Raw genomic sequence first — 141,365 nt, 5'->3', positions numbered from 1 at the left:
CATGAAGATAGATATGTTTGAAGGTGCATACAATCGTCTTGGTGCACGAGTGGAATTTCTTTCTGCACATCCAGTGACTGAAGTGTTTGGGGATTGCAGTTGGTAACTCCCTTCAGTTGACCACATTTTCAGGCTGTATGACAGCCGGTTCGGGATGGTGTGACGGGTCCGTGAGCTGCTTCAAACGTGAGCTGCTCATTGAGAGCCAGCATGGATTTGTAAAGGATAAGTCAAGAATATAGGGGTAGCATGGTAGCACAAGTGGATAACAATGTGGCTTCACAGTGCCAGGATCCCAGGTTCAATTCCCTGCTGGGTCACTGTCTGTGCGGAGTGTTCACGTTCCCCCATGTCTGCCTGGGTTTCCTCCGGGTGCTCCAGTTTCCTCCCACAGTCCAAAGATGTGCAGGATTGGCCCTGATAAATTGCCCTTAGTGACCAAAAAGGTTAGGAGGGGTTATTGGGTTACGGGAATATGGTGAAAAGGAGGGCTTCAGTGGGTAGTGCAGACTCAATGGGCTGAATGGCCTCCTTCTACACTGTATGTTCTATGTTCATGTCTAATGAACCTGGTTATAGAGTTTTACAGCATAAAAAGACCCGTCGACCCATTGTGTCTGTCTGCGCTGGCCATCAAGTACCTATCTATTCTAATTTCTTTTTCCATCACTTGGTCTGTAGCCTTGTTGGCATTTCAAGTGCTCATCCAAATACTCTTAAAATGTTGTGATACACCATCAATAACACGCAACGAGTGTGATGAACGTAACTGAGACTTTAATACACTAAACAGCAAGCCTCCTGCCTCTGGACCTGAACTGAGTCGGAGGCGGAGACTTGCCACCTTTATGCATAAGCCCGAGGGGGAGGAGACACAGGCGGAGCCAGCCTGGACAAGCCCAGGCATGCACAAGCATGCACAATACATATAATGCAATAACGTGGTTTACCACATGTTATGAGGGTTCCTGCCTCTACCACCCTTTCAGGCAGTGAGTTCCAGTTTCTCACATCCTCTGGGTGAAAGTGTTTTGGCAGCACAGTAGCATTGTGACTTCACAGCGCCAGGGTCCCAGGTTTGATTCCCCGCTGGGTCACTGTCTGTGCGGAGTCGGCACGTTCTCCCTGTGTCTGCGTGGGTTTCCTCCGGGTGCTCCGGTTTCCTCCTACAGTTCAAAGTCTTGCAGGTTAGGTGGATTGGCCATGCTAAATTGCCCTTAGTGTCCAAAAAGGTTAGGAAGGGCTATTGGATTACGGGAATAGGGTGGAAGTGAGGGCTTAGGTGCATTGGTGCAGACTCGATGGGCCGAATGGCCTCCTTCTGCACTGTATGTTCTATGTTCAAATCACCTCTAAATCTCTTGTCCCTTACCCTAAATCGATGTCCCCTAGTTTTTGACCCCGTTATAAAGGCGAAAAGTTATTTCCTATCTTTAGAGTAGCCAATATTTTTTCCAATTAAGGGGCAATTTAGGGTGGCCAATTCACCTCCCCTGCACATCTTTTTGGTTGTGGGGGTGAGACACACACAGGCACAGGGAGAATGTGCAAACTCCACACAGCAATGACTCGGGGCCGGGTTTGAATCCAGGTCCTCAGCGCCATGAGGCAGCAGTGCTAAGGGTGGCATGATAGCACAGTGGTAATCACTGTTTCTTCACAGCACTAGGGACCTGGGTTCGATTCCCGACTTGGGCCACTGTCTGTGCGGAGTCTGCACTTTCTCCCTGTGTCCATGTGGGTTTCCTCTGGGTGCTCCGGTTTCCTCCCGCAAGTCCGGAAAGATGTGCTTGTTAGGTGAATTGGACATTCTGAAATCTCCCTCAGTGTACTGAGCAGGTGCCAGAGTGTGGCGCCTCGGGTATTTTCACAGTAACGTAATTGCAGTGTCAATGTAAGCCTGCTTGTGACACTAATAACGATTATTATTAACCACTGCACCACTATGCCGCCCTAGATCCTTCCTATCTACCCTATCCATGTTCCTCAGAATTTTATACATTTCAATCTGGTCCCCCCTCAGCCTTTTCTGCTCTAAGGAAAACAACCTCAGCCCATCCAGCCTCTCTTCATTAGCTAAAATGCTCCGGTTCAGGCAACATCCTGGTGAATCTCTTCTGCACCCTCTCTAGTGCAATTATTAATAATAATAATCTTTATTATTGTCACAATTGTGTGCTTCTTATATTGTGGAAACTAAAACTGCGCACAGTACTCTAGCTCCCCATAACTGTATAGTTTTATACAGTGTCATGGGAATGTACCTTTAAGAAATGGGTGTTTATCAAATAGCTGCAGTGATGTCATTGTGTGGGTGGTGCTGGATTGTGTCTCTGGCTTTTGCTTTCGTTTTGAGCTGGAAGCTGTTTGTGGCTCATTTTAGGCAGTTGAAAGCTGAATTCAGACAAGGAAGGTTCATTTTGTCTCTCTCTCTGTATGTTAAAAGGTGCCCAGATCATTTGATAATTTAAAAGTGATAACTGTCTTGTGTAAAGAATTTGTACCTACTGCTTTGTTAAAAAGGGTGTTTTGCTTATTGTTGTTGTTAGGAAAGTTATTAAGGGTTACATATAGAGTACTGTATCTGTGGGGGATAGTTGTGTTGGTAGTTGATAAAATGTTTACTGTGTGCTTATAAAATGTTAACTGAATTCATAGAATAAACATTGTTTTGTTTAAAAATACTTAAAGTCTCCGTTATATAACAGCTGGAAAGTAGACCCTTGTGCTCCTCATAACCAAAATCTATTAAAAGTTGTAGGCCAGGTACACTCCATGATATACTTTGGAGTTTTCTAAACCCTGGCCCATAACAACAGGTCCATCATAACTTCCCTGCTCTTAATGAATTTGTTGAAGAAATAACTAACGTGGTAAATGGATATGGACTTCCAGAAAGCATTCAATCAGGTTCCATATAAGAAACTAATGAGAAAAATTAGAGTTAATAGAATTGGAGGCAACTGACTGACATGGTTCAAAACTTATTAGGTGGTAGAAATGTACATATGTTACCTAATAGGTAGGTAGGAAGTCACTTGTGATATTCCCAGGGATCTATACTGGGGCCACAGCTTTTTGCTATAATTATAAATCACAAACTATAGGAATAGAGAGCTGTATATCTAAGTTTGATAGTGACACAAAATTAGTTGAGACAGTAAATAGTGTACATGGGAGGAAAAGGTTGCAAAGGGACCTGGATAGGTTAAGAGAGAAAGCAAAACTGGCAGATGGAGTTCAATGTAAGAAAATGTAAAGACATCTACCTTGGACCTGAGATAGATAGATCTGGGTATTTGCTAACTGAAGAGAAGACAGGATTTATGGAAGAGAAAAGAGATGATGGGGTCCAAGTGCTGAAATCACTAATAGCTGGTGGAAAAATCCAAAAATAATTTAAAAGGCGAATAGAATGTTGGCCTTCGTTTCAACAGAGCTGGATTAAAAAGGGGTGGAATTTTTATTACAGATTTAGAGAACTCTAGTTAAATCCTACCTTGAATGCCACATTCAGTTCTTGGCACCACACCTAAGGAAGAATTTATTGCTTTGAATGGTGTGCAGTGCTGATTCGCCAGAATTATACCATAGCTAAAAGGCTTAATTAATGAGGTCATAAACTAGGCTTGTATTCCCTTGAGTATAAATGACTGAAGAATGATCTAATTGAGAAGTGTAAGGTTTATGATGGAACCCATAATTCTTAAACTTGTATTTTTGAGACAGACTCTAATTAAAAAGGGAAATAGCAGAGGGAAAGTGAAAAAAGAAACTGACCCACCCCATTATTGAGGAAACTGAGATTTGAACACAAAATCTCTGGGGAGACTGAACCTGGTTGAAATCATATAGAAGGACCCAGAATGACCTCAGAACTCAGATGATGATAACGACTCCAGTGGTGCAGTACAAGCAGGCTGAAGAAGACAGAGGTGTGATCTAGAAGCTGAGAATAAACAAATATAGAGTTTCTGCAGCTGTTTCTGTTACTTGATGATAACATTGGTGGATCTATACCAGGGGTGGGAAAACTTTTCCGTGCAAGGGCCACATTCAGAAATTCACAATTTTAAAGGGCCGCATAGTATATTAAGTAAAATAATTAATATTTTAAATAGCCAAAATAAAAGGTCTTTAAAGAAAAAAAAGCACATTTATTTGAAAAACAAAGTAACTCAGTAAGTAACAGAACAATGTCAATGAGAATGATGCATCTGACTGCAGTCATTTACCAGTTTGTTGAAATCAGGTGTCAAGTTGCTTGTGCTGATCCTTAACACTGACAGAAGCACAGCCTAGCCGAGTCAACGATAAAAACGGGCATAGTGGGGTGGATGAGTTGGTGCCTTATTGGTCGGTTTAGTTGGGTGTGCGACCAATAGGAGTCCAGGTTACAAACAATAATAAGGCTTATTGTTTGTAACCTGGACTCCTATTGGTCGCACACCCAACTAAACCGACCAATGAGACAGCCCCACTCATCCACCCCACTACGCGCGTTTTTATGCGGCCCGCCAATGAGGTGCCCGGAATCATAACCGGCATTTTTGAAAAGCCGCCGGGGAAAAGCCGCTGAAGTAAATGCGCTTATTGAATAAGCGTGTTTACTTCAGCGGCTTTTCCCCGGCGGCTTTTCAAAAATGCCAGTTATGATTCCGGGCACCTCATTGGCGGGCCGCATAAAAACATTTGTCGGGCCGCATGCGGCCTGCGGGCCGTAGTTTGCCCACCCCTGATCTATACCATCCAGCCCAAGTTGAGGATGTTATGCAGATGTATGCTAATTTTAGTGAAGACTGTGCTATTTTTGGTGAAGACTGCCAGTGAGTCTTGGGTTCATTGTGCACTTCTGTCAACTGGGGATCAGGTCGCATCCTGAATTGACAATGACAGAGTTTTGAAAGACTTTGTAGCTGAATTGATAACCTTTAGACTAAGTAGACTGTTGTGCCAATTCATAAGATCTGTCTTAGTTGTATCTGCCATTTAATGCATAGCTTATAGTTTCCAATTGACTGCAATTTCCCTGTGAATTCATGTTGAATTGAAGTTGATTCAAGATTTTAGTATGTAGTTGACTGTCTAAGGTAGTATTTAGTGTTTGTTTTGTTTGAGCCTTCTATCGTAAAAAAAAAACTTCCATTTTAAACCACAGAATCTTTTGGCTTCATTCTTTCAGTTAATAACTAGGATCAGTGGTTCTTTATTTTATAAAATTACTGGTCTCAACCAGGATCAAAACAAAATTGGGGGTTCTTTCCGGGATTTCTAACCCACAGATGGGTAGGGGTGCTAAAATTTGCTGAAGTTTAGGCCAACAAAATTTCATGGTGGATTTTACTGTAGCTTTCGCTAAGCAGCATGGCTTTGTCAATTGTTAAAACGTATCTGGAGAGGGAAGATTTATCCCTGAGTGTTTTGCAGCAATTAACAAAGGTTAGATCAATAGCATTCACATAAAATCTGAAGATAGAATTAAAAGCTAAAAAAGGAAAATATTTGAGGTAATAGCACAGCGTTTAGTACTGGAAGAAGAAAATCATGACACGGGTAGAATACTGATGGAGTTGGCTAAAATGCAATTTGCAGATAAAGCAGCTCAAATAGAAAAAGAAATGAAGCTGCTCAAATTATTTTTAAAAAGAGAAATGAGAAAGCTTAAATGAGAAAGAGGGGTAAAAAAAGACAAATGCAGAAGTTTGAAGTTGAATTCCAGATAGAGGGGCGGCACGGTGGCGCAGTGGTTAGCACTGCTGCCTCACTGCGCCGAGGGCCCTGGTTCAATCCCAGCCCGGGGTCACTGTCCACATTAAGTTTGCACATTTTCCCTGTGTCTGCATGGGTCTCACCCCCTTCAACCCAGGATAGGTGATTGGCCCTTAATTGGAAAAAAATAATTGGGTACTCTAAAGTTAAAAACAAATTAGTTCCAGAAAGAGAAATTGGCAAGGGAGCAAAAAAGAACGGGAAAGATAACTTCAAAGAGTGAAAGAAAAGAGGAAATATGAACTGAGGAAAGAAAAGTTAGGTATAGAGGGTGAAATAAGAACAAATTGTTTAGATGATGTGTTAAGTCCCACTTCAGCCCGCTTGCTCCCCTTTCGAATCACTTCTCCCATGGAGGATAATTCACAACCCTGTCAGATTTTTGAAATGCAAGTTTGAGATGTGCTAGGGTACTAGGGCAGCACAGTGGTGCAGTGGGTCGCACTGCAGTCTCACGGCGCTGAGGTCCCAGGTTCGATCCAGGCTCTGGGTCACGGTCCGTGTTGAGTTTGCACATTCTCCCCGTGTTTGCGTGGGTTTGGCCCCCACAACCCAAAGATGTGCAAGGTAGGTGAATTGAACACGTTAAATTGCCCCTTAATTGGAAAAAATGAATTGGGTATTCTAAATTTAAAAAAAAAGAAAGTTTGAGATGTGCTCCAGATTTTTGGAATTTGCAGAGCTCGAGAGTTAAATCAGTCATTCTTGGATTGTTGCAACTCCCTTCATGTAAGATAACATTTAAATTTTCCACCCTCACCCAAATGCAATACTAGTTGTGTTGGTCGTTCTGGGTGAGTGTGCTTAACACTCAATTTGGCTCTGTTTCTTTACTTATCTCTGGAGTCGCCAGGTATCGTTAAGATACCGCCACAAGTTCAAGGTGAAGTTCAAAGCAATAAAACCATACACCAATTAGTAAGTCCAAACAACTGAGTTTATTATAATACAATTATAATAACTACCTATGCACACGCTAAAAGGATTAAGCTATTCCTACCGCTAAATAAACTAATACTTATCTCGAAGGAACTGCCTGGTCAGGGAACAAGGCCTCTTGCTCTGCTCTGGTCTGCAGACTTCAGGTTGGTATACGTTAAAAAGGGGTCAGGAGTGTCTATCTCTGGTAGCGATCGTTGTGCGACACTTACTTGCTGGCGGCTGCTGTCCGAACCCTCTCCTCTCTCTCGTTCAGGGTCTTCTTGGCAAAAGCTGGTCGAGGTGCTGGTCCACGGAGGAGTGCTGGTTAAAAAGAGAGGAGGGCTGGACGAGAAGACTGAACCATGTGTGGGACCTGTCTTTTCTAGGTCCCAGGGATCCGCACCCCTTTGGGCGGACTCCCTTACCTGCTTGGAATCGATTGGGTCTCATCCCAATCTATATGTTTGAATCCCCCAATACTGAGGCTGTTCATTAGCTACTGGGCGGGCTCTCAGGCTCTTTGTTTTCGAACCCTGTTGGTGCCTGAGTGTCTGGTATCCTTTACAATGTTGCAGTTGCTTCCCCATTTGTGTCCATTGTATCTGGAATTGTTCCATTAACATGCTAATTGCCTCATTAGTATGCGGAACGTTCGTTTCGGTGCTGTCTGCTTTCTTAGCAGACAGAATCAACACCTGCTAGGTGCAGCCTGCTGGGGCTGCAAACATTGTCCATTTTATCCTGTATGCTTTGCGTTCCTCCATTTTGTATTCAGGGAAATGGCCAACTTCGGTGGCTACAGTTGCCACATAAGAACTGACACTCATTATACCTGGGGCACTGTTAATGTGCAATTAACTGGATACACCTCTAACTATAACATACTCCCTTGCCAAGTAATTTCAAAATAATTTTCTGCCACGGAAGATCCTGCCCAGAATGTTTAAAGCTGTGTATTGAAAGTGTTAAGAAGCAATTATGTATGTTTATTTGCAACTAAAATAAGCAGGTTAATGTAGAATTATAATAATATCAGTCAATTTTTGTTTCCTAAGATTATGTTCCACACAATATTCCAATTTAACATTGTAGATGGCAAATGGCCTTGATAAGATCACCTTTGTATCTAAATAAAATTTAAACTGTGCCAGTTAGTATCCGCGCCGAAAGAATATGCATGAAACGGCAAGTAGGATGCAAGCAATACTCTTTTATTCACTATACACAAATGCTCCTCTCCCCGTAAGGTTCTCCCTCCTCGACCCGCACCCAGGTCAGGGTTTTTACACTGTGATGGTTCCCATCATTAAAGGGGAAGCCCCGCCCCGTTACCAGGGAAGTTCGGATTCTGTGGAGTTCATGGAGAACTGAATGGTCCACGCCCCATGGCCTCCACTCCTCCTCGCCGCAAAGTCCGAAGAAGCGTCCACGTTGGTGGACCAGCGTGAGGGACCTCTTGTCCGTCTTGTCAGCGGATGGCGCTTGAGCATTGTCTCTGCGGGTTCCGGGGCCTCATACCGGATGGGAGAGTGCCGCTTCCGTATGGAACGACGAGGTGAGATGGACTTGGCAACTACCGCCAGCGGCTGAACCTCCATGTCGGAATCAGTGTCTGACTCAGACATTTCTTCATCCGGCAATTCAGTGTCCTGGATCTCGACGCTTGCCGGAAGAAGTGTTTTCAGTGGCAGAGACAGCAGCAGTGGCAGCGGCAGAACCCGAAGAGCTGGGATATCCTGGTTCAGCATCCTGTCAGTGCGGCCGTGGAGGTGACCTACATGCCGGTTGGATTCCCGGTCTTGTGTCGCACTCTTTAAGAAACTGGCCTGGACTGGGGTAATACCACGCCTGGGGCTGAGTCAGCAAATGTATTGTGCAGGAGAGTGTTAAAGCAGTGATTTTCTTTCCACTCTCTCTCTGTCCGGACTGCTCTTTAGATTCCAGACAGGGATCTCCTGTCAGGCATCCTGACAGGATTCTCTTTTCTGGGGGGCTTCCTGGCAGGGTTCACTTTTCTGGGGGAGTCTGAGGTCGGGTCTCATTATTTAGGGAGTGTCTGGGGGGGGGGCTCCATATTTAGGGGGTCTCTGTGGGGATCTCTTTATGTGAAGGTGTCTGGGTGTCTTTTTATTTTGGGGGTTTCTGTGGGGGTCTCTTTATTAAGGGGTCTCTGGTGAGGGGGCCTGGTGGGGGGTGGGGTGTGCAGGTAGTCTTACATTGTGGGGGGAACAGGGAGTGTAGCCCTCGGATGGACCTTGGGGGCAACTCCTTTAAGGAGTAACCCCCTTTGCCCACTGCAAGTTCCACCACGTCAGGGCCACGTTTGTCAGGACCTGCACCAATTCTCACCCATGTGATTCCCTGGCCAGAGGACTGAAGAATCACGCAGGCCCAGCGAATATAATGCCCGGCCCGCTAAGTGGATGCAAATGGGTCTTAATGCATCCGGGGGTGCGAACCTTGATCCCAGCAGCAGTGGGTGGCAAGAGCATCAGAAACAGGTTGGCATCTGGCGCCGATCCCGTTTTCTGCACAACGCTAGATTCTCCGCTACCAGCAGCGTAACGTGGAGAATTTAGCACAAAGAGTAGTTATCATGGAAGACTTTCATTATCTGAATATAGACCGGGGGAGGTGTAGTGTAAAGGGCAGAGCGAGCAAGTGTGTTCAGAAGAATTTTCTGCAGCAATATGTTTCGAGTCCAATGAGAAAGGATTGGACCTGGTTCTTGGAATGAAATAGGCCACATGGGCCAGCTGTCAGTACGAAAACATTTAGGGAACAGTGATCATTGTATCATAACGGCTAGGTTGGCTATGGAACAGGACAAGAACAATCCAGAGTAAGGCTAACAAAGGAAATGGTGTAAAAATATATCTGGCTCAGATAAATTGGAATCAAAGGTTAGCAGGCAAAACAGTAACTGAACAACAGGCTGCCTTTAAAGACGAGATCATTTGAATACAGTCAAGGTATGTTCCCATGAATGAAAGGTAATGTAAAGCAATCCAAAGCACCCTGGATGGTAAAAGAGAGAGTGATGAAGGTGAAGCAGAAAATGGACGCTTATGACAGATGTCAGGTGGATAATACAATTAAGAACCAGGCAAAATGCAAAAGGTTCAAAGAACAAAGAACAAAGAAAGGTACAGCACAGGAACAGACCCTTCGACGCTCCAAGCCTGTGCCGATCATAATGCCCCAACTAAAAAAAACTGCTGCCCTTACTCGGTCCATATCCCTCTAGTTCCTCCCTATTCATCTACCAATTCAGATGCCTCTTAAATGTTGCTAACGTGCCTGCTTCCACCACATCCTTTGCATCGTGATCCAGACACCTAGTACTCTGTCTGACAAACGTATCCCGCACATCTCCCTTAAGCGTTCCCCCTCTCACTTTGAACCTGTGCCACTTCCACCCTTGGAAAAAACCTCTGACTATCCAACCTGTCTATGCCTTTGGGACAAGTCTGGAAGATCGGTAGTCACAGGCACAGTCCGTGGTCATCCCGTAGAGTTCCTTTGGGACACAGGAGAGTCCCGAGCCACGTTAAACTCCTCCACGATATACCAGCGAGATATATGGTCCACTGCAGACACTATCACTCTTAGTGGATTTACAGGACACCTCCAGCAGGGACACATTACGGCCCCTGTGGATATTCAGATCAGTAACATTAGAACCAAGCACTTAGTCGTTTTGGTAGATTTACCCCAGACAGCAGAGCACATCTTGGTGATAGATGTCATGAGCTCACACAACCTTCCTTTCGACCCCGTAAATAAGTGTATGTGGAAAATGGCTCGAGCGCCACGAGCCCCCGCCACGCTCACAGTAGGAGACTACGCACACAGGATTAGCTCAGTGGAAGAGTACTGGTTTGATCCACAAACCATTACCACATACAAAACAATTAGGGAAGTCTTAAAGAAACACAAAACATCTTTTTCCCAGCACAAGCACGATTATGGTAAAATTCCAGGAATGGTCACCATTACAGGTCCCGATCCTAAGCCCCAGAAACAATACGGTTTTCCACAGCAAGCCGAGGGAGAAATAGCTACGGTAATTCAAAGTTTATTGGATCAAGGTGTAATTCAGCCCGCAGCCTCAAAGAACAATGCCCCGACTTGGTCTGTAAGAAAACCAAATGGTTCATGGAGACCAACCATTGATTATAGAGCATTAAATGAAGTAACTCTGTTAGCAGCCCCCACCGTTGCCACGATTCCCGAGACCATGTTAAAGCAGGGACTAAAACATTTTCATTTAAACCAAACATTTTCACGGTTCTGGACATTAGCAATGGCTTTTGGTCCATTCCATTGGATAAAACATGCCAGTATAAATTTGCATTCACCTTCCAGGGACAGTACACGTGGACATGCCTTCCACAAGGCTTCCATGACTCCCCCTCCATTTTTCACAGACAATTGGCGAACGGATTAGCAAAATTTTCCCGACCCGAATGCTTCATTTAGTATGTGGACGACTTGCTCCTACAGACTGACACCAAGGAAGAGCACATTTCGCTTCTTTCCAAACTATTAGGTCTCCTAAAAGAAATTGGATGTAAAATCAACCCCAAAAAAGCCCAAATTCTCCAAGAAAAGGTCACTTTTTAAAAAAAAATTTAGATTACCCAATTATTTTTTCCAATTAAGGGACAATTTAGTGTGGCCAATCCACCTACTCTGCACATTTTTTTGGTTGTGGGGGCGAAACCCACGCAGACACGGGGAGAATGTTCAAACTCCACACGGACAGTGACCCAGAGCCGGGATCGAACCTGGGACCTCAGCGCCATGAGGCAGCTGTGCTAACCACTAGGCCACCGTGCTGCCCATTTAGGAACAGTTATAACGCATGGTAAGCATGAGATAGAGCAAAAATGTATTAATTCAATTGTTAAATTGCCCTTGCCCCATAATGTTACAGCACTCCGGTCATTTTTAGGACAGGTTGGTTATTGTAGGAACCATATAGGTGGTTTCGCCACAAATGCAGCCCCACTTTCCGAGCTCCTTAAGAAACAGGCCCATGGAAATGGCTTCCACAGCACACGGATGCCGTAGATGCATTAAATCGCACCCTAAGTGCAGCTCCCGCTTTGTAGGCATCAGACCCACACTCCCCATATGCAATAGAGGCAGTGACCACCGACCGAACCCTTTCGGCCGTACTTCTCCAGGAAGGGCACGATCGTTTAAGACCCGTAGCCTATGCTTCATGAGTTTTAGACCCGGTAGAGCAAGGATTTTCAGCCTGCGAAAGGCACATGCTCCCAGTTTTTTGGGCTGGTCAGCACTTCTCGTACATAACAGGACTCAACCCCGTAACTATTTTGACCAAGCTCACCCCAACACAGCTACTGTTAGACGGTAGGCTAAAAGAGGGTACAGTAAGCCAAATTCGAGCAGCTGCTGGACCCTACTCATACAAGGACGAGACATTACAGTGAGCCCCCTCAGCGCCATTACTAAAGCACATTCTCAGAGAAGCTAAGGATCGCAAATATGGAATCATAAACGTTAGAAAGCATCATCATTCCTCCCCACCCGGAAACGTAAAAGCAGACTCCCTAGCAAAAGCAGGCTCACGACATGGTCACTTTTGGCAACCCCTGAGAGTGCCCCAGTACCCGCAGTCCAGGTCTCACAGACCAGTATTCAAGATTTGGCACAGGCACAAAAGGAAGACGATACGCTGCAGGAAATTTTAAAAGGATACTTCCCAGCTCCCTACGATAGGTTCAAAGACACTTTAACGGTACACGACAGAATCATATTAAAGAAAGATATTTATGTGGTCCCCACCCAGGACAGGAACCAGATTATTTGTCAATTCCATGACGGACACGGACACCAAAGGATAGAATCCACCCTTGCCCACCTCAGCCCTCTCTGCTGGTGGCCCGATTTAAAAACTGATGTAACCCACTACATTGAAAATTGTTTAATTTGCACCCAGAACAACCCAAACAGATACGCAACGAAGATCAGCTAAGACACACCCGCCCCCTTAATGACCCATGGAAGAATTTACAATTAGATTACATTGGTCCCCTCCCCCCCTGCAGAAATGGATTTAAATATGTGTTGGTCATTTACGACACCTTCACAAAATGGGTGGAAGCATTTCCTTCCAGGACAAACACGACTAAAGCGACAGCAAAAATTCTAACCCAGCAAATAGTTATTCGGTGGGGACTCCCCCATAGTATTGAGTTGGAACAAGGTTCGCACTTCACAGGAAGAGTAATGAAAAACGTCCCAACAAGTTTTGGAATTAAACAGAAGTTTCACATTGCCTGTCACCCACAATCCAGTGGCATTGTGGAAGGTGGTGCAACAACATAATCCAACATGGGACACAGTTCTCCCATTTGCACTGATGTTCTTTAGAAACACGATGTCGAGTTCAACAGGCTACACCCCCCACACCCCCATGACTGGACGACCCATGAAGGCTACCGAGTATTTGTTTGGACTTGATTTGGCTAGCCCCACAGTCACCGCCCTTACCCATGAAAAAGCAGTCCAACAAGTAATGGAAAATATTAAAGCAGCACAGCTCGCTGCAGCTGTTCGACTAGACGCTAGGAAAAAGCAGAGTAAAGCTTGCTTTGATAAAACAGTACACACGGCAGAGTATACAGTCGGACAGCAAGTCATGGTCTCCCTGTACAATATGAGTTCATTCCTCTCCCCAAATTTGCAGGACCCTACTCGATTTCTGATAAAGGGCCTCAGTCTATAAGATTATGTATCCGAACGGAAAACAGGACGGTTTCATATAAACCAACTTGGTTTATGGAACTTAGTGCAGCCACCCACACCACATTTCACTGGCAATAGCAGACAACGATGACCCGCCCACTGGCAACCTAATCCAACCCATCCCCAGCCAGCGTAACACGTCCACAGACCCGACTTTCACTCCGGCCCCAGAGATGGGTTTCCACCTCACACTTGATTCGGCCGCTAGAGATAGCGATAGTGACAGCAAAAACACAATGGATGTACTTGAAATCCCCGACCAATGGCAAAACAGACCAGGCCCCAGTCACTACAGCCCCAGTGACACCGACCAAGATATGTTCGGCCCCTCAGAGACCATTTATTTGTCACGACCAGAAACTGACCCACCGCCTGACGATAGCGACCCTCCCCCCTTGCCGCTACCGCCCTACAGGATAAGAAACAATGGCACCGTGACAATTCTTATCGACGGATAAGAAACATCGAAATGGATCCCACATCGGCCCAGGCCGCCATGGCACAGAAACTCCAGTCACGAGTTTGGCAACCGGGAGATGGTGATGACTCCCACCATGCTAACCTCTTTACGATCCTTTTCGGAATGGAACCCTGAGGTATCCAGATGATGAGAGAAAGGATCCGATTGAGATTTACGGAACTTTCCCCATTCGGAAAGTTCTTTTCAAAACTCTTTTACTGTTCTTTTAAAGTGTGGTTTAAAGAATGTACTTTGCCACAGTTTTTTTTTGTTTACTTTCCGGCGACCCTTCGATCGCTAACCCCAAACTGCTATTTACATGTCCAAACACTTGGTTAAAACAAATTTGCTGCTCGGAAAACCTACCTCAACACTGGACGGAGAAATTATCTGTGACCACAGGCTGCGAGATTGCTCGCACTGGGACACAATTTCTTTCACGGATGTCTTGTCTCCCAAATGATTGGTTGAAAAGAAAAATGAGGGAGTCACATATGGTGACAATTCTAAGTGGGAAATTAATGTTAAGGAGAAACAGACAGACAAAAGAGATATTAAACAACAAGATAATAACAGATATTATGCTTGTACCCCCAGGAATATCCAAATATACCAGGAGACAGAGGAAGACAAAGACAAAATGAAGACAGACCTGATGACCTGCATCATGATCGTCGTTTGATCACTACAGTTGCGCACATTATCAGCCCCTATATACTTCACCACACAGGCCCTAAACATGGCCACCCAATACAATCCCCCTTGCCCGGACACTACACCACACATAGAAACAGCCACTGATACCCCAACATGGAGCGAAAACATCATAAAGTGGTATTCCCTTTCTTACACGGTAGAAGCCCTATTGATTATAGCAATACTGTGCAGTATCTTCCAGACATCAAACTTCGGAAATGGCGAAGGAGAGCCTCCCGCCCTCCAGTGTACACACTCAGAGCCCCTGTTCTCGGACTTCAACAGACCCCACACTCTTTTTGAACCCTAATAAATTCCGCAGTTTTCAAGACAAATTACTTTCTCTGTAAATGGCATAAGTGTTAAGTAGAAATGTGATGCTGCTATTGTTTATTTTGTACTGTAATATAAGTTATTTTGGTTATTAGCTCGCAGCATAAGTGTAATTTAGGTAAGGACAGTTAGAGGTTCCCCTGTTTGTGTAAAGAAATTGAAATGTATGATTGAATGTTTTAGTGCCCCCTTAGAATTTTTTTATAGATGTGTGATGCATTAAAAACTTAGGTAAATGTTCCAATCCATAGGACAGAGCAGTATAGAACCTGTCCTTGATTAAGGGTATCCGGCACACCAGAGAACAGAAGAAGATTCAGCAGTGTGATCCATCACACTTCGCGTTTAGGATCAAGAGGATGGACTGTAGCCATCTGGGATGGCCACTTACAACAAGAAACATGGATGTTTGCAAAGCCTAAAGGGAAATGTGGACAATGTAAGATTCAGGCAGGCACAGAGCCTGAATGTATATTCATGAGCAGAGAATCCAGACAGTATCGAAACCCCCAGCCGATTAGCATTTTAATGACCCATCTCCGTAAGACAAAGGATTGATACTCAGGTAACCGATACAATTCCAGACACATCGACGCCACTCCCTTTACTCAGGAAGTATAAACAGCAAGGTCAATGACCACTTAGGACACGCCCAGCCATCAAGGCATCCGCCCCTTTATTGGCTCAGATCGAAGGCAGTGATCGAGAACTGCCCAATTAATTGGGTCCAAACATAAGGACCGCCCAAAAGAGCGCGAAACCCCGCCAAGGATAAAGATAGACACTGCCATGTGTTCGATCTCTTTTGGACCTGGCGCTCCGGCAACGTCCATCTCCAACTGCAGCACCACAACCAGAAGCAAGCCCAAGTTTAACGTTCGCTACCAAACGGATGAGCCCAGCTGAACAGCAGTTACTTCTCCAGACCCAGCAGATCCAGATTCGAACAAAGGCCACTGTCCCTCTGACCTAAGCCGGGTGCCTGAAGTTAAGTACAGGTTATCATAGTTGCTAGGTGTAGTTTAGCTCGTAGTGTTTATGTTGCATGTATAAGTTAATCTTGTGTGAAAATAAAGTATTATTGAATTTGAACTAACTAACTGGTTGTTGGGTCTTTGATCGATATCCGGTTGAACCTTGTGGTGGTATCATTTGATACCTGGCGACTCTGAAAGCAATATAATATCAATATCTAGACAAAAGGGCAACTTTATTGACTGCCATATTTGTAGTGAGTAAAAAGAGCAACAGCCTCTCATAATTTTGTAGACCTCTATCATGTGTCCCCTCAGCCTCTGTCTTTCCACTGTAAACAATCCTAGTTTGTTCAACCTCTCCTCACAACCAACACCCTTGACACCAGGCGACATCCTGGTGAATCTTCTTTGCACTTTCTTGAAAACTCCCACGATCTTCAAATAATGTGGTGACCAGAACTGCACGCAATACTCCAAATGCAGCCTAACCAAGGTTTTATGTAGCTGCAACATGATTTCTCAACTCCAGTACTCAGTGTCCCGGCTGATGAAGGCAAGCATGCCATATACCTTGGCCACCTGCGTTGCCACTTTTAGGGAACTGTGGACCTGCATGCCCAAATTCCTCTGTATGTTAATGTTCCGAAGGGTTCTGCCATTTACAGTATAATTCATACCTAGATTTGAACCTCCAAAATGCATCACCTCGCATTTGTCCAGATTAAACTCCAGCTGCCATTTCTGTGCCCAGGTGTCCAATTTATCTATATCCTGTTGTATCCTCTGACAAACCTCGGCACTATCTGCAACTCCGCCAATCTTCATATCATCCACAAACTTACTAATCAGACCACCCACATTTTTCTCCAGATCATTCATATATACTACAAACAACAGAGGTTCCAGCACTGATCCCTGCGGAACACCACTAGCTACAGATCTCCATTCTGAAAAACACCCTTCCATCACTGCTCTCTGTCTTCTATAACCAAACTAGTTCTGTATCCATCTAGCCAGCCCACCCCGAATCCCATTTGATTTTAGTTTTTGAACCAGTGCGCCATGTGGGACATTGTCAAATGCCTTACTAAAGTCCACATAAACTACATCACAGCCCTTCCCTCATCAATATTTTTTGTCACCTCTTTAAAAAACTCAATCAAGTTGCTGAGACATGACAAAACCATGCTTCCTGTCACTAACTAGTCCATATTCCTCCAAATGTACATATATTCTGTCCCTCAGCATCTTTTCCAAAAGTTTCCCCACCACTGATGTCAAACTCACTGGCCTATAATTTGCTGGATTATCCCTGCTTCCTTGGCTACAACATTGGCTATTCTCCAGTCCTCTGAAAACTGGCCTGTGATCAAAGAGGATGTGAAGGTATCTGTTAAGATCCCAGTTATTTCTCCCCTTGCCACCCACAGTAACCTGGGATAGATTTGATCCGCCCCCAGGGACCTGTCTACCTTAATGTAATTTAGGATACGCAAAACTTCCTCCTTTGACAGATTGACGTTCTCAAGAGCATTTACAAACCTATCCCTGACCTCAACATCCGTCATGTCCTTCTCCCTGGTGCTCATTAAGGATTTAACCCACTTCCTGTCGTTCCATGCATAACTTCCCTCCATTGTCCTTGAGTGGGCCTACTCTTTCTCTTGCTACCCTCTTTCTCCTAATATATGCATAAAAAGCCTTGGGATTCTCCTTGACCATGTCTGCTGAAGACATTTCATGGCCCCTTTTAGCCCTCCTAATTCCACGTTTAAGTTCCTTCCTAGTTTCACTGTAATCCTCAAGGGCTTCGTCAGTTTTTAGATGTCTAGACCTATCGTCTGCTTCCTTTTTCCTTTTGACTCAGCTTCCCTTGTCATCCATAATTCCCGAATCCTGCCCATAGGGCAATTGAAAAGCTAATATTCTGCACAGCAAAGTTTCAGTCATTCAGTAATGCGGTAATGGGAGGTGCCATTTAATCAAAAACACCGATTAACTACAATAAGTTCTGTGATTTCATCCAGTCAGAAAGCTCCTTTCTGATGCAGGTGTTGAGGTCTCTTGCAATGTGTGGAAGTATGGGAATCAAGTAGCAGCTCTGAGGGAACATGGTGCTGCAGCATAGTGGAGGGTTGAGATCTGAGCCAGGGAAAACTGTGGACAACAACTACCTGTGAGTTTCACAATTATTAGCGGTCATGTGAGATTGGCACTGACAGGGAGTGATGAACATGACGGCACAGCAACAAATGTTAGAACTAGGTCTGAGAGACATCTCCAGTCAAAAAATAAATTCCAGCTACTAGCGTGCCAGTTAACCGAACTGCTGGGTAACAGAAATTCTGCTGTAATAGAAACGAGTGAGAGTACACAAAGAGACTGGCAGCTAACATAAAAGGAATACAAATGTCTTCCAAAGGCATAGAATCAGAGGCAGATTTACAATGAAACACACCGTGCTTAAGCATTGGGGCCCTGACTAATGGAGGGCCCCACACCAGTCACTGTCTGTGGGCACCAATCAGAGCCCAATGACTCTGCATTTGCTAATAGGCTCATTGTCCTTAGAATGGGAAAACAGACTGGTCCGACTGTTGAGGCATATGCATGCGGGAATGAGAGGTGACTAAGTGAGGACGGAGAAAGGCAGAAGATCATGTGTTTTACTTTTGCGAAAAAGGCGCAAGGCACAGGATGAAAGCCACGAGCCAAGGTGAGCCAGCCAGTCAGCAACCATCAAGCAGTGAGGGTGCAAGCGAGGGGTGACTCGACCCAGTCAGGGCTGAGGAAAGCAGGCCATCCAGCAACAGCAAGATCAGGTATGAGGCGCCAGAGCCAGGCGAAAGCCACAAACGAAAGTGAGCCGGCCAGTCAGCACCTGTTGTGCAGCGAGAGGAGCGGCAAGGGGCAACACACCCGGCTGAGGGCAGGCCAGCCAACAACAGTGAGGTGCCAAATCAAGCCATACCAGCACGAGGAGATGAAGAGTGAGGCAGGGGGCTGCCCTGAAGACCATAGTTTGCAATTGTCTTTACCAATGAAGAAAATCCTGCCCAGGTCATGGTGCAAAAGGATGAGGGGTGTAAATGAGATTGTGAGAATTGGAGAATGGGAGAGGTAGGGAGAGACTGTGAGGGAATGCGGTGTTGGGAGGAAAAGAGTGTGAAGGTGTGGGGAGACCAAGGGAGGAGGGTGTATGAGGGGGTGTTAGCCAGGGTTTCAGACTTTCAGGGAGGGAGAGTGTGTGATGACCAGATTACATTTTGGAGGGAGGAGCCACCTTTACCCTCATTCTGACAAGAGGTAAGCCTGGATTTCAATTCAGCAATCATTCATACAAGTATGTTTTATAAGTTAAAAAGCACGAAAGCAATGATCAATATGTGTATTTTTGTGGCTTGCGCCTTTGCATTCTGTGAGGTGAGTATGGGCGGGGTCAGGTGGGGCGTGACATTATGGATGGGGGGGCAGAAATGAGGGAGAACGCGGGGCCCCACAAAGTGTAAATCTGCCTCTGCATACAAGTAATAAAAGGGTGGTAAACTGATTAGGAACCAAAAAGGTGGTTTACTAATGAAGGTGGCAGGCATAGCTGAGGTATTAAATTAATAGTTTGCAATTGTCTTTACCAATTAAGAAAATCCTGCCCAGGTCATGGTGCAAAAGGATGTAGTTCAGACACGTGAAGGATTAAGTGTTAAGGAGGTGCTATTGGATATGCTGTTTGAACTTGGAGATAGGGTCATTGAAGGCTTTCAAAGGGGAGTTAGTTAATTATCTAAAAGGAAAGATTTCCAAGGCTGCAGTGAAAAGACAGGTGAATTGCTGCTTCAGAGGGCCAGTACAGTCATTACATGCCAAATGTGCTCCTGCTGTGCTGTAACCATTTTATGATTCGATCCTCGCCGCAGGTGCTTCCTGATCTGCTCCCTGCTTTCTGCATTTTCTATTTTTCTTTCAGATTTCCTGCACCTACAATTTGTTGTTTTAACATGCCAAAATACCTTGTAATAATAATAATCTTTATTGTCACAAGTAGACTTACATTAACACTGCAATGAAATGACTGTGAAAAGACCCTAGTCGCCTGTTCCGGCACATGTTCGGGTACACAGAGGGAGAATTCAGAATGTCCAAATTACCTAACAGCACGTCTTTCGGGACATGTGGGAAGAAACACCTGGAAGAAACCCACGCAGACACGGGGAAAATGTGCAGTCTCCGCATAGACAGTGACCCAAGCCGGGAATCGAACCTGGGACCTTGGCACTGTGAAGCCACAGTGCTAACCACTGGGCTACCGTCCGTTTCAAATAAGTAATCTGGCACTAAGTTAGATTTTCCAAGCAAAAGTGCTAAATTTAATGGACCTTTCAGTAGGCCGTTAGAGCAGTGCTGAAGCAAAGTTAGGCTGCCCAATTTCATGCACAAAATTGACTCCCTCTCGTCAGTCAAATCCTTTACTACTCTCTATTTTTGATAACAAGCATAACTGACAGCTTCCTTTCTCCATGATTTAACCATTTACAGAAACCTTTTTCCCGTGCTTCGTCCTCCTTTTCCTCCAATATGACTTGTAAAGATCTCAAAGACGGGAGGGAGATAGAAAACTTAGTGGCATGGTGCAATGACAATATAACATAATAATAATCTTTATTAGTGTCACAAGTAGGCTTACATTAACACTCCAAGAACTTACTGTGAAAAGCCACTAGTCGCCACACTCTGGCGCCTGTTCAGGTACACTGAGGGAGAATTCAGAATGTCCAATTCACCTAACAAACACATCTTTCCGGACTTGCGGGAGGAAACCGGAGCACCTGGAAGAATCCCACGCAGACGCAGGGAGAACGTGCAGACTCCCAACAGACAGTGACCCAAGCCGGGAATCGAACCCGGGTCCCTGGTGCTGTGAAGCAACAGTGCTAACCACTGTGCTACCATGCCGCCCATATCTCTTCCTCAATATCAGCAAAACTGAGGAGCCGGTCATCGACTTCAGGAAGTGTCATACACGCCTCTGTCTGCATCACTAGTGCCAGGATAGAGATGGTTGACCACTTCAAATTCTTAGGTGTAAACATCACCAATAATCTGTCCTGATCCACCCATGTCGACGCTACAACCAAGAAAGCACAACTGTACCTGTACATCCTCAGGAGATTAAGGAAATTCGACATGTCCACATTGATTCTTATACATGCACCATAGAAAGCGTCCTATCTGGCTACATCATAGCTTGATATGGCAACTGCTCAGCCCAAGACTGTAAGAAACTACAGAGAGCTGTGAACACAGCCTAGTCCATCAGCCAAACATGCCTCCCATCCATTGACTCTGATTACACCTCCCGCTGCCACAGGAAAGTGGGCAGCATAATCAAAGGCCCCTCCCACTCGTGCTATTCTCTCTTCCAACCTCTTCCATTGGGCAGAAGATACAAATGTCTGAGAATAACACACCAACAGATTCAAATATAGCTTCTTCCCCGCTGTTACATAGAACATAGAACACAGAACAGTACAGCACAGAACAGGCCCTTCGGCCCTCAATGTTGTGCCGAGCAATGATCACCCTACTCAAACCCATGTATCCACCCTATACCCGTAACCCAACAACCCCCCCCTTAACCTTACTTTTTTTAGGACACTACGGGCAATTTAGCATGGCCAATCCACCTAACCCGCACATCTTTGGACTGTGGGAGGAAACCGGAGCACCCGGAGGAAACCCATACACACACGGGGAGGACGTGCAGACTCCGCACAGACAGTGAACCAGCCGGGAATCGAACCTGGGACCCTGGAGCTGTGAAGCATTTATGCTAACCACCATGCTACCGTGCTGCCCACAGGAATTACCATACTCCTGAATGGCCCTCTTATAGACTGAACTGATCTCTCCAAGCATCTTCTCTACTGGTGTAGCACTATACTCTGTATGCTTCACCCTATGTCCATGTCTATGTATTTACATTGTGTATTTGTCGTACGTCCTGTTTTTTCATATATGGAGCAATCTGCCTGGACTTGCGGAATTTTTTTTAACTGTACCTCAGTAAACGTGACAATAAATCTAAATCTCTTGATTTATTGTTCTGTAAGATTAGGACTATTTGCATAACTATCCTTCTTGCTACTTTTCTTTCCTTTTCCCTTTTTAGTCCTGATGACAATCAGTTATCCTGTCACATCGCCTACCTCTAATCCCTAAAACTGTAATTTTCTTTTCACGATTTACTCTCCTCTTCAAACATATCTTCTCCACGCCAGCTCCGATCTACTACTACTCCCTTGATCTCCTCCCTACCCATCAAGTAACCACTCAGTAACGTTTGAAAAAAAATTAAAGTACCAAATTATTTTTTTTCCAATTAAGGGGCAATTTAACCTGCACATCTTTGGGCTTTGGGGATGAAACCCACGCACACATGGGGAGAATATGCAAACTCCACACAGACAGTGACCCGGGGCCGGGATCGAACCAGATCCTCAGTGCCGTAGGCAGCAGTGCTAACCACTGCACCACCATATTGCCCTAACCACTCAGTAACATTTCCCATTTGCCATATGTGTCCATATTGTTAATGACTCCCTTTCAGGCACCATCACTCACACTCTCTCTTTCAAGTTTTTTCAATTCTTTCATGAGATGTGGGCATTGCTGACTAGGCCAGCATAATTGCCCATCTTTAGTTTCCCTTGCAACAGTGATGGTGAGTTGCCCTCTTGAACTGCTGCAGTACATGTGGTGTAGGTTCACCCCCAGTTCTGTTAGGGAGGGAGTTCCAGAAATGTAACCCAGCAACAATGAAAGAACAACGATATAGCTCCAAGTCAGGATCGTTTGTGCCTTGGAGCAGAACTTTGAGGTGGTGGTGTTCCCATGCATCTGCTGCCCTTCTCCTTTCAGGTGGTAGTGATCGTGGTTTTGATATGCTGTCAGGGGTGCCTTGGTGAGTCCCTGCAATGCATCATAGATGGTACACACTGCTGCCACTGTGCTTTGGTGGTGGAAGGAGTGTATTTTGAAGGTACTGGATGGGGTGTCAATTAAACAGGCAGATTTGTCCTGGATGCTGTTGAGCTTCTTAAGTATTGTTGGAGTTGCACTCATCCAGGCATGTGAAGAGCTTTCTATCACACTCTTCATTTATACCTTGTGGATCAAAAGGGAAAATGATCCATGTCAAAATGTCAAAGCTAGCTTTGACAAAGAGTCATCGGACTCGAAACGTTAGCTTTTTTCGCTCCCTACAGATGCTGCCAGACTTGCTGAGATTGTCCAGCATTTTCCCTTTTGTTTCAGATTCCAGCATCCTCAGTAATTTGCTTTTATACCTTGTGGATAGTGGACATGCTTTTGTGAATCAGGAGGTGAGTAACTCTTGGCACAATCCACAGCCTTTGACCTGCTCTTGAGCCACAGTATTTATATGACTAGTCCAGTTCAGTTTCTGACCAATGGTAACTTCTACGTCATTGGTAGTGGGAGATTCAGTGATGGTAATGCCATTGAATGTCAGTCAATGTCAGCCATCTTTAATCCAACTCTTTAAAATACCCATTCTCACTTAGTCCTTTAATCTCTCTTTCATCTCTAAATGCTCAAACATGTAATTGATTCCTGCACTCATGTCTATCTGCCTCCAGCCTCTTTATGCAAAACCCTTTTGTTGGCTTTCTGTCCCACTCATAACATTAAGGCAGCACTGGTCAAAGTCATGAATGATATTCTCTGTGACTTTTGCCTAATGATTGTTTCTCCTTGTCCCCTCAAGCTCTCCACAGCAAGTTACGAATGAATCAAATCCTCCTTAAACAAAACATAGAGAAGACTGAAGCCATAAACTGGGATTTTACAACTGATTTCAGTCCTCTTCCTGGCCAGTCAATCAGGCTTTGTAAAAATGTGATGACCCGTGAAGCCAGAGCTTAGCATCAAAACACATAGCCTATTTATTCTGAGAACTGCCTACTTCCACTCTTGCAATATCACCCACAGCTGTGCAACCTTATATTACCAATACTGAAATTCAAGTCTACATGTTTTTTAAATCTGTAGACTGGATTTCCCCAATGTTCCCTGAATGCATTATATTTTAAGTCCTCCTCTTCAGATTTTCCATGATCTCACCCTTTCCTGCATCTGTGGAGCCCTTAACCTTCACTCCATCTTACTCTTCAGTTGTCTGACTCTGGTCTTCTGTGCAGTATTTTAAACCACTTGTACCTCAAGACCAGCCAACCCTAAAATACCATTTGCTCTGTAATTACAGAATATTTGAACATTTTAATAATATTTATTTAAAACGTGGCTATAAGTTATTGTGGTAGGAGTTTCACATTATCACACAAGTGTTTGTAAAAGGAATCACATAAAAATGCATGTTACTGAATGTCCAACTGGTTCAAACATGTTTATCTTCCATGTAAATTCCCCCAATCAACTTTATGTTCAGTAGGACAGATGCAAAATGATACCACGCTGTAGAAAGGCCTTTCAACCTGATCACAGGCAATTATAACTTGGGCTCTGTGGTTTTTCAAGGAGTAATTTGTCTCCCTAGCCTAAATATTTATTATTTAATATATTTAATACATATTTAATACATGAATGGAAAGTCCGAGTTATTAGTAAATTTATATTTAGATGAAGGCATGATATTAAAGTAGTGGAAAATAAGATGAAATAATCGATAATAGTTCATATCTGTAAAATATATATTGCTGACCTACAAATTCCGAATTAGGTAAATAACCTTTTTCTAAGCCATGTAATGCAAATAAAATCTTGCCATCTAATTAGATGTCCACTAAGATCTCGTTAATTTGATTACATCACGTTAAGAGTCAACATTCCGGCAGAAATGCTATATATTTTCTGAGGATAATTTACCAACACTTGTCTTCCGAAATAACTAACAAACTTTTAACACAAGGACTCCAGGAAGGGGAAAGTATTGCGGCGATATTTGATTGTAGCTAATTAAATACATTTATGTTGGAAAGTGCAAATGTTCCACTTTCTGTGCTTCAGCCCCATCCACAAGGATTACATCAACGCGGTGTCTAATTGCTTAAACGCTCTATTTTAAGATTGTGCATTCTTTTGTGCCGCTTCACACAACTTTGACAAATATTAAGGGAGAAGGCCCGCCTACATATTGAACTTGGGGGGGGGGGACACAAAAAAAAGTCTCATGCGCTGATCTGGCATTTGAAGGGAGTGTATAAAATGTCCTTCTGCTGCCTCAGGAAGTTGCACAGCATCAACCCGCACTAAAGGGAACAGCAGTCACCAGTCAACCAAGATGAGTCGCAGCCCGGAAAGGATGTCCTCTTACCGCCGCCACTTTGAGGATTGCGGCAGCAGCGGCGCCTCATACCGCGTACGGGTGTCCAGCCCGTCCCCACCCCGACATCGCTCGGCCAGTTACAGCCGCGCCACTGGCCGGCTGGTCGGCGGGGGCGGCGTTCAGGCGGCCAGGAGGACGTACTCGGCCGTGCATGGACCTCGCATCACCAGGTAAAGAACCTTGGGCGGCGGGGGGAGGGTGATCTTTTTTCTTTAATCTTCGCTTGAAACAACCGGGTAATTCAGAGGAAAGAATTGATTTGATGTGAAAATATATCACGAAGAGCCTGACAAAAAGACTCTTCAAAATGGTTTGACAACACAATTGGATCAGACAAGAAGTTCCCGACTTGTACGCGGCGCTCATATTCGATCCCATCTGGAGTGCTGGCTTCAATGAGACTTGTATCCCGCATCAGGGGAAATCTGTGCAGGATTGACCTTTTAGGGGCGATAGTGTTGCAGATTTACCAGAGTTACACTGAGGCTTAAAGGGTTTAGTTGTGAAAACAGGTTGTATAAACCAGTTTGGAATTTCGATAAAAGCAAAATACTGCAGATGCTTGCAATCTGAAATAAAAACAGAAGGTGCTGGAAATGCCCAGGCCAGGCAGCAACTGAGGAGAGAGCAACAAAGTTAACGTTTGAGGCCAGTGAATTGTTGTTAGAACTAATAGGTTTGAAGTAAAGGTAAGGGAAATGGGGAGGGTAAAAAAAGGAACATTTGAGGAGGGTGGGAGATAGGAGGGATTAAATGACAAGAGGGATAATGGCGCAAGGCAAAAAATAAACAATAACCATAATAATAAACAGTAACAATAAAGTAAAGAAACAATATAAAACAAAAACCTTGGGAAAATAGAATCATTGCAGACAATTACCATCTGAAAAATGTGGGCAGAAATAGTTAAATTCAATGTTGAGTCCAGAAGGCTGTAAATAAACTATTTAATCACAAGACGTAGTTCCTTAAGCTTATTTTGAGCTTTAATGGAACAGCGTAAGAGTTTGAGGACAGAGAAGCCGTCACCACAGAAAGTAGTTGAGGCCAAAATATTGTGTAATTTCAAGAAGGAATTAGGTATAGCTCTTGGGGCTAAAAGGATACGGGGGGAAGGCGGGATCAGGGTATTGAACTTGATGATCCGCCATGATCATAATGAATGGAGGAACAAGCTCAAAAGGCGGAATCGCCTCCTCCTGCTTCTATTTTCTATGTAAATGGAGTTGGGGCAGAGGATTAAAATAACACGATTGGAAGCTCATGGTCACTCTTGTAGACTAAATAGAGAAATTCTGCAACGTGGTCACTCAATGTGCATTTAGCCACTCGATGTAGTGGAGACTGTTTCATGAGCAGCAAATGTCATATATTAAATTGTCAGAGGTACAAATAAATTCCTTTTTTCACCTGGAACGATTGTTTGGGCCCCTGGATAGTGAAAAGGGAGAAGATAAAGTTACATCTCTTGTCCATGCATGGGAAAGTATTGATGGAAGGGGAATGAGTCTTGGGGATGATGGAAGACTGTTCCAGAGTGTCACAAAGGAAGAAATCCCTTCATGATGCTGAAAGGGGAGGGGACGATGTGTTTGGTGGCATGCGACTGGTGGTGGTGGAACATGTGTGGGAAATGTTATGGACACAATTGAAAGCCCTCTGAACCACAGTGGAGGTGAATCCTTGGTTGGGGAGAAGGAAACAGGCGTCATGGTGGCACAGTACCAGGGACCTGGGTTCAATTCCAGCTTGGGCGACAGTCTGTGTGGAGCTTCCACATTCTCCCTGTGTCTCCATGGGTTTCGTCTGGTTGCTCTGGTTTCCTCCCACAGTCCAAAGATGTGCAGATTAGGTAGATTGGCCATGCTAAAATTCTCCCTTAGTGTCCAAAGACCTGCAGGTTAGGTGGGGCTACGGAGATAGTGTAGGCGACTGAGCCTAGGTAAGGCGCGTTTTCACAGGGTCTGTGCACTGGCTAGGCCGAATTGCTTCCTTCTGCACTGGAGGAATAAGGATCTATATTGGAATGGAAGTTGACATCATCAGAACAGAAACGATAGAGACTGAGAAATTATCTCTGGAAAATGGAATAGAATCCTTACAGGAAGTGGGGGGGGGGTGGAGTAAGTGTAGTCAAGATAGCTGTGGAAGTCAGGATTTATGCTGAGAATGGTCAGATGATTGATGTGTGATCTAAAAGAATGTGATTCCACAGAGTACATTTAAATAAACTATAGTGGAGAAATCCACAAAAAGGTGGGGGGGGGGGGGGATTGGGGTAAACAAGAAAAGAAACACTTGCATACAACCTTTCATGATCTTATGACTCCTCAAAGCATTTTTGACATGTAGTCATTGCTGTAGGAAAATTTGGCCACTAATTTGTGCACACCAAGCTCCCACAGCCACGTGATAATGACCAGATACTGTATTATAGTGATATTGCTGGAGGGTTAAATATAGGGCAGGCAACTGGGGAGGACTATCCTGCTGAGGTGCTGGCAGATTCTTAACAGCCAACGAAAGGGCAGGTTTAACTTCTCATCCAAACGTTAGCACCTCTGACAATGCAGCAGTCCCTCAGTAACTGCCCTTGAGTGTCATGCTGAACTTCCTCAGACTTCCGGAGTGCAGCTTTAGCCTGGAAGCTTTCTACCTCAGACATGAGTGCTGCCCTTGAGCCACAGCTGACACCTAAAGATAATCTTCAAATTAGAGCTCTTCAATGTGAAATCTGAAAACCGTAGAAATCTGGAACTCTTCTCCCTGGATCCATTGAAATCTGCAATAAGACAATAGATTTTTAAAATCAGTTGAAGACATCAAGAATATGAAGCAAGGGCGGTAAATGGAGTTGAGATACGGATCAGTCATCATCTGGATAAAAAGCGGACAAGGCCCCGGGGCACAATATTCTCCTACTGTTCCTCTGACATTGCACAATCCTGTCAAAAAATCCTTTATGAAGTCACATTTAATATCTGAGTGCGTCAGTAACAATAATTCAACAGATGGTGTGGAAAAATCTATATTAAAATAGTAGTTAGGGAGGTCATTAAGAAATCCCTAAGATTATTGCGGTATCGAATTAGAAAACAACCGACAGGTCAAATAGGTCGAGGCGAAGATTTGATACTAACCAAATATGTTTTGGGGCAACAGTCCTGGGAGTGGCTTCAGGGAGCTCCAAACTGAATTAAAACCAATCCTGGCGGTGCTGTGCTCTTTTCATTGGGCCGTTTGCACAGTGCACTTCATTAGAGTTGTTCAGCTATGAGCATATTAGGAAATTCACTTTTCCTGATACACCAAAGATCGCTTCATCAAGTCGTCTCAAACCTAAGGGAAACAATGAAGTGAAATAAAGTAAAATGGTCGTCAGCGGTTAGACAGAAATCAACTTTAAACAGCCCGTGTCTCTAATTTCTGACACGGATTTATTTACCAACGAAAGCACTGCCGACTATAGTTGAATGTCTGTTTAACTTCCCAAATCGTAAAAGGAAACGATCATATAAAATGTGATCCCATAAGGATGTATGTATGCATTCAGTCCAGCCATCTCACAAAGCCAATAGACGCAAATACCAAATGGAGCAGTTCCCCGGTGATAGCTGATGCGTTATTGAGAGAAATAATATTGTATTCTGCCCAATTACTTAAAATCCTACGCAGGAATTATAGTTTATCGTGCCCTCCATGTTATTAGTTTTCATATAGACCACTAGAATAATTTAACCCTATGAAGTCTGCAATAGTGTTTGCCTATCTTCAAAGCAGTGTTTATTTTCGGTTGACTGTCTGCTTTTGTTTCTCTGTATTTTCTCTATACTTCACTAATGTATCCTGAAGATTAAAAGAGGTACTAGATGTGTGTATCATTTTATTTACGTTTAGAAATTTGGCAGCGACTGGGAATGTTATTTTCGATCATTTCACTTTATTAAGGCCATTGTAAATAATCCTTAATCTTAGCCTTAATTAATTCTTCCACTTTGAATATTCATTTCTGCCTCACGATCCTGTCTGCTGGTGGGGGTACACTGTGAAGTGGTTTGGCTGAATTTCCTTTTGTTTAAAACGTCAATTCAAGGTCACAATATATAAATCTGAAAGGAATTCTATTACAAATGAATCTATTAATGGCACATTTCCAGGGACGAGTCTATTCTACTTACTATTTGTGGACAGGTAACTCGGCAAGGTAATCCAGGGCTGTAACTTTGAGCCATCGTTGTGAGTTCCCCTTCTGCACGCACCCCCAACCCCCTCGCCCCGCCGCCGCCCCCGCCGCCGCAGGAAGCCATTGTGTAGCAATGCAGTGACTTATCGGAAATTCTGAGTCGTGGAAATGAAAAAAGTTACTTTTAAATGAAGGCACCAGAGAGTTTTGAGGAAAATGCCCCCTTTCCCGTCACTGTGGTAGTGGTATGAGAATAATCGCACCTTGGCCACTTTGCACATGATAACGTTGGTGCTATTCAAAATGAGCCTTTTACAGACAGAGAGGAAAATATGAGGGCGCAAAGTGAGTTCATGCTTTCAATCAGCTCCATGGTCCGTACATTTTAATTCTAGGATAGGTTTTAGGTCATCCACTCCAATTGGCTCTGTTTGCTTGCACCTGCGTTGCATCTACATTTACTGGAGTATCGGGATTTGCTGCTCACCTATTCAACCTCTGGTTGTCCTCTACATCTTATTGTATTTGACTAGTAATGAATTGCAATCAAACATTCTGCCTTGATGACTGTTCCAGCAAAGATCCAGTTTTCTTTCATTTGGAATGGGAGGAAAATGAGAATTGATTCAGCTCTCGGTCTCATTTCCCAAAGAAACCATAATGGAACGTATATTATAACATTAATTCATCACCAGAACGTAAAGTTTCCTCATGCATTACTGTTTAATTTCTCACCAGTCAGGCTGTTTCTGTGAAATAATAACTTGGCCAAAAAAAATCATTAAAAAAAAAATCCATCTTCATACCCACAACACAACTCATTTGTAAGTAAGCACTAGGGGGAGGGGGGGGGGGGGGGGTGAGGACAGAGAGCAAATCTTTAAACTTTATTTATCTCAGCGGTCATCCTTTTTGTCAAACAATATGATTCTGACGGGTAGAGGTGTATTCAAGCAACTTCAGATTAATGCATTTGTCCATATTATCTCAATCAAAGTGTTGGGTCGGTAGACATTAAATAAGATATCGAGTATAAATCGAGAGAATGAAACTAAAGATCAGAAACAGCAGAGTAAGATGTAACGGGTCGGAATAGAATAACGAGAGCAGATGAAAGCAAACAATGCATAAAAAATGAATAAGGCGATAATGTCAGGCATTGTTGCACAATATTGTATGATTAATATGTTACTCAGCCTAGTCCAGAAAGTTGTTTTTTCACACACTGACTTGAAGGATATCTTGAAAGGATCATTTTTTTTTAAAGTGTCAAAACATTTAGTAATGTTTTTTTTTAAAGGGGTGTTGACGAACTTACTTACAGACTATTGGGAAATAGCTGCGTTCTGTGTGAGACCTTCGGAATACCTCAAAAGGAATGCCCTGAATGTGTAACAAAGGTGCAGACCTCTGTCGATCGAGAATCTGACAGCCACTCGAAATATCACATCTAAATTTACTTCCAATGCTCACACGAGGATGGTTTTTTTCTTTGCAACCGTTGCTTCAAACTAAATTAGAATTCAATTAAAATGTCCCCCGTCACCTGTCACATCTACTCTTGAAATATCCGTACAGAGTGAAAGAATGCCAGTGCAATAAACACAGCACTGCTACATCTATGCGCAATGGTAGTCAGATTATTGTACTACATACAGATGAGCTTGTGATTGATTTTTTGCTGTATTTTATTCGTTATTGACATTGCTATAGTGAAAGTGATGGAAGTATTAAGGAAGAACCAGCTCATTAATTATCAGCAATGAACGGAACATTAATAATTTGGCATTTTAAATCGTGAACGGCCAGATATTTCCCAATTTAATTGGAGATTCGAGCGTTCCTTAAGGATTACGTTAGGAATTTCTGAACATCAATAGCGCAGAATGCAATCTTCCACACTTTCAAACGCAGGCTACATGACTTCTGCTGGTTAGCAAGAATTGCACATGTTTAAAGCCTCCATTTTAAATTATCTGAAATCTATTAAATCACAGGAAGAGTTCCGGATTAGGTGCATTACACGCAAAGAGGAATCTTCGCGTCTGTAAATACATTTAATTCTGACTAGAATTATCATTGCCTTTTTACTCTTGTCATCAGTTACGCGAGCAACTGAAAAAATAAGTTTAAAATAGTAGATTATTACATTTAAATACGTCCAGGCAATGCCATTAATGTGGTTCAGCTATACCTATATTCAGATCTGCTTTGCACGTTGCAGCCCTCGCTAATAATCAGTCTCCAAAATTAATGTTCTTAATGCACTCTAGAGTTTTTAAACAATGTTACATATTTAAAACATTAAAGCTACATTAAATGGATACATTTGAGACTGAATCAAACTAATTGTAAGGATTTGAAGGCATTTATTTTCAATGGCCTGAGCTGTATGTTTTGGCTGGTATTTAGGGCGGTTACTTCCTCGGAGTGGCAACCAGCTGCGGATTTCCACTGCCTACTGACTGACCGGCGCCTAAATTCTAAAGTATCATTCGCCCCTACCTTCCTGACTTAGGCTGGGTGAGACTCAGGCAGCTGAGCGCGCCCAGTCCAGCGATGAAGTGTAAAATGAGAAGAGCAAAGGACCCCCCCCCCCCCCCCCCCCCCCACTTTTTACGGCACGACCTACCGTAAAGCAAGGTCCTTGAAAGGAAAAAGGTAAGTTTCTATGTTAAATCAATGGGATGGGGAGGTTGGGACATGGACATCCGGATATTGGGGAGAAATCTGGACATGGGGGGAGGAGGCGGACTTGGTGGAGGCCGAGTCGGAAATGTCTGTGACGAGGCGCTATCAGACATGAGGGGGGAGTCGAAGATGAGTCGGACACGAGGGGGGAGCAGGACACTTGGGGGGAGTGGGACATGGGGGGCAGTTGGACATTGGCGCGAGTGGGGCATGGGGGAGTTGGACATGGGGGGGGGGAGGAGTTGGACATGGGGGGGGGGGAGTGGGACATGGTGGGGGGAGTGGGACATGGGGGGGAGTGGGACATGGGGGGGGGGAGTGGGACATGGCGGGGGGGAGTGGGACATTGGGGGGGAGTGGGACATGGGGGGACATTGTGGGAGTGGGAAGTTGGGGGGAGTGGGACACGGTGAGTGGAACATGGGGGGGTGGGACATGGGGGGGGGAGTGGGACTTTGGGGGGGAGTGGGACATGGGGGGAGTGGGACATGGGGGGAGTGGGACTTGGGGGGAAGTTGGACATGGGGGGAGTGGGGCTTTGGGGGGGGGGGGGTGGGGCTTTGGGGGGGATGGACATGGGGGAGTGGGACATGGGGGGAGTTGGACATGGGGGGAGTGGGACTTTGGGGGGGAGTGGGACATGGGGGGAGTGGGACATTGGGGGGGGGGAATGGGACATTGGGGGGAGTGGGACATGGGGGGGGGGCATTGTGGGAGTGGGAAGTTGGGGGGAGTGGGACATGGGGGAGTGGGACATGGGGGAGTTGGACATGGGGGAGTGGGACATGGGGGGAGTGGGACATGGGGGAGTGGAACTTTGGGGGGGGGAGTGGGACATGGGGGGAGTGGGACATGGGGGGGAGTGGGACATGGGGGACTAGGACATGGGGGGAGTGGGACATGGGGGAAGTTGGACATGGGGGAAGTTGGACATGGGGGGAGAGTGGGGCTTTGGGGGGGGATGGACATGGGGGAGTGGGACATGGGGGGAGTGGAACTTTGGGGGGGGGAGTGGGACATGGGGGGGAGTGGGACATGGGGGGAGTGGGACACGGGGGAGTAGGACACGGGGGAGTAGGACATGGGGGGAGTGGGACATTGGGGAGTTGGACACGGGGGAGTAGGACATGGGGGGGAGTGGGACATTGGGGAGTGGGACATGGGGGGGAGTAGGACATGGGGGGGAGTAGGACATGGGGGGGAGTGGGACATGGGGGAGATGGACACGGGGGAATGGGACATGGGGGGGAGTGGGACATGGGGGGAGTTGGACACGGGGGAGTTGGACATGGGGGGAGTGGGACACGGGAGAGTTGGACATGGGGGGGAGTAGGACATGGGGGGGAGTGGGACATGGGGGGAGTGGGACATGGGGGAGTGGGACATGGGGGGAGTGGGACTTTGGGGGGGAGTTGGACATGGGAGGAGTGGGACATGGGGGGGAGTGGGACACGGGGGAGTGGGACATTGGGGGTGGAGTTGGACACGGGGGAGTGGGACATGGGGGGGAGTTGGACATGGGGGAGTGGGACAATGGTGGGGGAGCGGGACATGGGGGAGTGGGACATTGGGGGAGAGTGGGACATGGGGGAAGTGGGACATGGGGGAAGTGAGACATATGGGGAGTGGGACATTGGGGGAGTGGGACATTGGGGGGGAGCGGGACACGGGGGAGTGGGACATTTTGGGAATGGGACATTGGGGGGAGTGGGACACGAGGGAGTGGGACATTGGGGGAGTGGGACATTGGGGGGAGCAGGACATGGGGGAAGTGAGACATTGGGGGAGTGGGACATGGGGGGGGAGCGGGACATGGGGGGGGACTGGGACATTGGGGGAGTGGGACATTGGGGGGGAGCGGGACACGGGGGAGTGGGACATTGGGGGGGGGGAGTGGGACACGGGGGAGTGGGACATGGGGGGAGTGGGACATTGGGGGGAGTGGGACACGGGGGAGTGGGACTTTGGGGGAGTGGGACATTGGTGGGGAGTGCGACATTGGGGGGAGTGGGACACAGAGGAGTGGGACATTGGGGGAGTGGGACATGGTGAGGCGTGGGACATTGGGGGGAGTGGGACACGGGGGAGTGGGACATTGGGGGAGTGGGACATTGGGGGGAGCAGGACATGGGGGAAGTGGGACATTGGGGGAGTGGGACATTGGGGGGGAGCGGGACATGGCGGGGGAGTGGGACATTGGGGGGAGTGGGACATTGGGGGGAGCGGGACACGGGGGAGTGGGACATTGGGGGGGGAGTGGGACACGGGGGAGTGGGATATGGGGGAGTGGGACATTGGGGGGAGTGGGACACGGGGGTGTGGGACTTTGGGGGAGTGGGACATTGGGGGGGAGTGCGACATTGGGGGGAGTGGGACACAGAGGAGTGGGACATTGGGGGAGTGGGACATGGTGAGGCGTGGGACATGGGGGAGTGGGACATTGGGGGGAGTGGGACATCGGGGGGGGGACATTGGGGGGGGAGTGGGACATTGGGGGGAGTTGGACATTGGGGGAGTTGTGGAACTCGGGGGAGTGGGACATTGGGGGGGAGTTGGACATGGGGGGAGTGGGACATTGGGGGGGTGGGACATTGGGGGGAGTTGGACTGTTTGGACATCAGGGAAAATCGGACATCGGAGGGGCATCGGGGAGTTTGGACATTTGGAAAGTGGGATGTTTGGACATTGATGGGGCTCGGATGTGGGGTAGTCAGACATGGGGAGGGAGTGCCGATCGGCGTTGAGGTGTGAGGCCCAGTAGGGAATGGTCTGGCCGGTGTGGGGTCGGGTCAGGAGAGTCAGGTCATGGGGGGTGGTGGAAAACCTATATGGGTGGGTGTGGTATAGCATCGGGGGTGGGGTGCTTAGTTGGGGGGGGGTTCCGCTGTGGGTGGGGGTCAGTGTTGTGTGGGGGTGTCAGACATAGGGAGGAGTGCGGGTTCGGGTCGGGGTGTGAGCTGAGTTGGGGGTTATGCCGAGAATGATCAGACATTGTTGGACCTGGGGGAAGTTAGTCCTGGGTGAACCTTGGTGTTTAAAATTGTTACGCTGAAGCTAGAAGTAATTTTTTTCCCTCTAACTCTTTCAAAGTAACTATGAGTGTAAAACTGGCAGAACCATCTGAAGTTAGCAATTTAAACACTTTGTGGGTTGGTTCCCAAGGCAGCACAATTGTCCAGGGGAAGTTAGCCCTTCTGGAGAATTATCAGGTAAGACCTTAGCTGTGAACGCCTGAGACTGCCCAGCTTAAGATACTCCCCCCCCCCCCCCCCCCCCCCCCCATCTGATGCTGGGGAGCCAGCATGTATTGTTTTTAATAAATAATGTGTAGCGTTACATTGATCATTCCTATAACATATTCCTGCGATACTCAGAATGATTACAGTGAAACATTGTTGATTCGTCTGAATAATACCTTTACTTTTTTCCCCCCTTTTTTCAAATAATTTAAAATACTCAATTCTTTTTTTCCCAATTAAGGGGCAATTTAGCGTGGCCAATCCACCTAGCCTGCATATCTTTGGGTTGTGGGGTGAGACCCACGCAGACACAGGGAGAATGTGGAAACTCAACACAGACAGTGACCTGGAGCTGGGATCGAACCAAGGTTCTCGGCGCCCTGAGGCAGCAGTGCTAACCACTGTGCCATCGTGCCACCCTTCATATCTTTGCTTAACATCTATTCTAATTTCAGTTTTGCCAGCCTTCATTCCAATATCTTGTACTAACAATAAAGTTACAATATTAGCTTTTCATAATTACACACCTAATACAATTCTTTCAAACTGTTCCAGAGCAACTGCAATTTGACCATTTTGAAATGTAAAAGCCAATGCATGAGAATTGTTTTGAGGACTTGTGGTGGCGCGATTTAAGGGGACGATGCGCACGAAGGGGCTCCCACTGGAGAACTGATCATTTTGCCCTTTTTCATGGCGCCAGAGGTAATTTATTTCTTGGAAGCAGCAAGAACATTTGACAAGATCCCACATGGCAGACTGGTACAAAAACTAAAATCATATGGGATTCGGGGTGCACTGGCAAGATAGATACAGAACTGCCTTGGTTATAGAAGACGGAGAGCAGCAGTGGAAGGGTATTTTTATGAATGGATATCTGTAGCTAGTGGTGTTCCACAGGGATCAGTTCTGGGACCTCTGTTGTTTATGGTATGTATAAATCATCTGGAGGAAAATGTGGGTGGTCTGATTAGTAAATTTGCGGATTACACAAAGATTGGCGGAGTTGCTGATAGTACCGAGGATTGTCAGAGGATACAACAGGATATAAATAAATTGGACACTTGGGCATAGAAATGGCAGATGGAGTTTAATCCGGACAAATGCAAGGTGGTGCATTCTGGAGGATCAAATCTAGGTATGAATTATACTGTAAATGGCAGAACCCTTAGGAACATTAACGTACAGAGGGATCAGGGCATGCACGTCCACAGATCCCTAAAAGTGACAGCACAGGGGGCCAAGGTGATTAAGAAGGCATATGGCATGCTTGCCTTCATCAACCAGGGCATTGAGTACAGGAGTTGGGAAATCATGTTGCAGCTATTTAAATCTTGGTTTAGCCACATTTGGAGTATTGCGTGCAGTTCTGGTCACCGCATTATAGGAAGAATGTGGAAGCTTTGGAGCGAGTGCAAAGAAGGTTCACCAGGATGTTTGCCTGGTCTTTGAGGAGAGGTTAAATAAACTAGGATTGTTTTCACTGGAAAGATGGAAGCTGAGGGGAGACCTGATAGAGGCCGACACAATTATGAGAGGCATAGACAGGGTGATAGTCAGAGGTTTTTTCCAAGGATGAACATGTCAATTACAAGTGGGTACAGGTTCAAGGTGAGAGGGGGAAATTTTAAGGGAGATGTGCGGAGTAAGTTTTTCACGCAGAGCGTAGTGGGTGCCTGGAATGCGCTGCCAGAGGATGTGGTGGAAGCAGGCCCATTGGCAACATTTAAGAGGCATCTGGGTGGATACATAAATAGGGCGGGAATAGAGGGATATGGACCAAGTAAGGGCAGAAGGTTTTTTTTAGTTAGGGAATCATGATCGGCATAAGCTTTATGGGCCGAAGGGCCTGTTCCTGTGCTGTACTTTTCTTTGTTCTGTGAAACGCATGAAAGTTATTGAGGTAGAGTTCTCAAAGTTAGGAAGGTTTTGGGCTCAATGGGAGGTACAATAGCGGAGTCGACTTCTTTCTCTCCGTCCACAGCACTAACAGCTGATGTTCTCACTAGTATTTTGGTGAAAGAGTTTGAGAAACACCGATAAAACATGTTGGAGGATCTCAAACGATCAATCAAAGTGATCTTGGCCCCATTCTTGTGGTTCTGGAAAAAACATAGTAAATCTGTCAAAGTCCATGGAGTCACGATTAAGAGCATGGAGGCGACTTCATCGGACTACTGTGATCGGATTGCTGTGCTGGAGTCCGATCTGACTTTAGTGGCTGAAACCAATAAGTCGTTAAGAAGCAAGCTGAATGGCCTGGAAAACAGGTCTAGAAGACAGAACATCCAGATTGTGGCGTTGCCAGAGGGACGCAAGGGTCATACCCCACAGCTTATTTCTCGGACATGTTCCTCAGAATGCTATGTGAGGGTGAATTTGCATCCTCAGCTGAATTTGACCGGGCCCACCGCTCACTTCGACTGAAGCCTCATTCTGAAAATCCACTGCGTGCAGTGATCGTTAGATTCTACAGTTTTAAAGAAAGAGAGAGGGTTCTGCGATGGGCAAGGGAACACCGTGATTTCAAGCGGGAAGGCTGCTCCAATAAGCAGTATCAGGACATGAGTGCGGAGTTAGAGAAAAAAGAGCCGCATTTAATGGAGTGAAGGCCGCCCTGTACAAGAGTGAAGTCAGGTTCGGGATGGCCTATCCAACTTATCTCAGAGTCATGCTTGGGAAAAAGACTATTTTTTGACCAGAAATGTGGACTTTTGTTAAAAGGCACAAGTTCTGCGCTGTGTAATCTGGTTTCTGGGTCTGTTGACGGGTGATCGTTGTATTTTTTTTTTGTTTCTTGTTTGTTCTTGGCGGGGTTTTGTTATTATTGCCTTTACTTAGATTTGAGGTTCTCCACTACATGGGGTTTTATTTTAACATCAATATATTGTTTCAACATTGTTGTTTAGCATTGTTGTTTAGTGGAGCTAGCGACTAAATATATATTTTTCTCCAGTTAGGAGTCTCCCAGCTAACTTGAGAGGCAAAAAAAGAGAAGCCTCTATCATTGGGATGAAAAAAGCTCCAAGGATCCTCCCCCCCCCCCACATCTGAGTAAGCCAAAACCAAAATCCACCCAAGATGGCCACCAAGCCAAGTCATCATTGAATATAACCACACCCAAAAGAAAATCAAAGAGAGGCAAACAAAGACATTTGGAGGGTGGTTTTGGAATGTTCATTGCAGCTCATTATAGTAGTTTTTTAGCAAAGGAACTTAGAGTTTTTGTTGTGTTTGCTTCTGTTAAATGCAGGTTTTAGTTTCAGGGTAAGTCTTTGTTTGCCTCGCTTTTATTTTCTTTTGGGTGTGGTTATATTCAATGGTGATGATTTTTTGGGAGGATGGGGTGGGTGTTGGGGTTAGTCTGCTGAGGGTGTTTGTTGGTTTTCCTTTGTCTATCTTCTGATCTGGCTTGGTGGCCATCTTGGGTGGATCTTGGTTATGTCTTATTTATTACTCAGATATGGGGGGGGGGGGGAGGAAAGAAGATCCTTAGTGTTTTTTTCGTCCCAATGATAGAGGCTTCATTTTTTTTTACATGTCCACCATGCATATTCCCATATTGATTTTTTTGTTGTGGATAGGGTTCTCCTCCCTTTTGTGGTGGAGGCTGAGTACTCAGCAATTGCTTTTTCAGACTATGCCCTGCACTTCATTGATTTGCTGCCCGATGTTTATCCAGGAGATTAGACACTACATTGTTAGTGGATAAAACATTTTGTGAGCATGTGTCCACCTCCATAGACGACTATATGAAATCTAACAGGTCGGATTCATTCTCACCTTCCACGGTTTGGGAGGCTTTTAAGGCAGTCGTTAAGAGATTTTAAAACGTATTGGGTTGATGCACTCTGCCAAGGCCCTTGGTCTGGATGGGGTTCCGATTAAATTTACAGCAAGTTCTGTGAGCAGGTTTGACCCTTTATTATTGGACATGTTTAATGATTCTCGATCTCAGGGATCGTTGCCTCCGACCATCACTCAAGCCTCTATTTCCTGGCTCCTTAAGAGGTGCAAGGACCCTACAGAGTGTGGTTCATACTGCCCTATTTCACTTTTGGATGCAAGGGTCAAGCTACTTGTTAAGGTGTTGGCACTTGTTTTGGAGCCTTGCCTCCCAAATATCATTTTGATCAAACAGGCTTCGTGAAAGGATAACAGTTGTCGGCCAATTTATGTCGTCTGTTAAATGTCATCCATTCATAGAATCATAGAAATTACAGTGCAGAGGAAGGCCATTCGGCCCACCGAGTCTGCACCCATGCTAAGTCCACACCTCCATCCTTACCCTGTAACCCAGTAACCCCGTCCAACCTTTTTTGTTTGGACACAAAGGGCAATTTAGCATGGCCAATCACCTAACCTGCACATCTTTGGACTGTGGGAGGAAACTGGAACACTCAGAAGAAACCCGCACAGACACAGGGAAAACGTGCAGACTCCGCACAGACAGTGACCCAAGTCGGGAATTTCCCCCTCCCGTTACTCAAACCTGAGGTGATAGTGTCTCTTGATGCTGAAAAGCATTTTACAGAGTGGAATGGGAGTATTTATTTGAGATTCTCGGGAGATTTGGATTTGATCGTAAATTTGCTTCCTGGGTTTGAGTATAATGTCCTGACAGCCAATTTTTGTGCAAACGCTTTGAACTCTGATTATTTTCCCTAGAACAGGGGCACCAGGCAGAGCTGCCAACTTTCTCCACTCTTGTTTGCTCTGGCAACAGAGCCGCTCTCTATAGCATTGAGGTCCTCTAGTCAGTGGAGGGGTATTAGCTGAGATGGGGTGGAGCATCGGGTGTCTCTCTGTGCAGATGACCTACTTCATTATATTACAGACCCAGCCTCCTCTATCAACGGGATAATGAAGTTGCTTAATACCTTGGCTCCCTCTCTGGGTATAAATTGAATTTCGGTAAGAGTGAGTATTCCCGGTTAATCTCCCAGGGAATTGAGCCCAATTGCGGACGTTATCGTTTTGCCTTTCCAATACAAGCTTTCGCTATCTGGGAGTTCCGGGTGGCCCACAACTGGGACTCGCTCCATAAGTTGAATTACACAAGCTGATTAATATTGTCAAAATGGATTTGTAGAGGTGAAACCAACTGCTCTAACTTTGGCTGGTAGGATTCAAACTATTACAATGAATGTGCTCCCAAGGTTTTTATCTTTCTTCCAATGTCTTCCATTTTACTACCTAAATCCTTTTTTTAATAAATGTTAACAAATTGATATTTTTCTTTACTTAGATGGGTAAGAATCGCAGAATCTGTGGCATTTTGCTCCAAAGAGATAAAAGTCGGGGACTTGACCCTTCCCAATTTGTTGTTTTGGTTCAAACGTTCAACCATTTGTTGTACATCTATTGGGGACAAATGGAGGCTCATTCCTGCACTACTCTTTTCTTGCCACAGTCTTAGCATTGTAGCCCTTTTTACCTGCTAGATTCTCCTCATACACAATGGTGGTCTACTTATTCAAATTTGGAAACAGTTTGGGACTGCATTTAAACCCTGCTTTCCTTGTCTTGCCACCAGCCCATATTTGTAACAATCACCTTTTTCTACCTTCTAGTTAGGACCCAACATTAAATCTTGGGAAGTGAAGGGTCTGGAGTATTTTGGGGACCTGTTCGTGGAGGGGAGGTTTGCCAGTTTTAGGGAGCTAGCTGATAAATTTCAGCTACCCAACTCTGGCCTTTCTTGGTGTTTTCAAGTTCGCGTTTCCCGCCTTTCCTTTGCCGCCACCTTCTTACTTGAAGAGGATTCTGTCACTGGCTTCGCCTGCCGAGGGTGTTATTTTGGACTTATACAGCCATATTCTCTCATCAGATTCCGCTCCCCTGGCAGTGTGAGGGTGAAATGGGGGCCCTATGCTACTGATGAGGTTTGGAGTGAGACCCTTCACAGAGTGAACTCCACGTCCTCATGTGTATGGTTGAGCCCAATTTAGTTTAAGGTGTTACGCAGGAAGCACTTGACTAGAGCAGAGATGAGTGGGTTTTTCCGAAATGTTGAGGACAGATGTGATCACTGTTCTCTTGGCCAGCTAACCACATGCACATGTTCTGGTCCAGCCCCAAACTCGTAGGCTTCTGAGCTTCCTTCTCTAGTACCATGTTGGAGATACTCCATGTGGATTTAGACCCATGTCCGCTGGTGGCCATATTTGGGTTCGGATTCGCCGGTGATTAAGTCTGAGATAGTGGCGGATGTTGTTGCATTTGCCTTGCTGATAGCCTAGAGGCGGATATTGCTTGGTTGGAGGTCTCCCACTCCGTCCAGTGCCTCTGCCTGGTTGGGTAACGTCAGGTCATTCCTACACTTGGAGAAAGTCAAATTCACCATCAGAGGGTCGGTGGAGAGGTTCTACCTAAGATGCAATCATTTACTTCCTTTTTTAAAGCTCTAGTCACCGTCAGTTGTTAGGGGTTTTAGGCTAGTTTTAGTATTTAAGATAATTATGTGTTATGTTTTTTAAAAACTTTCATATTTGCTTGTGATTTATTTGCACTCTTTTGTTCTAGTTTGTGTTGATTATTATGAAAAACTAATAGACATATTAAAAAAAAATTTTTTTTTTGAACCTCTCATTAACAAGATGCAGTTTGAATGTTGCTAACATCCTGAACTTTTTACTGTTTCAGCATGGGTACAATCTACCTGGGAGCAGGGTTAGGAACGTCTCTGGATCTGGATGCTGCGTCTGCAACAAATCAGGAATTCCTGAGCACTAGAACCAATGACAGGAAAGAGATGATCATTCTCAATGACAGGCTGGCCGCTTACATCGAGAAAGTAAGAAACACTATCACACCCGCAACAGAAATCACAAAGCTAGTCTCCATCCTTAAATACATCGAAATGTATTCAGACCTGATTAACAAGTATTAATATCTAATCGTAAATGTTATAAATGGAAAGAAAATTATCAAGTGAGGAATTCCAGAAGATTGAAGCGGGGATGCTTTTCAGAACTTGAAATGTGACTTTGATGGCACTGAAGGTGATGGAGTCAGAACAGGTGACATTGACACAAGCCATCAGTATCTATAATCATCTGTTTTGGTTACATGAACAAAACTAAATATTTTAGTGTCAAGAGTGATCTTGAAATATTGCAATATTGGAAGTAAATTAAATCCGAAGGGAAGATAAAGGGATTGCTATCGATCCGCATAAAAATGAAAGACACTGGAATCGATGTGTGTTTTGTTCCTGTTGCATTAAAATGATACTTAAAATGGATGTTTTGTAGAATATACTATTGGATTTGCTTATCGATGTTCACATCAAAGGATACATTGTTTTACAAGGGCAGATGCGTTACATCATAATATTATAGAATCATAGAATGGTTACTGTACAGGAGCAGACCATTCAGCCTGCCCTATCACTGCTGTCTGTAAGAGTAACTCGACTAGCTAGTCCCCCCTCCCACCCCCGTGCATTTCCTGTTGCCCAACACTTATGTTTTCTCTTCAGCTGTTTACCAAATTACCAAAAAAGCCACATTTGAATCTTTCTCCACCGCTCTGTCAGGCAGTGCATTCCAGGTCTTAATCAATGACTGTGGTTTAAAAAAAAATTGACATAGGGAATGACAAGGTATTGGATGTGTTGGCAGGCTTAAAATTGGACAAATTTCCAGGTCCGGATGAATTGTGTCCCAGGCTGCTGTGGGAGATGAGGGAAGAGGTTGCAGGGGCTCTGACCCAAATTTTTAATTCCTCTCTGACCAAAGCGGAGGTTCCGCAGGACTGGAGATGTGGTTTCACTATTTAAGAACGATTTTAGAGTTAAGCCAGGGAGCTACAGACCAGTGAGTCTCACGTCAGTGGTAGGGAAACTATTGGAGGAAATTGTGAAGGAGAGAACCTGTCTCCACTTGGGGAAGCAAGGTTTGATCAGGATTAGTCAACATGGCTTTGTCAGATGGAGATCATGCCTAACAAATTGTTTTAATTTTTTGAGGAGGGGACCAGGTGTGTAGATAAGTGTAATGCAGTTGACCTGGACTTGGGTGTGTAGTATGCAACTTCAAAATGACTGATTAAATCAAACTCGGAGGTATCGTGAACTGTGAGGAGGATTGTAATTGACTTCAAGAGGACAGTCAGGTTGCTGTTATTGGCAGTCAAATAGCAGATTAAATTTAATACAGTTGATGTAGTTTATATGGATTTTAGCAAAGCCTTTGACAGGGTCCCACGTGGGAGACTTATAAAGAAGGGAAATGCACATGGGGTACAGGATAATTTAATAAGATGGATTTAAAATTGGCTTGTTTTTAGGAGACAGAGGGCGATGGCAGAAGGCTACTTTAGTGTCTGGAAGTCAGTGTCCAGTGGCGTACCACCGGGATCTGTGCTGGGTCCCCTATTATTAGTAATTTACATAAAGGACATAGATGACAATATGGAGAATAGGATTAGTAATTTTGCAGATGACACAAAGATTGGCTGGATGGTTATCAGTGAGGTCTTGGTTACAGGAAGATATAGATGAAATGGTCAAATGGGCAGATAAGTGGCAGATGGGACTTAATCCTGAAAAGTGTAGGATGATACACTATGGAAGGACTAATTTGACAAGGAAGTATTCAATAAACGGCATGACACTAGGAAGTTCTCAGGATCAAACGGACCTTGGCGTGTTTATCTGTAGTAGGCAGAGGGTAGGTTAATAGGGTGTTGAAAAAGGCACACGTGACACTTACCTTTATCAATCGCAGTATAGATTACAAAAGCTGGGAGGTCATATTGGAGTTGCGTGGAACTTTGGTGGGTTTAGCTGGAACACGGTGTACAGTTCTGGTCTTCTAGGAAAATGATGGGACTATGAGCACTCACTTACGTTCCCCCATTGTCATTATAGGCAGGATGTGATTGCACTGGAGGGGGTGTAGAGGCGATTCACCAGGATGTTGTCTGTGATAGAACATTTAAGTTATGAAGTGAGGTTGGATAGGCTTGGGTTCTTTCCGTTGGAGCACAGAAAACTGAAGGATGACCTGATTGAGATATACAAGATTATGAGGGGCATGGACAGGGTGGGGGAGCAGCTATAGGGTCAGTCACGAGGGCACACGAGTTCAAGATGAGAGGCAGGAGGTTTAGGGGGGATATGAGGAAAAATCTTTTTATCCAGAGGATGATAATGGTCTGGAATGCACTGCCTGGGAGGGGGTTAGAGACAGGTTGCCTCACATCCTTTAAAAAGTACCTGGATGAGCACTTGGCATGTCATAACATTCAAGGCTATGGGCCATGTGATGGCAAATGGGATTAGGCAGGCAGGGCAGATGTTTTTCATGCATTGGTGCAGACTTGATGGGCCGAAGGGCCTCTTCTGCACTGTGTTATTCTGGGATGTCGTTCATGTTATGCATGCATGAATGTATTCTTTTCTGGGGTGAGATGCATTTCCACAGCTGTAGTCAGTTGGGTCATCTATGTTGAAAGTTGTATAGAACTTTGGGGAAGCCACAGCTGGAATACTGTGTGCAATTCTGGTCACCACATTATAGGAAGGATGTGATTACACTGGAGTGGGTGCAGAGGCAAATGACTGGATGTTGAAGGAATGGAACATTTAAGTTATGAAGAAAGTTTGGATAGGCTTGGGTTGTTTCCGTTGGAGCAGAGAAGACTAAGTGGTGACCTGATCGAGGCGTACAAGATTATGAGGGGGACAGTGTGGATAGGGACCAGCTGTCCCCCTGAGTTGAAGGGTCAGTCACAAGGGAACAAAAGTTCAAGGTGAGGGGCAGAAGGTTTAGAGGGGATTTGAAGAAAAATGTTCTTTCCCAGGGGGTGGTGACAGCCTGGAATGCACTGCTTGGGAAGTGGGTTGACTTACATCCTTTAAAAAGAGGCAGCACGGTGGCCTAGTGGTTAGCACAACCGCCTCACGGCGCCGAGGTCCCAGGTTCGATCCCGGCTCTGGGTCACTGTCCGTGTGGAGTTTGCACATTCTCCCCGTGTCTGCGTGGGTTTCACCCCCACAACCCAAAAATGTGCAGAGAAGGTGGATTGGCCACGCTAAATTGCCCCTTAATTGGAAAAAATAATTGGATAATCTAAATTAAAAAAAAAAAAAGTACCTGGATGAGCACTTGGCACATCATGACATTCAACGCTATGGACCATCTGCTGGTAAATGGGATTAGGTAAGTAGGTCAGATGTTTTTCACGTCAGTGCAGACTTGATGGGCCGAAGGGCCTTTCTGCACTGTATGATTCTATGTGATGCATGAGTAACCTCAGTCGGTACTGGAATTGAACCTTCTCCACATCACAAACCAGCCATCCAGCCAACTGAGCTAACTGACCCCTTGATCTCGCCACTGAGGTCAGACCTATTGGCCTTCAGTTGCTGGGATGATTATTCCACACTTTTCTGAACAGGGAAGTAACATTTGCAATTCTGCAGCCCTCCGGCACCACCCCTCCATAGCCAACACTCTGCAATTTCTGCCCTTTATTTCCTCAGCAACATCTGATCCATAGCATTTGGTCTAGTGACTTATCAATTTTGAGTGCAGTCAACCATTCTAATACCTCCTATTTATCCATTTCTAACCCATCCAAAATGCTTCACTGTGCCATTGGCAGTATCTACTTCCTTAATAAAGGCATATGGAATGTACTCATTTATCATCTCAGCTAAGCTCTTTGCCTCTGATAGAATCTAGTTTTATTCATAGTTTTATTCATATAGGTGCTAGTTGAATGCATGTAGCTGAGAGATAAAAATATTAAAAGTGTCTTGACTGGGAACTCAGTCATTCTCTCATGTAATAAATTAACTAAGAATGTATTGTTCTCTGTCTAATCAACTAATCAGTTCTAGTAAAGTCTCTGCCAAGCTGTGAAACATAGCAAAGTATGAGAAACATATCCAGTAATTTTCCTAAGACTGCGCATGCAGACACTCAGCTAGTTTTGATAGGCACCAGTCGACCTTGAGTAATGTCCAATGTTTGATTACCAAATCATCCTCTAAGTAACAGACATTCATTTGAACAAACCAGGAGGTCTCAGCTTAGAATTAGAAGTCAATGAAAGTAAATAAGGGGTTAAACCAGAGATAATAATGCCCTTAAAAGTAGTATCTTGTAGTCAAGGTCTTTGTTCCTGAATTCTTGAACCATCTATCTGTTTGTTTGTGTTAAGTCATTTCTTTTGCCATGTGCTTGACCTTTTTATGTTTTGTTTAATACTTTGTTTCTAAGTTTTTATTCAGTTCTTATTCGAGAATATAGCAGTAAGTAATTAACAATAATAAAGTTGTCTTTTTGATAGCTCCCCCCAACCGATTCTTATAAGAAAGTAAAATAAGAGTCCCACAGCTTCCATCAATAAATCCCTTTTTTGGCCCCTCATCACCCCCACCTTTCCTCTTATAGCCTTTTACTCTTTATATGCCTGTAGAAGACTTTTGAATTCCTTGATGCCTGAAAGTTTTATATTCTGTGTAGTACTCATCTCTGTCATACATAGCCTTTTTTCTGTTTCATTTTACTATTTATCATTTTCATCTTCCAGAGAGCTCTGGCTTTGATTCCCCAGCCTTTTCCTCTTGTGGGAATGTACCTCAATGTTTCTGACCATCTCCCCATTAAAGACAGCCTTGTTAATGCAGTTTTTCCTGTATTTCTTTGATTCCAAATTACTTGGGCTAGGTCTGTTTTCACCCAATTAAAATTGGCCCTCCTCCAATTAAACATTTTAACTCTAGGTTGCTCCTTGAGGCATTCAAAATCATGAAGGGGTTGGACAGAGTAGATAGGAAGAAACTGTTTCTGCTCGTAAAAGGGTCAAGAATGAGAGGGCACAGATTTAAATTGATTTACTAAAGAAGCAAATGTGATGTGAGAAAAATCTTTTTCACACAACGAGAGGTTCGGGTTTGGAATGCACAGCCTGGAAGCATGGTGCAGGCAGGCTCAATCAATGCATTCAAGAGGGCGTTAGATGATTATCTGAGTGGCAAAAACGTAAAGTGAAGTCGCCATAGTCCCAGATGATCATAGGCTGCTTTCCCTTTTGATGGGGAGATTTAACCTGAGGATCACCACACCTCAAGCCAGGGGCAAGATTAAGAAGGCGGGGCCTTCATGAATAATCTCTGCCAATACGGGAATTGAACCCACTCTGTTGGCCTCGCTCTGCATCCCAAACCAGCTATCCAGCCAACTGAGCTAAACCCTTGTTTGGTACAGGGAAAAGGCAGGGGATTTGCCATAATGCTGTTTGGGAGCTGGCGCAGACACAATGGGCTGAATGGCTTCCTCCTTCACCATAGCAATTCTGTGATTGTTCATAGCTAACCTAAACCTGATGGTATTATGATCATTGATTCCTAAATGTTCCCCTATTGGCACTTGACCCACCGCATTTACATCAGAACATCGGATGCAATATCATTAAACTTAAATGTTATCTCTATTGCTCTCTCCACAGATGCTGGCTAATCTGCTGAGATTTTCCAGCATTTTCTGTTTTAATTCTTAAATTATCATATCAGATTTTGGATGATGTGCTCCTGAAATGATGGTGCATCAATTGTCTAAATCGCAGCTTGTAATATCGATATGCATTTGATTGATCTCTTGAACCGATTGCTTTGTGTATGGCAGGTGAGGAATCTGGAACAGGACAACCGAATTCTGGAGACTGAGGTTGAGACTCTGAAGAGTCGCTGTCTGCATCCGCAAGGCTTGAGGTTTCTGTATGAGGAACAGCTCAGAGATCTGCGCCGCACAGCTGACCAAATGAAAGTTCAACGGGTAACACACAAGCTAAACATTTGAAACAAGCACTTAATTAGTTCATGATCTAATTCAGTATTTGCTGTAGGTTGGTAGGTAATTAGCCACAGTCCAGGAGAAACAGTAGGCCCCTCTACATAAAACCATGCTGACATTGGTGGATTGTCTTTCCAAATGTTCAGTCATGTCCTCCTTATTGATTGATTCCAGCCACTTTCCCACCACAGAGGTCAAGCTAACTGATCTATAGTTACCTACTTTTTGCCACTCTCACTTGTTGAATAGGAGCATCACATCAGTGTCTTTCCAATCCACTGGGATTCTTGCAGAATCCAGGGGATTCTGAAATATCATAACCAATGCATCCACTATCTCTGCTGCTACCTTCCTAGCGTGCAGGCCATCAGGCCCCGTGGACTTATCTGCCAGTAATCCCATTAGTTTATCCAATACCGTCTCGATGGTGAGGGTAATTGCACCAAGTTTCTCTGCATTAACTGTAGTTTTTGTTTTATTATCCTTTACCATGAAGACAGGCAAAATATTGGTTCAGTGCCTCCACCATCTCTGCTTTACCCATTATTACCTTGCCAGTATCGTCCTCTAAAGAGCCAACGTGGGTTTCTGTGACTATGACTCATCTTTCATTCTCACTCCACAGTATACATATTTCCCACTTTCTCTGTCTGTTAGCTTTGACAAAGGGTCATCTGGACTTGAAACGTTAGCTCTTTTCTCTCCTTACAGATGCTGCCAGACCTGCTGAGATTTTCCAGCATTTTCTTGTTAGATTCTCTTCCTCTTTATATACTTACAGAAGGTATCAATGTTTTCTTCTAGTTTTCATTCGTAGTTCATTTTAGGTCTTTAATTTTATTTTTACTAGCCTTTTGCTGAACTTTAAAGCTCTCCCAATCCTCCAGCTTACCACGAGCTTTTGTAGTATTACATGCCCTAGTTTTTGCCTTTATTTCTTCTTTGACTTCCTTGTTTAGCCATGGAACGTTTTTCTCCCTTTTACAATTCCTCTTCCTCTCAGGAACATACTTTAATTGAGAGGTATTTAATCATGAACATCCATCATTGTTCCTCAGCTGTCCCACCCCCAATTATTTGTGCCGAGTCTACTTGGACCCACTCTTTCCACAGGCCTGTATAATTACCTCTGCCCAACACTAAAACTCTAGTATGGCACACTGTCTTTTCTCACTCAATCTCAATTTGAAATTCGAGCATTATTCATGATAAGGTAAATAAGCTGTGTCACAAATAGAGACACTCCTTCCAAGAGGATCCTTAATGACAAGATTATTTATCAACCCTTCTTTGTTACATACTAAATCTAAAATAGCTTGCTCCATGGTTGGCTCCATAACATACTGCTCGAAGAAACAATCCCTCATTTACTCCATGAAATCTCCCTCGAGGCTACCGATGACTACATTTGTGCCCTTCTCACAATTATTTCTTGGTTTGTACTATGCCCCACTTTGGAAGTATTGCTTGGGGGCCTGTAAATTACTCCTACCAAGGAGTTTTTTTTCCCTTGTTTTTTATTTCCACCCAGATCGATTCAACATTTTGGCCCTTAATGCCAATGTAATTTCTTAATACATGTCATCTTGATGTCATCGTTAACCAATAAAGCCTGTCGATCCTTTCAGGATACTGAGTACTCTTGGACATTCAATTCCCAGTCCCATCCTCTTGCCACCACGTTTCAGTGATCCCCACCACATCATACCCATTTGTCTCGATTTGTGCCATCAGCTTATTTACCTTATTACAAATAATGCATGCATTTAGGTACAAGGCTTTTAAATATGTCCCACAGATTTGTCTTTCCCTTGCAAGATTTTCTTGTGCACTATGCTTTTCACACATTCTGACCTCTTTTATTAATCTCTGATAACACTCAGCCTCATCCTCATCTTTCACTCCCACTGTCACCTTACATTTTGATTTTTTAATGTTTCCTTTCCCCTCCTTAGTCGTTAGAGTAGCCCTGTCATTTAGTCCTATTAACCTCTACCTTCACCTCACATGCTGACCTGCAGTTTTCGTTCACATTAACCATGATACGTCTTGTAGTTTTACCCTTCCCTTTCCCCCCATTTGCTAGTTTAAAGTCCTTGTGACCACTCTATTTATCCTTTCCACTGGTCCCAAGTCAGTTCAGGTGGAGACTGTCCCAACAGTACAGATCCCTCCTGTTCCAATATTGATGCTAGTGCCCCATGAAATGGAACCCCTCTTTCCAGTACCACTGTCCTCCCTCTGCCAATTTGTACGTAACTTGGATAATGATCCAGAGAATATAACCCCTGAGGACCTGTTCTTCAATTTTTTTCCTAGTTCCTGCTAATTCCCAACAGGTCCTCTTTCCCAGTTTTGCCCATGTTGTTTGTCCCAACATCGACCACAACAACTGGATCATTCCCCTCCCACTTTCAAGCCGATTAGAGATGTCCCTCACCTTGGCACTCGGCAGGCAACATACCATCTGGGACTCTTCAGTCGTGCTTGCAAAGAATGCTATCAGATGATAGATTCTCTCTTGCTGGATATGGTCATTGTCTGACACTTGTGTGGCATGATATAACTTGCCACTTATCAGCCCAAGCATGACCATTTCCAGGTCTTGCTGCGGAGGTAGTATTGGAAGTATTGTAAACTGTGAAGAGGACAATGTAGAACTTCAAAAGGTCATGGACAAGTTGGTGGAGGGGGCAGATAGGTGACATATGAAGTTCAATGCAGAGAAGCGTGACGTGATGCATTTTGGCAGGTAGAACATGGAGAGGCAATATAAAATAAAGGGTAAAATTCAGAAAGGGGTGCAGGATCAGAGGAACCTGGGTGTATTTGTGCGTAGTTCATGGTGGCATGACAGGTGGAGAGCAGTTCATAAAGCATATAGCATTTTGGGCTTTATTAATAAGGGCATAGAGTACAAGAGCAAAGAAGTTTGACCTGAGCTGGAAAATTGGGTACAATTCTGAGCGGATGAGAACACATTAGAGAGAGTGCAAAAGAGGTTTGTAAGAATGGTTCCAATGATGAGAAACTTCAGTTATGAGGATAGATTGAAGAGGTGGGACTCTTCTCCTTGGACAGAAGAAGGCTAAGAAGAGATTCGATAGAAATGTTCAAAATCACGAGGCTGACTTGACACAGTAGATATGGAGAAATAGTTCCCACCCGTAAAAGGAGGAGGGAGTTCTTCTATCAAAAGGTAATTTGTCTTCAGACTTCGCCTCTCCAGAGAGAAATGGACACTGGGTCATTGGATATATTCAAGGTGGACTTGGACAGAAGTTTGATTGACAACGAAGTCAAGGATTATGGGGCACAGGCAAAAATGTATTGTTAAGGCCACAATCAAATCAGCCATGATGTTATTGAATGGACGAGCAGGCTCAGTGGGCTGTTCTACTCCTGTTTCTTCTGATCTTATTGATACAGTGCCATGGGATCCTTCATGTCCACCTAAGAGAGCAGACCGGAGGCTGGATTCTCAGAGCCTCTGTGCTGAAATCGCGTTCGACACGGGGGCGGAGAAGGGCCATTTACCCAGAAATCGGGGCTGGTGCTGCTGAAGTGACGGGAGTTGCTTGCGCGCGATCTATGCGGCGCGGGTAGGGAGCCATTGACAGAGCCCCCCCCCCCACCACGATTCTCCGTGCAAACTGGCTGAGTTCCCAACGGCATGGTTCAAAGCACATATTGGCCATCGGGAACCTTGGGTGAGTCCGCGGCCGCCTTGGTGGGAGCTGAGGGGATCGTTCACCGCGGGTGGGGGGGGGGGGGGGGGGGGGGCCTCATGGATGGCCAGGCAAGCAATCGGGCGGCACCAGTCCGCGGGCGGGCGCGATCTCGGGGCGACCTATTTCTTTCATCAAGGTCCGTGGTGTGAGTCCGCCATGTCGCATGGGGCGGCGGCCGCGCACATGCGCGGACTCCCGATCGGAGGTGCAGGGCCCCGTATCTGCAGCCAGAGCTTCTTTCTGAAGGAAAGTCCAGAGTGAAACGCCAGAGTTTTGATGCTGGCATGGGGACATAGCCTCATTATTGGAAAATCCAGCCCCTGTTCTGGGACCTCTGATCTTTGTGGTTTTTATAAATGACTTGGAGGAAGTGGAAGGGTGGGTCAGTAAGTTTGCCGATGACACAAAGGTTGGTGGAGTTGTAGATAGTGTCGAGGGCTGCTGGAGGTTACAACAGGACATTGATAGGATGCAGAGCTGGGCTGAGAAACGGCAGATGGAGTTCAACTTCGATAAATGTGAAGTGATTCATTTTGTAAGGTCGAATTTTAATGCTGCATGCAGGGTTAAAGGCAGGATTCTTGGAAGTGTAGAGGAACAGAGGGTTCTTGGCGTTCATGTACATAGATCCCTTAAAGTTGCCACCCAGGTTGATAGGGTTGTTAAGAAGGCGTATGGTGTGTTGGCTTTCATTAACAGGCGGAATACTTTCCATCCACTACCATTCGCTGTCTTCTTTCAGCCAGCCAATTCCACAAACAGACAGCCAAATTTCCCTGTATCCCGTGCCCCCTGACTTTCTGAATGGGCCTACCATGGGGAACCTTATCAAATGCCTTGCTGAAATCCATATACACCACATCCACTGCCCGACCTTCATCAATGTGTCTCGTCACATCCTCAAAGAATTCAATGAGGCTTGTGAGGCATTACCTGCCCCTCACAAAGCCATGCTGACTATCGTTAATCAAACTATGTTTTTCTAAATAATCATAAATCCGATCTCTCAGAATCCTTTCCGGTATTTTGATCACCACAGACGTAAGACTGACTGGTCTGTAAATCCCATGGATTTCCCTATTCCCTTTCTTGAACAGGGGAACAACATTCACCTCCCTCCAATCATCCGGTACTACTCCAGTGGAGAGTGAGGACACGAAGATCATCGCCAACGGCGCAGCAATCTCCTCCCTCGCTTCCCGTAGTAACCTTGGGTATATCCCGTCAGGCCCAGGGGACTTATCTATCCTGATGCTTTTCAAAATTTCCAGCAAATCCTCCTCCTTAATATCAACCTGTTTGAGCCTATTAACCTGGTTAAGGTCCCTCTCTCGAGTGAATATCGAAGCAAAATATTCATTTAGGGCCTCCCCTACCCCCTTTGACTCTAGGCACAAGTTCCCTCCACTATCGCTGATCGGCCTACTGTCACTTTGATCATCCTCTTATTTCTCACATAAGTGTAGAACGCCTTGGGGTTTTCTCTAATCCTTCTCGCCAGGGCTTTTTCATGCCCCTTTTAGCTCTCCTAAGTCAATTTTTGAGTTCCTTACTGGCTACCTTGTAACCCTATAGAGCCGTGCCAGATCCTTGCTTGCTCAATCTTATGTTCAGTGCGTTCCCAAATAAACATTCCCCATTTTGGTTGGCCATAAACCAGGGACTCTGGTGAGTCAGCAGAGATGTTTGACTGCTCCAGGAATGTTTTGAGGACATCCCTAAAGTTACTACCATCCCACTGGGAATCTCTTGGTGTGACTGATTGCTGAGTAGAGCAGTCTCTTTCGGAGTCCAGTGTCAGACACACGAAAGTGACAACCTTCCAAATTATGATAATCTGAAATGTACCGACCTCCCTAGAAAATTGAAGTTGTTGACATGTGCTGCAAACAGCTTCTTGTGTATCTTCACAAACAATGTCTGTTAGCTTAGTTGTTTTCATCCACAGAAAAATCACACAATTTTAATATTCATTTTCTAAAAGTAGTTTAAAAATTGTGAAGACATATTACAGGGCAGGATATTAAATGTCACAATGGTTCTGTAGAATATATTATTGTTGAACTCAGAACATGATAACAAGGGAAAAATTAAATTTTATTTTATGCTCACAAGGATATGGCAGTTGCTGCAAGAGATGCTACAACTGGCCAACTGGAGTCTGTGAAGATCAAATATGAGGAATATGTTGTGGCTCGGAAGAAGGCAGAAGATGAAATTGAAGCTTTCCGCCCAGTAAGTAAACTACTTGCTATCTATCTTCCTGCTTGTCTGTCAGTCTATAGTATTTATTTCATGTCTGTATTTCCCACTATCTCCTTCACTGTTTGCTGACCTATTTGCTTCCAAAAAGGCCCAGTACTAATACATCCACATCTCAAGCTGTTATCAATATTTCTATAGGAAACATTGGGGCTGATTTTCTGTGAACCTTCTCTCACTCATCAGCTGTAACTTCACTGGATGAGCTTTATGTTATTTTACAGGTGCTTCTACAGCTCTTCCATCAAAGTAAGAGCAGATAAATGAGAACGCCATGTAAAATTAATCTCTGCTGTAATAATATATAAATTATATAAATTAATGGCTACATATATAGTTTGTCTTTCTTCTTTAATTCCTATTGTATCAATTAGTAAGTAACAGGATTTATAATTACTTCAGGATATAGATGCTGCCACAGCAGCACGAATGGACCTTGAAAAACAGCTGGAGAATCTTGACGTTGAACTAGAATTCCTCCAGAGAGTGCACAAAGAGGTATTGTTTCATATTCAGCACAACATAAATCTGATTTATATGTTATACATTCATGCCAATTTTGTAGTTTCTGGATATAAGGGAGGAAGGATACAAAATGAGAAATTGAGTTATATGGAGGATGCCATATACAATAATAACATTGGCCAGTTAAGTTGTTTCAGTTCTCTAAAAATGTAAGGAATGTTATATTATAGAAAGAAACACTCAAGTGTATGAATAGAGAGATAAGTAACAGGAGTTACTTTTTAATGAATTATTTGAAAAGGTAAACATATCACATTGACAATGACTGCATAACATTTTTCTTAAAAATTATTGATGTCAGAAGTTTTCATGGAGCAAATTATAGAGACTTAAAAGTAACAAAATATTGTTAAAGAATTTTGTTTCTGCTCCAAGCCTCTCTCCTTATTTTTTGTGAAATTATAATTATATATATTATTTATCTTTTAAATAGGAAATTGAGGAACTAATGAAACAGATCTACAGCATTACTGCCAGTGTTGATGTGACATACACTATTCCAGACCTGGCTGCTGCACTCCGGGACATTCAACTTCATTATGAAGACATATCAGCAAAGAATCTGCAGGTGAGATGGTAAAGAAAGTGAGATATTGCCCACCCCTGGATAGCTAATGTGTCCTACATGCAATATCAGACTGAGCGAACACATACTTTGGAACACTATCCTAACACACAGGAGGCGAATTTCATCTTCAAATAGAAATCAATTTTAAATTAGCTTTCACTGCTTTAAGATTTGCTTGAATATTAAGTGCTGATAACATTAAATTCTTTGGTCTTATAACAAGAACAAAACAAGACTTGCATTTTATATAGCAACCTTCATGACCTCAGGATATCCTGAAGCATTTTACAGCAATGGAAGTTCCTTTGAAATGTCGTCACTAATGCTGAAATTGGGGCAGCCAATTTATGCACACCAAGGTCTAACAAACAGTGATGTGGTAATGATTAGATAATCTGTATTACTGAGGTTGAAAAAGATATGATTGAGGGATGAAAAAAATAAAAACTTGCCTTTATATACTGCTGTGTCATTATGATGTGGAAGGTTAGCAAGAAAAGAAAGGGACTTAATGGAGCAGGTATAAGTGTGCAGACTACTCACAGCTGAGTCCTGCACCTGACTTTCTCTTTGATTGTTTTGAAATAGAGGTGCAGCTACAAGATCTTGCAAGGAACATTTCCCTCTGTGCTAATTGGTGTCACTCAGGGATCAGTGTTGGCCCCACAATTGTTCAAAATTTACATAGATGATTTGTAGTTGGGGACCAAGCGCAATGTGTCCAAGTTTGCAGACGACACGAAGATGAGTGGTACAGCAAAAAGTGTAGAGGTGTAGAAGTCTGCAGAGGGATCTGGACAGGTTATGTGAATGGGCTAGGGTCCGGCAGCTGGAATACAATGTTGACAAATGTGAGGTTATCCATTTTGATAGGAATAACAGCAAAAGGGATTATTATTTAAACGATAAAATATTAAAACATGCTGCTGTGCAGAGAGACCTGGGTGTGCTAGTGCATGAGTCGCAAAAAGTTTGTTTACTGGTGCAACAGGTGATTAATAAGACAAATGGAATTTTGTCCTTCATTGTTAGAGGGATGGAGTTTACGACTAGGGAGGTTATGCTGCAACTGTGTTAGTGAGGCCACACATGGAGTATTGCGTTCAGTTTTTGGTTTCTTTACCTGAGAAAGGACGTACTGGAGGGTGTGCAGAGGAGATTCACTAAATTAATCCCTGAGCTGAGGGAGTTGGATTATGAGGAGAGGATGAGTAGACTGGGACTGTACTCGTTGGAATTTAGAAGGATGGGGGTGGGACCTTTTCGAAACGAAAGGGTTGTGAATCTATGGAATTCCCTGCCCAGTGAAGCAGTTGAGGCTTCTTCATTAAATGTCTTCACGATAAAGATCGATAGTTTTTTTGAGAATAAAGGAATAAAGGGTTATGGTGTTCAGGCAGGAAAGTGGAGCTGAGTCCACAAAAGATCAGTCATGATCTCATTGAATGGTGGAGCAGGCTCAAAGGGCCAGGTGGCCTACTCCTGCTCCTAGTTCTTATGTTCTTATATACTTCACAGTACCATCCCATATGTCAACACTAGTGGTCCTGTAAGCAAGTGTGGACTATTTCAGGCTACAATTTATCTTTATTTTCCCTACATATGTACAGGTGGTACACTGCATTGTAACTGCAGTTGTCCTTAAAGCAGTTGGCACAGGTCAGCATCTGCTCTTTGTTCAACCTGATCCTGAGAAGGCAAATACTCTGTCGGTCATGTAAAAATGCTTGGTGGCATCTTGGCAAGTGTGACCAAACATCCAATGCTAATTCAATTAGGGACCAAAAAGTGGATTTAGGACAGAGACAGAGGGCATGGCTGGGATAATAAATATGTGTATTTCATATTTGGTGTTTACCAAGGAAGATGATGCTGCCAACATTATAGTAAGACACTGGATAAGCTACAAACTGATAAAGTGGAGGTATTAAAAAGACTGCAGTTGATAAGTCCATGATCAGATGATGGAAGTAAGGTTGGAAATGACAGAAATACTGGCAGTAATCTTCCAGTCCTTAAGGTTCATGGGTAGGAGCAGAGGACTGGAGAATTGAAAATGTTACACTCTTGTTCAAAAAAGGAAGTAAGAATAAGCTCAGCAACTGCGGACCAGTTAGTTTAACCTTGGTGGCAGGAAAGCTTTTAGAAATACTAATCTAAGTCAGTTAGAAAAATGTGAATTAATTAAGGAACACCAGCATGGATTTGTTAAAAGTTGTTTAACTAACTTGATTGATTGAATTGCTTGATGAGGTAACAGGAGGATGGATGAAGGTAATGTAGTTGATTTGCTGTATATGGACATCCAAAAGACATTTGATAAATTGTTATATATCCTGGTTGTCAGCAAAGTCAAAGCCACGGAACAAAACAGACAGCTGCAGCATGGATACAAAGTTGACTGAGTGACATAAAATAAAGTAGTTGTGAACAGTTGTTTATCAGATAAGAGGAAGATATACGGGAGAGTTCCATGGGGGTCAGCATAAGGACCCTTCTTTTCCTTATATTTATTCCGAGCCTAGATTTGAGTATGCAGTTCACAATCTAAATTGCTGATTACAGCAGACATAGACGTATTGTGAACTAGGAGGAGGATAGTGATCAATGTCAAGACTCCGGGCAGACATGTGGCAGACGAAATTTAATGAGAGAAGTGTGACGTGATACATTCTGGTAGGAAGGACGAAGAGAGCCAATATAGAATAAAGGATGCAATACCAAAAATGGTGCAGAGATAGATAGACCTGGTGGTATACATATACAGTTTGTTGAAGGTGATAGGGCAGATTGAGACAGAGAAAGCAGATGGGATCGTAAGCTTTATAAATAGAGGCAGAGAGTACAAGAGTAAGGAAGTTATAATGAACCTTTAGAAAACAAATGTTCAGTGTCAACTGCACAGTTGAGTCCAATTCTAAATACCACACATTAGGAAGGATGTAAAGGCATTGGAGAGGGTTCAGAAAAGATTTGCAAGAATGGTTCCATGGATGAGCACTCCAGCTATGTGGATAGTTTGGTGAAGCTGGGGCTGCTATCCTTGGAGAAGAGAAGGTCTAGAAGAGATTTGATGGAAGTGTTTGACCCATGAGAGGTTTGGGCAGAGTAGGTAGGACAAAACTGTTCCTGTTGGGGCAAGTGTCAAGAACCGAAGGACACTGATTTAAGATCATTGGCAAAAGAACCAAAGACGACATTATGAACATATTTTATTTGCAGCAAGGGGAAAGGATCTAGAATGCCCTGCATGAGAATCTGGGGTGGGAGTAGATGTGTTTCTCTTTCAGAGAGCTGACATACATATGAAGGGCCAAATGACACCTTCTCTGCTCTAACCGTTCTATGATTTAATGACTTCTGATCACAGACGCATGCCTTCTTTATGTAGAATCATGACATGCTGTAATTAGGGTGATTCTGAAGCACATTCCAATAGAATCACCAGCCCATTATTCACATCATATTGCGATGGCACCAGCCTTTAGGAAGAGGAGCTTCACCAATATTTTCCGAAGTGAGGAATAATACTTCTTTCTGCAGATGTTGGGCAGCAGCAGCATGGTGCAGAACTGACATTCCTAGCATCGCTCTCCCACGTCTCCTCGTCCTTCACCTGTTTCAGATCAGGCAATCGATAGTGGCAAACCTTGCAGCACTGATAAAGGCAGCTCGTCTCTACAGTTAGCAGTCTCCAACTTGGCATCAAATATATTTTGTTCAAATCCCACTCTATGATTTTGTGCTGTAGGTTTACAGCAGGTGACCATATTAACTATCAGACCTGTGCTGGCTCATTTCATCCCTGCCCCACAGAGTAATTTTTTTTGCCTTGTCCTTCCCTTTCATTCACTCCTTCATGATTTTATCAGTATGTCTCAAGGATATAATCTAGGCTGACTCAGCACTTGAATACTAAGAGGGTACATTATCGGTACATAAGGTTTTTTACATAAGGTGTTAAATTGAAATCCAGTTTTTTGTTCAGCTTCATACAATGCATCTCATGCTTTTATTTGCAGCAAAGAAGGTTGATTCTCCATTGTCAGGGGAAGTCTTTCTCTCTAACCTAATGTCGCTTGAACAGATTACGCAATCCTTTATCTCCTGGCTATATATTGGATCCTGCTATGTGCAAATTGATTGCCATATTGACCTGCACAGAAACATGCAGCATTCTTCCAAATAGTTCATTCTATATAAAGCACTATGATACTTTTCAAGAAATGGAATAAGGGGTTGTATATATGTAAGCCTAATTTATTTTGCTTTTTAAAGTTAAAAGTCACAACCTTTTATACCGGTACATTAAAGTCAACTATTTTTCATTTAGAAGTAAATAGAGCTGGGAAAGCAGAGGGGAATAGCTTATTATATGAACTAGTTAAATGTATAATATTCTTGGTCTCATTGTGCTAACAGAATACTTACAGAGTCTGCTGAGGTAAGGAAAACTCAAAGTTGGTTAGGACATCTCTTAATGGTGAATACGGGTGGGATTTACTGACCACCCTGCCACATGTTTTTTGACGGGGAAGGCAGCCCATCAGTGGGACAAGCTGGTCCCACCGTTATCAACTGGGGGCTGGATTCTCTGTTTTTGGGGCTATGTCCCCAAGCCGCTGTAAAAACTTGTGTGAAAGGGCCACGTATTCCTAGCCCTGCAGGGGGCTAGCAGGAACCAGCCTAAAACTAGCAACCCTTGCTGTAGATACGGGCCCCCGCACCTCTGGGTCAGAGGCCGCGCATGCGCGTGGTGGCGGCCTCCAGCGGCCACGCCGTGCTCCATGGTGGACTCAGACTGCAGTGCTAGACCCTAAACACAGTGCCCCCGATCGGCCGCATGCCCGACCCTGACCACCCACCCAAAAATTGCCCGGCCGCGTATAGGGCCCCTCATGCCCTCCGATCGGCCCGTCCCCGACCAGGGTGGCCGCAGACTGAGTCTGCAGCTGCCACGCTAGTATCCCGACCAACAGGACCATGTTAGATCCAAGCTGTTGGGACTTCAGCAATGGCCGCAGGCGGCTTGGCGTACTCTCCGAGTACAATGCTTTTGGGGTCCCGGAGAATCGGGGAACCAGCGCCGGTCCAATTGCCTGCAGGAAAATGGATTTTCCACGCCGGCACCAGCCACGATTTTGGCATTGGAGTGCGGAGAATCCAGCCCAGGAATGCCAGCAACCCTTGTTGCCGGGAAACCCGCGCGCCGGCCTGGGACCAGAATTTCCCGCCGACGTGAACAGCTGGTAATCTAGCCCTATGTCGTAACCACTGTTGTACAAAAGAGAGCAAGGCCATGAGACATTGCATCTCCTCCTGTGATGATTTATACTGTCTCTTCAGCACATCACACAGATAGATTTGATCCCTTATATCATTACATCTCCCCCAAAGTCTTTAATTCTCCTCATAATATTGCACCTCCGCCTCAAGTCCCTGACTTCAATTCTTTAGGGACAACCACTGCGGAAGTTTCACTGGATTACCCAATCAAGTCCTCAGCTCCTTTGGTGGAAATTGAGGATTGGTATCCCATGGGTGATTTTTCCCTTTGTACTTTTGATTTGCTAAGCATTTCCCCATTTAGAAAATAGTCTATGTCTCCATTCCTCCTTCCAAAGTGCATAGCCTCATACTTTCCCAACATTGTATTCCATCTGCCAGTTCTTTGCCCACTCTCCTAGCCTGTCCAAGTCCTTCTGTAGCTCCCCTGCTTCCTCAATACTACCTGTCCCTCTGCATATCTTTGTACAATCTGCAAACTTAGCAACAGTGCCTTCAGTTCCTTCTTCCGGATCATTAAAAAAAAAATTTAGAGTACCCAATTTATTTTTTCCAATTAAGGGGCAATTTAGCATGGCTAATCCACCTACCCTGCAAATCTTTTGGGTTGTGTGAGCGAAACCCCACAAACACGAGGAGAATGTGCAAATTTCGCATAGACAGTGACCCAGAGCTGGGATCGAACCTGGGACCTCGGCGCCGTGAGGCAGCAGGGCTAACCCACTGCGCCACCCTGCTGCCCTCTTCTTCCGGATCATTAATGTATATTGTGAAAAGTTGTGGTCCCAGCACCGACCCTGAGGTACACCACTAGTCACTGGCTGCTATCCTGAAAAAGAACACTTTATCCCAACTCTCTGCCTTCTGCCAGTACGCCAATTCGTTATCCATGCCATAATCTTACCCTTAACACCATAGGCTCTGAACTTGTTTAAGTCTCTTATGTGGCACCTTGCCAAATCTGGAAATCTAAATAAATTGTGTCCACTGGTTCTCCTTTGTCTAACTTCCTTGTTAAAACAGATTTTTTGGACATGCCGTCCCCTTGACAAAGCCATGCTGACTCAGTCCTATTTTATCATGCACTTCCAAGTACTCCACGATCTCATCTTTAATAATGGATGCTAAAATCTTACCAATGACTAAAGTCAGGCTAACCGGCCTATAATTACCCATCCTCTACCTTCCCCCTTCTTGAACAGGGGTGTTACATTCACCACTTTCCAGTCCTCTGGGACCCTCTCTGCCTACAGTGATTCCTGAAAGATCACAATGAATGCCTCCACAATCTCCTCAGCTATCTCTTTCAGAACCCTGGGGTGTAGTCCATCCGGTACAGGAGATTTATCCACTTTCAGACCTTTCAGTTTCTCCAGAACCTTCTCTTTAATGATGGCCACTACACTCACCTGTGCCCTCTGATTCTCCAGGAGCTCGAACATCTCACTGGTATCCTCTACCGTGCAGACTGATGCAACATAACTATTCAGTTTGTCTGCCATTTCTTTGTTTCCTATCAGTACTTCTCCAGCCACATTTTCCAGTGGTCCAATGTCTATTTTTGCCTCTCTCTTACCTTCTATTTATTGAAAAAAACTCTTCCTATCTCCATTTGTATTACCAGCTAGCTTACACTCATATTTCATCTTCTCATAAGAACATAAGAACTAGGAGCAGGAGTAGGCCATCTGGCCCCTTGAGCCTGCTCCACCATTCAATGAGATCATGGCTGATCTTTTGTGGACTCAGCTCCACTTTCCGGCCTGAATACCATAACCCTTAATTCCTTTATTCTTCAAAAAACTATATCATTATCTTAAAAACATTCAATGAAGGAGCCTCAACTGCTTCACTGGGCAGGGAATTCCATAAATTCACTACCCTTTGGATGAAGAAGCTCGTCTTAAGCTCAGTCCTAAATCTACTGCCCCTTATTTTGAGGCTATGCCCCCGAGTTCTGCTTTCATCCGCCAGTGGAAACAACCTGCCCACATCTACCCTACGTATTGCTTTCATAATTTTATATGTTTCTATAAGATCCCCCTGCATCCTTCTAAATTCCAACAAGTGCAGTCCCAGTCTACTCAACCTCTCCTCGTAATCCAACCCCTTCAGCTCTGGGATTAACCTAGTGAATCTCCTCTGCACACCCTCCAGTGCCAGTACATCCTTTCTCAGGTAAGAAGACCAAAACTGAACACAATACTTCAGGTGTGGCCTCACTAACACCTTATACAATTGCAGCATACCCTCCCAAGTCTTAAACTCCATCCCTCTAGCAATGAAGGACAAAACTACATTTGCCTTCTTAATCACTTTTGCACCTGTAAACCAACTTTTTGCGACTCATGCACTAGCACACACAGGTCTCTCTGCACATCAGCATGTTTTAATATTTTATCATTTAAATAATAATCCTTTTTTAAATATTTTATCATTTAGCTCACTCCGCTAAATCGCTGGCTTTTAAAGCAGACCAAGCAGGCCAGCAGCACGGTTCGATTCCCGTACCAGCCTCCCCGAACAGGCACCGGAATGTGGCGACTAGGGGCTTTTCACAGTAACTTCATGGAAGCCTACTTGTGACAATAAGCGATTTTCATTTCATTTAAATAATAATCCTTTTTGCTGTTATTCTTATCAAAATGGATAACCTCACATTTGTCAACATTGTATTCCATCTGCCATACCTTAGCTCATTCACTTCACCTATCCAAATCCCTCTGCAGACTTCCGGTATCCTCTGCACTTTTTGCTTTACCACTCACCTTCGTGTCGTCTGCAAACTTGGACACATTGCACTTGGTCCCCAACTCCAAATCAATTATACAAATTGTGAACAATTGTGGGCCCAATACTGATTCCTGAGGGACACCACATGCTACTGATTGCCAACCAGTGAAACACCCATTAATCTCCACTCTTTGCTTTCTATTAATTAACCAATCTTCTATCCATGCTACTATTTTACCCTTAATGCCATGCATATTTATCTTATGCAGCAACCTTTTGTGTGCCACCTTGTCAAAAAAGCTTCTGGAAATCCAGATATACCACATCCATTGGCTCCCCGTTATCTCCCGAACTGGTAATGTCCTCAAAAAATTCCACTAAATTAGTCAGGCACGACCTGCCCTTTATAAACCCATGCTGCGTCTGCCCAATGGGACAATTTCCATCCAGATGACTCGCTATTTCTTCCTTGATGATAGATTCCAGCATCTTCCCTACTACCGAAGTTAAGCTAACTGGCCTATAATTACCCGCTTTCTGCCTCCCTCCTTTTTTAAACAGTGTTGTCGCGTTTGCTAATTTCCAATCCACCGGGTCTAGTGAATTTTGGTGAATTACCATGAGTGCATTTGCAATTTCCCTAGCCATCTCTTTTAGCACTCTGGGATGCATTCCATCAGGGCCAGGAGACTTGTCTACCTTTAGCCCCATTAGCTTGCCAATCACTACCTCCACAGTGATAACAATCATCTCAAGATCCTCACCTGTCATAGCCTCATTTCCGTCAGTCACTGGCATGTTATTTGTGTCTTCCACTGTGAAGACCGACCCAAAAAAAACCTGTTCAGTTCCTCAGCCATTTTCTCATCTCCCATTGTTAAATCTCCCTTCTCATCCTCTAAAGGGCCAATAGTTAACTCAGCCACTCTTTTTTGTTTTACATTTGTAGAAACCTTTACTGTCTGTTTTATATTCTGAGCAAGTTTACTCTCATAATCTATCTTACTCTTCTTTATAGTTTTTTCAGTAGCTTTCTGTTGCCCCCTAAAGATTTCCCAGTCCTCTAGTCTCCCACTAATCTGTGCCACTTTGTATGCGTTTTCCTTCAATTTGATACTCTCCCTTATTTCCTTAGATATACACGGTCGATTTTCCCTCTTTCTACCGTCCTTCCTTTTTGTTGGTATAAACCTTTGCTGAGCACTGAAAAATCGCTTGGAAGGTTCTCCACTGTTCCTCAACTGTTCCACCATAAAGTCTTTGCTCCCAGTCTACCTTAGCTAGTTCTTCTCTCATCCCATTGTAATCTCCTTTGTTTAAGCATAAAACACTCGTGTTTGATTTTATCTTCTCACCCTCCATCTGTATTTTACATTCCACCATATTGTGATTGCTCCTTCTGAGAGGATCCCTAACTATGAGATCATTTATCAATCCTGACTCATTACACAGGACCAGATCTAGGACCACTTGTTCCCTCGTAGGTTCCATGCATCCGTTATTTGTTTATTGCCTGCCCCACCATAATGTTGCTATTTGGTGGCCTATAGACTACGCCTATCAGTGAATTTTTTGCCATACTATTCCTGATTTCCACCCAAATGGATTCAACCTTATCCTCCATAGCACCGATGCCATCCCTTACTATTGCCCGGATGTCATCCTTAAATAACACAGCTACACCACCTCCCTTACCATCCACTCTGTCTTCTGAATAGTTTGATACTCTTGGATATTTAACTCCCAGTCGTGGCCATCCTTTAACCATGTTTCAGTAATGACCACTAAATCATAGTCATTCACGATGATTTGCGCCATCAACTAATTTACCTTATTCCGAAAACTATGAGCATTCCGGTAAAGTACACATATGTTGGCTTTTATACCTGCTTTGAATCTTAACACCTTGATCAGTAACCTCTCCTAAGTTATTTTTCCTCATAACTTTTCTCCTAATTTTCCTTGTCGTTGAACCCATAACTTCATGTAACAACCTGCCACGTCACTTACCATTTATGTTTTTACTTCCCGTTTTATTCCTTTTAGTATTACTGAGCCTATTCACTGAGCTCCCCTCAGTCACTGCACCTTGTACTGTCGCCCTTTTTGATTTTTGACTATGGCTTCTCTGCCTTACAGTTTCCCCCTTGCTGCCTTTTGTTTCTGTCCCTGTTTTACTGCATTCCGACTTCCTGCATCGGTTCCCATCTCCCTGCCACATTAGTTTAACCCCCCCCTCAAACGCTCTAGCAAATAGCCCCCCGTGGACATCAGTTCCAGTCCTGCCCAGGTGTAACCCGTCCGGTTTGTACAGTTCCCACCTCCCCAGAACTGGTCCCAATGCCCCAGGAATCTGAAACCCTCCCCATGACACGATTCCTTCACCCACGTATTTATCCTATATATCCTGCCATTTCTATTGTGACTAGCACGTGGCACAGGTAGCAGTCCTGAGATCACTTCCTTCGAGGTCCGATTTCTTAACTTCATTCCTAGCTCCCTGTATTCTGCTTTTCAGACCTCATCCCTTTTTTTAACCTATGTTGTTTGTACCAATGTGTACCACGACCACTAGCTGTTCACCCACCCCCTCCAGAATGTCCTGTACCCGCTCCGAGAAATCGTTGACCCTTGCACCAGGGAGGCAACATACCATCCTGGAGTCTTGTTTGAGGCCACAGAAATGCCTGTCTATTCCCCTTACAGTTGAATCCCCTATAACTATTGCACTATCACACTTATCACCCCTCCGCTCTGCAGCAGAACCAACCGTGGTGCCACAAATTTGGCTGTTGCTGTTTTCCCCTGAGAGGCCATTCCCCTCAACAGTATCCAAAGTGGTATATCTGTTCTGCAGGGGAATGGCCACAGGGGATTCCTGCATTACCTGCCTCGCTGTCTTGCTCTGTCTGGTGGTCACCCATTCCCTTCCTGCCTGCGGAGTCTGAGCCTGTGGTGTGACCACCTCTCTCTACGTGCTATCCACGATGCTCTCCGACTCGCGGATGCTCCACAGTGTCTCCAGCCGCCGTTCCAGCTCTGAAACTTGAGCTTCCAGGAGCTGTAACCGGAGACACTTCCTGTACACTTGCTGACCCTGGGGTCCCCAGCCTGCCACATGGAGCAAGAGGAGCAGACCATTCCTTGGAGCTGTCCTGCCATGATTTATTCCTTTAAATTGAACTTTTGAAATTAAACTTTAGAAAGATGTTTTTGTGTTGGATTATATCCAATCTCCTGTATACTATTTAATTAGCTTTATCCCTGAGTATTTATCTTGCTTGATCTGACAACAAATTAAATAGTTATTTAATTGAAATTTGAAAAGTTATTTAAATCAACTTAAAATAGTTATTTAAGTGAGATTAAAAAATAGTAATTCAAATTAACTTAAAAATAGTAATTTAAATCAAATTAAAACTAGTAACTCCACAAATATTCAAATGTAAACCTGTCTGCCTTTCAGCCAATCAGGTCACAGTCTCCTGCGATGTCACTTTACCGGGTTTTTTTCAATTTTGAAATAAACAAACAGACAAGCAGTTGTCCTACCGGCAGCGCAGTGTCCCGGCAGGTCCACTCCTCTCTGCTCAATCCTGAGCCTGGTGCTGCCTTTATCCTTCCCACAGCGCAGTGTCCCGGCAGGTCCACTCCTCTCTGCTCAGCCCCGAACCTGGTGCTGCCTTTATCCTCCCCGCAGCGCAGTGTCCCGGCAGGTCCACTCCTCTCTGCTCAGCCCCGAACCTGGTGCTGCCTTTATCCTCCCCGCAGCGCAGTGTCCCGGCAGGTCCACTCCTCTCTGCTCAGCCCCGAACCTGGTGCTGCCTTTATCCTCCCCACAGCGCAGTGTCCCGGCAGGTCCACTCCTCTCTGCTCAATCCTGAGCCTGGTGCTGCCTTTATCCTCCCCGCAGCGCAGTGTCCCGGCAGGTCCACTCCTCTCTGCTCAGCCCCGAACCTGGTGCTGCCTTTATCCTCCCCGCAGCGCAGTGTCCCGGCAGGTCCACTCCTCTCTGCTCCCGGCTCTCCTCTCGCTGTTTTAAACACTGAAACTCCCGGCTCTCCTCTCACTGTTTTAAACACTGAAACTCCCGGCTCTCCTCTCGCTGTTTTAAACACTGAAACTCCCGGCTCTCCTCTCGCTGTTTTAAACACTGAAACTCCCGGCTCGCCTCTCGCTGTTTTAAACACTGAAACTCCCGGCTCTCCTTTCGCTGTTTTAAACACTGAAACTCCCGGCTCTCCTCTCAGTTTTTTAAACACTGAAACTCCCGGCTCGCCTCTCGCTGTTTTAAACACTGAAACTCCCGGCTCTCCTTTCGCTGTTTTAAACACTGAAACTCCCGGCTCGCCTCTCGCTGTTTTAAACACTGAAACTCCCGGCTCTCCTCTCACTGTTTTAAACACCTCCCCCACCTATTGCGTTTTTAGTTGTCCTCGCTTTTACTTAATAAACATTTTATTGAGGTATTTTTGGTTTTATAACAACAACAAAATAAACATTATACATGAAACTATAGACATAGTGCAAAAGCCGTCTCCCTCCCTTACAGGTCTCACCTTTATTAACCCTATATTACTCTAAGCTAAACCCCCCCCCCCTTCTGCTGACGATTAATTTTCCGTGAAGAAGTCGACGAACGGTTGCCACCTCTGGGCGACCCCTAACATTGACCCTCTCAAGGCGATCTTGATTTTCTCCAAACAGAGAAAGCTAGCCATGTCCGACAGCCAGGTCTCCGACTTCGGGGGCTTTGAGTCTCTCCAAGCTAATAGTATCCGTCTCTGAGCTACCAGGGAAGCAAAGGCCAGAACATCTGCCTCTTTCTCCTCCTGGATTCCCGGGTCTTCCGACACCCCGAAAATCACCACCTCTGAACTCAGTGCCACCCTTGTTTTTAACACCGTGGACGTGACATTTGCAAACCCCTGCCAAAATCCCCTAAGCTTCGGACATGCCCAGAACATGTGGACATGGTTCGCTGGTCCTCCCGCACATTTTGCATACCTGTCTTCCACCCCAAAGAATCTGCTCAACTGGGCCGCTGTTATATGGGCCCGGTGAACGACCTTGAATTGTACCAGGCTGAACCTGGCACATGTTACGGATGCGTTGACTCTACTCAACGCATCCCCCCAATAGGCCATCCTCTATCTCTCCTCCCAGCTCCTCCTCCCACTTGCGCTTCAGCTCCTCAGTCTGCGTCTCCTGTGACCCCATAAGTTCCTTGTAAATGTCAGAGACACTCCCTTCTCCTACCTACCCTCTGGAAACTACCCTGTCTGGTAGGAGCGGAAAGGTTGATACCTGTTTACGTAGGAAGTACCGCACCTGCAGATACCTGAATTTGTTTCCCCTTGCTAACCCTCCACTGCCCTCATAATCTGAAAGCACCCCTCCAGAAACATATCCCCCATCCTATCAATCCCTGCTCTCCGCCATATCCGGAACCCCCCCATCCATACTTCCTGGGGAAAACCGGTGATTATTACAGATTGGGAACCAAACCGATGCTTCCTCTGCTCCCAAATGTCTCCTCCATTGCCCCCAGACTCTCAGGGCCGCCACCACCACGGGTCTAGTGGAGTACCGTGCCGACGGGAACGGCAGAGACGCAGTTACCAACGCCCCCAGACTGGTGCCCTTGCATGAAGCCGCCTCCATACGCTCCCATGCCGACCCCTCCCCCACCACCCACTTCCTGATCATGGCTATATTCGCCGCCCAGTAATAGTTACTAAAATTTGGCAGCGCCAGCCCGCCCTCTCCTTGACTCCGCTCAAGTATTACCTTCCTGACTCGCGGGGTCTTGCCTGTCCAAACAAAGTCTGTGATAACTTTGTTGACCCATTTAAAAAAAGGACTGCAGAATAAAGATGGGGAGACATTGAAACACGAACAGGAATCTCGGGGGGACCGTTTCTTCACATTCTGCACCCTCCCAGCTAATGACAACGGGAGCACGTCCCATCTCCGAAAATCGTCCTTCATTTGGTCTATTAGTCGGGCCAGGTTTAATTTATGCAGCCGGCTCCATTCCCGCGCCACTTGAATGCCTAGGTACCTAAAGCGTCCCCCTACTCATTTAAATGGCAGCTCCCCCAATCGTCTCTCCTGTCTCCTCGCCTGGACCGCATACATCTCACTTTTCCCCATATTTAGCTTATACCCCATAAACCAGCCAAATTCCCCTAGAATACTCATGATGTCTTCCATCCCCTCCATTTGGTCTGATACATACAGAAGCAGGTCATCTCCATAGAGCAAGACTCTGTGCTCCAACCCCCCCCCCCCCCCCCCCCCAGACTAGCCCCTTCCAGCCCCTTGAGGCTCCCAGAGCAATTGCCAACGGGTCTGTAGCTAGCACGAACAACAGTGGGGAGAGGGGCATTCCTGTCTCGTCCCTCAGTGCAATCTAAAATAGTCCAATGTTGTCCTATTCATCCGTACGCTTTCCACAGGAGCCTGATATAGCAACCTGACCCAGTCAGTAAAGCCCCACCCAAATCCAAACTGTCCCAGTACCTTCCACAGATAATCCCATTCTACCCAATCTGCATCCATTGCGACCACTACTTCCATCTCCCTATCTTCCGGGGGCATCATGATCACGTTTGACAACCTTCTTACATTGGCCATCAATTGCCTACCCTTAACAAACCCCATCTGGTCCTCCCCAATAACATCCGGAACACAATCCTCAATCCTGGAGGACAAAATTATGGCCAGCAGTTTGGCGTCCACATTCAACAGGGATATCGGCCTTTAGGACCCACACAGCTCCGGGATCTTGACCCGCTTAAGAATCAGTGAAATTGTGCCCTGTGACATTGTCGGGGGCAGAACCCCTCTTTCCCTTGCCTCATTGAACATCCTCATCAACACTGGCCCCAATATCCCAGAGAAGTTTTTATAAAATGCCACTGGGTACCAGTCCGGCCCCGGGGCTTTACCTGACTGCATGGCCTCCAGACCCTCCACTATCTCTTCCAACCCAATCAGGGTCCCCACTGGGTACCAGGGTCCCCACGGGTCCAGGGTCCCCACTGGGTACCAGTCCGGCCCCGGGGCTTTACCTGACTGCATGGCCTCCAGACCCTCCACTATCTCTTCCAACCCAATCAGGGCCCCCAGCTCTCTACCAGCTCCCCGTCCAGCTTTGAGAAATTCTGCCCCCCACCCCCCAAGAAGTGCCTCATCCCCTCCGGCCCCATAGGGGGTTCCGATCTATACAGCCTACTGTAGAAATCCCTAAACACTTTATTCACCCTGCTGAATCTCCAACCAGGTTCCCATCTCCGTCATTTCCTTTCCCTATCTCCCTGGCTGCCTCCATCTTCTTCAGCTGCTGTGCAAGCATTCTGCTGGCCTTCTCTCCATACTCGTAGATCACCTCCCTCGCCTTTCTCAGCTGCTCCACCGCCCTCCCTGTGGTTAACAAGCCAAACTCCACCTGTGGCCTCCGCCATTCCTCTGCCTCTGAGGTCTCCGCATACCTCCTATCGATCTGTAGTATCTCCTTTACCAGTCGGTCCGTCTCTGCCCTGTCCACCTTCTCCCTATGGGCCTGTATCGAGATTAGCTCCCCTCTGACCACTGCCTTCAATGTTTCCCAGATCACCGCTGCTGAAATTTCCTCTATGTTGTTGACCTGCAGGTAGTTCCAAATATCTTTTCTCAGCTGCTCGAACACCCCTTCGACAGCCAAAAGTCCCACAACTAACCTCCATTGCGGGCACTGGTTACTGTCTTTACTAACCTGCAGGTCAACCCAGTGAGGAGCATGGTCTGAGATTGTGATTGCCGAGTACCCCGTGTCCACCACCCCTGCCAGTAAGGCCCTGCTCAAAATAAAGAAATCAATCCGGGAGTACAATTTATGCACGTGTGAGTAGAAGGAGAACTCCTTCACCCTCAGCTGCCCAAATCTCCATGGATCCACCTCCCCATCTGCTCCATGAACCTTTTTAGTTTTACCATTGCTGGCACCCTGCCCATTTTCGAGCTTGACCGGTCCAAGCCAGGGTCAATAACTGGTGAAGTCCCCTCCCATGACCAACTTGTGCGTGTCCAGGTCCGGTATCTTCCCCAGCATCCTCTTTATAAACTCCACACATCATCCCAATTTGGCACATACACATTTGCTAATGCCACCTGCACCCCCTCTAGCTTCCCACTGACCATAATGTACCGACCTCCCACATCCGAGACTATTCTACCCGCCCCAATTACCACCCGTTTATTGATCAGGATTGTGACCCCTCTAGTCTTTGAATCTAGTCCCGAGTGAAAGGCCTGATTGACCCAGCCTTTCCTCAATCTAATCTGGTCAGTTACTCTAAGGTGCGTCTCCTGCAACATTACCACGTCCGCCTTCAGTCCCCTAAGATGCGCGAACACATGTGCCCTCTTGACCGGCCCATTTAACCCTCGAACATTCCAGGTGATTAGCCTAGTTGGGGGGCTCATTGCCCCCCCCCCCCCTTCCTTCGCCAATCAACCATCCCCTTTTTGGGCCCGCCTCCAACCCATGCTCCATGCCTCCACCAGCCCGCCCCCAGGCAGCCTCCGCCCCCAACCTCCTCTCTGTCCTTTAGCCCAAGTCCCTCTCTCGTCAGCAGAACATTTTGCCCCCTCCCCCCACCCAGTAACAACACTCTGTAACCCAGCCCCTTTAAAAAACTGAACATATGCACACCCCCCACTAAGCTTCCATGAGCTAGCCCAGCCAGCTAGCTTGGTTGCCCCCAGCCCTAGCACCGGATAGTCTCCCACCTATTGTTCCCCCCCCCTCCCCCCAGCTCATACAAACATACTCCAACATCAAACAATCCCCATAGAATTGCCCAACAGAAAAATACCAAAATCTAAACAAGCACATCTCCATCCCCCAACAGTGCAAATGAAAACCTTAACTCACTCAGCTCTGCCACTGGTCCCAAATCAATACAGAAGGCATTACAAACAGCTTCCACAAAACAAAAAGCAGGAAACTATTTTTTAAAGAACAAAAAAACCCCCCAAAAAACCCATGAACGTTGCAGCAAAGTTCAAAAGTTCTCAGCACGTCATCAGGCGACTCGAAATATAAGTGCTGTTCCTCGTACGTGACCCAGAGATGGCTGAATACAACAGTCCAAACTTCACCCTTTTCTTAAAAAGGATCGACCTAATCTGGTTGAAGCCTGCTCTTCTCCTGGCCACCTCCACACTCAGAACTTGGTAAACCCGCAGGATACTGTTGTCCCACTTACCGCTCCGTGTCTGCTTGGCCCACTGTAGAATATGCTCCTTATCCAAGTACCTGTAAAATAGACATAGATATAGAACAGACAGTGCAGAAGGAGGCAATTCGGCCCATCATGTCTGCACCGTCCCACTTAAGCCCTTACTTCCACCCTATCCCCGTAACCCAATGAGACCTAACCTTTTTGGTCACTAAGGGCAATTTAGCATGGCCAATCCATCTAACCTGCACGTCTTTGGACTGTGGGAGGAAACTGGAGCACCCGGAGGAAACCCAGGCAGACACTGGGAGAAAATGCAGACTCCGCACAGACAGTGACCCAGCAGGGAATCAAACCTGAGACCCTGGTGCTGTGAAGCCACAGTGCTTACCTTGCTGCCCCTGAATCTCACCACCATTGCCCTTGGGGGGGGGGTCTTCCATTCGCGGCTTCCTCACGAGTGCTCTGTGAGCCCTGTCCACCTCCAAGGGTCGGGAGAATACCCCAACCCCCAGCAGCTTCTCAAACATGTCTGCGATGAATGCCCCAGCGTCCACTCCTTCGGACCCCTCCCGGAGCCCAACGATCCTCAGGCTCTGCCGACGGAACCTATTCTCTAGGTCCTTCACCTTCTCCAGGAGCTTTTTCTGCTGGTCTCTCAGCATCCCCACCTCCAGCTCCACCGCAGTTTGATGTTCCTCCTGCTCAGCCAGCGCATTCTCTACCTTCTGATTGCCCGATCTTGGGCATCCAATCTAAGCTCCAGCCGCTCAATTGACTCTTTTATCGGGTCCAAGCAGTCCTGTTTCTGCTTAGCAAAGCCTTCCTGAATAACTTGCATCAGCTGCTCCGTTGACCACTGGGTCGACAAACCAGAGGTCCGGTCCTCCGCCATGCTGTCTCCCGCTGCAGCTTCAGCCCCAGCCTTCTCTGTCTTTCTGTTTCTGCCTTTACGAGCACTTCTAGTCCTCTTCAAGCACTGATGTGGGAATTCAGTACACAATTGCCTCTGTTTAAAATTCAAGTCCGGTAGAAAATCGGGGGGAAAGGTCCAAAAGTCCGACCCGAGCGGGAGCCACCAAATGTGCGACTTACTCCTTCATAACCACCACCGGAAGTCCTCTGCTTGCTCTTAAAGGCTTCCTAATCCTCTGGCTTCCCACTAATCCTCACCATTTTGTATGCTTTTTCTTTTGCTTTTATGCTGTCCTTGACTCATTCTTCTTCAGATTTCTGTGCATCTCTGATTTCATTTAGCCTGTGAGTTATTTCTGGTAGTGTTGTGGTTCAACAAAAAATTTATCACCTTGTTCAGGCCTTGCTGCTGGAATACAGGACAAAACATCTACTGTAGTCTACTGTGTTCCCAGAACACACTCTGTGTTTGCATCACACCTCTTCATCCTTAGTCTGAATCATTGTATTCTTGGAGTGTGACTAAGGATTTGTCGTCTGCCTCTATCTTGAAGTGGAGACCAAGAACATAGGGCGGGATTCTCTCAGCCCGGGGCCGGGCCACCGATCGGAGGGCCGGCCTCCCTGGTGGAGGCGTCCTTTCTTTCGTGCCGGCCCCTGTAGTCTTGTACCATGTTGAGTCGGGGCCAGCGCGTTGAAGGAAGCCACTGCGCATGTGTGCATGCGCGGATTCCGCGGCGCCCAGTTAGCATTGCGATCAGCAGCTGGAGCGTACTCCAGTGTGTGCTGGCCCCCTGTAGGGACCAGAATTGCTGATCCTGAGGCCATGTTGACACTGTCAGGAAAAGCGACGGCATTTCCGACGGCGTCAACACTTAGCCTCAGGATCACAGAATCCCGCCTGTAATCTGCAAACCAGCTAATCCTTCTTTCTCTGTTCAGTCAATGAATGGAATGCATTGTAAACTGGTCTATGCTTTCCATCCATCAGTATTATACAGAAGATGCATTTGCAGCAATGATAGTGGCTATCTCTGGGCCACAGTGAGCTAAAATATCAGGTAATATCAGAATTTCTTGGATTTTCTAAAAAGACCTGTGGTGTGAGCAGCCAGCACCATATATTGACTTATTATAAACAGCTGATATAATGGCTCATTACAACAGCTAGGTTGTGCAAGAAATTTCCGACTTGATTTACCATACCTATGAATCTCTGAGGCTCAGTCACATTGCGAACACCTGGAAACACCTTGATCGCTCTTTTCTTCTGCGGATCAATTCTGACACCAGATACAATATCCACAGGGAACTTGATAGTTGAGAGAATTTGTATTTGTTGTTGTGTTGAGTCTAAGTCCTGCTTCCTGTAGGCATTGTAGAAAAGCTTGTACTCTAGTGTCACGTTTTTTCTGAGTGGATTCATGGATCAGGACATCATCCATGCGACATACAACTCCATCCAGTCCTTCTCGGACACTTGACATTGTCCTATGAAAGATATCTGGTGCTGATGTGATGCCGAATGGTAAACGGTTGAAACAAAATTTCCCAAATGGTGTAATGAAGATTGTGAGAAACTTAGACTCAACAAGAAGGGGTAGTTGCCAAAAATACTATTTTTTTTTAAAAATAATTTTTATTGAAAGAGTTTTTCCATACAAACATTTACCCCTACTAATTTTTAAATTATTTACAACACAATCCCTCTAGGCAAATATCCCTCCCTCGCCCGCCCTCTCGCGCGCACCAGTCCTCCCCCCCCCCCCAGGCAACAACTTAACAAACAAGGCAGCCTACAGTTTCAGACATGAGCAGCGAGCAGACTTGCCCACGTTACAGTCGTGCATGTCCCCCCACGACCCTTGCTGCCCCCCCCCCTCCCCTCCCCCCCCCCCCCCCTCTCCCCCCCCGGGTTGCTGCTGCCACGACCCCGAACGTCTATCTCTGATCTAAAAAGTCAAGGAAAGGTTGCCACCGCCTGGAGAATCCCTGTACCGACCCTCTCAGGGCAAATTTGATCCTTTCTAGCTGAATATAGCTAGCCATATCGTTAATCCAAGTTTCAACGCTTGGAGGCCTCGCGTCCTTCCATTGAATTAATATCCTTCGTCGAGCCACAAGGGACGCAAAGGCCAGTATTCCGGCCACCCTAGCCTCCTGTACCCCCGGTTCTACCCCGACCCCAAAGATCGCAAGCCCCCATCCTGGTTTGACCCTGGACCCCACCACCTTCGACACCGTCCTTGCCACCCCCTTCCAGAACCCTTCCAGCACCGGACATGCCCAGAACATATGCAAATGGTTCGCTGGGCTTCCCAGACATCTGACACACCTGTCCTCACCCCCAAAGAACCGGCTCATCCTTGTCCCCGTCATGTGAGCTCTATGCAGCACCTTAAATTGAATGAGGCTCAGCCTCGCACACGAGGAGGAAGAATTGACCTTCTCCAGTGCATCCGCCCACGTCCCGTCTTCTATCTGCTCTCCCAGCTCCCCTTCCCACTTGGCTTTCAGCTCCTCCCCTGATGCTTCTTCCGCCTCCTGCATTATCTTGTAGATGTCTGATGTCTTCCCCCCTCCGACCCAGACCCCCGAGAGCACCCTATCACTCGCCCCCTTACTGGGGAGCAGGGGAAACCCCTCCACCTGCCGCCTAGCAAATGCCTTCACTTGTAAATATCTGAACATGTTTCCCGGGGGGAGCTCAAACTTCTCCTCCAGCCCTCCCAGGCTCGCAAACCTCCCCTCTATAAACAGGTCCTTCAGCTGCCGTATGCCCACCCTGTACCAGCTCTGAAATCCCCCGTCGATGTTCCCCGGGATAAATCTATGGTTCCCTCTTATTGGCGCCGCCAACAGACCTCCCATTTCCCCCCTGTGTCGCCTCCACTGCCCCCATATCTTGAGGGTGGCCGCCACCACCGGGCTCGTGGTGTACCTCGTGGGGGGGAGCGGCCATGGTGCCGTTACTAGGGCCCCCAGGCTTGTGTTGCCACAGGACGCCCTCTCCATTCGTTTCCAAGCTGCCCCCTCCCCTTCCATCATCCACTTGCGCACCATTGACACATTTGCCGCCCAGTAGTACCCCGAGAGATTGGGTAGTGCCAGCCCTCCACTGTCCCTACTCCGCTCCAAAAAGACCCTCCTCACCCTTGGGGTGCCATGCGCCCACACGTAGCTCATGATGCTACTCGTCACCTTTTTGAAGAAGGCCCTAGGGAGGAAGATGGGCAAGCACTGAAATAAAAACAAGAACCTTGGGAGGACCGTCATTTTGATTGACTGCACCCTCCCCGCCAGCGACAACGGTACCATGTCCCACCTCTTAAATTCCTCCTCCATCTGTTCCACCAGCCTGGAAAAGTTCAACTTGTGGAGGGTCCCCCAGTTCCTTGCCACCTGCACCCCTAAGTACCTAAAGCTCTTTCCTGCTCGCTTGAAGGGGAGTCTCCCAATACCCTCTCCCTGGTCCCCCGGGTGTATCACAAAAACCTCGCTTTTGCCCAAATTTAGTTTGTACCCTGAAAAGTCCCCAAACTCTGCTAATAGTTCCATTATCTCCGGCATTCCCCCTTCTGGGTCTGCCACGTACAGCAGTAGATCATCCGCATACAGCGATACTCGATGTTCCTCCCCTCCCCTAGTCAGTCCTCTCCACCCCCCTGAACCCCTCAGTGCCATCGCCAACGGTTCAATCGCCAGTGCGAAAAGTAGGGGGGATAGGGGACATCCCTGCCTGGTCCCTCGGTAGAGCCCGAAATACTCCGACCTCCTCCCGTTTGTCACTACACTCGCCGTCGGGGCCGAGTAGAGCAACTTCACCCACTTAATAAACCCTTCCCCAAACCCAAACCGTTCCAACGTCTCCCACAGGTACTCCCACTCCACCCTATCGAATGCCTTCTCCGCGTCCAGCGCTACCACTATCTCAGCCTCCCCCTCCACTGCCGGCATCATAATTACATTCAGCAATCTCCGCACGTTCGTGTTGAGCTGCCGCCCCTTCACGAACCCCGTCTGGTCCTCATGGATTACCCCTGGCACACAATCCTCTATTCTAGCTGCCAGGATCTTTGCCAGCAACTTGGCATCCACGTTCAGAAGCGAGATAGGCCTGTAGGACCCGCACTGCACGGGGTCTTTATCCCGCTTCAATATCAGGGAGATCAGAGCCTGCGACATTGTCGGGGGCAGAACCCCCCCCTCTCGCGCCTCATTAAAGGCTCGTACCAGTACCGGTCCCACCAAGTCCACATTTTTCTTATAGAATTCCACCGGGAACCCATCTGGCCCCGGCGCCTTCCCCGCTTGCATCTGACCTATTCCCTTGACTAGCTCCTCTAGCCCTATTGGCGCCCCCAGCCCTTCTACCAGCCCCTCCTGGACCCTTGGGAACCTCAATTTGTTTAGGAAGTCCTCCATTCCCCCTCTCCTCGTCGGCGGCTCAGACCGATACAACTCCTTGTAAAAATCCCTAAAGACCCCATTCACTTCTTGCCCCTTCTGCCCTACCTTCCCGCCCCTCTCCTTCACTCCCCCAATCTCCCTAGCCGCATCTCGTTTGCGAAGCTGGTGTGCCAGCATCCTGCTCGCCTTTTCCCCATACTCATAGACCGCGCCCTGTGCCCTTCTCCACTGCGTCTCTGCCTTCCTGGTGGTCAGCAGGTCGAACTTGACCTGCAGGCTGCGCCGTTCTCCCAGCAGCCCCTCCTCTGGTGCCTCCGCATATCTCCTCTCCACTTCCAATAGCTCCCCCACCAGCCTCTCCCTCTCCTGCCTCTCCTTTCTTTCTCTGTGTGCCCTTATGGAGATCAGCTCTCCCCTGATCACTGCCTTCAGGGCCTCCCAGACCATCCCCACCTGCACCTCACCCGTGTCATTCAAGTCCAGATAGCTCTCAATGCTCTTCCGGACCCTTTTACACACCTCGTCGTCCGCTAACAGCCCCACATCCAGCCGCCACAGCGGGCGCTGGTCCCGCGCCTCCCCCATTTCCACATCCACCCAATGTGGTGCATGATCAGAGATCGCAATGGCCGAGTACTCAGCTTCCCGTACCCTCGGGATCAGCCCCCTGCTCAACACGAAGAAATCGATTCTGGAGTACACTCTATGGACGTGGGAGAAAAAGGAATACTCCCTCGCCCTCGGCCTACCAAACCTCCATGGGTCTACTCCTCCCATCTGCTCCATGTACCCCCTCAGCACTTCTGCCGCTGCCGGCCTCCTATTGGTCCTTGAACTCGATCTGTCTAGCCCGGGGTCCAGCACTGTGTTAAAGTCCCCCCCCATGATCAAGCCCCCTGCCTCCAGTCCCGGAATGAGGCCCAATAGGCGCCTCATAAAACCCGCGTCATCCCAGTTCGGGGCATATACGTTGACCATCACCACTTTCTCCCCCTGCAGCTTACCCTTCACCATCACATACCTACCCTCCTTATCCGCCACCACCTCCTCCGCCACGAACGACACCCTCTTTCCCACGAGAATCGCCACCCCCCGGTTCTTTGCGTCCAATCCAGAGTGGAACACCTGTCCCACCCACCCCCTTCTCAGGCGAACCTGGTCCACTACCTTCAAATGGGTCTCCTGTAACATTGCTACATCAGCCTTCAGTCCCTTCAGGTGTGAGAATACCCTTGATCTCTTGACCGGCCCATTCAGCCCCCTCACGTTCCAAGTGATCAGCCGGGTCGCGGGACGACCCGCCCCCTTCCCCTGCCGATTAGCCATGTCCTGTTCCCTGCTCGCCCCGGGTCGACCCTCCCCTTCTGACCCGCTCCCCATGGCGATGGCCCCCTCCCCCCACCTCTCCAGTCCTCCACTTCCCGTTTCTGGTCTTTCCAGCAGCAACCCGGTGTCCCTCCCTAACCCCCCTCCCCCCCCCCCCCCCCACCCCCCCCAGGCTAGGACCCCTCCTAGCCGCGATGTACCCTCCATCGTACTCCCGTAAGTCAGCTGGTTCACGCTGACCCGGCTGCTCCTGCCACACTCCGACTCCCCCCGGCTCGGGGGGGGGGGCCTCCCCCCCCTTGCCACTCCTCCCTGGCCCCGCTCCAACGCGGGAAAGGTCGCCATTGCTAGCCACGCCCCGCACTCCTCCCCATCCCCCTCCTCTGCCCCGCGCGCGGGAAAACAGAGGAAAGCCCGCGCTTTCGCCCTGCCATACCCCACCCCGCCATCTTCCGTTCCACCCCCATCCCCGTCCATGCCTGTAAAGAACCCCCCCTAGGAGCCCATATCCCCGATCTGCTCTCCCCCCCGTCCCGCCTCCCCAACTTAACATTATAAATAACAGATAGATAACAAATAACAATGTACTTAACAGTCGCCCTCTACCAAACAGCATAAATAACCATAAATAACCATGAATAACCACAATAACAATAACTAAGGGAAGTTGGCAAAGGGGGGAAAAAACATCAGAAGAAAAACCCAAAGCAAGAGTTCAAGATCCAAACAAAGAAAGAAGAAAAAAAAGGAAACCGTTCCAATAAGAGTTGCACAGTTCCGACCCAGCCGAAAAAAAACCGCTTGTTCAGCTGAAAGTACCCGAGCGGCTACGGCCGCCAAGTATCCCCTGGGTCTAATTCGAGTCCAGTTTCTCTTCCTGTACAAAGGCCCACGCCTCCTCTGGGGACTCAAAATAGTGGTGTTGGTTCCTGTAGGTGACCCACAAGCGCGCTGGCTGCAGCATTCCGAACCTGATCCGTTTTGCATGTAGCACCGCCTTCGTCCGGTTGTACCGGGCCCGCCGCTTAGCCACCTCCGCACTCCAGTCCTGGTAGACCCTCACCGTCGAATTCTCCCACTTGCTGCTCCTTTCCCTCTTGGCCCACTCCAGCACTCTCTCACGATCGCTGAGTCGCTGGAACCGCACCAGCACCGCCCTCGGGGGCTCATTTGCTCTTGGCTTCCTAGCCATGACCCTGTAGGCCTCTTCCAGCTCCAGGGGCGAAGGGACGGCCCCTGCCCCCATCAGGGAGCTCAGCATTTCTGCTACGTATCCCGGGAGGTCTGATCCCTCCAGGCCTTCTGCCAGGCCCAAGATCCTCAGGTTCTTCCGCCTCATTTGGGTATCCAGCTCCTCAAAACGGCTCTGCCATTTCAGGTGGAGTGCCTCGTGCACCTCTACCTTTCCCACGAGGACCGTGGCCTCCTCCTCCCTCACAGTCATCTCCTGCTGCAGCTCCCGAATCGACGCCTCTTGGGTCGCCTGGGCTCCCATCAGCCTGGTGGTCGTCGCATTCATTGACTCCAAGAGCTCCATTTTCAGCTCCGTAAAGAAGCGCAGGAGAGCGGCCTGCTGCTCCTCCGCCCATTTCCTCCATTCCTCGGGTGCGCCACCGGCCGCCATTTTGGTCTTCTTCCCCCGCTTTTTTTGGGGAGCTGCTGTTGCTTTCTTTACCACCCCACTCCGGGTACCGACCATAAAGTTGGTCTGGTTCTCCTCAGGGAGCCTTCCCCCACCGGGATTTGTCCTTACAGCGCCGTTGGGGCCCTCCAATCGGCCCGAAAACATCTTTGTAGCAGGAGCCGCCAAACGTGCGACTTAGCTGGTCATAGCCGCAACCGGAAGTCCCGCCAAAAATACTATTTGCATGAGGCTTCATGAAGATTGAACTCTTTCCAAATTTTGCTAAGCTCTAGTCGACAGACGACATAGAACTTTGCGTTCAGCTTCTTTGTTCAGCTGTAAAATCTACACAAATCTTTGATAAATCCATTTGTGGTTTCATACTGGGACCATCCCCAAGCAGCAGCTTGTTGGTTCCATCATATATGAAATAACCCCTTGCTTCAACATAGTGCCACTTTCCTTCTTTATCTTTGTCAAGAGTGGATAAGGAACTTATCTGGGTTAAACTGACACACTGGCTTCATTTCAGGATGGAGTGATGTGCTGAGCTGTCTTCAACTGTCCTAGTCTTGTGAACAGCTGTGGAAATTCAGCTTTTCGGTTGACTTTCTCCATTTGAGAAGTTTCCATTTCCTCTACTCTGCAGATCAGATGTAATTTGATACAAGGCTTTACTGCTTGAAAGTGAACAGCTCTGGTTCAGGATCACATATAAGGTTTCAATGAATTCTCTCTCTCTTTGTTGAAGGATTGCAATCAGTTGTCCTGTGACCTTGCGTGCTATACTTCCTGGTCTATGTAGTTTTGCATAATGGCTGAAAAGATAAATTTAGCCTACTCAACAATGGTATTCTTTCCCAGATTGAAGTCGGCATCAAGTGCTTTTATTACTTCACCATAGGTAGCTTTCTCTTCCTCGATGTCTTGCCTCATTGGGGCAGCGTCTGCCCAACCAGCCACTGGGTATAATAGCTTAATGACTTGCTCACCGCTTGGCTTCATCATGAGGCCCAGTGCGGTACAGTACATGCCAAATCTTCACCACCAATTCAGCCACATTTCTGTCTGGTTGAGACCTCCAATCTGCTTGAAGCTTTCCGGTAATGGCAGAGACCTTACTGTACTTGTTCTTTCACTTGTTGCAACCATATTTTTTTCTTTATTCTTTCACGGGATGTGGGTGTCATGGGAAAGGCCAGCATCTGTTGCCCATCCCTAATTTCCCTTGAAGAACCTTGCTAGATAATTTTAGAGGGAAGTTAAGAGTCGATCACATTACTGTGGACCAGGAGTTACATGTAAATTAGATCAGGTTAGCATGGCAGGTTTTCTTTCCTAAAAGACTAAAATTCATGGTCTCATTGTGCTGACACAGAATATTTGACAGAGTCTGCCGAGGTAATGAAAACATCTAATTTATTGGAACGTTTCTAATAGTGACTACATCTTAACTATGAGGTTGTACAAGAGAGAGAAAGATCATGAAACATTGTATCATATCCTGTGTGGTGCTTTATACCAGGTCTCATTTAGAATTAAACCCAGATACCACACAATGTAGAACTCTACCACCCATTCCCTTCAGACACTTGCTTACCAAAGCAAACCGTGTATGGAGAGCTTGGGTTTGGGTGCGCTCTCATGGCGGTCAAAGGAAGCACTAGAAGGACGCTCTAGAGACTTCATTTAGGAGTACTAATAGAGACATCGGGTCCAGGGAAAAACTTACGCAAGATCAGTGCACCTCCTGCAAATGAATAAAAAACTGCAGCCTTCTTTGAAAGCAAACCCATATCAAAGGCTGAGAGGAAATACAGGAGAGGAAGCTCTGAGCAACTCATCCAAAACTCACTCATCTGTGGTAGTCTGCCCTATTTACAGCAGAACCTTCCATGCTCAGATTGGCCTCAGCAGTCACCTACGTACCCACCGTACCAACCAGAGCCCTACCAGACACCCCAGATGATGAAGATGGCCATCATTTCTCGAAGTACAAACAAGAAGTTAGATAAAATAAAAGCAAAATGCTACAGATTCTGGAAATCTGAACAAGAAACAAAGTGCTGAAAATACTCAGCAGGTCTGACAACATCTGTGAGGAAAGAATCAGAGTGAACGTTTTGAACCTTTTCAAAACCCGACTCGAAACCTGTTTCTCCCTCCACAGCTTGCAGCCAGACCTGATGAGCATGTTCTGTTTTTAGTTAAGAAGCTAGGCAGACGACTGTAAGCAACCATTAGAGCTGAATAGCTTCTAGTTGAATTGCTGCACAAGTGGTGCTAGTAATGTAATGCCAATTTAAAGGATGCATTATAGAATCTGGGCTAGAGTCATGAATGGAATGAGCACACTGTAGAGAAGTATTATATCTGCGCTGTTCTTTGGTTGAAGGTGATGTATGTTAGCAAATGCTGGACTGATTTAATTGGAAGAGTTTGATGCTGTAACTGAATCAAAGTTATAAGTAGTTCTTATGTAATTTCCCTCATTGTCACTAATGTAAGCATCCAAATGTTAAAAAACATGAAGGGATATCATTTAAAACAAATAGACTTTAGCTACCTAAATTAACTTGAGTTATTTACACAGCATTTAACACAAAAAAAATTACTGCTTTCATAAATCTATATTTATAAAAATAACTAAGTGATCATTATCCCGAATCATTTCCTTGCTATTCTTGCTCTCCTCAAAAAATGGATATGTTCCTTAAATAAATGACTGAAACGTAAGTTAGAATACATAAAAAGGATATTATTAACGATCTGGTAAATGAAATTTAATAAATGAAAAGTGCTGCCATGTTTGAGGAAAAAAGCAACCTTTGTCCTTTTCAATCCTCCACAGTTAGACGAAAGAAGCATTGTTGGAGCAATCTGTAAGGAGCTTATACTTAGAATCAATCCTTGCCATACCTCACCAAAATGTTGTTTTATACAATCAGGAGGTGCAAAGTGGAGAATGTTTCATTCTGCAGCACTATCATCCCTGACCTTGAGGGACACAATAAACCATCTGGTTCTATTCATGCGAGTACATTACTTGTCAGGCTACTAACAGAGAGTTTGAATATATCTATGGAATTGCATTTGTTCGATGTACGCTCAAGGTCTTTCTAGGTGGTGTGCCATGCTATTGTGCATGTTGAAAGACTGTGGGTAAAAATGAAAAGTATGAAATAAAATTGTGAAAACATATTTTTTTAACAATAAAAGCAATAGAATATCTTTATGATGAGATGGCCATGTCATCAGGTGACAGGCTGCTCATCGCTTTGGAGTAACTGAGTGTTTATCATCAGGTTATTTTCTTGCTGTGACTAGAAATTGCGATAGAATGTTTGGTCACTGATGTTGACTAAAAATTATACAAAAACATTGGTGACTAAAATGTTCATACAAGATTGCTTTGCTTGCCTTTATTTACAACCTATCCTTGATTGTTAATATTTACTATGTGTTCCCCAGGAAATGGATGAATGGTATAAGAGCAAATTTGTCGATCTGAATCATACATCTGCTAAACGCATAGAAAACATGCGAAGCACAAGAGAACAACTTGCAGACTGTAAGCGGAACGTAAGTAGTCATCAGCCCGGCATGGCCCTGTGTCTCCCTTTACTGACAGATCAAAACAATTTCTTGTTGCTTGAAATATATACTTTGAGTTCATCAAACATGTCTCATTGCTTCCCCAGTTAGACAAACACGGATGATTATTAGATATTAGGATTGCACGATGATCTAATGTGTTGGAGCTAATGGAGTGGCATTACTCAAGTTCACAGCCATTGTTAACAGACATCTGGGGTGTAATGTATGCTGGCAACGGGGGGTCTTGCCTACTGGCAGATGACCCAACAGGAGTCCCGCTGGCCAATTAGAGGGTGATAGCACTCCATTGCTCATCAGCACCAGTGAGAGCAGTTGCCAGTTACACACCCACTCAAGGCCTAGATTCACCGAGGGACCGAGGGAGGGATGGGTGCCATGGGGAGGGGTCACTGGCTGAGTGGGGAATGTGGTTGTAATAAATTGTGAGGGGAGTGCCTGGTCCCCCTTTCAGGTTCCCGGTGCCTTTTTACGAGGGATCAGAGGTGAGGTGGTAAGATGGATACAGCTGGCTCGGCCACAGAAGACAGAGGGTAGCAGTGGAAGGATGTTTTTCTGAATGGAAGGTTGTGACTAGTGGTGTTCCACAGGGATCTGCACATGTGCTTCTGTTGTTTGTAGCATACATAAAAGATTTTGAGGAAAATGTAGCTGGTCTGATTAGTAAGTTTGCGGATGACACCAAGGTTGGTGGAGTGGCAGATAGTGTTGAGGATTGTCAGAGAATACAGCAGGACATAGATAGGTTGGATACTTGGGCAGAGAAATGGCAAATGGAGTTTAATCCAGACAAATGTGAGGTAATGCGTTTTGGTAGGTCTAACATAGAGGGGAAACATACCGTAAATGGCAAAACTCTGAGGAATATAGAAAGTCAGAGAGACCTGGGCGTGCAGGTCCTCAGATCTTTGAAAGTGGCAACACAAGTGGACAAGGTAGTCAACAAAAGCATATGGAATGCTTGCCTTCATTGGACGGGAAATTAAGTATAAAAACTGTCAAGTCACGCTACAGTTGTATAGAACCTTTGTAAGGCCGCACTTGGAATATTGCGCACAATTCTGTTTGCCCCACTACCAGAAGGATGTGGATGCTTTGGAAAGGGTGCAGAGGAGGTTTACCAGGATGTTGCCTGGTCTGTAGGGCATTAGCTATGTGGAGAGGCTGAATAGACTCGGACTGTTTTCATTAGAATGACGGAAGTTGAGGGGTGACCTGATAGAGGTCTACAAGATTATGAGAGGCATGGGTGGAGTGGATGGGCAGGCACTCTTTCCTAGGGTGGAGGGGTCAGTCACCATGGGGCATAGGTTTAAGGCAAAGTTTAGAGGAGATGTGTGAGGCAGACCTTTTACACAGAGGGTGGTGAGTGCCTCGAACGCATTGCCAGGAGAGGTTGTGGAAGCAGATACATTAACAGCGTTCAAAAGGCATCTCGACAAATACATGAATAGGATGGGTATAGAGGGTTATGGCACAAGGAAGTGCTGAGGGTTTTGGCAAAGGTTGGTATCATGACTGGTACAGGCTTGGAGGATCGAAGGACTTGTTCTTGTGCTGTATTGTTCTTTGTTCTTTGATTTCCCTCATGAGCCCGGAAGCCAACTGAACTTGATTTGCTTTTCAGGCTTCCCACGTGGTGACTGCCCCTCCTGCCATAGTTGAATACCAGTGGTGATTGGATCAGGCTATTTTGTGGGCATTAAATAAGCTCACAAGTTTAGCTTTTGCCCTGGGGAGCAAAGCAAATCACAAGAGTCACCTGCTGATAGCACCTATATACCTCCTCCCAACAATGGGCGGCATGGTAGCACACTGGTCAGCACTGTTGCTTCACAGTGCCGGGTACCTGGGTCCGATTCCCGGCTTGGGTCACTTCCTGTGCAGTGTCTGCACGTTCTCCCGTGTCTGCTTGGGTTTCTTCCGGGTGCTCCGGTTCCCTCCCACAGTCCAACGATGTGCAGGTTATGTGATTGGTCATACTAAATTGCCCCGTCGTGTCCAAAAGATAGGTGGGATTGCTGGGTTACAGGGATAGGGTGGAGTAGGCTTCAGAAGGTTGCTCTTTCAGGTGCTGATATAGACTCGATGGGCTGAATGGCCTCCTTCTGCACTGTAAATTCTGTAGATACATAGATAGAGTGAACTACAAAGTCTTCTTTACTAACAGTCATGTTCTGAGAGAAGAAGAGGATGTAAAACAAAAATCAATAACTTAAACAGAAGTATGAAATACTAATGGATTTCTTACACAAATGCTCAATATTTGGTGTTTAAGGAGAAAGACCTTTATAAAGCGTCTTTCATATCTTCAGGACATTTTAAAGTGCATTTACAACCAATGAAATATATAAATTCAGCTGCTATTGTATTCTGTAACAACTTGCTTTTATACAACATAGTTAACAAAGTAATACCAACCAATTTGCTTAACAGAAGCATTACCATCAAAATTTGACACTGATTCGGAAGGGCATTGGGACATGTGATGAAAGTTTGGTTAAAGGAAACATTGAGCTCTAATGGAAGACAGAGAATGGGACCTGAGGAAGGAGCAGTGCTCCGAAAGCTAGTGTTTGAAACAAACCTGTTGAACTTTAACCTGGTGTTGTAAGACTTCTTACTGTGCTCACCCCAGTCCAACGCCGGCATCTCCACATCAGGAAGACAGAGAGCCTAAGGGAGGCAATTCTAGAGCTTAAGGCCTTGGCAGCAGGAGGCACAATTGACAGTGTGGAGAGGCTGTAATTAGAGGTCTCAGAATGTTGAAGGGCTGGAGGAGATTGTAACGATAGAGAAGGAATTGGAAATAAGAATGTGAAAGAGGGCAGATAAGAGATGGGCAACGTTACAGAGGCAGAATTAGAATTGGTGATGGAGAGGATGAGAAGTTCACGAGTTAGAAACTCAACTCAGCGTCTAATTGGAAAGCATTAAAGGCCAAAATGGAACAAATCTGCACACATTAACGTTTTACAAAAAGCAATGATATAAGTAACCAGGTTTTAAAAAACAATTCATTCACAGGGCATGAGCATTGTTGGCAAGACCAGCAATTTTATTGTCTGTCCCTAATTGCCCTTTTTAACTTTCCCTCTTGGGACAATGGCATCACTGGCTGGTCCAGCATATTTCTTGTCCATCTGTAATTGCCCTTGAGAAAATCCTTTTGAACTGCTGAGTCTATGCCGTGTAGGTACACCCACCGCACCATTTGGAAGGGTGTTCTTGAATTTTGACCCAGTGTCAGTGAAGGTATGGCAATATAGTTCCAAGTCAGGATGGTGTCTGGCTTGGAGGGGAACTTGCATGTGGTGGTGTTCCAATGCATTTGCTGTCCTTGTCCATCTAGGTGGTAGAATTCGTGGGCTTGGAAGGTGCTGCCAAAGGTGCCACAATGCGCTTCTGCAATGCATTTTGGAGATGGTACACAGTGCTGCCACTGTACATTGGTGGTGGAGGAAGTGAATATTTAAGATGGTGGAAGGGGTGCTGATCAAGTCGGCTGCTTTGTCCTGGATAGTGTTGAGCCTCTGGAGTGTTTTTGGCGCTGCACTCATTCAGAAAAGTGGCGGGTACTCCATCACATTCCTAACTTAAGCCTTGTGAATGGTGGGCAGGCTTTGGGGAGCCAGGAGGTGAGTTACTCACTTCAGAATTCCCAGCCTCTGACCTCCCCTTGTAACCAATATAGCTAGTCCAGTTCAGTTTCTGGTCAATAGTAAACCCGCAGGATGTTGATCGTTGTGGATTCAGTGATAGTAATGCCATTGAATGTTCAGAGGGAGATAGTTAGATGCTCTCTTATTGGAGGTGTTCATTGCCTGGCACTTGTGGGGCATGAATATTACTTGCCATTATCAGTCCAAGCCTGAATGTTGTCCTGTATTGTTGCATATGGGACCAAATTACTGTAGTATTTGAGAAGTCACACATAGTGCTGAACATTGTGCAATCATCCATGAACATTCCCATTTCTGACCTTATGATGGAGGGAAGGTCGCTGATGAAGCAGCTGAAAATGGTTGAGCCTTGGACACTACCCTGAGGAACTCCTGCAGTGATGTTCTGGGACTGACATGACTGACCTCCAATAACCACCACCATACTTTGTGCTAGATATGACTCCAGCCAGTGGAGAGTTTTTCCCCTGATTACCAATGATTTCACTCTTACACTTGGTCAAGTGTGGTCTGAGAATTTTGAGGTGGTGAGCCAAGTTTGAACTGCTGCCGTCCTTGTGTAGGTAGTCCCACAATTACCTTTTCACAGTGGTTTGGTACAGGGGAATGTTGGCCATCCTAGAAGGCAATTCAGCCACATGTGAAGTCATACACAATCCAATTCAAACCAAGCAAGTTTCCTTCTCTAAAGAACATTAGCAAACCAAGAGGGAGACAATGTCATTAAACTAGTAATCCAGAGGCCCAGACAAATCTCTTGGGACATGAGTTTAAATCCCAGCAATGGCAGCTGGTGGAATTTGAATTCAATTAATAAAAATATGGATTTAAAAGCTGGTCTCAAACCATTGTTAACTGTCTTAAAAACGCATGAAGTCACTTCAGGAAATCTACCATGCTTTCCTGGTATACCTACCTGTGACTTGACCACAAAGCAATGTGGTTGACTCTTACTGCACTCAGCTGTATCAAACTGCTACAAAGCCTAAAATGAATGAAACTGCTCGAACCATCGAGCATCGACTGAAGCACTGGAAATGATATTGGCAAATCCTGTCAACCCTGCAAAGTTCTCCTTACTAACAGTCAATTCAGCGAGCGTTGGCCCTGCCTTCACAACACCTGGGCTCAGCTGGCTCCAGCTGTCAGCGCCTGGTCAGGACTCCTGCTCAAGGATATAAGTCCCAATGCCTTGTGGGCATCTGAGGATGGACTAGGCCAAGGGAGTAAAGCCTCACAGAAAATCAGGTCATGTGTTATTTTTTGCCATGTTCCAGCAGCTCCTGCAGCCAAACTGGTGCCAAACATTGGGTTCTGCACTTCACCAACAAGGCCGAGATGGAGGTTCTGGTGCTTGGGAAACCCAAAACCCCAAGACATTCCGCGCCATGGAGAGGTCACTCCAAAATCACCTCACAGCAAACAAAACAACACAATAGGGTGCAATTACGGGTTATAAGCCCAGCTCGATTGACAGAGAACGAGTGCCACGGTTTACATTCGACGGTGGGAGACATCATTGCGTCTCGTTGGACAACTACCACCAGCCTCAGACTGGGCAGCCCCTGGTCAGTAAGAAACCATCTTGTCGCAGTCCACCTGCTCCAGTGGGTGTTTGGAGCCTCGCGTCATTGCCCGACAAGTGGACTGTAACACCTCACCGAGCAATCTGACAAAGAAAGGAAAGAAGGTGCCAGCCCTTTGCTTTGCAAGCTGGAATGTCAGAACCATGTGTCCGGGCCTGCCAGATCTCGCACAGATTGACAGCTATCGGAAGACCGCTACTATCAACAAAGAGCTGAATTGACTTTATGGGCCTGATCAAACGGCCATGTTGTGCCTGAAAAGCAGTAGGCCACGGCGCATCATGGCATTAGCAGCCAGGGGACCCTGCTCCCGGGATCTTTCCGACTTGCAATGCCTTGCAAGATCTAACGCAATGTCGCGAGACCGCTAGTCATCCTCTAATATGCAGTTTCCCGAGACACCCGAGCCGTTTGGATCTATCACCTTTGCCTTGAAGACCTCAGGCGAGTGCCATTTAGTACTGGTCTCAACAAACGGGGACCAGACGAATGGCACTCGTGGGAGTCTTTCAGGAGATCGGAGGTCCCAGGTGCTTGCCCTCTGGGCAGGATGGTACCCTGGTACTGCTGGTGCCTCACACTGTATGGCACCCTGGCATTGTCACCCTGGCACTGCCAGGCTGGCACCCTGACAGTTCCATTTGGGACCTAGTCTGGCACTGCCCAGGTGGCACTGTCAGCTCGCAGGGGCACTGCCAGGGTACCAGGTTGGCACTGCCAAGGTGCCAAACTGGCATTTTTCACATGGCGGCCCTGTGGGGGAGTGGGGGGGGGGGGGAACGGAGACCCTCTCACAGTGAGTTGGGGCTTTTGGGGGGGGGGGGGTTTGGTTATTATGTCGGACTCCAGAGATCACTCTCTATACTGAGGAGTTCTGGCGAGCGGAGCTCCTCGGTGTAGAAAATGGGGCTATGGGGGCCTTGGTCTTACATTCCCCGCTGAGGCCCCCATCTAACCGGTGGTGTGTTAAGTAGCGGGGTGTTTCTCTGCGCTGTGAGTGTCAGGAAACACGTGACTAAACGCCCTCGCTATAGGACTTTGTTCCCATTTGGTTAAATTTTGCCTAATTAGGACATTTCAGCACTTTGGGAGACACACCTACTTGCAGATGGATTACTAAGGGAACAAGACTGCACCTTTACCTAGCCGAGTAGAGACCCAATAGATCTCTGGAGGGGCTTTGCCATCAGAAACTCCTTGCCCAGTATGACAGAGTCACCCACAAATGGCTCAGAACACATACTTTCCACTTGACTTCAGTGATCAGTACACCAGCCCAGCATCTACGTCCCAACACTCTGTTCCTCACCTGAAGGTAAAGACTAGTTCTATGAGGAACTCCACGGCATCAGCAGCATCCCGAATACTGAACATCTGTTCCTGTTGGAGGACTTTAACGCCAGGGTTTGGGCCGACCATTACTCATGGTTTTCCTGCCTTGGGTGACATGGCAATGGGATTAGCTGGAATTAGAACCATAGAAAAGATACAGCACAGAAGGGGGCCATAAGAACACTAACACATCCAGGTGGCCTTTCTAATCCTGTCTTCCTGCACATGGCCCATAGCCCTACAGCTTACAGAAAACCCAGGTACTTTTAAAAAGAGTTGAGGGTCTCTGACTCCAACACTAACTCAGGCAGCAGATTCCAGACACACACCACCCTTTGCATAAAATGTTTTTCCTCATGTTCCCTCTAATCCTTCTACCACTTAGCTTGAATCAATGAAGCCTGGATTTTGAACTCCCTGCCAAGGGAAACATGTTCCTCCTGTCTACTCTATCTCTCCCCCTCAGAATTTTGTAACCTCAATCATGTCACCCCTCAGCCTTCTCTGTTCCAAGGAAAACAACCCCAACCTCACCAGTCGCCTTGTAGCTACAATTCTCCAGCCCTGGTAACATTAGAACATAGAACATTACAGCGCAGTACAGGCCCTTCGGCCCTCGATGTTGCGTCTGTAGTAAATCTTCTCTGCACTCTCTCCAGAGTAATTAAGTCCTTTCTGTAATGTGGTGACCAGAACTGCACACAATACTCCAGTTGTGTCCTCATCAGTTCTTATACAGTTCCATCATTATATCCTTACTTTTGTATTCTATACTTCTGCCAATAAGTAAGGCAAGCATTCCATATGCCTTCTTTACAACCTTATCTACCTGTATTGCTACCTTTAAAGATCTGTGCACTTGCAGACCAAGATCTCTCACTTCATCTACCTCTTTCAGTGCATTCCCATTTATTGTGTGACTGTTTGACCTCCCTAAATGCATTACATCATACTGAGCAGAGTTGAACCCATCTGCCATGTTCCTGCCCACTCCACTGAGAGGAGTTTCTCAGTTCCCTTGAACAAGCCCTTTAAAACACCCCTGTAGGGGTTGCAGAGACCAAGTGGGTCCACATTAGAGACGTCATTTATAACTCAGCAATAACTATTTTGGCAAATGCAAGAAACAGAATAGACTGGTTTCAAGAGATGGAACTGAACCAGTCATAGTCAGCAAGCGCATTGCATTGCTGAACTCCAAGCAAGCCCCAGCAAGAAAACATCTTTAGTGCTTAAAGCTGCCAGAAGCACTGCTCAAAGAACAGCTAGACGCTGTGGAAATGATTACTGGTAACAGAGAGTATAGAAGGTGGCAGGAATCTAACCAGGCAGAGCAAAAAAGGTGACAAATATGAGAAGGGACTGAGGGTGTTTTACCTAAATGCATTTGACAAGGTTCTTCATGGCAGGCTGGTGCAATCACACGGGGTCAGGGGTGAACAAGCTAGATGAATTCAGAACTGACTTGGTCATAGAAGACACGGTAGCAGTGGACAGGTGTTTTTCCGTATGGAGGTCTGTAACTAGTGGTGTTCCACAGGGATCAGTACTGGGACCTCTGCTGTTTGTAATAAATATAAATTACTTGGAAGAAAGCGTAGCTGGTCTGATTAGCAAGTTTGCGGATGATACTAAGATTGCAGGAGCTGCGGATAGTGATGAGATTGTCAGAGAATACAACAGGACATAGATAGGCTGCAAAATTGGGCGGAGAAATGGCAGATGGAATTTAACCCACACAAATGCGAGGTGATGCATTTTGGTAGATCCAATTCCGGAGGGAGCTATGAAATAAATGGCAAAGCCATCAGGAGCATAGACACACAGAGCAATCTGGGTGTGCAGGTCCACAGATCCTTAAATGGTGGTAAAGAAAGCGTATGGCATGCTTGCCTTCATCGAATGGGCCATCGAGTATAAAAGCTCGCAAAATATGTTACGGTTACATAAGACATTGGTTAGGCCACATTTGGAATACTGTGTCCAATTCTGGTCACACACTACCAAAAGGAGGTGGAGGCTTTGGAGAGAATACAGAAAAGGTTTACCAGGATGTTGCCTGGTATGGAGGGTATTAGCTATGAGGAGCATTTGAATAAACTGAGATTGTTCTCCCTGGAGAGATGGAGGCTGAGGGGGCGACCTAATGGAAGTTTATAACATTATGAGGGGTATAGATAGGGTGAACAGTTGGAAGCTTTTTTCCAGGGCGACCAAAGGGACCAAGTTCAAGGTGAGGGAGGATAGATTCATTGGAGATGTGCGGGGGAAGTTCTTTTACACAGAGGCAGGTGGTGGCCTGGAATGCACTGCCAAGTGAGGTGGTTGAGGCAGATACGTTAGCAACCTTTAAGATTTATCTAGATAGACACATGAACAGACGGGATATAGAAGGATACAGGCGGTTGGTCTAGATGGGACATGTGATCGGCGCAGGCTTGGAGGGCCGAAGCGCCTGTTCCTGTGCTGTGTTCTTCTTTGTTAACATGCTGGTTCAGTTGGCAGTTAGGAAGGCAATGTTAGCATTCATGTCGAGAGGGCTAGAATACAAGACTAGGGATGTACCTCTGAGGCTGTAAAAGGCTCTGGTCAGACCCCATTTGGAGTATTGTGAGCAATTTTGGGCCCGGTATCTAAGGGAGGATGTGCTGGCCTTGGAGAGGTTCCAGAGGAGGTCCACAAGAATGATGCCTGGAAGGAAGAGCTTGTCGAATGAGGAACAGTTGAGGACTCTGGGTCTGTACTCGTTGGAGTTTAGAAGGGTGAGGGGGGGATCTTATTGAAACTTACAGGATACTGTGAGGCCTAGATAGAGTGAATGTGGAGAGGATGTTTCCAATAAGAGGAAAAATTAGAACCCTAGGGCACAGCCTCAGACTAAAGGGGCAATCCTTTAAAACAGAGGTGAGGAGGAATTTCTTCAGCCAGAGGGTGGTGAATCCATGGAACTATTTGCCGCAGAAGGCTGTGGAGGCCCAATCACTGAGTGTCTTTAAGAAAAAAAATAGAGACAGATAGGCTCTTGATTAATAAGGGAATCAGTGGTTGCAGGAAGAAGGCAGGGGAATGGGGATTAGAAAAATATTAACCATGATTGAATGGCAGAGCAGACATAATGGGCTGAGTGGCCGAACTGTGCTCCAATGTCTTATGATCTTAATATCTATTCAGCTGGAGTCTGACACCCGAAACATCAGAGAAATGTGTGAAGGTATCGAGAGGCGGGCTGGGGAGGTGCGGTCTTCTTGATGGTTGGCCGAAATATTTCAAATCTAAATCAGGAAACAATCACTGACCAAACCAAGCAAATGAACCACTGGGTGGAGCACTACTAATGTAGTTCAACCTCTGCCAGTCAGTCATGGATGAGCTAGACAAACAGCCAATGGAACTGGAGCTCAGCAACACCATCAAATTCTCTAGCCAGCAGAAAGGCGCCTGGAAAGGACAGCATTACCCCTGGAACAATCAAGTGTGCCAAGCCAGCTACACTCTCAAAATCCCACAAACTACTTTGCCACGTCTGGGATGAGGGAGCAATACCACAGGACCTGGGCGATGCCAACATCAACATCCTTTATATGAACAAAGTTGACCGCGGTGACTGCAACAACTACTGCTCAGCACAAGGGGGAAAGCCTTTGCCCAAGTCACTTTTTTTAAAAAGCACGTTTATTAATGTTTCACATTTTAAAGAATAAAGCAAAAAAATTGCAGAAATAGCATCGCCATAAGCAAGGAATAAAAAAGAACTTACACCGTGCTGTCTCTCTGATACCCAGGCAGTCCACAGTCGAGACCCCAGCCTGGGGGGGGGGGGGGGAATGACTTGATCCGCTCTGCCACCTCCAACACTTCATGACAAGCATTGATAATAGGCCGACATGGGACCAACGATCGGCAGACCCAACCGACTTCTGGTCTCAAAGTTTGGATTCGCTGTGCTCCATCGAATCTGATGCACCGAGCCTCAAAATCAAGATTACCAAAACATGGCACCCAATTTGTGAATGCTTAAATTCCATTTGCCACTCTTCTGCCCATCTAACCAGCTTGCCTATATTGTCCTGTAGTCTAAGTCCTTGTTCCTCACTATTTACCACACCAACAATTTTTGTGTCATCTGCCAACTTACTTGTCATATCTTCTACACACTTATGACAAAACTTTCCATAAACTTGCTGGTTGACAGTAGACTGATTTTTGTGGACAGGGCAATTTTCCATATTGCCAGTGTTGTAGCTGCACTGGAATAGTTTGGCTTGGGCAGCAGCAAGTTCTGGAGCACAATTCTTCAGTTCTATCGCCGGAATGTTTTCAGGGCGTCAAACCGTTGCAGTACTCAGTGCATTCAGCGGTTTCTTGATATCCAGGGCTGGTTTACCAGGGGCTGGTTTAGCACACTGGGCTAAATCGCTGGCTTTTAAAACAGACCAAGGCAGGCCAGCAGCACGGTTCAATTCCCGTACCAGCCTCCCTGAACAGGCGCCGGAATGTGGCAACTAGGAGCTTTTCACAGTAACTTCATTGAAGCCTACTTGTGACAATAAGCGATTTTCATTTTCATTTTTCATATCACGTGGAGTAAATTGAATTGGTTGACGACTGGCACTTATGCTGGGGACCTCCGGAGGAGGCCGATATGGATAACCACCCAACAATTCTGTCTGAAGATGGTCATAAATGCTTCAGTCTTTTCTTTTGTACTCATGTACTGGGCTCCATCATTATTGATGATGGGGATATTTGTAGAGCCTCCTCCTCCTGTTAGCTGTTAAATTGTCCACCACCATTCAGGGCTGGCTGAATGTGGCAGGACTGCGGAGCACTTTATTGAACCAAGGTTGGTCCCCCTGCTTGATGATAATGTTAGAGTAGAGGTTATGCTAGGCCATGAGGTTATGGATTGTGGTTGAATCCAATTCGGTTGCTGCTGATAGCCCACAGATATTTCATGCTTACCCAGTTTTACACTGCTAGATTGGTTTGAAATCTATCTCATTTAGCACAGTGGTGGTCAGGACATATCCAGGGATGATGATGTGTGGGATATTGTCTGTCAGGCATAATTCCATGCATACGATTCCTTCTTGGCCTCCCTGGCGCAAGAGACAATGAGTGCACGCCAATGGGTCATTGATTGGTTTGGCGGCATCTGGCTCTCTCTTAGTGGTGTCGTGTCATGCCTTGCCAACTGCTGCGCCTCTTCTCTTTGTCTCTTTTCACTCCCTCCTTCATTGCTGCCAAGCAATCACTGGCAACTTGTTCCCAGCGCATGCGATCCATGTCACAGGTCTTCATGTCACATTTGCAGATGTATTTGAAGCGGAGGGATGTACAGAAAATGGGTCCGGTGCCGTTGGCATGCTTGCTGTACAATACGTCCTTGGAGATCCTGCCATCCTCCATGCGGATCACCGCCAAGATTGCACTTAGCTGCATTTCCTGCCCATTGTGGGCGGGATCCAGATCACGACCTCTTGTGAGATCTAATTAGATCTCATGAGGAGTAATGGGCGGGATTCTCTGATCCTGAGGCTAAGTGTTGATGCCGTCGTAAATGCCGTCCCGTTTCCCGACGGTGTCAACATTGACTCAAGAGCAGCAATTCTGACCCCAACAGGGGCCAGCACAGCACTGGAGCGATCCATGCCACTCCAGCTGCCGATCCCGATGTCAGATGGACGCCGCGCATCTGCGCATGCGCAGTGGGGCCAACGCAACATGGCGTAAGGCTACAGGGGCTGGCGCGGAACAAAAGAGGCCTCCAGCCCGAGAGGCTGGCCCGCTGATTGGTAGGCCTTGATTATGGGCCAAGCCACAGCGGAGCGCCCCCCCCCCCCCCCCCCCCACCAGACGCCCCCGGATCCATTCACGCTGAGGTCCCGCCGGGTAAGACCAGGTTAGAACACCGGCGGCGGGACTCGGGTTTTTTTGCACGGCCGCTCGGCCCATCCTGGACTGAGAATTGCCAGGAGGGGCCGACCGCGCCGATTCTCTGCTCCCCATAGAACCCCGTCCCGGGGCCGGAGCAGCGTGTCGGGATTCATGCGGCCCCCCGGGCATTCTCCAACATGGCGCGGGCTTAGAGAATCCCGCCGCATGGCTGTGGGATAGCCTGGAGGAGGATTCTCCCAGCATCTACTGTCCATGTTCAGGCACAATGCGCCTGGTTGATCGTGCCCTTAGTCATTATTTTAGGCCTTGTGGAGCTTCTCCCCAGTCAAGCCAAAATTTAGAATTTTCTTCAGCACTGGGAAGCTGAACTTGCCGGCCAGACGAGCTCCTCAAAGATCAGACAGCCATTTTGAAAGGTTGCCGCGATATGTAGTGCACTTGTGGGACCCCCACACTCCCCAGCCATGGGCAATGTCACCCCTTTACTCATTGACATCAACCCACATCACTCCAAATGAGGACACCCCGCTATGGGGTCACTGAGGCCCCCTCCTTTTCAGGCCTCCCCATTCCCCCTTTCGGGTCCTCTCCTTTCAGTAACCCTACCCTTAACCCCCACCGACTATTCCGACCCTCAGCAGTGCCATCCTGGCATTTAGCACCCTGACACTTCCATCCTAGCACCCTGGCAGTGCAACTCGGGCACCCTGGCAGTGCCAGGGTGATAGTGCCAAGGTGGCCGGGTGCCAGAGGGAGAGCCAGTGGGTCACTCTGCCCTGTCCCTGACCACCCAGGGGGCTCCAATGGCCTGTGAAATCCCCCAGATGCCGTTACACCTGGTCCACGTTTGTCTGGACCAGTACTAAACAGCGACCAGTCCAGGCCTCGCTGGGGAGGCCATTTATCCCAGGCACCGGGAGAATCTGGCGCAGGCACATTTAATGAGCCATATGGCTCATTCAAATATGCATATCCGGATCGCGATGTCTCGTTATTACGATCCCAGACCAGGCCCCAACAGTGGCTTGAATACTGGACTAAAACCCCAATATTTTAGATTATTTTAAGATTGTGTATATACGCTCCAGGATTGATTGATGAAGAAATAGGGCTTTGTATTTTTAAAACAAAACTTTATGAAAACAAAATAAACATTTTTCAACTTCAAACCCAAAAAGAACAGTTTATAATTACCCCTTAAACACTTCTACTCGATTTCCCATTAAACAACAAGAAAATAAACTTACATCTCTCAGTCTGTCTTAGTGTGGGAGGATTGTGGACTTTGGAGAATTCCTCTCTCCAAAGTTTCTCCAAAAGCTGACTGTCTAAAGCTTTTCAAAATGTTTCTGCCTTCCTCGGTTCCATCCAGCAATTGCCTCATTTCCCCAAGCTAAAAAGCAAATGGGGCCGGATTCTCCGATTCTTTGGGATATGTCCCCACCCCGGTGTGGGAACGGTGGCGTTTTACGGCAGAAATAATGGCGTAAAACAGCCACCAATTCACGGTTTTGCTGGGGGCTAGCATGCCGGCAGCGGAGAGCACCCGGCTCCTGCTGCCGATACGGCCTGGTGAATTGCCAGGTTCGTGGCCGCGCATGCGCACGGCGGCGGCCTGCAGCGGCCGCACCATGCTACATGGTGGAGGCTGCTCGCCGACCCAGCCCGCAAAATAGTGCCCCCCCCCTTTGGCTGGCTCGTGCGCCATGGACCACCTCCACCCACAGTGCCCCCAGCCACGAATAAATCCCCCAGCCTGCGGATTGTACTCCCCCGACTGCGGCGGCGCTGGACTGAGTCCGCAGCCGGCAAGCTGAGTTCCCAACGGATGAGATCACACGCAACCGATGCTGTCGGGATCCCGGCCAGTTGGGGGCGGAGCATCGCAGGGACAGCGATACGGGGCACGCCATTCTCCTACAGTACGCCGCTTTGGAGGGGGCAGAGCATTGTGAAAGCGGCACCGTCCCCGATTTGGTTGGGAACTCTGATTCTCCGGCCGATTGCCGAATGCGATTTTGGTGTCGGCGACCGGAGAATCCAGCCCATGATGTCTACAAGCTGCAAAGCACATTAACTCCGGAGGGACTTTCCCAGTCAAAACACCGTCCATTAGCCCAGACTGAAAAACACTTTCCTTTGTCAATTTCACCTTCTGCCTGCAAAAAGCATCCAGACCCTGCAAAACTGAATTATTTTATGACCCTTGCAGTCAAAACACATTCTAACCCCAGGCTTTTAGCCCTGAAATTGCGCAATACTTAGAATCCAATATTTCGAAAGTCTTCCAGTTGACACATGTCTCAAGCATCGCGAATCTCGTGAAAGGCCTCTCGTGAGATTCAAAGGCCTCTTCACATCACCAAGTTGGATGCGACAAAGCCGGTAAATCGCGCCTAAGATTGTCTGCATTGAGCAAAATTGTCTTCTTGATATCCTGCCAACCCAGCTAATTCTCAAAGAAATTGACAATTATCTTGACCTTTTAAAAACCCATTGTGTCCAGTAAGTATTCAACTGTACAAATACGTCAGTGTATTTCCAAAATTATACGGTAGTTTTTTGCAAAATATACATATGTAATCTTCTACTTTAGCTGCATTTTTTAAAAAAATCATAATGTTTCTACTTTTTGCAGCTTAAGAGCAGTCATATGGAACTGGATGCGTTGAAGGCCCGTAGGTCAGTGCTGGAGGCTCAGAGCAAAGAGGCAGCAAATAAATATAAAGAAGAGATTGAAGAATACCAGGTATTCACAATGAGATTTCTTTGCTTTAGTGAGGCTGAAAATACAACCAGGGACACAATTTAGAAGCATTTCCAATTATTTTTCCTGAATGTTAAAGAGCAGCTAATTAGTATTCTGATTAAGGATGTATTTTCTATTTTGCCCCAAATCTAATTCGGCCCAGGTATTGTGACCAACAGTGAAGAAATGGTCAAATAAAATAAAAACAGAAAACGCTGGACAGGTTCAGCAGGTCTGGTGAGTGAGAAACAGAGTTAACGTTTTGAAGAAATGGTGCTCACCATTCATTACGCTGAAAGCTGCCCCCCCTTACCCTTTATGATAAGGCTGTACCGGGCTGGGGGTGTCAGTTAGCTCAGTTGGCTGGCGGTATGGTTCATGCTGCAGAGCGATGCCAACAGCATGTGTTCAATTCCCATACCCACTGAGGTTATTCATGGAGTCCCCACCTTCTCCCTTGCCTGAGGTGTGGTGACCCTCAGGTTAAATCCCCACCTTTGAGCTCTCTCTCAATGGAGAGAACAGCAGGGAGTATGGCAACTTTCACCGACTGACCAGGCAGTAGTTCCTGCAGCTGGCAGCATGTGTGGGAAGAGAAATTAGGGTCCGCCTGACTCTATGAAAGCAAAAATGCAGTCAGGAAGGTGGGTGGAGTGGAAAGCAAGGGGTCATGGTCACATCATCTGCAGCTTGCACTTTATGCTGCAGAAATATCTTTAAATTGCTTCAATAAAGTTAGGTCATTCCACTATATGCTACTTATATAGAATACCTTGCGAAAATGAATCCCGATGACCACCTGCATTCAGCCATTGTACTGTCCAGCAGAAAATGAGAGTATTGGTGGCTTCAAATAAAATAAAGTTTCCCTTGGTAAATATTTTAATAGCAGCGGCGAATTGATTTTAAAATGTTACTCCTGTAGCGCAAAATTGAAAGTTTGCAACAACAACTGAGTACCATCAAAGAAAAGATAACTCTGCATTTACGGGAATATCAAGACCTGCTCAACATTAAAATGGCTCTGGAGGTTGAAATTACTACATACAGGTAAGGCACAGAGATGAAAAATTTAAGCTTTATAAAAAAAGCTGGAAGTACATAACAGATCCACTGGTATTGAAAAGAAAAATTATGTGTTAATATTTTAGGCAGTGGCCCTTCAACAGATAAGACAAAACAGAAGTTCCAACTTTGCACTGTGACTCTCACTTACCCTATTAGCAATTTGGTTAAATATCAAGCATGGATTCCCAAGCATTTCGCTGAATTATTCCCCCACCTGTTTATCTTTTCAGGTGCAGGTAGATTTACTATAGTTTAATTTAATTTGAAATCAGTTAGAGTAAAGCAACATGTAAATAATGCAAACCTGGCTTTCACAGCTCTTCCTCTGAGATTATGAAGGATGAGCAGCAAAACCTCTGGGTAAATTAATCTCACAGACTCTGGAATGTCACTAGAGGAACAAAGGAAGAATATTTTCATGCAAAATGTATGCCTATCGAGGTGCACATTGTAATACAATAAAAAAATCAAGCAAATATGCGTATGAGAGGTAAGAATATAAGGAAACACAGGTCGAGGGCAGAAAATTGAGACAGCTCCAGTTCAAGACCTGGTACCAGCATAGTTATGTTGGACTCCGAGCTCTCTTCCTGTGCAATAGATTTTGTGGGAGGAGATGATTTTCATCATCAGATCTGTCATTTCTGAACAGTTTGAAACCAGTCCTCATCGAACCTGAATTTTAAGTTCAAGTCCTACTCTAGTTTAAAATAAATTTAAGAATTATCCACAAATCTGGATGCAAACACAAATAAGTCTGAGGAGGACAGTAGGAAATTGAGGTGCATAAGATGATAAAGAGGACGGATGAGCCAACCTAAAATGAGAGGTCATAGCTTTAGTTTAATGGGTAGCAGAATTAAAACAGAGTTGAGGAGAAATTACTTCCCTCAAAGGGTCACAAATCTGTGGAATTCGCTACCCCAGAGTGCAGTGGATGCTGAGGCATTGAGTAAATTTAAGGAGGAGTTAAACAGATTTTTAATTAGTAATGGGTTGAAGGGTTACGGAGAACAGGCAGGAAGGTGGAGTTGGAAGACAGATGTGAACGGTGCCAAAGAGGCCCGGCCAACCACACCCACATGTTCTGGTCTTGCCCCAGACTCGTGGAGTACTGGACAGCCTTCTTCGAGGTTATGTCCAAAGTGGTGGGAGTGAGGGTGGAGCCATGCCCGATAGTGGCGGTCTTCGGGGTTTCAGAACAGCCAGATCTATTCCTGGGGAGGAGGGCGGATGCCCTTGCCTTTGCCTCCCTGATCGCCCGCCGTAGAATCCTGTTTGGCTGGCGGTCAGCAGCACCGCCCAGAGCTGCGGACTGGCTGTCCGACCCTCTCGGAATCTCTCCAAATGGAGAAAATCAAATTTGCCATCCGAGGGTCGGACGACGGCTTCCACAGAACGTGGGAGCCATTCATGCAACTGTTCCGGGACCTATTTGTGGCCAATGTACAAGAGGAAGAATAGTTGGGGGAAGGTAGCGGGAGGGGGGGGGGGGCTACAGGTTCGTTACGGGGGTTCGATGGCTAGCTAAGGCCCAAAACCAAACTAAATAAACATGTTGAGGGGGGGGGGGGGGGGGGGGGGCGCAGTTACTACTACGAAGATGCTTACCTTTAAATATGTATGTTAATTTTTGCGTGTTTGTTTTTTTTTTTTCTCTCCTAACAATTTGTAATTTGTTCAATATAAAATATGAAAACTGAATAAAAACATTTATAAAAAAAAAGGAAGGTGGAGTTGAAGCCGAGATGAGGTCAGCCATGATTGAGGTGCTGAGTTGACTACTCCTGCTCTTACTTATTAAGTAGATGATTCTTATACTGTGAACCACCACTCCTCACTGAACTCTGGATTACACATAAGTAATTTCAAATTCTGCTTTTAACAGTCACACTTTCAAATCTTCTTTAAAACTATGTTTTCCCTCTGCTGCTTCCATCAAGGTTTCTTTAAGGCAGAGATAGACAGATTCTTAATTAAGAAGGGGACCAGGGGTTATGGGGAAAAGGCAGGAGAATGGGGATGAGAAAAGTATCAGCCATGATTGAATGTCGGAGCAGACACGATGGGCCGAGTGGCCTAATTGTGCTCCTATGTCTTATGGTCTTATGCTTTCAGGTTTTATACCTCTCCCTTCAGGTTTCCTTTGTCTGGAAGACTTTTACACAAACTCCGGGGCCCAGCCACCGATTTCCACAATTGTTCCAAATAATGTCTCCCAACTGTAGTACTTTCTCACAAACCTTAGCACTACTGCAGATATCCTTCCAGCCTCTCACAATTCAATGCCTTTTCAACTCTCTGGGACTTTACTGAACAGTCATCTGTTCTGATTCCCAGTTTCTTCTATTCTGTTAACTCCAGACTTCTTGGAAATTTCTTTTCATTTAGAATCACAGAATCTCTACAGTTCAAAAGATGGCCATTCGGCCAATCGGGTCTGCACCAGCCCTTGGAAAGAGCACCTTATTTAAGCCCATGCCTCCGCCCTATCCCTGTAACCAAATAACCCAACCTAACCTTTTGGACACTAAGAAGAAATTTAGCCTGGCTAATCCACCTAACCTCCGCATCTTTGTGGGAAGAAACCGGAGCACCGGAAGGAAAACCACACAGACCCGGGGAGAATGTGCAAACTCCACACAGTCACCCAAGGCTGGAATTGAACCCGGGTCCCTGGCACTGTGAGGGAGCAGTGCAAGCCACTGTGCCACCTGCTCATTTCTCTAGTTTCCTTAACTAGCTGCACTTTAGGTTTCCAATATCTGTTTTCTTAACCATTGCTCCATTCCATTTTCTTCTCACAGGGCTGAGAGAGAAGTCCTTACTTTAACTTTCTAAAATCAACTACTTCTTGCAGAGCTGTGAGAGCTGCCTTCTGTCTATTTATCTCCAAATGCAATCAAATTAGCTCAACTAAAAATCAAAATCTTCTCTACCTTTCAAGGCCTCTATTGCTAAGTAACCACTGCTGGTTTATTTAGTCTTCACGCCATAGCTCTATCTCAGCACAATAGAGACAGAGTTAGAACTGAACCAACCTGCATATGTACAAACACCTTTGTCCAGCATAAATCTATCTATAGATGTTATCCTTTCAGGCACAGAAACATTAAATTAAACACAATTAAAGCACCTATTTTTTCTAATGTTTACCAGTACAAATATAATTCCCTTAAAACTATCTTTAGTTTTCCTAACAGGTACCTTCCCTTGTTACCTGCATTGTGAATAAAAGGCTCATAACCTGTCTCAGTTGTGCATCTCTCTTCATCTGAGAATATTCATATATGTTGGGTAACCCTTTACTTAACCCCCAGAGCAATGCACCAATTGTCCAAGAGGTCCTCAGAGAACTCACCATCTGAGTTTGTCCCTATTTACATTGTTTGCTGCTTAATCACTTTTTGTTGTAAGATGGTGGCGCTGAGGCCTCAGTGGCAGACTTGCTTGGACCCTGCCAGCCTGAGTATGGAAATCCCTCCCGATGTCACGGTGGAGCATGATGTTGAGTTTTTCCTCACTCCAAGACCTATCAACCCTCCCACTCTAATCTTTGATCTCGTTGTGATCGGGGATGTGCCTATGATCCCTTCCCTACCTTAAGGTCTCTGGCACGCTGTGATTTAGAAACCCTCACTGCACCAATGATTCGGAGACCAGAAGATTTGGCCCAATAACCCCAGGTCATTAGTCCAGTTCTCTGTACATTAGTCAAGCAAATTAACTAGTATGTAAGCATTCCCCCACATAAATTGACCCTATGCTTCTATAAAGGAAAATTCTAGGCATGAAGATGTACCAATGTTTGAGATTATGTTTTCTTATTTACACATTCTCTATGTTTTAACTTTTCAGCTTGGCCCACCTGTAACATTTTTGCTTCTGAGGTAGAAAATTGTGGAATTAGGCCAACTGCAAAATGTGAGCATGTAATTCATTCTGATGTTCAGCGGGGCACCAAGAGAGTGCTTTCATGGCCAGATACCATCTTTGAAATGAGACATTAAACCAAGATCCTGTTCAAGTGCATATAAAGTAGCTTATTTCTCTACTTGAAGGAAAGGAGGGCACTTCCTCCCAGTGTCCTGACTGGCGACATAAATCAGAACTGCATATCTGGTCAATTATTCTCCTTCCTTGTTTATGTGACCTAGCTGAGTGAAACTTTCCTTTCCAACAGTGAATACAATGAAAACATAATTCATTGGCTTTAAAACTTTTTGGGAGATCCTGATAATATGAAACATGCTAAATATACGTATGTTATCTCTCTCATTAACCTATTGATTTCTACTACAATTTTGAATAGAGGATTGGATTGGATTTGTTTATTGTCATGTGTACCGAGGTACAGTAAAAAGTATTTTTCTGCGAGCAGTTCAACAGATCATTAAGTACATGAAAAGAAAAGGAAATAAAAGAAAATACATAAAAGAAAATACGTAATAAGGCAACACAAGGTACACAATGTAATTACATAAGCGCCGGCATCGGATGAAGCATACAGGGGTGTAGTTTTAATGAGGTCAGTCCATAGGAGGGTTGTTTAGGAGTCTGGTAACAGCGGGGAAGAAGCTGTTTTTGAGTCTGTTCATGCGTGTTCTCAGACTTCTGTATCTCCTGCCCGATGGAAGAAGTTGGAAGAGTGAGTAAGCCGGGTGGGCGGAGTCTTTGATTATGCTGTCTGCTTTCGGCAGCGGGAGGTGTAGATGGAGTCAATGGATGGATGGGAGGCAGGTTTGTGTGATGGACTGGGCTGTGTTCACGACTCTCTGAAGTTTCTTGCGGTCCTGGGCCGAGCAGCTGCCATACCAGGTTGTGATGCAGCCAGATAGAATGCTTTCTATGGTGCATCTTTCAGTGTTGGTAAGAGTTAATGTGGACGTGCCAAATTTCCTATGCTTCCTGAGGAAGTATAGGCGCTGTTGTGCTTTCTTGGTGGTAGCGCGACGTGGGTGGACCAGGACAGATTTTTGGTGATGTGTACCCCTCAGAATTTGAAACTGCTCACCATCTCCACCTCGGCCCTGTTGATGCTGACAGGGGTGTGTACAGTACTTTGCTTCCTGAAGTCAATGACCAGCTCCTTAGTTTTGCTGGCATTGAGGTAGAGATTGTTCTCGTTGCACCACTCCACTAGGTTCTCTATCCCCCTCCTATATTCTGACTCGTCGTTATTCGAGATCCGGCCCACTATGGTCATATCGTCAGCAAACTCGTGATGGAGTTGGAACCAAATTTTGCCACACAGTCGTGTGTGTACAGGGAATAGAGTAGGGGGCCCCGGTATTGAGAACTATTGTGAAGGAGGTGTTGTTGTTTATTCTTACTGATTGCGGTCTGTGGGTCAGAAAGTCGAGGGTCCAGTTGCCGAGTGAGGAGCCAAGTCCGAGGTCTTGGAGCTTTGATATGAGCTTGGCTGGGATTATGATGTTGAAGGCGGAGCTGTAGTCAATAAATAGGAGTCTGATGTGGGAGTCCTTGTTGTCGAGATGCTCTCTGGATGAGTGTAGGGCCAAGGAAATGGGGTCTGCTGTGGACCGGTTGCGGCGGTATGCGAATTGCAGTAGGTCAAGGCGTCCTGGGAGTATGGAAGTGATGCACTTCATGACCAACCTCTCAAAGCACTTCATTATGACTGAAGTCAGGGCCACCGGACGGTAGTCATTGAGGCTCGTTGCCTGGTTCTTCTTTTGTCGGCATGGTGGTGGTCTTCTTACAGCAGGTGGGGACCTCGGAGTGGAGTAGGGACAGGTTAAAGATGTCCGCGAACACATCTGCCAGCTGGTCCGCGCAGGCTCTGAGTGCACGACCAGGTATCCCATCCGGGCCCGTCGCCTTCCGAGGGTTCACTTTCAGGAAGGCCAATCTGAATTTGGAAGCTGTGATGGTGGGTATGGGTGAGTTATGGGCACTCAACAGCGGATTGTTGGTTTCCTGCTCGAACCGAGCATAGAATGCATTGAGTTCATCGGGGAGAGGTGTGCTGCTGCTGGAGATACTGCTCGGCTTCGCTTTGTAGCCCGTTATGTTGTTTAGGCCTTGTCACATCCGCTGAGAGTCTGTCTGTGACTCTAGCTTGGTTTGATATTCTCTGTTGGCATCTAGGATGGCTTTGCGGAGGTTGTACCTGGATTTCTTGTATAGATAAGGGTTGTCTGACTTGAACGCCTCAGTCCTGTCCTTCAGTAGGGAGTGCATCTCGCGATTGAACTGCGGTTTCCTGTTGGGGAAAGTGCGTTCTGCTTTCTTTGGCACGCAGTCGTCCACACATTTGCTGATGAAGTCTGTGACGGTGGTGGCATACTCATTTAAGTTGGGTATGTTCTTAAATATGGGCCAGTCCACTGTCTCTAAGCAGTCACGTAAGAGCTCCTCTGTTTCCTCAGACCAGCACTGCACAACCTTCTTAGCTGGATTCTCCCGCTTGAGTTTCTGCTTGTAAGCCGGGAGAAGGAGCACCGTCTTATCGTCTGATTTCCCAAAATGCGGTCGGGGGATGGAACAGTAGGCACCCTTGATTTTTGAGTAGCAGTGGTCAAAAGTACTGTCGCCCCTGATGGGACAGGAGATGTGCTGGTAGAATTTTGGCAGTACACTCTTGAGGTTGCCCTTGTTGAAGTCCCCGGCCACGATGAACAACACCTTTGGGAAACAACTGTTTCGTAGTTGTTTATAACTGTGTACAGTTCGTTCAGTGTCTTCTTCACTTCTGCCTGGGGTGGGATGTAGACCGCTGTGATAATGGCTGAACTGAACTCACGTGGAAGATAGTATAGTTCCGGGGAGCATTAGATCACCAGGGTCGCCACATCCAAGCACCAGCAGGAGTTGATGAGGAGGCAAACCCCTCCACCCTTTGCTTTACCTGATGACGCGGTGCGGTCTGCCCGGTGAATTGAGAAACCTTCAGGTCGCACAGTCCGGTGAGGTGGGGGTGAGCCATGTCTCTGTAACAGAGCACACAGCAGTCTCTTACTTCCCTCTGAGAGGTAAGTCTAGCGTTAAGTTCATCCACCTTGTTTTCAATCACTTGACGTTTGCTAGGAGTATGCTGGGGAGAGGGGTCTTGAAACCATGTTGCTTCAGTCTAACCTGCTGACCGCCGCGTTTCCCTCGCTTCGTCGGTCAGCGGCTGTGGTTGGATGATCCCGGGATCCGATGGGAGATGTCTGACCTTGTGAAAGGTAGGTGGTTGCGTCTGGCGGGGTTCAGGGCGCTGGCGGAGTCTAGGGCGTTGGTTACGTTTCCTGGGTCGTGTCTGGCAGGGTCCCGGGTGCTGGTTGAGGCAGAGGGGTTGCTGGGAGGGCATATTTGTGATCCAGACGGGTCCTGGCATTCTGCAGGCAGGGCGTTCAGTTCCTCGCGCGAGGTCTCCGCCATTTCTGGGGTCTGTTCCCTCCTTCAGCGCTCCTGGGGTCGGTCTTGAAGTAGGCCCGGTCGGGCCTCCACGTGGATTTTTCTTTATTCCATCCCTAGGTAAGTCGGGTTGCTGAGCAGGCCTCTCCGGGTCGGGTCGCTGGGCGGGCCTCCCGAGGTCGAGTTGGGCCGGGTCCCGTCGTCAGGGGTCGGGTCAGGAGCCCCGGGGACTGGGCCAGGCGATCCGGGTGGTTGTTAGGCCGGGTGGGAGCTCGGAGGTCCGGGTCGGCTCGAAGTCGAGGTCGGGCTTCACTTCCGGTTTGGGCCCGATCCGCTTCCAGGTCGTGGAGGTCAGGTCGGGTCGGGTGAAAAGGACTCCACACGCCTCGGAGGATGTTCAAGCCTGCAAGAAAAGATAAAAGAGAGAGGTTAGTAATAATGTTAGTCTTCAAATTAAATTTCAATTGAGAATAAAAGCCCTCCTTCAAAGACTTTGCTGGACTCGAGTGTAACAATGTGCATATGGTAAGGAATACAAAGGGTTAACAATTTGATGTTACTACTTCTCTCCACCAGATGGAGGTAAGGAGAAGTCATATAAGAATCATGTGACTCCAGAGATTCTGGGAGGAGGTGTTTAGGCGTGAGAGAATTTAGTTGCACAGTTGAGAGATCTGTTGTTAACGATATCGTATAGTTTAATTTAATAATTTTTACCTTGGTAACTTAATCGAATCTTATTAAAGTAGTGTAAATAAATCAGCTTTGTTCATTAACTTAGCTTGGTGTTCTTTGTTCTATACTATGTTCTCAAGACATCCTGATTTACAAAACAGAGAACATCACATTGAGCAAACTGTTTTTGTTGCTTTTTAACAAATCAATCTTGCAGGAAGTTAATTGAAGGAGAGGATTCTCGCCTGTCAACAGTGATGGGTGGATTCTGCATGATAGGGCAAGGGAACCTCAGCACTGGTGAAACAATTTCCAAGGAACAGGCTGTGGAAATGACCGAAAGGAAAACTGTATTCATCAGGTAAAAGTAATCGACTCCTCCAATACCTGTATTTGATGGAGCAACTTATGAACTGGTAATCCTGATACACCTGTGATTAGCAGTGAAATAATATTTCCCACTCCTTGATGACTTGTGTAATAAGTGGTAAAATAATTTAAGAAATGAGAAAAAAGTATTTTTAACTTGCATATGGGTAACGTGCAGAATTTAAATTTTAATTGTAAATACATTATTGCAAAATTTTTGTGTGCTTTCATTTCCCCCAGCCTATGTATGCTATACGTCCCAAAGACTGGAAGATCACATCAAACAGCAAGTCCCAGTCGCCCTTTGCAAGGTGCAGACTGTACCCAGCCAGCCTGTGCATGCAAAACTCAAAACACAGTGCCCAACATTAGATATAATTCTGCTATTGAACAACATTTGCTAAATAATCCTCAGTGTGCTAATAATTACGCTGACAAGCAATTTAAGATTGTCAGTCTGGCTTGCAGTGTGGCACATTTGTGTGTACTGGAAATTACATATATTAATACACAGGGCTCTGTTATTTTTGGACAGAAAGAACACGTACACACATTGCACCTGTTTTAGTTAATCAAAATAAGTGATAGCTAATCACTGACTCATCCCTCAGGAAGAGCAATCAGGGTTAAATTTCCAGATTTAAATTTTAAACAAGACTTAGCAGTTAACTTTCAGTCCCCTGTTGCATTCTCCATGGAATTGCTTCAATCAATCAGAGTCTACGAGCCAACCAGTCATCACTGTTTTCTTATTGTTTCCTCCCTGATATCGGTATTCTTGCAAAGTGTCCTGATGAGCGTAAGACTCTTTTTCCAGCAATACTCAAATTCTGTGCTACCAAACAATTGTATCACAATTATGTAAAAAATTAATGTCCTCTGCTGGGTCTTGATGAATTATGAAAAGTAGACAGATACTATTCCTCACCATTCTTATTTCCGCTTGAACATTATGGGTCAGATTTTGCTGCTTCTCTTTCTGGGCGTGAGTATTGGATTGCCTGGGAACAGCAAACAGGAATGGCTGTGGTTGAACATAACTGATTTTCTCTCCACTTCACTGTTACATTGCTAATGCCGTAACCTTTTCTTTTAATCTTAGAACAGTTAAAACAGATGAAGACACTTTACAAAACGATATGCAAGAGAGAACCATTACAATCTCTGGCGCTGCAGATGATAGTGATGAAGAATAAACATCTTAAACAATGCTAATGGTCAAACAGTTTTAAAAATTGCTGCAAGTATTCAAATTATAATGCTTTGAGTTCCTTAGAAAATGTGCTGCTTAAAATATTAAGTATAGAGAGTTAAGGACATTGTTTTGAATGTTCTATAATGCTGCTTCTTGAATCAAATAAAATTACAGGTATTGAATTATTGTGTATATGAGTCATTTGTCCGCAATATCAAACACCGCAGTTATGTAGACCAAAATCCGGTTTTATTTTATGATCATTATTATAACAATCTATATTAAAATTCAAAAGCGCTTGGGCAGCATAGTGGCACAGTGGTTAGCACTGCTGCCTCATGACGCTGAGGATCCGTGTTCTACCCCGGCCCGGGTCACTGTCCATGTGGAGTTTGCATAATTCTCCCTGTGCCTGCGTGTGTTTTACCCCCACAACCCAAAAAGATGTGCAGTGTATATGGATTGGCCATGCTAAATTGTCCCTTAATTGAAAAATAATTTATTTTTAAGAAAATTCAAAAGCACTAACTATAACAGTCAACAAATGTTTTCCCCAATTATGATTCCTTTAGCTTATATAGAAATCTGAATGCCATGTTACACACGCCCGTTCCCAATCCTTTCCCAGCTTCACTTAGTTCAGTGGGAGGCACTATTGTCTCTGAGTCACAAAGTTCCAGGTTCAAGCCCCACTCCAGGGCTTAAGCACAAGTATCAAGGCTGATAACAAGGCTGATACTGAAGAAGCGCTGCACTGTCACAGCTGCTGTCTTTCAGGTGAGATGCTGAACTGAAACGCCATTAACCGGCTTGAGGTGAATGTAAAAGATTGCATGGCGCTATTTCAAAGAAGAACATGGGATTTGTCCCATTGGGTGTTGGACAATATCCATCCTTCAATCACCACTAAAACAAAGATTATCTGGTCTTTGTCCCAGTGTGAGTTTAATTGAAAAGATTGGAGGAGTTGTTCGCCTTGGAGAAGTTGAGATTAAGAGATTTAATAGAGGCATTCAAAATTAAGAGAGAAACTGTTCCTGTTGGCAGAAGAGACAAGAACCAGATTTAAAGTGAGTGTCAAAAACAAGTTTTTTTTACTTCATTGGGTATGGGCACCACTTGCAAGGCCAGCATTTAATGCCCAGACCAGGTAAGGATGGCAGATTTCCTTCCCTGAAGGACATTAGTGAACCAGATGGTCATCATTAAACTTTGAATTCCAGATTTTTATTGAATTCAGATTTCAACATCTGCTGTGGTCACATTCTTTCAAAGGCATTCAAGTTGTTTTGGTTGTGGTTTCTGCCAGCACTGATGCCTAAGGTTAAATTAGGAAGCAACTGACAGAGAGGTAATTTGAATTTTGAAGGGAAAATGTGGGTTTGCTGTGAAGCAACAATGCTAACCCCTGTCAAGTGGTGAAAATGAATGTCCTTCCAAGGTTCCTATTCGTATTCCAGCCACTCCTGATTTTTATTCCAAAGGCCTTTTCTGGAAGCTGGACACAGTGATTACGGAATTTATATGGGCTGGGAGATGCCAAGGCAAAAGACCCTGCTACAGAAGCAGAGGCAGGAAGTGGGGTTGGCATTACCGAACCTGCTGCCCTACTCTGGGCAGCAAATGTGGAGAAAGTGAGGCACTGGTGGGAAGGAGAGGGGTTAGAATGGGTTAGGATGGAGGAAGAGTCCTATAGGCGGTTATCGTGACAGTGGCGCTACCGCTGGCATCAGGGAAATATACTGAGACCCCAGTTGCACAGTCCACAGTAAAGGTGTGGAACCAACTGAGGACGCATTTAACACCGTTGTATGAGAACCACGAGTTCAAACTAGGGGAGACAGATGGCATGTATAGCAGATGGAGAGAGATGGGGCTGGGGTGGGCGAGGGATTTATATTTGGAGGAGAAGTTTGTAAGTCTGGAAGAGCTGCGGGAGAGGGTAGAGTTCCCGAAGGAAAGTGAGGGACTTTGCACAGAAAGTGTGGAAAGGGTTTCCCAGGCTGCCAAAGTATGCCCTTTTGGAACGGTTGCTGCGAATGTGGAAGGGGAGGGTGGGATTGAAGACATATATGGGTGGCTGGTGGAGCAGGGGAAGCCCAAGTGGTGAGGATCAAGAGAAATGGGAGGAGGAGTTGCAGGGAGAGATAGGTTGGGGAGTGTGGAGTGAGGCGCTGTGCAGAGTGAATTTGACCTCCTCATGTGCGAGGATGAGTTTGATACAGTTTAAGGTGGTACACAGGGTACACATGACTTGGGCAAGGATGAGTGGGTTCTTCCAGGGGGTGGCAGACGAGTGTGAGAAGTTGGAGAGGTACCGGGTAGGAGTGTTCAGGATGCAAGCAAAGATTGTGGGGCTGGAGGCCGGGCCGAACCCTATATTGGTGATTTTTGGCGTATCGAAAATGCTGGAGCTGATGGAGGGGAAGAAGGCCGATGTGGAGGCCTTCACCTCTCTGGTCACCCGGTGAAGAATTTTGCTGGAACGATGGTCGACAACGCCACCAGGGGTTGCGGCCTGTCTAGGGGATCTGTACGATTTCCTCCGGTTGGAGAGGGTTAAGTTTGATTTGAGGGTTTCAGCGGAGGCCTTTGATACACGGTGGGGATTGTTCACGACCATGTTTGAGGAATCGTTTGTCGTTGGTGGTGGTGGGGGGGGGGGGGGGGGGGGGGGTGGGTGGATGAAAAACGTGAAAAACTTGTACAGACTGTAACATTGTGAGTTGGGGAGAATGTTTCCCAGATTATTGATGTTTTTGTATTTTTGAATATGTTTGGAATAAAATACATTTTTTTAAAAGCTTGAATTTTGAAAATGCAGGAATGTATGAGGACGATAATGAACTGCGATTAAAACAGACTTTGGATGAATGACATCTCAGGTGGCAAGAAACATAAAGCTAGGCATTGGTTCAGTCTTTTCTGAAATGGGCAACATGCAGGGAGCAGCTGGAGGCCCAGTACTTATCAATACTGGACTTTGGATCTCTTTGAAGAATAGCAGTGCACTACTGGGAATGGTTGTGTCTTCATGGAAGCTTGTGAGCTGCCACATGACCCATTTAGGACACTGCCTCACTGCTATTAGCCCTCAGGTAGTTTACGCTGGCAGGGGAACATGAGGGTGGCTGGCATAGGCCTCAGTAGTGCTGTAGCCTTGGAGGGGCACTACACCATGCCAGCAGACTGTGCCCACTTACTATAATTCCACCCTGATAGGGTACAGGATGTCATTGCAGGAGAGAGAGTGGATTGAGAACTCTGCTTCCCAAAGGAAGTCATTAGTCACATAAGTCAAATTCTGCAGGACAGGGTGAACAGAAATTTGCTCCAATTAAATATTGGGAAGACAGAGCCATTGTTTTTCGTTCTCATTCTAAATTCCATCCCCTCACTACTGATTCCATCCGTCTCTCTTCCAACAGTCTGAGATTAAGTCAGTCTGTCCATAACCTGGTGTTAAGATGACCGTCCAACCTCATTTTTGAGCCATCACTAAGATTGCCTATTTCCACCTCCAAAATATAACCTGTCTTTTCCCCTGACTCAGCTCAACTGCTGTGGAAACCTTCATTCATGGCTTCAGTACTAATAGATTTGTCTATTCCAATGCACCCCATGGATTGTCTCCTATTTTCATCAAAAATGCTGCTGCCCATGTCTTAACTCACAGCAAGTCCTGTTCCCCTATCTCCTCTCCCCCACCCTGCCCATGCATGCTGACTCACATTGCTTTCCAGTCAAGCAATATCTTGATTATAAAATGTACGTTTTCAAATCCTTCCATAGCCTTATACTCTTCCTCCATTGTCCTTCCTATATTGTCCTCCACCCTACAACCCTCCAAGATATTTATGCTCCTGTAATTCTGGTGTCATGAGACTTAGACACTGGAAACAGCAAACCCAGACCCGTTGACAATTTAAAGTTGTTCTTACTAACATCTGGGGGCTTGGGCCAAATTAGTCCTGGTGGGGGAGCGGGGGGTATACGAGCCCGGGGAGGGGGCCTCCACAGTGACCTGGCCCGCGATTGGGGCCATCCGATCGGCGGACGGGCTAGTTCCATGGGGGGGCCTATGTTCCTCTGCACCGGGCCTCTGTAGGGCTCTGCCATATTGCCCAAGATCCGTAGCTGAGACGGGAACCCCTGAGCATGCACAGACTCGCGCCGGCCGTGGCGCGCATGTGCGGACCCTCACCGGCTGTGAAGCGCCAGCATTCGGGCGGCAGAGCTGCAGACACCACTCCGGTACCGTACTATCCCTCTAGGAAGGATTGAATATCTGCCACTTGAGGCCTGCTGACGTCGCAGTGGCTCGCGCCGCTTTTCACCCCAGCGTCAGAACTTGGCCGCGGGATTTGAGAATCCCGACCCATATCTTACAGGTAATGTGCCAGACACTACCAATGGTGACCTGGGTACTAATCCTGGGTATGTCCTGTCTCACCAGCAGGACACACCCAGCAGAGGTGACTGCACAATGGTATATAGTTGGGAGGGAGTTACATTGGGAGTCCTCAACACCAGCTCCGGACCCCATGAAGTCTCATAGCACCAGATCAAACATGAAGAAGGAAACCTCCTGCTGATCATCATGTACCATTCTCCTCTCAACTGATTAATCAGTACCCCTTCATGTTGAACAACTCTTGGAGGAGGTGCTGCGTGTGGTAAGGGGGCAGAATGTACTGTGTGTGGGGGACTTCAATATCTATCATATCTACCAAGAATGGTTCAGTAGTACCACTGCAGACCAAGCTGGCCAGGTCATAAAGGACATAGCTGCTAGATTGTGACTGCGGCAGGTGATGAGAAAACCAACGAGATGGAAAAACCTAATTCACTCCATCCTCATCAACCTGCCTGCCGCAGATGCATCTTTCTGTGACAGTATTGATAGGAATGATCCCCTCAAAGTCCTTGTGGAGGCAAAATCCCGTTGTGCTATTTGGCACTACCACAATGGTCAAAGAGATAGACTTCGAACAGGACTAGCAATTCAAGACTGGGCATCCATGAGGCTCTGTGGAGCATCAGCAGCAGCAGAATTTTACTCAACTACAATCAGTAACCTCATTGCCCAGCATATCTCCCACTTTACCATCACCACTAAGCCAGGGGATCAACCCTAGTAATAATAATAACCTTTATTAGTGTCACAAGTAAGGTTTTTTGTCTTTATTGGGTCTTTCAGTTTAAAAGTGTTGAAATCATAAATGCCTTAATAAAATATTTTCTAAAAAAAAATTAGTGTCACAAGTAGGCTTACATTAACACTGCAATGAGGTTACTGTGAAAATCCTTTAGACGTCACATTCCGGTGCCTGTTCGGATACACTAAGGGAGGATTCAGAATGTCCAATTCACCTAACAAGCATGTGTTTTGGGATTTGTGAGAGGAAACCGGAGCACCCGGAGGAAACCCACGCAGACACGGGGAGAATGTGCAGACTCCGCACAGACAGTGACCCAAGCCGGGAATCGAACTCAGATCACTGGCGCTCTGAAGCAACAATGTTAACTCCTGTGCTACCGTACCGCCCCATCGAAGGTTCAATGATGAGTGCAGAAGGGCATGCCAGGAACAATAACAGGCAGACCTAAAAATGAGGTGTCTGTGGTAAACCACTGTATTGTATTATACCTGCTGTATGTAACATGCCTGCTGTATGTAACATGCCTGCTGTATGTAACATGCCTGGGCTTGCCCCTGCGGCTCCGCCTGTGGCTCCTCCCCTCAGACTCAGGTATAAAGGTGGCCACACTCTGGCCCGGCCTTCAGTCTGGGGCCGGCTGCCAGCAGGTATCTTTAAGCTAATTAAAGCCACAGTTTCACTGTCAACTTGTCCTCTGTCATTATTGATGGCACATCAGTGTCAACTTGGTGAAGCTACAACACATGAATGCTAACATGCCAAACATTACAGCAGCAAGTAATAAAGAGAGCTAAGTGATCCCACAAAAAACTGATCAGGTCTAAGCTCCTGCCACATCCAGCCGTAAATGGAGGTGGACAATAAACAATTCACTGGAGGAGGAGGATCCACAAATATCCCCATCCTCAATAATGGAGGAGCTTGTCACCAACATTGATTCTGTATACACCTCTCGCTGCCTCAGAAAGGCAGACACCATTATCAGAGACCCCTCCCACCCAGGCATTGCCTACTTCCAGACCCTTCCATCAGGCAGAAGGTACAGAAGTCTGAAGACACGCACATCCAGACATAGAAACAGTTTCTTCCCCACAGCTACAATACTCCTCAACGACTCCCCCTCGGACTGACCTGTTCCCTTTAAGAACACTATTCACGACACCCGATGCTGCTCTTGCTCATGTATTTGATTTGTTTTTCGATGTACCATTTGTCAATGTTCTCTGTTGATTATTCTTTTTGTCTATTATCTATGTACCGTGTACGTTCCCTCAGCCGCAGAAAATACTTTTCACTGTACTTCGGTACATGCGACAATAAACCAAATCAAATGAAATCAAATTAAATGGAAAAGCCCAGCACATATGTGCAAAAGACAAGGCTGAAGCATTCGTACCAATCTTCAGCCAGAAGTGTCAAATGGATGATCCATCTCGGTCTCCTCCGGAGGTCCCCACCATCAGAAAACGTCAGTCTTTGGCCAATTCGATTCACACCACATAATATCAAGAAACAACTGAAGGCACTGGATACTGCAAAGCCTATGTGCCCTGACTACATCAGGATGACTGCACAATATTCAGTTCCATTCACGACTCCTCAGATAATGAAGCAGTCCATGCCCAAATGCAGCAAGACCTGGACAATATTCAGGCTTGAGCTGACAAGTGGTAAGTCAAACTCACACCACACAAGTGCCAGTCAAAGACCATCTCCAACAAGAGACGATCTAACCATCGCCCCTTAACATTCAACAGCATTACCATCGCTGAATCTCCCATTACCAACATCTTGTGGGTGACCAATGACCAGAAACTGAATTGGACTCGCCATATAAGTACTGTGGTTACCAGGGCAGGTCAAAGACAAGGAAACCTGCGGAGAGTAACTCATCTCTTGTCCCCCCCCCACAATCTTGTACACCATCGATAAGGCACAAGTCAGGATTTTAATGGAATACTCTCCGCTTGCCTGGATGAGTGCAACTCCAACAACATTCAAGAAGCTCAACACCATCCAGGATCATAGATCATAGAATTTACAGTGCAGAAGGAGGCCATTCGACCCATCGAGTCTGCACCGGCTCCTGGAAAGAGCACCCTACCCAAGGTTAACACCTCCACCCTATCCCCCATAACCCAGTAACCCCACCCAACACTAAGGGAAATTTTGGACACTAAGGGCAATTTATCATGTCCAATCCACCTAACTTGCACATCTTTGGACTGTGGGAGGAAACCGGAGCACCCGGAGGAAGCCCACGCACACACGGGGAGGATGTGCAGACTCCGCACAGACAGTGACCCAAGCCGGAATCGAACCTGGGACCCTGGAGCTGTGAAGTGATTGTGCTATCCACAATGCTACCGTGCTGCCCTTTTGAAAATCGCTTATTGTCACGAGTAGGCTTCAATGAAGTTACTGTGAAAAGCCCCTAGTCGCCACATTCCGGCGCCTGTCCAGGGAGGCTGGTACGGGAATCGAACCCTGCTGCTGGCCTGCTTGGTCCGCTGTAAAAGCCAGCGATTTAGCCCAGTGAGCTAAACCAGCCCCTGGTGCATGAGAGTGTCAAAACTGAACCCTTGCAAACCTAGCAGACCGACTGAAAAGTAGACAAGTAGATGAAGCAGCCTGCTTGATTGCCACCCCTTCCACAAACATTCAAACCCTACACCACCGACAAAGAGTGGCAACCGTGTGTACCATCTACAAGATGCTCTGCAGTAACTCACCAAGGTTCCTTAGACAGCACCTTCCAAACCCACTACCATCTAGAAGGACAAGAGCAGCAGAAACCTCAGAACACCACCACCTGGAATGCTGTTCCAAGTCACTCACTAACCTGACTTGGAAATACATTGCGGTTCCTTCACTTCACTGGGTGAAATTCCTGGAGTTTCCTCCCTAACAGCACAATGGATGTGCCTAAACCTCAGGGACTGCATAGTGGTTTAAGAAGGCAACTCACCACCGCCTCCTGAAGGCCAATTCGGGGTGTGTAATAAATGCTGGTTTAGCCAGCAATGCCCGCACCCTGTAAATGAATACCAAAACAAGCAACGGGACTAAAGGCTGACAAGTCCCCTGGACATGATGGCCTGCATCCTGGATCTTAAAAGAAGTGGCTGCAGAGTGAGTGGCATCTTTAAAAATTCCCCAGATTCTAGCAAAGTGCCACAAATCTAACCCATCTATTCAAGAAGGAGGGATACAGAAAGTCTAAACTTGAGGCCAGTTAGCCTAATGTCTGTCATTGGGAAAATATTAGAATCTATTATTAAGGAAATAATAGCAGGAAATTTAGATAATTATATTACCATCAAACAGAACCTAGAGGAGATTGCGAGAGGAAGACACCGGGACACTGCAATAAAGAGTCAGCAACACTTAGAGGAGAGTGCGAGAGGAGGACACTGGGAGAGACAGTCAGCAGCACCTGGAGAAGATTGCGAGAGGAGGCCACCGGGACACTGCAATAAACAGTCAGCAGAACCTTTTTTTTTAAAAATAATTTTTATTGAAATTTTTACAAAATATAAACAGCTCAACTCTATTAACAAAACAACCGCGGTAACACCCCAAGAACAATTCCCACCCAACTTCAAAAGCAACTACAAACAAGAGAAAAAAACAAAAGAACAACCAACGACAAAAGGGAAAGAGATAACACCCGCCACGTCCCACAGACCCATGTACACAGTTCTCCCTCCCCCCGATCCAAACCCCCCCCCCCCGTCCCACAGACCCATGTACACAGTTCTCCCTCCCCCCCATCCAAACCCCCCCCCCCCCCCCCCCCACCCCCCGGGTTGCTGCTGCTGCCGGCCTATTTCCCTACCGTTCTGCCAGGAAGTCCAGGAAAGGCTGCCACTGCCTTAAGAACCCCTGTAGTAATACCCTCAGGGCAAATTTCACCCTCTCCAATTTAATGAACCCCGCCATGTCATTGATCCAGGCCTCCACGCTTGGGGGCCTCGCATCCTTCCACTGAAGAAGAATCCTCCGCCGGGCTACTAGGGACGCAAAGGCCAGAACACCGGCCTCTTTCGCCTCCTGCACTCCCGGCTCCACTGCAACCCCAAAAATTGCGAGTTCCCAGCCTGGTTTGACCCTGGATCCCACCACCCTCGACACCGTCCTTGCTACCCCCTTCCAAAACTCCCCCAGCGCTGGGCACGCCCAAAACATATGGGCGTTGTTCGCTGGGCTCCCCGAGCATCTAGCACACCTGTCCTTGCCCCCGAAAAACCTACTCATCCTCGTCCCAGTCATGTGGGCCCTATGCAGCACCTTGAACTGTATGAGGCTAAGCCTCGCACAGGAAGAGGAGGAATTCACTCTCTCCAGGGCATCCGCCCACGTCCCCTCCTCAATCTCCTCACCCAGCTCCTCTTCCCATTTACCCTTCAGTTCCTCCACCGAGGCCTCATCTACCTCCTGCATCACCCGGTATATGTCCGAAATCCTCCCTCCTCCAACCCACACCCCCGAGAGCAACCGATCCCGCACCCCTCGTGGGGGCAGCAAGGGGAACGCCTCCACCTGCTGCCTGGCAAACACCCTCACCTGCATGTACCGAAACATGTTCCCCGGGGGGAGCCCCAACTTCCCCTCAACTCCCCCAAGCTCGCGAACTTCCCCTCCACAAACAGGTCCCTCAGCCGCCTAACCCCTGCCCTGTGCCAGCCCAGGAATCCGCCATCAATGCTCCCTGGGACAAACCGATGGTTCCCCCGTATCGGGGCCTCCATCGAGCCCCCCGCGTCTCCCCTATGCCGGTTCCATTGTCCCCAAATTTTGAGGATAGCCGCCACCACCGGGCTCATGGTATACCTCGTCGGAGGGAGCGGCAACGGCGCCGTTACCAGCGCCTCCAGGCTCGTGCCCACACATGACGCCGCCTCCATCCTCTTCCATGCTGCCCCTTCCTCGTCCATTACCCACTTATGCACCATCGCTGCGTTGGCAGCCCAATATTGCCCACAGAGGTTGGGAAACGCCAGCCCCCCCCCCATCCCTGCCTCGTTCCAGGAACACTCTTCTCACCCTCGGAGTCCCATGCGCCCACACAAATCCCGTGATACTCCTGTTGACCCTCCTAAAAAAGGCCTTCGGGATAAGGATGGGGAGGCACTGGAACAGGAACAAAAACCTCGGGAGCACCGTCATCTTAACGGACTGCACCCTCCCCGCCAGTGACAGCGGTAACATATCCCACCTCTTAAACTCCTCCTCCATCTGCTCCACCAACCTTGTGAGGTTGAGCTTGTGCAGGGCACCCCAGCTCCCAGCCACCTGGACCCATAGGTACCTAAAGCTCTTCCCTGCCTGCTTCAATGGGAGCCTACCAATCCCCTCCTCTTGAACCTCCCGATGCACCACAAACAACTCACTCTTGCCCAGGTTCAACTTATACCCCGAGAAACCCCCGAATTCACTAAGAATCCTCATCACCTCCGGCATCCCCCCCACCGGGTCCGCCACATACAGCAACAGGTCGTCCGCATAAAGCGACACTCGATGCTCCTCCCCACCCCGCACCAGGCCTCTCCAGTTCCCTGACTCCCTCAATGCCATGGCCAGGGGCTCAATCGCCAACACGAAGAGCAAGGGGGACAGGGGGCCCCCCTGTCTCGTCCCCCGGTACAGCCGAAAGTACTCCGACCTCCTCCTATTTGTGGCGACACTCGCCATCGGGGCCTAGAAGAGCAGCCTCACCCACCGGATAAACCCCTCCCCAAACCCAAACCTCTCCAACACCTCCCACAAATACTCCCACTCAACCCTATCAAAGGCCTTCTACGCATCCATTGCCACCACTATCTCCACCTCCCCTTCCATGGCCAGCATCATAATGACATTGAGGAGCCTTCGCACGTTTGTATTCAACTGCCTTCCCTTCACAAACCCCGTCTGGTCCTCGTGAATGACCCCGGGCACACAATCCTCTATTCTAGTGGACAGGATCTTTGCCAGCAGCTTAGCGTCGGCGTTCAGCAGCGAAATTGGCCTATATGACCCGCACTGCAGAGGGTCCTTGTCCCGCTTCAGGATCAAGGAAATCAGCGCCTGTGACATAGTTGGGGCAAAGCCCCCCCCCTCCCTTGCCTCGTTAAAGGTCCGGACCAACAGGGGGCCCAACAGGTCCGAATACCTTTTATAAAATTCCGCCGGAAACCCATCCGGCCCCGGCGCCTTCCCCGACTGCATTCTCCTTATCCCTTTGACCACCTCCTCCAGCTCGATCGGTGCCCCCAGTCCCTCCACCTGCTCCTCCTCCACCCTCGGGAATCACAGCTTGTCTAAGAAGCGCCTCATTCCACCCCCCTCCACCGGGGGCTCCGACCGGTACAGTTCCCCATAGAAGTCTCTGAAGACCCCATTAACATCTACTCCCCTCCGCACCACCTTCCCAACTCTATCCGTCACTCCCCCAACCTCCCTGGCCGCGTCCCGCTTTCGGAGCTGGTGTGCCAGCATCCTGCTCGCCTTCTCCCCGTATTCATACACCGCCCCCTGTGCTTTCCTCCACTGAGCTTCCGCCTTTCTGGTAGTCAATAGGTCGAATCTGGCCTGAAGGCTACGCCTCTCCCCCAGCAATCCCTCCTCTGGAGCCTCCGCATATCTCCTATCCACCCGCACCATCTCCCCTATCAGTCTCTCCCTCTCCCTCTGCTCCCCCCTCTCCCTATGGGTTCGGATGGAGAACAGTCAGCAGCACCTTGAGGAGAGTGCAAGAGGAGGACACCAGGACACTGGGACAGATAGTCAGCAGACCCTCAAGGAGAGTGGGTGAGGAGGAGACCAGGACACTGGGACAGTCACCAACCCCGAGAGGAGAGTGCGAGAGGAGGACACCAGGACAGACAGCCAGCAACACCTAGAGAAGCGTGCAAGAGGGGGGAACCAGGATACTAGGATAGATAGACATTAGCACCTAGAAAAGAGTGAGTGAGGAGGACACTGGGAGTCAACAGCACCTGGAGAAGATTGCGAGAGGAGGACACTAGGACACTGGGACAGATAGTCAGCAGCACCTCGAGGAGAGTGTGTGAGGAGGACACTGGGAAATACAGTCAGCAGCACCTCGAGGAGAGTGTGAGAGGAGAACACTGGGAAATACAGTCAGCAGCATGTAGAGGAGGTCACCGGGAAAATTAGTGAGCAGCACCTAGAGCAGGAGTAGAGGCTACAAGGGAGATGCACTTGTCGGAAGATTGAAAATAGCATAAGAGTGAAGTGAAACATCTGAGTCTAGAATGGAGTTTGGAGGTCCTGAGGTGACGTCAGGATTCAAAAGTGATGTGGGCAAGTGGGATCAGCTGATTGGATGAGTACGACCAGGTAAGTATTTCCTACTTATATCACTTATAGTTTGTCAGGCCGTCATTTGTGGTTTATAGTTTGTAAGGGCTATATTTTGTAGTGACGAGGACCAGGGAAGAAGTGCCTTAGAGTTATTAATATTTGATTTTAAGTATCCTTCAAAAGGTTTAATTTAAAGGGGTAAGTGAGGGCAGGAGAGAGCAAAGCCATGGTGCTCTCCTTCTGCTCCATGTGGGAAGCTGGGAACATTTCCAGTGCCTGGGACCAGCATGTGTGCAGGAAGTGTCTCCAGCTGCAGATCCTGGAAGACCAGGTTTTTGGAGCTGGAGCAGCAGCTGGGGACACTGTGGAGCAGCTGCAAGGTGGAGAGTATCGTGGATAGCATGTATAGAGAGGTGGAAATACCACAGGCTCAGAATCCACAGGCAGGGAGGAAATGGCTGACCACCAGGCAGAGGAAAAGGACTGGGCAGGCTGTGCATGAATCCCCTGCAAAACACTTATACCTCTTTGCATACTGTTGAGAGGAATGGCTTCTCAGGAGAAAGCAGCAGCAGCCAAATTCATCGCACCACACTTGGCTCTCTGTAGGGAAAAGGAGTAGAAAGTGTGGGAATGCAATAGTTATAGGGGATTCAATTGTAAGGGGAATAGATGGATGTTTCTGTGGCCATAAACAAAGCTCTAGGATGACATGTTTCCTCCCTGGTGCGAGGGTCAAGGATGTCTCAGAGCTGCTACAGCACATTCTGGAGGGGGAGGGTGAACAGCCAGTGGTCATGCTACATATTGGTACAATCAACATAGGTAAAAACAGAATATAGGGTTAGGAAGTAAGTTGAAAAGTAGGACCTCAAAGGAAGTGATCTCATGATTACTACCAATGCCACGTGCTAGTCAGAGTAGAAATAGCAGTAGAAATATAGGATGAATACTTGGCTGAAGAGATTGTGTAAGGAGGAGGGTTTCAGATTCCTGGAGCATTGGAATGGGTTCTGGTGGAGGTGGGACCAGTGTAAACGTTACGGGTTACACCTGGGCTGGGATGGGACTGATGTCCTAGGGGGACATATACTAACATGGTTGGGGAATATTTAAACTAAAATGGGGCTGGGTTCCTAAGCAAGGAGTCAGAGGAGGAGGGATCAAGGACAAGAAAAAAACACAGTAAGGGGAATAAGAAACGTAAGAGGCAGAGAAATCAAGGGTCAGAATCAAACAGGCCATTGTGGAAAATAATGGAACAGGACAAGAAATGTTAAAAAGACAAGACTTAAGGCATTGTGCATTAATGCGCAGAACATTTGCAATAAATTGGATGAATAAATTGTGCAAATAGATGTAAACGGGTATGATTCTAGTCGGGATAACATAGACATGGCTACACGGTGACCAGGGAAGCGAACGGAACAGCCAGAGGTATTCAGTATTTCGGAAGGTCAGAAAAAAAGAAAAAGGCGAGATTGCACTGCCGGGTAAAGAGCAAAATTAACACAACAGTGAGGAAGGATATTAGCTCTGACAATCTAGAATCTGTATGGGTAGAACGAAGAAACACCAAGGGGCAAAAACATTAGTGGGGATTGTACATAAACCCCAGACTACGGTGGTGATGTTGGGAATGGCATTAAACAGTAAATTAGAGACACATGCAATAAAGGAACATCTGTAATTGTGTGACTTTAATCGGCATATGGATTGCCCAAATTAAATAAGCCACAATACAGTGTGAGATGAATTCCTGGAGTGTGTACAGGTGGTTTTCTGGATCAATACATTGAGAAGCCAACCAGAGGATAGGCCATCCTAGACTGGGGCTGGGATTCTCCCTTCTGGGACAAAGCCCCCAAGCTGGTGGGAAAACCGGCACCAACCACTCCGGCTTCAACTGCCCCCGAAAGTGCGGAATTCTCCACATTTTCGGGGGCTAGGTGGACGCCGGAGGGGTTGGCGCCGCTCCAGCCGGCGGCGAAGGGCCAGCACGAGTTAGCACATGCGCGGAACGGCTGCCGTGATCTTGCGCAGGCACGGAACAGCCGGCATGATTCCTCGCATGCGCAGATCGGCTGGCGTATTTTCGTGCATGTGCTGGGGGATTCTGTTCTCCACGCTAGCCCCTGGGCAATATGGTGGAACCCTACAGGGGTCTGGCGCGGAAGAAAGAAGTCCCCCCACGGAACCTGCCCGCCCGCAGATCGGTGGGCCCTGATCGCAGGCTGGACCACCGTGGGGGCCCCTCTCGGGGTTGGATCCCCCTGCGCGCCCCCCCCCCCCTCCCGAGGACTGCCCACGCATACTCATCTGCCAGGTCCCGCCGGTGCGTGAGGTGAATAATTCATGCCGGCGAAACTGGCCAAAAATGGATGGCCGCTGGCCCATCAGGGCACGGAGAATCGCCGGGGGGCTGCTGTCAACGGCCCCCAACTGACATGGCGGGAATCCCGCTGGCCCCCAAAAAATGGCACCGGAGAATACGGCAGCTCACATCAGGGAGGCGGGGCGGGATTAGCGCCTCTCCCCAGGAATTCTCCGACCCGGCGGGGGGGTCGGATAATCCCGCCCTGGGTATTTTGTAATGAGAAAGGAAAAATTGGTAATTTTTGTTGTGAGAGACTCTTTGGGGATGAGCGGCGAAAATATGATAGAATTCTTCATAAATTCATTGATTATTTATCCTGTTTGCGTGGTGTATGCTAGCTTAATCCGAGAGTAAGTATATCCCGGGAAAGTTTTTGGAAGAGGTTTGGAGAAAACATTTTGAGGAATTCTAAGACAGCTGGCGATAAAGGGAGTATTCGGATGCAACCAGGGTGGAGCTGTCAGGGGGCTCTTGGCCAGTGCTTGCTAAGGTTCTGCAAATGATGACTGCAAATAAAATCAGAGTACTTGATGACAGACTTGGCTATTTGATACACAATCTAAGTGCTCATGAGACCGAGCTGCCGAATTCAAATAAAAGGCTCAATGAAACGGAGGAAAGAATCCTGAACGCAGAAAATGTTGCTTCCTTGCCTGAAGCTCTGATTCAATTCTTGGAAAACCAGCTCCTTGATACGTAAGAAATCTTGGAAAACTTGGAGAACCGAGGTAGGAGGAAGAATGTCTGGGTTGTCAGACTGCCAGAAAGAGTGGAGTGTAAGACTCCTGTTAAGTTTTTTGAGAGCTGACTACCACGTTTCCTTAAGGTGGACGTGAAGGCTGTAAATTTCAAAATGATGTGGAGATGCCGGCGTTTGACTGGGGTGAGCACAGTAAGAAGTCTTACAACACCAGGCTAAAGTCAAAGAGGTTTGTTTCTAGTCATTAGCTTTCGGAGCAATGCTCCTTCCTCAGGTGAATGAAGAGGTAGGTTCCAGAAATATATATATAGACAAAGTCAAAGATGCAAGATGATACTTTGAATGCGAGCATTTGCAGGTAATTAAGTCTTTGCAGATCCAGAGAGAGGGGTAATCCCAGGTTAAAGAGGTGTGAATCGTCTCAAGCCAGTACAGTTGGTAGGATTTCGCAATCCCAGGCCAGATGGTAGGGGGGTGAATGTAATGCGACATGTGTGCGGAACTTGGCTATAAGTTTCTGTTCGGCGATTCTGCGCATCCTGAGGCTGTCTTGGAGAACGTTACCCGAGGATCAGAGGCTGAATGCTCTTGACTGCTGAAGTGTTCCCCGACTGGAAGGGAACATTCCTGCCTGGCGATTGTCGCGTGATATCAGTGCACCATTGTCGCAGTGCCTGCATAGTCTCGCCAATGTACCATGCTTCGGGATATCCTTTCCTGTAGCATATGAGGTAGACAACGTTGGCCGAGTCGCACAAGTATGTACCGCTTACCTGGTGGGTGGTGTTCTCACGTGTAATGGTGGTACCCATGTCGATGATCTGGCACGTCTTGCAGAGATTACCATGGCAGGGTTGTGTAGTGTCGTGGTCGCTGTCATAATATCCACTCATGTATATCATGAGATGCAGACAGGCAGTGATTGACACACAGGATAACTAATGAACACACACAACACAGAACAACCAATCACCAGACAGGACACCACCACTATAAAGCCCACAGAGCATTAAGGCTCTCTCTCTCTCACAGGACACGGCCAGGGAGATAGTCGCAGTGCACAGGCCAATGAACATCATCACCATGTGATAGAGAGCTAGTCTGGTCAAGCCAGTAGGAGGTTATCCGTTTGGTTAATAGAGTGTCAACCCACAGCAGATTACGTACAGCAATCAACAGGTTCAATAAAACAGTGTTGGACCACCTCCTGTGTCGGAAGCCTGTTTCTCGTTTTACTGCATCCAGTTGCAGTCGATGTTAGACCAACACAGATAACACATCATGGTACCAGAGAGCTATTAACTCTAATGAACCTACCTCAAGTGAATCTGCAACAACCAGCATGCAGCCATCCAGCGGCATGGAAAAGATCCAACCTCCTCCGCAACTCCGGAACTCCGGCAACCTCGGCGCCAACTGGAAAGTCTTCAAACAGAAGTTCCTCCTGTATATGGAGGCCTCTGACCTCGAGGCAGCATCGGATGGCCGAAAGATCGCGCTGTTCCTGTCGACTGCGGGGGCCTCGCCATCCACATCTATAACTCGCTCACGTTTGCCGATGGCGAAGACAAGACAAAGTTCAAGACGGTTCTGCTGAAATTTGACAACCACTGCGACATTGAGGTAAATGAGAGCTTTGAATGGCACATCTTCCAACAGAGGCTTCAGGGTAAGGATGAACCTTTTCAGTCCTTCTTGACCCATCTCCGCATCCTAGCTCAGTCATGTAATCTCGCCGGCTGATTCCATGATTCCGGGCTCAGATCATTTTTGGGGTCCAGTCTGACTCAATGCGGGAGCAGCTTCTCAAAATCAAACAGTTGACCCTCTCCGTCGCCATCGAAACGTGCGTTGTCCATGAGCATGCCAGGAATCGTTACTCCCGCATCAGGGCGGCAGAAAATGCAAAACTAGTCTCCCACGTGGCAGAAAGGGTGCAGGCCATAGTAAAAATGCAAGTCCTGAGCATCGAGGAGAGTGGCCGTTTTGCACGCTTTTCTCGGGTCCCTACTCATGCGCACCACGACCGGGTGGACGACGAGGCCGAAGACCCTGATGAGCATGTGCAAAAGTTGGCCGACCACACTGCGCATGCGCGATGGCGCACGGAACATGCTGACGTCAGCGTTATGATGTGTCCAAATTGTGGCTCCGCCCATTTAAAGCGGCAATGTCCAGCCAAAGGAAGGCGATGTCTACAGTGTGGAAAGCCTGGGCATTACGCGGCTTTATGCACGTCCGCTCCACCGACCAGTAGCCAGCGATCCCAGCTGCAGCGCAGATGTGTCCGCTGCGTACAAGGCATGCAGGATTCGGATCCCGACAGCCCAATGGACCCTGATGCTGACTTCCTCGAGTCTCCATATCAGGTGGACATAATCACCACGCGCGAGCTGGTCTCCGCCATGCCTGCAAACCGCCTTTCAATCCTCACTGTGGATCCTGACGACGAGTGGTGTGCTGTCGGTACGGTTAACCAGTCTCGCATCTGAATTAAATTGGACACTGGCGCATCTGCAAACCTCATATCACAGTCGTACCTCGACAGCATCCGAGACCAACCTAGCATTCTTCCACCAGTCTGCCAGCTCCTTGACTACAATGGCAATGCTATAGCTGCCAGTGGATCATGTCAGCTAGGTGTATCTCATAAGGCAATCAAAGTGAGGTTACAATTCGAGATTGTCCGGCCTGACAAGGTATCCTTGCTCGGTGCTCGCGCATGCAAACTCCTAAATCTGGTCCATCGCGTCTATGCCATGTCCTAGACACCGGCGACTGCCTCGCCCAATGTAAATCTCCAGGCCGAGATAGACGACATTCTCACGCAATACCACAATGTGTTTGATGGAATGGGCATGCTCCCATATCGTTACAAGATATTGCTCAAACCGAATGCCATCTCAGTCATCCATGCACCGCGCCGGGTTCCGGCCCCTCTCAAGGATCATCTGAAAATGCAGCTACGAGAGCTCCATGACCAGGGTATCATCTCAAAGGTCACAGAACCAACAGACTGGGTCAGCTCCATGGTCTGCATCAAGATGCCCTCTCGTGAACTCCGCATTTGCATTAATCCCAAAGACCTGAATCGCAACATCATGCGCGAGCACTACCCGATCCCAAAGCGTGAAGAGTTAACCTGTGAGATGGCTCATACCAAATTCTTTACCAAGCTGGATGCCTCCCGTGGGTTGTGGCAGATACAGGTTGATGATGATGAGGTCTGGTATGTTTTTCCTCATGTTGGTTCACACATCACCTGTAGCAGGCTCAGTTTCGGGCTTTAGGGCTTGGTCAGTAGTGTGCTACTGAATCACTCTTGGTGATGGACACGGAAGTCTCCTACCCAGAGTACATTCTGTAATCTTGTGGTAAGTGCTTGGATTCGGGAAACCCCAATTAAGATTGAGGTGCCCTGGCTGAGACCCCCATTGCTGCAAAAAATCATTTTAACCCACTTCTTGGCTGCAACTTACCCACTCCTGGTTGATGGGACTGTTGACTGCTGACAGTATCCTGCAAATATTCAGAGGACTTCTGGTCATGTGGAAACCCACCTAGCAGTATCATCAAGGAGATGGGCGTGGCCATGCTCAATCGCTGTCCCACCAGGTGTTGGCACTCCTCAGAACCACAGCCCATAGCAGAGGATGCAGGGGAATAGCAGAGCTCACCCCAAAGGACACACACTGTGGTCATTGGAACCCTCTCTGACACACAGCCCCTCTCTCAAAGTAAAAGCCTCACCAGTGACGCTATCAGCTAGCGCACCCCTGAGGATCATGAGATGTTCCCAAGCGTTGCCTGCCCACCATGCCCCTGAATCTACCCATCCCGCCCCAGCGGGAAACCTGACCAGCTCTCTGTAACAAGGTGTTGTTAAAACTAGCTAACGTCCCAGCAAACACACACATCATTCACCCCATCTGTAGGACCTTTCTGCACACTAAAAAAAAAACCAGCGCCATTTGGAGGTTAGATTGGCCGAAGCGGAGGAATCCTAACTGGCAGTTGTTGAGGGAAGTTAACGCAATTTGGGTGGTTCTTGATTCCTTGCTGACACACCAGTCCGGCAGGAGTCTAAAGTTTACAAAGTATAAATTCTGGAACAAGCTGAGTAAAGATTTGGCTTTTTTGACTCAGAAGAGGACTGATTCTAGGGCTATCACCTCTGCATGTGATTCTAGGGGTGGTAGACAAATTAAAACTGAAGACATTAATGTGGCATTTGGGGATTTTTATGCTAAACGGCATATGTCAGGCCAGTCTGGAGATGTATTGACACATATGAAGCATTTTTTTTCTTCCCTTGAGCTTCGTATGGCTTCAGAGGATTAATGAATGATTCATCCTCAATGCTCCTATCTCTAAACGAAAGATAACTGTGACCATTAGAGAGCTCCAACTGGGCAAGTCCAGATGATTTTGGGTGTGATTTTCACAGGGAATTTTAGGACCGGAGCGGAATTTTTAGGGAATTCTCCCACTGATTATTCGAGGGGACCAGTTTTGATTCATAAAAGGTTGGTTTTTCTAGCAATCATGTCAGAAGGTTACTGAATGTGATCCAAGTTTTCCAAAAGCGGGTGTTGGATGGGTTAGTGATTTCACTCGATGCAGAGAAAGCAGTTGATAGGGTGGAAGGGAATTACTTGGTTTCTATGTTGCAGAAATTTGGGTTGGGCGAAGAATATGGTCAGTGGATTCAGGTGTTGTATCATAGGCCACCGGGGGCAGTGCCTATGAATAGTTATAGATCTCAGAATTTTGACCCTCAGAAAGGGACTAGGCAGCGATGCCCCACATCCCCCTTGCTGTCTGCATTGGCAATAGAGCCTTTGGCAGAGGCTTCGGCAAACTGCTTTGAAAAATGACGCTGTAATGCGGGGGAAAGCAGCATAAGATCACACTTTATGCTGCTATTTGTATCGAAGCCGGACATTTCAATGCCCGCTATTATTTATTTATTTTTTTTTTTAAATAATTTTTATTGAAAGAGTTTTTCCATACAACCATTTACCCCTACTAATTTTTAAATTATTTACAACACAATCCCTCTAGGCAAATGTCCCTCCCACGCCCGCCCTCTCGCGCGCACCAGTCCCCCCCCCCCCCCCCCCCCAGGCAACCTTAACAAACAAGGCAGCCTACAGTTTCAGACATGAGCAGCGAGCAGACTTGCCCGCGTTACAGTCGTGCATGTCCCCCCACGACCCTTGCTGCCCCCCCCTCCCCCCCCTCCCTCCCCCCCCTCTCCCCCCCTCCCCCCCCTCCCCCCCCTCCCTCCCCCCCCTCTCCCCCCCCTCCCCCCTCCCCCCCCCTCCCTCCCCCCCCCCCCTCCCTCCCCCCCCTCTCCCCCCCCCCCCCCCGGGTTGCTGCTGCCACGACCCCGAACGTCTATCTCTGATCTAAAAAGTCAAGGAAAGGTTGCCACCGCCTGGCGAATCCCTGTACCGACCCTCTCAGGGCAAATTTGATCCTTTCTAGCTGAATATAGCTAGCCATATCGTTAATCCAAGTTTCAACGCTTGGAGGCCTCGCGTCCTTCCATTGAATTAATATCCTACGTCGAGCCACTAGGGACGCAAAGGCCAGTATTCCGGCCTCTCTAGCCTCCTGTACCCCCGGTTCTACCCCGACCCCAAAGATCGCAAGCCCCCATCCTGGTTTGACCCTGGACCCCACCACCTTCGACACCGTCCTTGCCACCCCCTTCCAGAACCCTTCCAGCACCGGACATGCCCAGAACATATGCACATGGTTCGCTGGGCTTCCCAGACATCTAACACACCTGTCCTCACCCCCAAAGAACCGGCTCATCCTTGTCCCCGTCATGTGAGCTCTATGCAGCACCTTAAATTGAATGAGGCTCAGCCTCGCACACGAGGAGGAAGAATTGACCTTCTCCAGTGCATCCGCCCACGTCCCGTCTTCTATCTGCTCTCCCAGCTCCCCTTCCCACTTGGCTTTCAGCTCCTCCCCTGATGCTTCTTCCGCCTCCTGCATTATCTTGTAGATGTCTGATATCTTCCCCCCTCCGACCCAGACCCCCGAGAGCACCCTATCACTCGCCCCCTTACTGGGGAGCAGGGGGAACCCCTCCACCTGCCGCCTAGCAAATGCCTTCACTTGTAAATATCTGAACATGTTTCCCGGGGGGAGCTCAAACTTCTCCTCCAGCCCTCCCAGGCTCGCAAACCTCCCCTCTATAAACAGGTCCTTCAGCTGCCGTATGCCCACCCTGTACCAGCTCTGAAATCCCCCGTCGATGTTCCCCGGGATGAATCTATGGTTCCCTCTTATTGGCGCCGCCAACAGACCTCCCATTTCCCCCCTATGTCGCCTCCACTGCCCCCATATCTTGAGGGTGGCCGCCACCACCGGGCTCGTGGTGTACCTCGTGGGGGGGAGCGGCCATGGTGCCGTTACTAGGGCCCCCAGGCTTGTGTTGCCACAGGACGCCCTCTCCATTCGTTTCCAAGCTGCCCCCTCCCCTTCCATCATCCACTTGCGCACCATTGACACATTTGCCGCCCAGTAGTACCCCGGGAGATTGGGCAGTGCCAGCCCTCCACTGTCCCTACTCCGCTCCAAAAAGACCCTCCTCACCCTTGGGGTGCCATGCGCCCACACGTAGCTCATGATGCTACTCGTCACCTTTTTGAAGAAGGCCCTAGGGAGGAAGATGGGCAAGCACTGAAATAAAAACAAGAACCTTGGGAGGACCGTCATTTTGATTGACTGCACCCTCCCCGCCAGCGACAACGGTACCATGTCCCACCTCTTAAATTCCTCCTCCATCTGTTCCACCAGCCTGGAAAAGTTCAACTTGTGGAGGGTCCCCCAGTTCCTTGCCACCTGCACCCCTAAGTACCTAAAGCTCTTTCCTGCTCGCTTGAAGGGGAGTCTCCCAATACCCTCTCCCTGGTCCCCCGGGTGTATCACAAAAACCTCGCTTTTGCCCAAATTTAGTTTGTACCCCGAAAAGTCCCCAAACTCTGCTAATAGTTCCATTATCTCCGGCATTCCCCCTTCTGGGTCTGCCACGTACAGCAGTAGATCATCCGCATACAGCGATACTCGATGTTCCTCCCCTCCCCTAGTCAGTCCTCTCCACCCCCCTGAACCCCTCAGTGCCATCGCCAACGGTTCAATCGCCAGTGCGAAAAGTAGGGGGGATAGGGGACATCCCTGCCTGGTCCCTCGGTGGAGCCCGAAATACTCCGACTTCCTCCCGTTTGTCACTACACTCGCCGTCGGGGCCGAGTAGAGCAACTTCACCCACTTAATAAACCCTTCCCCAAACCCAAACCGTTCCAACGTCTCCCACAGGTACTCCCACTCCACCCTATCGAATGCCTTCTCCGCGTCCAGCGCTACCACTATCTCAGCCTCCCCCTCCACTGCCGGCATCATAATTACATTCAGCAATCTCCGCACGTTCGTGTTGAGCTGCCGCCCCTTCACGAACCCCGTCTGGTCCTCATGGATTACCCCTGGCACACAATCCTCTATTCTAGCTGCCAGGATCTTTGCCAGCAACTTGGCATCCACGTTCAGAAGCGAGATAGGCCTGTAGGACCCGCACTGCACGGGGTCTTTATCCCGCTTCAATATCAGGGAGATCAGAGCCTGCGACATTGTCGGGGGCAGAACCCCCCCCCTCTCGCGCCTCATTAAAGGCTCGTACCAGTACCGGTCCCACCAAGTCCACATTTTTCTTATAGAATTCCACTGGGAACCCATCTGGCCCCGGCGCCTTCCCCGCTTGCATCTGACCTATTCCCTTGACTAGCTCCTCTAGCCCTATTGGCGCCCCCAGCCCTTCTACCAGCCCCTCCTGGACCCTTGGGAACCTCAATTTGTTTAGGAAGTCCTCCATTCCCCCTCTCCTCGTCGGCGGCTCAGACCGATACAACTCCTTGTAAAAATCCCTGAAGACCCCGTTCACTTCTTGCCCCTTCTGCACTACCTTCCCGCCCCTCTCCTTCACTCCCCCAATCTCCCTAGCCGCATCTCGTTTGCGAAGCTGGTGTGCCAGCATCCTGCTCGCCTTTTCCCCATACTCATAGACCGCGCCCTGTGCCCTTCTCCACTGCGTCTCTGCCTTCCTGGTGGTCAGCAGGTCGAACTTGACCTGCAGGCTGCGCCGTTCTCCCAGCAGCCCCTCCTCTGGTGCCTCCGCATATCTCCTATCCACTTCCAATAGCTCCCCCACCAGCCTCTCCCTCTCCTGCCTCTCCTTTCTTTCTCTGTGCGCCCTTATGGAGATCAGCTCTCCCCTGATCACTGCCTTCAGGGCCTCCCAGACCATCCCCACCTGCACCTCACCCGTGTCATTCAAGTCCAGATAGCTCTCAATGCTCTTCCGGACCCTTTTACACACCTCGTCGTCCGCTAACAGCCCCACATCCAGCCGCCACAGCGGGCGCTGGTCCCGCGCCTCCCCCATTTCCACATCCACCCAATGCGGTGCATGATCAGAGATCGCAATGGCCGAGTACTCAGCTTCCCGTACCCTCGGGATCAGCCCCCTGCTCAACACGAAGAAATCGATTCTGGAGTACACTCTATGGACGTGGGAGAAAAAGGAATACTCCCTCGCCCTCGGCCTACCAAACCTCCATGGGTCTACTCCTCCCATCTGCTCCATGTACCCCCTCAGCACTTCTGCCGCTGCCGGCCTCCTATTGGTCCTTGAGCTCGATCTGTCTAGCCCGGGGTCCAGCACTGTGTTAAAGTCCCCCCCCATGATCAAGCCCCCTGCCTCCAGTCCCGGAATGAGGCCCAATAGGCGCCTCATAAAACCCGCGTCATCCCAGTTCGGGGCATATACGTTGACCATCACCACTTTCTCCCCCTGCAGCTTACCCTTCACCATCACATACCTACCCTCCTTATCCGCCACCACCTCCTCCGCCACGAACGACACCCTCTTTCCCACCAGAATCGCCACCCCCCGGTTCTTTGCGTCCAATCCAGAGTGGAACACCTGTCCCACCCACCCCCTTCTCAGGCGAACCTGGTCCACTACCTTCAAATGGGTCTCCTGTAACATTGCTACATCAGCCTTCAGTCCCTTCAGGTGTGAGAATACCCTTGATCTCTTGACCGGCCCATTCAGCCCCCTCACGTTCCAAGTGATCAGCCGGGTCGCGGGACGACCCGCCCCCTTCCCCTGCCGATTAGCCATGTCCTGTTCCCTGCTCGCCCCGGGTCGACCCTCCCCTTCTGACCCGCTCCCCATGGCGATGTCCCCCTCCCCCCACCTCTCCAGTCCTCCACTTCCCGTTTCTGGTCTTTTCAGCAGCAACCCGGTGTCCCTCCCTAACCCCCCTTCCCCCCCCCCCCCCCCAGGCTAGGACCCCTCCTAGCCGCGATGTACCCTCCATCGTACTCCCGTAAGTCAGCTGGTTCACGCTGACCCGGCTGCTCCTGCCACACTCCGACTCCCCCCGGCTCGGGGGGGGGGGGCCTCCCCCCCCTTGCCACTCCTCCCTGGCCCCGCTCCAGCGCGGGAAAGGTCGCCATTGCTAGCCACGCCCCGCACTCCTCCCCTCCCCCCTCCTCTGCCCCGCGCGCGGGAAAACAGAGGAAAGCCCGCGCTTTCGCCCTGCCACACCCCACCCCGCCATCTTCAGTTCCACCCCCGTCCCCGTCCATGCCTGTAAAAGAACCCCCCCTAGGAGCCCATATCCCCGATCTGCTCTCCCCCCCGTCCCACCTCCCCAACTTAACATTATAAATAACAGATAAATAACAAATAACAATGTACTTAACAGTCGCCCTCTACCAAACAGCATAAATAACCATAAATAACCATGAATAACCACAATAACAATAACTAAGGGAAGTTGGCAAAGGGGGAAAAAACATCAGAAGAAAAACCACAGCAAGAGTTCAAAATCCAAACAAAGAATTCAGCTGAAAGTACCCGAGCGGCTACGGCCGCCAAGTATCCCCTGGGACTAATTCGAGTCCAGTTTCTCTTCCTGTACAAAGGCCCACGCCTCCTCTGGGGACTCAAAATAGTGGTGTTGGTTCCTGTAGGTGACCCACAAGCGCGCTGGCTGCAGCATTCCGAACCTGATCCGTTTTACATGTAGCACCGCCTTCGTCCGGTTGTACCGGGCCCGCCGCTTTGCCACCTCCGCACTCCAGTCCTGGTAGACCCTCACCGTCGAATTCTCCCACTTGCTGCTCCTTTCCCTCTTGGCCCACTCCAGCACTCTCTCACGGTCGCTGAGTCGCTGGAACCGCACCAGCACCGCCCTCGGGGGCTCATTTGCTCTTGGCCTCCTAGCCATGACCCTGTAGGCCTCTTCCAGCTCCAGGGGCGAAGGGACGGCCCCTGCCCCCATCAGGGAGCTCAGCATTTCTGCTACATATCCCGGGAGGTCTGACCCCTCCAGGCCTTCTGCCAGGCCCAAGATCCTCAGGTTCTTCCGCCTCATTCGGGTATCCAGCTCCTCAAAACGGCTCTGCCATTTCAGGTGGAGTGCCTCGTGCACCTCTACCTTTCCCACGAGGACCGTGGCCTCCTCCTCCCTCACAGTCATCTCCTGTTGCAGCTCCCGAATCGACGCCTCTTGGGTCGCCTGGGCTCCCATCAGCCTGGTGGTCGTCGCATTCATTGACTCCAAGAGCTCCATTTTCAGCTCCGTAAAGAAGCGCAGGAGAGCGGCCTGCTGCTCCTCCGCCCATTTCCTCCATTCCTCGGGTGCGCCACCGGCCGCCATTTTGGTCTTCTTCCCCCGCTTTTTTTGGGAGCTGCTGTTGCTTTCTTTACCACCCCACTCCGGGTACCGACCATAAAGTTGGTCTGGTTCTCTTCAGGGAGCCTTCCCCCACCGGGATTTGTCCTTACAGCGCCGTTGGGGCCCTCCAATCGGCCCGAAAACACCTTTGTAGCAGGAGCAGCCAAACGTGCGACTTAGCTGGTCATAGCCGCAACCGGAAGTCCCCTCAATGCCCGCTATTATTGACATGGTATGTAGATCCAGTTATAAGATTAACTTTATACTGTCTGAGGCCATGCTGACGGTAGACCACTTTCACTTGCTAATTTCCCTTTTAGGTGGTTTCCTTTGGGGTTTACTTCTTTGGGTGTGATAATCACCTCCTTTTTCAAACAACTATAGAGGACTCTGTTGATTGTGTCTATTAGGTGGGACCTGACTCATTGGTCCTTCCTGTCAGTATCGTGATTGGGCAGCATTCCATTGGAGGAGACATGGGGTAGTATATGGGATTCTAACAATTACATTTTGGCATGCAATAGAATGAAAGAGACTCAGTTTATCACTCAGTATATCACCCCAAGTTTGAGCACAGGTTTTATCCGGCTATAACCCCTATGTGCCTAAAGTGTCTGGTAGTCGAGGATGATTATATACACTGAACTGAATCTGTGTCACGGTTCTATCTTATTGGTCTGACATGGTTAAGGAGCTTGAGAGGATATTTAGCAGGACCTTAGAATTTGATCCTTTGTTCCTAATAATTCTTGGTCTTCCAGACAGGAGAATTATTGACATTCATGAAAAAAGACTGAATAACATCTTAATTTTCATAGCTCGGAAAAATATCCTGTGCTCCTTGGTTAGTGACAAGTATCCTTCAATTCAAAATTGGCATAAACATAGTCATGGAATGTATTCCTGTGGAGTTCCTGACGTCTGTGCTCCGTTCTAAGTCTGATACATTCCGTAAAGTGTGGGACCCCATCTCAATTTTATAGGCTCTGCTTTGTCTGACCTGGCCTGCAAAATTACCCATGAGCCATATTGCAAGTTGCAATCTTGCTATGCATAAAATGTGCATCAATCATCTTTACACAGCCTTATCCTCTCCCCCACCCCTACTCCACCCCCATTTTCCGGTCTATATAGAGGCAGTAGAGATTAAGGACTGCTGTTCTGAATTTTATCCTATCTTTTTCTGTTCTTGCATTTGCAGAAATATTTGTTCTGTACTGTTTAAGTTCTGTTTTGAAAATTTGATTCATTATCTGTCAAAAACACTCTAATAAAAATATATGTTTAAAAAGGGGAGGTAGAGAGTAAACAGGGGATTGTAGACCAGTCAGCCTGACTTCAAAGATGGGAAAATGCTAGTGACCATTATAAAAGATGTTATTACAGAGCACTTAGAAAACAGTGAAAGGAATGGACAGAGTCAACATTGATTTACAAAAGGGAAATTATGCTTGACAAACCTACTGGAGTTTCTTGAGGATGTGACCAGTAAAGTTGATGAGGGGGTGAGCCAGTGGATATGGTTTATTTTGACTATCAGAAGGCTTTCAACAAGGTCCCACAAAGAGATTAGCATGTAAATTAAAGCATGTGCGATTGGAGGCAGTGCATTTAGATGGATAGAAAACTGGTTGGCAGGCAGGAAACAAAGCGTATGAAGTGATGGCCGTGACTAATGACACACCACAGGTATCAGAAATTCATAATATTATTAATGACTTAGATGAGGGAACAAAATGAAATATCTCCAAATTGGCAGGTGACGCAAAGTTGGCTGGGAGGATGAGTTGCGAGGAGGTTGCAGAGATGCTTCAGTGTGGTCTGAACAAGTTGAGTGAGTCGGTAAATGCATGGCAGATGCAGTACAATGTGGACAAATGTGAGGTTACCCACTTTGGGAGCAAAAACGTGAAGTCAGATTATTATCTGAATGGTTATGGATTGAGAGGGAAAGACCTGTGTGTTTTTCAACATCAGTCGCTGAAAGTAGGCATGCAGGTTGATGGAACCATCAATTCACCAGACACATGCTTTCAGATATGAACAGTGGTTTTAATCTACTTACTACAGAACCAGCCTGTTACCCGTTGATGAACTCTCGATGAACTGCAGGCTGACTCTGGACAAGGGTATTTATACAGCAGCACAGGGGGGAGGGGTCGTGGGCGGAGCCAAGGGTGGAGCCCTGTACAAACTCCTGAGCATTACCAGAGCTACTCTCCCTAGTGGTCGGATAACGCTAATGCGCTTACAAAGGTATTGGTAAATAGAGTATGAATTACCAAGTTACATTCACCACATTCACCCCCTGCAAAAAAATCAAGTTCAGAGGGGGTGGTGGTCTACAAAGTAAGTCTGTCTGCTGGCCGAACTGTCCGCTGTGATCTGCGGAGCACCGGGGTTGCAGCCTCTTGCGGTGGCTGGATGGGTGTTGTGTTCTGCGGTACGATGGTGGACTCCAGGGAGGGTTGTATCTGAGCTTCATACTCTCCTGGTTCGACCGGGGACTGGGGGCGCTGGGGGCTGGCCGGCGCGGGTGCACGGAACTGGTGGAGCGGGCTCGTGGGCTCGAGAGCGCAAGGGGGCGGCAGCATGGGGTGTAGGGTGAAGGGTCCTTCTGTGGGGGTAGAGGGGGCGCTGGATCCGGCGGGTGCCAGATCCCGGAGGGATACTGTGTCCTGATGGCCGTCAGGGAACTCGACGAATGCGTCCTGGGGGTTGGAGTGGAGCAGGCACACCTCAACAAGGGGATCGGTTTTGTGTGCCCTGACGTGTTTCCTCAGGAGTACCGGCCCGGTGTCCACAGCCATGCCGGAAGTGAGACCCCCGTGGTAGTGCCCCTGGAAAAAATGAAGAGCCTCTCGTCAGGGGTCTGATTGGTCGCTGTGCATAAGAGGGACCTAATAGCGTGGAGTGCATCTGGGAGGATTTCCTGCCACTGGGAGACTTGGATCTTTCTAGACAGGAGGGTCAGTAGGACGGTCTTCCAGACCGTCGCGTTCTCCCTCTCCACCTGCCCGTTCCCCCTGGGGTTGTAGCTGGTAGTCCTGCTTGAGGCAATGCCCTTGTCGAGCAGGTACTGACGCAGCTCATCGCTCATGAAGGACGAACCCCGGTCGCTGTGTACGTAGCTGGGGAAACCAAACAGGGTGAAGATGCTATGCAGGGCCTTAATGACTGTGTGGGAGGTCATGTCGGGGCACGGGATAGCAAATGGAAAACGGGAGAACTCATCAACGACGTTTAGAAAGTAAATGTTCTTGTTAGTTGAGGGGAATGGCCCTATGAAATCAATCGCGAGGCATTCAAAGGGCCTAGAAGCCTTGACCAGGTGGGCCCTGTCTAGTCTATAGAAGTGCGGTTTGCACTCCGCACAGATCGGGCAGTCCCTGGTGACCGCTTTTACCTCCTCGTTGGAGAAAGGCAGGTTTCGGGCTCTGATGTAGTGGGCGAGCCGGGTGACCCCGGGGTGGCAGAGGTCGTTGTGGATGACTTTCAGTCGGTCGATCTGTGCGCTGGCGCATGTCCCGCGGGATAGGGCATCCGGAGGCTCGTTGAGCTTCCCGGGTCGATACTTAATATCGTAATTGTAGGTGGAGAGTTCGATCCTCCACCTCAGAATTTTTTGATTTATAATTTTGCCCCTTTGTGAGTTGTCAAACATGAAGGCAACCGATCTTTGGTTGGTGATGAGGGTGAACCTCCTACCTGCGAGGTAGTGCCTCCAGTAACGAATAGCCTCCATAATGGCTTGTGCTTCTTTCTTGACTGAGGAGTGTCGGAGTTCTGAAGCGGAGAGGGTACGGGAGAAAAATGCGACTGGTCTCCCTGCCAGATTTAGTGTGGCTGCTAGAGCTACCTCTGAGGCGTCGCTCTCAACCTGGAATGGAGTGGATTCATCCACCGCCCGCATGACCGCTTTGGCGATGTCCTCCTTGATGCAGTTGAAGGCCTGGCGCGCCTCGGCTGACAGGGGAAATCGTGTGGCCCTAAAGAGTGGGCGGGCTTTGTCCTCATATTGAGGGACCCACTGGGCGTAGTAGGAGAAGAAGCCCAAGCACCGTTTGAGGGCCTTGGGGCAATGGGGGAGGGGGAGTTCTAAGAGCATACGGGAGCATACGGTCCGGTTCTGGGCCCAGGACTCCGTTTTCCACGACATAGCCGAGGATGGCTAGCCTGGTTGTGCGGAAAACGCATTTCTCCTTGTTATAAGTGAGGTTTAATTTCTGTGCCGTCTGGAGAAAACGGTGGAGGTTGGCGTCGTGGTCCTGCTGGTCATAGCCGCAGATGGTGACATTGTCCAAGTATGGAAACGTGGCCCGCAGCCCGTACTGATCCACCATTCGGTCCATTGCTCGTTGGCACACCGAGACCCCATTCGTGACACCAAAGGGGACCCGGAGGAAATGGAAGAGGTGGCCATCGGCCTCGAATGCCATGTAGTGGAGGTCCTCCGGGCGGATTGGGACCTGGTGGTATGCAGACGTCAGATCCACCGTGGAAAAGAACCGATACTGGGCGATCTGGTTTACCATGTCTGCAATCCTGGGGAGGGGATACGCGTCGAGGAGCGTAAATCTATTTATGGTCTGACTATAGTCGACAACCATGCGGAATTTTTCCCCAGTCTTAACGACCACCACCTGAGCTCTCCAGGGACTATTGCTGGCCTCTATAACCCCCTCACTGAGCAGCCTTCG

At 47.2% G+C, this 141,365-nt stretch overlaps 1 protein-coding gene and 1 long non-coding RNA gene across 3 annotated transcripts; one reads left to right on the top strand and one right to left on the bottom strand.

Moving 5' to 3' along the window:
* The first annotated feature begins 25,176 nt into the window (after positions 1-25,176).
* Positions 25,177-110,540, top strand: zgc:172323 (uncharacterized protein LOC564165 homolog). 2 transcript variants are annotated; one of them, XM_038799524.1, is made up of 11 exons: positions 25,177-25,467; positions 42,056-42,206; positions 48,052-48,201; positions 54,066-54,185; positions 54,615-54,710; positions 55,171-55,305; positions 84,298-84,408; positions 99,579-99,689; positions 100,615-100,739; positions 109,012-109,155; positions 110,271-110,540. In XM_038799524.1, the coding sequence occupies exons 1-11, from the start codon at positions 25,253-25,255 to the stop codon at positions 110,272-110,274; spliced, it is 1,362 nt and encodes a 453-aa protein (XP_038655452.1). In that variant the 5' UTR covers positions 25,177-25,252; the 3' UTR covers positions 110,275-110,540. The 2 variants fall into 2 exon arrangements, with proteins under 2 accessions (XP_038655452.1, XP_038655451.1); XM_038799523.1 differs by having other exon boundaries at positions 110,266-110,398.
* On the bottom strand, positions 27,848-29,558 carry LOC119967243. The gene is made up of 3 exons (XR_005460945.1): positions 29,476-29,558; positions 28,438-28,636; positions 27,848-28,079 (listed from the first exon to the last, which is right to left on the bottom strand). It is a non-coding gene; the product is annotated as an uncharacterized LOC119967243 (long non-coding RNA).
* Positions 110,541-141,365: the final 30,825 nt, after the last annotated feature.

This window comes from Scyliorhinus canicula, chromosome 6, assembly GCF_902713615.1.
Source record: "Scyliorhinus canicula chromosome 6, sScyCan1.1, whole genome shotgun sequence".
Lineage (NCBI taxonomy): Eukaryota > Metazoa > Chordata > Chondrichthyes > Carcharhiniformes > Scyliorhinidae > Scyliorhinus > Scyliorhinus canicula.
This window is presented reverse-complemented; position numbering and strand designations above follow the sequence as displayed.

Bases quoted from the DNA above. Each gene is read 5' to 3' on its own strand.
- zgc:172323 (XM_038799523.1), top strand. From the start codon at position 25,253: ATGAGTCGCAGCCCGGAAAGGATGTCCTCTTACCGCCGCCACTTTGAG. The intron at 25,468-42,055 runs GTAAAGAACCTT...TTACTGTTTCAG, and splicing joins CATGGACCTCGCATCACCAG to CATGGGTACAATCTACCTGG. The intron at 84,409-99,578 runs GTAAGTAGTCAT...TACTTTTTGCAG, and splicing joins TTGCAGACTGTAAGCGGAAC to CTTAAGAGCAGTCATATGGA.